Here is a 144,179-nt window from a genome sequence, read left to right as displayed (position 1 = left end):
CAATTATTCCCCAGTGATAAAAATTCACCTATTTTTGAATTCTAGTCTTCACAAAATTTTATAATCCTATTGCACAAAAGCCTGAAAACTATCCACCAGGCCAGATACTGCTCAGAAATGTATTTGGGGACTATTTGAAAATTCACTTAAATGGTTGAGTTGTTTGACATTTTTAATTTAAGAAATGTCACTTGAAACCTGGATTGGGCAGCTTCTCTTGAAAAATTAGGTCTGCCTCTAGGCAGCCACATTTCCTCCTGACAGCAGTTGTCTGGCCCAGGGCTGGCTTCCCACACACCCCCCCACCCCCACTGGACTGTGTGTTGTTTGTACCTTAACTTCCTGCCATGCTGGCTTTCAAGTCTGTGTTCCCTACATTTATACAAATTGAAACACAACATGGGTTCAGTTGTGTCCCCCCAGAATTCATATGTTGAAGTCTTGACTCCAGAATCTCAGAATATAACCTTACTTGGAAATATGATTGCTGAAAATAAAACTAGTTAAGATGAGGTCTTTGAGTTGGGCCCTTTATCCAGTATGGCTGGTGTTCTTTTAAAAGGGGGAATTTTGGGCAAAAACATGTGCACATAAAAGAACATCATGTGAAGATGAAGGCAGAGATCACGGTGATGGGCCACAAACCAAGAAAGACCAAGGATGACCAGCAAACTACCAGAAGCTAGGGGAGAGACCTGGGACACATTCTCTCCAAGCTTCCAGAAGAAACCAGCCCTGCCCACATCTGGCTCTCACACTTCTTGCCTCCAGACCTATGGGATAATAAACATCCGTTAAGTCACCCAACTGTGGTACTTTGTTTGGCAGTCCTAGTAAACTCGTATATTTATATAAACTTTCATATATCTGTGATTCTCAGTAAGAGGCTTTGTACCCAGAGAATTTGGCAACGTCTGGAGAAATTTGTGGCCCTCATGACCTACAGGTCAGTGTGCTGTGTGCTCAGTTGCTCAGTCATGTCCAACTTTTTGTGACCCCCATGGACTGTGTCCCACCAGGCTCCTCTGTCCATGGGATTTTCCAGGCAACAATACCGGAGTAGGTTGCCATTTCCTTCTCCAGGGGATCTTCCCAACCCAGGAATCAAACCTGTGCCTCTTGAATCTCCTGCACTGGCAATTGGGTTCTTTACCACCAGCTCCAGCTGCTAGTTTAAGTGTCCTACTCTACTCATCTACTAGATAGAGTCCAGGGATGCTGCTAGACATTCTACAAGGCTCAGGCAAGTCCCCAACAACAGTGAACTATCCAGACTCAAATGTCAACAGTGCCAAGATGGAAAACCCCAAATGTAGTGGACTTTGATCCCCTTCTTTGATTCTTGCATAGGCAGGGCCGGATTTATGCTCAGCTCACAGGTAAAGAGACAGGAGCTTTTAGGAGCATTTAACAGGAGGCTCCCTGTGTGCTGTTTTCCGTCTTGCATAAATTCTTTGTTCCTTATTAATCCTTGAATATTCAAGGATTAAGAGGAGATGGCAAGCCACTCCCAGGACCAAGGAATGTATGCATTTGCTTTTCCATATGGTGAAAAGTAACTATTTACGACCTTCTTCCTTTCTGATGTGGAAAGTGATTATTTACAATCCTCTCTTTGAGCCTCATGTTTCCTGGATGATTTGTAAGATTTTTGATCCTTATCATTGCTGAAAAAAGCTATCTTGTAAGACAGTATATATATATGCCCACAATATGTTGAATAAAGGCCCTTGTTCCATCAGAACTCGGGTCCCCGTGTCTTTCTTCATTTCTCTCTCTCTCTCTCCTTCAGGCCAATTCTCTGGAGCACAGGGGTCCACTGTGCCTACTTACTTGCCCAGGCTTTCAAGACCTCTTCGAGAGGGTGCCTGGAGCCTATGTAGGCAGTGCTAGCTCTTTGTCTTAGAGTTATATTGGCTTTCTGTGTAAACCAGAGAATATCAGCCTCTTTCCCTCCTTCTTTCTTTTACTTTTTTATCGTCGACTCCTTACCACCAGGTTCTGGTCCATTAAACGACCCCGACAAGAAGCAAGCACGGGAGACATACTCTGATTAAACAATATAGCAGGGCGGGACTTTGCTGGTGGTCCAGTGGTTAGGAATCTGCCCTGCAATGCAGGGGACGAGGGTTCAATCCCTGCTTGGGGAACTACACTTGAGCACCTCAACTCCTAAAGTCGGCACCACAACAAAACATCCCACGTGCCGCAACTAAGAACCGACGCAGCCAAAGAAATAAATATTAAGAAAAAACAAACACAGAGCAATTGGGGATTTATTGAGTGTTTTCCTTACTGTGCCAGCCCACTTCTTGCAATCCCTTGTCCACAATTTTTCATTAGGCAGCTATTTGCAAGTCCTGTGTGTGTGCCAGGTGCCATGCTAAGGAGATGCAGCAGAACATCAGACAGGAACCACCTGGTGCCCCTGGGACAGGCATTTAAAAAACGAATAAGAAATTTTTTTGCATGCAGTCACTAATTTAATCCTCTACAAGTTGTCAACCCACTCCAGTATTCTCGTCTATAAAATCCCATGGACAGAGGAACCTTGCAGGCTATGGTCCATGGGGTCACAAAGAGTCAGACACCACTGAGCGACTGAGCAGAGAGAAAGGTCCTATAGGATATAATACCATTATCTTCAGTCTGGAAACTGGGATCAACTAATGTACCATCATTTGAATCCTGGGCTTCCCTGGTGACTCAGAAGGTAAAGAATCTGCCTGCAATGTGGGAGACCCAGGTTTGATCCCTGGGTCAGGAAGATCCCCTGGAGAAGGGAATGGCAACCAACACCAGTATTCTTGCCTGGAGAATTCCACAGACAGAGGAGCCTGGCGGGCTACAGTCTATGGGGTCGCAGAGTCGGACAAGACTGAATGACTTAACACTTCAAACCCTGGCCTTTTGTCTCAGAGCCTTTGTTTCACGAAACTGACATCCACACTGCCATCCCAGCGGGTCTGTGAGCTAAGCCCCAGAACTAATGTCCCCTCTTTCCATCCTGTCACTTTATCCCAGGGCACACCTCCTGAAGCTCTCACTCTTTGGTCTAGAAACTCTTCAAACACTCATTATAACCTCCTTTGTCATGCTGATCCCAGCATGTACTGGCTGGGAAAGGGGATTGAGACTAAATGTAATCAACATCCTCTCATTCAGTGAAATTACCAGGCTACTCACGTCGCACATCATGAAATTGAAAACAGGAGATATTATTCCCAGGTCTTTAGCCTGATGCATTCCTTCCTTATTCAAATTCTTCTTATAATTATTTGAGAAATGGCACAGTCAGCTGTAAATGGACACTGACTTCATCTCACCCCTGTTTTCCCTCAATAGCCTGCGGCATCACATCCTGGACATCACACAGGGTCACATTTATATGTGAATAACAGATGCTGATGCAGGATTCTCAAGGAGAGTCAGCAGGGATCACCTCTCAATTGTTCCATTGTGTGGTTCAGTCACTAAGCTTTGTCCAACTCTTTTCGACCCCATGGACTACAGCACGCCAGGCTTCCCTGTGCTTCACTATCACCCAGAGCTTGCTCAATCAAACTCATGTCCATTGAATCAGTGGTGCTATCCAATCATCTCATCCTCTGTCATCCCCTTCTCCTCCTGCTCTCACTCTTTCCCAGCGTCAGGGTCTTTTTCCAATGAGTCGGCTCTTCACATCAGGCGGCCAAAGTATTGTAGCTTCAGCTTCAGCATCAGTACTTCCAATGAATATTCAGGACTGATTTCCTTTCGGATGGACTGGTTTGACCTCCTTTCTGTTCAAGGGACTCTCAAGAGTCTTCTCCAGCACCACAGCTCGAAATCATCAATTCTTTGCTTACAGCCTTCTTTATGGTCCAACTCTCGCATCCGTACATGACTACTAGAAAAACCATAACTTTGACTATATGGACCTTTGTCAGCAAAGTGATGCCTCTGCTTTTTAGTACACTGTCTAGCTTTGACTTAGCTTTGTTCCATTACAAAGGCCTCAAATAGGGGCTCTCTGTGTCACACGTACCTCTCAGGGCTTTCATTTTCTATCCTATAAAACAGAGAAAATAATAACCCCAATGCAAGTAAAATGATTGCAGCAGAGCCTGGCACATAGTAAGTCTTCAGTAAGTGGCAGCCATTAATAGTAGACAACTGTTTCCACCCCGGGTGATCTTAATCCGCTTTCTGATCTGTAAAATGGGAACAATACAAGATACCCGCTCCACAGCATCAATAAAATTTTGTGAGACTTAAGTGGAAACACTGGTTCAAAATCAATGTGTATATTGCAAGTACTATACAAATGGAAATGTGTGGGTGTCCTGGTTCTCTGTGTTGCTACTGCTGCTACTGCTAAGTCGCTTCAGTCGTGTCCGACTCTGTGCGACCCCATGGACTGCAGCCCGCCAGGCTCCCCTGTCCATGGGATTTTCCAGGCAAGAGTACTAGAGTGGGTTGCCATTGCCTTCTCCATGGTTCTCTGTAGGGGATGCAAATAACATCCTAGCTCCCTTGTATAGGCATTAACGGGAAATTCAATACAGAGTTCTACCCCTTAATTCCATCAACTAAGTCCTGAAATTCACCAGATGCATTTCAGAGCTTGCTTGCTGTCACACACTAACCCTCCTACCACCTGACTTGATCATGTCTCTTTCTACCTCCAACATGAATATCTCTCAGCACCCCGCCCTGTCACTGGACACTGGATACGCTGAGAGATTTCAGTAACTGTACATTTCAAGCAAATGTACTTGGACCCCTATTCCTTTCCTCTCTGAAGGCCCCATACAAATATCCCTGCCTTCCCCTTCCCCTGCAGCTGCCATCCTCCACAAATCATTAGTTTCCTGCCCCTATAAACAAAGTTCCAATTCTCCAGATAACCTGCTTCACACTCAATCCAGAGAAAAGCATTTTGATCCCTTGCAAAGACGGTCCTGTCCCTCCACTACTCTCTAAAAATGCCTCCTCAGAAGATGGGCAACCTCATAGCCAGTCAGGTTCTTAATTTGAGTAAGCCAAGATCTTCTCTAACCTGGCTCCCCCAGCAGATACACTTTTGTGAGAAAACACGGTTTGTACGGGGACTCATGTGAGGCCCCAAACATCCTAGAAATGATGTAAATGAACCTAAGTCCTAGACTTCCAAGGATTCAATCAGAGACACTCAACATTTTTTTAGAACCACAAGCCCCAAACTGCCCTGACCACCCAACCTGCTACTCATTTTGGTTTCAACTGAACTTAGACAGAAAGAGATCATTGCAGAGGGCTGCCATTTGGAAAGGAAATAATGGAAGTTGGCACAGGAAAGTGTTTTCAAAAAAGACAAGCTGCATCCATGATTATATTATTTGTTCACTCTGTCTTCTGGGTTGGCTCTTCAAGAAAAGGGCCAGTAAGGAATTACGACGTTTGGCACATTGCCCAGTTTCTTCTGCCAGGATATATCAGGGCCTCCCTGTCAACTAGGTCTGTGTTTCTCTGTCACCCCAGCTCTACTGGGGACAATGATGGCTTGTCTGCTGTCCTTTGCTTGTGTCAGAGCTGGGCAGCTGGCAGCAAGATCACCTGAGGAGGTGCATTCTTTCTGCCTAGTCTCTGACTAGCTGGCATCCACACAAATGTGCCAGAAATTTGTGGGAGAAATTTCTTTAAGAGACATAGGATGTAAGATATGGACAAATCAGGTGGCAAAGCAAATACAGGCTTCTCTCCTCCTGTTCAACCGAATGCAACCCCCTAGTCGTCCTTTACACTAGGATAGGTCAGAACATGCTGGCATTGGACTGACAAGTGCCTCTCCTCCCATTGACAAGTTAGAAGCAAATGAGGACTGATCGAACTCCAAGGGGAGCTAGGAGTCCGGAGCCACGTGGTCTTACCAGAGTGAAGAGAGGGTATGTGCCATCCTAGCATGACTGGAGAAGAGGTGAGGGCACAGAACAACCCTTGAATTGAATTAATTCCATCAAAGGAAGGGCTTTGAAAACACTAACAAGGTGTGTTCCAGTTTCTGTGGCTACATGACAAATCACCCCAAACAGTAGATTAATATAATAACTATCACATATTACTTATTCTGTGACAGTTGTAGGATTGGCTGGGCTCCACTAAGTAAAACCTACCTAAAACTTACCATTAGTTGTTCTCACTTCTCCACCTCAGCAAACCCAATGTCAGCTTTATGTGATAAATATTTTTAAATGTCTTCTTTATGTTTGGAAATAAAATTCATAGGTACTATAATCTGCCTATGTGAATAATGTCCAAAAATATTAATATATTAATCTAACTACCAGAAAAGTTAAAATAAAGGTCACAAGTAATATAATTAAAGTGAAAGTCAATCAGTCGTGTACAACTCTTTGCAACCCCATGAACTATACAAGTCCATGGAATTCTCCAGGTCAGAATACTGGAGTGAGTAGCCTTTCCCTTCTCCAGGGTATCTTCCTGACCCAGGGATTGAACTGGAGTCTCCTGCATTGCAGATGGATTCTTAACCAACTGAGCTGTCAGGGAAGCCCTATATATAATTAAAGGAATGCCATTAAGTAAATGCTCAGACATGATGATATTAGGTATAAGGCAGTCAGAATGCTCGAACTATACGCAGAATTACTGTGAATGTGACAGTTACAAATGCAGACTGACAAGAATATGTTGCACTGGGGACTCAAGTGCAATATGTATCAACAGCTTTAATATCATCATCAGTGTGATTTTCTAAAAATAAAGCAACTGTGTTAGTTTGCTAGGACTGCTGTACCAAAACCCCATAGGCTAGATGGCTTAAACAACAGAAATATATTTTCTTATAGTTCTGGAGGCTGGAAGTCCAAAATTAAGGTGTTGGCAGGTTTGGTTTCTTCTGAGGTATCTTGTCTTGGCTTATAGATGGCCACCTTTCCTGCATCTTCCTCCTGTGTATCCATATCCTAATTTTTTCTTCCTGTAAGGATATCAGTCATATTGGACTAGGACCCACCCTAAGGACCCCATCTTGATTAAATCACATCTTTACATACTGTGTCTCTAAATACAAACACATTCTGAGAACTGAGGTTTAGGGCCTCAACCTATGAATTTGGGGGGATACAATCAGTCCCATAAGAGAATCTAATCAGAACAATGCAGTGTAATCTCCCCTCAATTTTTTTTTGTTTTCCATATTAACTTTTTATTTTAGATGGAACAGTTAGGGATTTACAAAAAATTGTGAAGATAGTACAAAGAGATCCATTCCCCCCTCTTATTAATACCTCACATTAGTTACATTTATCACAATTAAGGAAAGAATGTAAATATAGTATTAGTAACTAGTCTATATTTCATTTGTGGCCTCAATTTTCAAAGTAATTGCATTCCCACAAAATTTATTGTATACTGTTAAAACTATGCCTTCCCAACAAAAACAAAACATTACGTTTATTGTAATAGTGTTAGATTCTAGGCTCAGCTCAATGAAAACAAGTTTTCCACTTGTATGAATATCCCTTTGGGCATTTGACGCTTGTGAAGGCCAAGAGACAATCCATTTGTGTAGGACCGTGAGACAGTCAGGCACCACCAGTTTCTCCTTACTAAATGCTAGTAACACTACTTCAATTACTATGACACGAAAAATGCCTCCTACAGGGCAGAACTGGTTCCACTGAGAATGCTTGATTTGTTGCTGTTGTTGTTCAGTCACCAAGTCCTGTCCAACTCTTTTTGACCCCATGGACTGTAACCCGCCAGGCTCCTCAGTCCATGAAATTCTCCAGGCAAGGATACTGGAGTGGGTAACCATCCCCTTCTCCAGGGGATCTTCCCAAGCCAGGGACTGAACCTGGGTCTCCTGCATGGCAGGTAGATTCTTTTTTGTTTGAGCCACCAGGGAAGCCCCAAGGATAAACCGTAATCTGAATATTTCTCATCTGAAAAGCATCATCATCCCTTATTTTAGTTGCTTAATAAGATTTTATTTTGTGATTAGCTCTTTTAAAATTGAGGGTAGGCACCTCCAAGAATATTGGAAATAAAAGCAAAAATAAACAAATGGGACCTAATTAAAATTAAAAGCTTTTGCACAACAAAGGAAACTATAAGCAAGGTGAAAAGACAGCCTTCAGAATGGGAGAAAATAATAGCAAATGAAGCAACAGACAAACAATTAATCTCAAAAATATACAAGCAACTCCTGCAGCTGAATTCCAGAAAAATAAACGACCCAATCAAAAAATGGGCCAAAGAACTAAACAGACATTTCTCCAAAGAAGACATACAGATGGCTAACAAACACATGAAAAGATGCTCAACATCACTCATTATTAGAGAAATGCAAATCAAAACCACAATGAGGTACCATTTCACACCAGTCAGAATGGCTGCTATCCAAAAGTCTACCAGCAATAAATGCTGGAGAGGGTGTGGAGAAAAGGGAACCCTCTTACACTGCTGGTGGGAATGCAAACTAGTACAGCCACTATGGAGAACAGTGTGGAGATTCCTTAAAAGACTGGGAATAGAACTGCCATATGACCCAGCAATCCCACTGCTGGGCATACACACCGAGGAAACCAGACTTGAGACACGTGTACCCCAATGTTCATCGCAGCACTGTTTACAATAGCCAGGACATGGAAGCAACCTAGATGTCCATCAGCAGACGAATGGATAAGGAAGCTGTGGTACATATACACAATGGAATATTACTCAGCCATTAAAAAAAAATACATTTGAATCGGTTCTATTGAGATGGATGAAACTGGAGCCCATAATTCAGAGTGAAGTAAGCCAGAAAGAAAAACATCAATACAGTATACTAATGCATATATATGGAATTTGAAAAATGGTAACGATAACCCTATATGCGAGACAGAATAAGAGACACAGATGCATAGAACAATTTTATGGACTCTGAGGGAGAAGGTGAGGGAGGGACGTTCTGGGAGAATAGCATTGAAACATGTATATTATCATATGTGAAACAGAACACCATTCCATGTTCGATGCATGAGACAAATGCTCAGGGCCGGGGCAATGGGATGGCCCAGAGGGATGGGATGGGGCGGGAGGTGGGAGGGGGGTCCAGGAAGGGGAACACATGTAAACCCATGGCTGATTCATGTCAATGTATGGCAAAAACTACTACAATATTGTAAAGTAATTAGCCCCCAACTAAAATAAATAAATTTATTTGAAAAAAAAATAAAATAAAATTGAGGGTAGGGACTTCCCTGATGGTGCAGGGGCTAAGACTTCACACTCCCAATGCAGGGAGGCCCCGAGTTTGTTCCTTGGTCAGGGAAATAGATCCTACATGCCACAACAAAAAAAAATCCCATATGTGAAAACTAAGACCCTGCACAGCCAAAATAAATAAATGGGATTTTTAACTAAAAAAATATAAAATAAAATTAGAGGCAAACTGTTACTGTGTTCAATACTTGAGCCTAACTACAGGGCTATTTGATATACTAAAATCACCCAAGTCAAAGAGCATCCCAAACAAAAGTCGTTGTAGTTTTATACTGTTCCAAATTAGTCAAAATGATGCATTTGTCAGTCAGTCTAATAAATAGTCCAAAGTTGAGGGTATGCAATAATGGAGTAGAATTGGTCCCCTTGTTACACTTCTGGGGGAGAAAATTTACCATTGATCAAATCTTCTAAAAATATTTCAAATCTTGAATGGTAAATTGAATTTGAGGTGGTATGTATACATACAGTTGGAAAAAAGATAAAGAACCACATAAAGAAAAAGCATCATTATTTAATGAGCAGTGTTGTGCCCAGAATGCCAGAGCGAATTCAAACCATATCGGTCTGACAACAGAGTCCTGTTCTCCAGCTCCACTCAGCACCACATGGATGGATGTCTGGGAAGGCAAGGAAAATGGGTCAGGCACACAGTGGATCATGTAGTATTTCTCCAACAAACCTCAAGAGGTTTCTTGTGGCAGAAAAAGAAGGGCTGTCCCTTAAAACACCTTATCCTCCATCACCTTTAGATTTCCGTTTATTTTTGGACAAGACTCAAATTTCACTCATATTATCAATGTCCAGGTCTAGGTTAAAGAGTCATACTAAAACATATGTGCTTCAAACAATTGGGCTGAATTGGAACTTTTTTATTTTATTTTATTTTTATTGTACTGGATCTTTGTTGCTGCATGCAGTCTTTCTCTAGTTGCAGTAAGTAGGGGCTGTTCTCTGGTTGCCGAGCATGGGCTTCTCCTTGCAATGGCTTCTCTTGTTGCAGAGCACAGGCTCTGGATACTTGGGCTCAGTAGTTGTGGCACATGGGCTTATCTGCCCCACTGCATGTAGAATCTTCCTGGATCAGGGATCCAACCCACGTCCCCTGCCTTGGCAGGCAGATTCTTAACCACTGAACCTGAACTGGAACTTTTAAATTTTAAAATGTTGAATACATTATTGCTTTTAATGATTAGATTTTAAATGTCCCCAAAATCAACATTATTATTCTGTGTTTGGCTAGTCCCTTCTCCAGTACATGAAAGAGTTGGGTATTTTGAGACATGCCAAGGTAATTATATTTTTACACAGCTGGAGACTGTTCCACTTGACTAGATATTGTCCACTAAGACCCTGTCTGTTCCTGCTCCCAGCATTCAGGAATTTCTTCCACAGAGAGAAGTGAGAAGGGGACAAAGTCTTAACATTGTTGCTCCCTTTTAACTGATTTTCCTTTGATTATAGCTATTGATTCATTTGGGCTTCCTAGGTTGCGCTAGTGGTAAAGAACTCGCTTGCAGGAGACATAAGAGATGTGGTTAGATCCCTGAGTCAGGAAGATCTTCTGGAGGAGGGCATGGCAACCACTCTAGTATTCTTTCTCGGAGAGTCCCATGGATGGAGGATGGTCCATGGGGTTGCAAAGAGTTAGACGTGACTGAAGCACCTTAACACACACACACTACCGATTCATTTACAGCATGAGAGAAATTATGTATGTTATGTCCACACATTGAAAGATGACAGACACGTCCCCAGATATTAGTTATAATAGTTTTTATAATTTCCATGGCCAGTGAGAACCATAGGGCAAGTGATGACAATAATAGTTTGACCCATTTTTTTGAATGAATGGATATGACAAATTAAAACATGTAAAAACACTGGAAAAGTCAAAGTAATCTGACATGACAAAGTCTCATCTGAATGTTATCATCTAGGGAACAGAAATGGGTTTATTTTAGTAAAAGCTTTCAAAACCGTATGTTTTGGGTAATCTTTTTAGTCATAATTATTTGTATTTGGAGTCACTGAGTGATTCTCAAGGCCAGAAGAGATATTGTTTATAATACATTGAGTGAATGTTATAGTACTTTGTATTCTGTAATATCATCCTGAAATCCCAAGAGTGCCCCCCAGACACTGTCCCTGTGGTACTGGGAAGTTTGCAACAGTGTAGGATTAAAGAGCAGGCTCTTTGCCAGGGGTGTGTAACCATTGCTCTCAGAGATCCCACTGGTTTTCCTTGTGACCCTGCACCCGTGGGATCATTGTCTACACATGTTATCCAGCAGGGGTTATAAATGCTATAGGAGTTCAGAGATGACAGAAATCAAATAATATGGGATTTAACTAATCCCCTTTTTTCCTCCTCTTGTATCTTCTCTGGAAACATTCAGGGATGCTGTCTGTGATTGATTAGACTGTGTGTGCGTGGCTGATTCATCTAGGTCAATGTCATGAGAAAAATACCCAAGAAGTGTGTAATTACAATCTAATCACTGCAGTCTTAATGTATTCAAACTATTATGATAATTTGACAACAGCCAAATGAAATTTGAACTGTGCAACTAATCTTCCCTCCAAGTCATTTTTATTACGCACCACCCCATTGACCATTTGGCAATGGATTTACAGGAATTGTTGAACATTCTTTGATAGTCTGTCCTGACACTACCAAGGGAATTTGACATAAAAGGAAACACAATGGTTCATTTGTGGACCAGCATTCATAGATATCCAAGACTTAAAAATTATTCTTCCATTCAGTGCATATCCACTCAGGTGCTATGTTCCCCACATGGGACTATATATCAGACATCAAAAGGTGAATAAGCCTTAGTCCTTGAGAAACACATCACTGAACCAGCAGAAAGACAGTGACCTGTAAAATAATGCTGGCTGTCCACTATGGTAGCCCTAACTGAATGTCACTATTGTACAATTAAGTACTTGTAATGTATTTAAACTAAAGATGTGCTGAAAGCACGTAGCACACATCATATTTCAAAGAATTTATTGTTTATTATTGGTAATTTTTACATTGAAATGATATTTCTGGATATATTGGGTTAGGTAAAATATATTATTAAAATTAACTGTGTGCTTTATTTTTACTTTTTTAATGTGGCTACTATAAATTTTTAATTACATATTTGGTTCATGTTATATATCTATCGGGCTGCAATGATATAGTAGTGTAGTAGTGTTAGTCATTCAGTCACGTCTGACTCTGCGACCCCATGGACTGTAGCCAGCCAGGGTCCTCTGTCCATGGAATTCTCCAGGCAAGAATATTGGAGTGAGTGGCCATTTCCTTCTCCAGGGACAATGATATAGTGTATGTGCTATATGTGTGGTACACATATAGAAAGAAAGTTGTGCACAGAGGAAAAGGTAAAAGATTCTGCTGGGCAGAGATTTTGACCTTTAATACTGGCTTCTAAGAGATGTCTCAGGAGGAGGTTTGAGAAAAACATCACAGTGTAAGAAGCATGAGCAAAGTCACAGAGGCCTTAAAGTGTTTGGTGTGTTTGTGGAATGGCAAATAGATTTGTGTGGAAATAGATTCATGAGTAGCAGTAAACAGGTTGGGAAGGCATGCAGAGGCCCATGTGTGGAGTGTCTTGTTGCCCATGATAAAGAGGCCAATTCCATCCTACACACGAAGGAGCATCCTCAAAGGTCTTTTAGCAGGTGATTGACATGGCAGGGTCTTGTGTATTCTGGGAACAGAGAGAAGAGGATGAAGGGGAAGAAAACAGAGAAGAAAGACCATTAGGAAGTTAGGTCAAGAGACTTCCCAGGTGGTCCAGTGGATAAGACGCCACACTCCCAATGAAGGGGGCCCAGGTCAGATCCCCAGTTGGAGAACTGAGATCTCACAGACTGCAACTAAACCCGCAAGCCACAACAAAGACCCAGCACAGACAAATAGACAATACATAATCAAAAATGAAAAAAAATGATACCAAGAATAATGAGAGCTCGAATAAGATCCCATTATGGGATGAGCAGAGAGGAGTAAGACTCTATAGGTAATTCTGAAAGCACCCAAGGGAATGGTGTTCACCTTGAAGTCAGAGGGAAGATTCTGTTCCCCAAGAGAATGTTCATTTTCTATCTGCTAAATGTACTTATTATCAACCAATGACAGAGAATAAAACTGTTGAGCATTCTCAGATTCTTTTGAATCTGCACCATTTTTATGTTTTTTAGGGCTTTTTTCCCACTCATCCTGAGTCCACTGAGGACTGTAAGAGCATCTACTTGCTCAGTGATCCTACATGGAGCACCTCCTCTTGGGACAGGCCCTCCTTTTTTCTCATGTCGTGCTGGCCTATCATTGAAAAAGGCTAACCCACGTGGCCAGGCCTGGACTTGAATTGCTCTTCTTGCTTCCGCTTTCCTTTTGCACAAAGGCCACTGAAATCTGTTCTGTTTACATAATAGCTACTTCTGTCTTCTGTCATGTTTTCATTTTCCCTTGGGGAGAAAAATGCTCCTCTCCCCAGGATTCATGAGAAAAAATGAAGAGTATAGTTCAATTAGCAACTCATGGGAAGCAGACTTTGGAGTATTCCAAGCCAGTAGCAAGAGATGAAGCTAACAGAGAAGTTAGTGGAGACTAAGAAAGAAAGACTTCTCATGTGGTGTAGTGGTAAAGAACCCACCTGCCAATGCAGGAGACTTAAGAGACACGGGTTCGATCCCTGGGTGGGGAAGATACCCTGCAGGAGGGCATGGCAACCCACTCCAGTATTTTTGCCTGGAGAATCCACGGACAGAGGACCTTGATGGGCTACAGTCCATAGAGTCACACAGAGTCAGAAATAACTGAAATGATTTAGCATGCACGTAAAAAAGAAAGAAAGACAGAGGCCAACACCACAACAGTAGTTTATCCCAATAAAAGATGCTGGGAAGAGAAAGAGAAACATTTACTTTCATTGCAAGAAAAACAGTAGATGAAGTAAGTGGAGAAAGAAAACACAGAACAGCCACTGGCTACAGCTATAAAATTAGCATCCTCTTTGTTGAAATATGACTCTGTCTTTGTTCTTAAGAGTCCACAGGATGATTATTACAGATATTATCTTCAGATATTCACATCACCCTTCTGAGTGGAACCTCTTGGGGTCCTGTGTAGCAAAACGTGACCCTGAGTTATAAAGAGGAACATTCCGAGACATCTCAGTCTATGACTCAAGGAGTGAAACCACATGATCTGCTGGTAAGGAAAGTGTAGGGGATTCCATTCTCTAAAGTAAACATTCAAAAGAATTCTAAAATCAGCTACTGACCACCAGGACATCTTAAACAAAAAAAAAGAAAAAAAACTGCTAGGGGCCGGGAAATCAACCCTGAATATTCATTGGAAGGACTGATCCTAAAGCTGAAACTCCAATACCTTGGCTACCTGATGTGAAGAGCCAACTCATTGGAAAAGACCCTGATGCTGGGAAAGATCAAGGGCAGGAGGGGGAAGGGGATAACAGAGGATGAGGTGGTTGGATAGCATCACTGGCATGAGTTTGAGCAAACTCTGGGAGATAGTGAAGGACAGGGAAGCCTGGCATACTGCAGTCCATGAGGTAGCAAAGAGTCAGACAGGACTTATCGACTGAACAACAAAGGGGCCGGAAAGCTGGAAAATGCCTAAATCCATCAGGGTGTGTTTGTTACAAGCAACAGAAATTGACTCCGGCTACATTAAGTTAAAAAAACAAAGTTGAAAGACTATGGGATAACTCACAGAAATGAAGGAAAAACACACTGGTCAAATTTTCAGAAAAGCCAGGAATCAGGAAAGCTCTGAAGAGCTGCTGCTGCTGCTGCTGCTGCTGCTAAATTGCTTCAGTCGTGTCCGACTCTGTGCGACCCCATGGACTGCAGCCTACCAGACTCCTCCAACCATGGGATTCTCCAGGCAAGAGTACCGGAGTGGGGTGCCATTGCCTTCTCCCTCTGAAGAGCTAGGTAGCAACAACCAAGGGACAGTCTGCTCAGTGCTCTGCCACTAGAATTCATCAGTTTAATCAAATTCTCTGGATTACACTATGTGATATTCACACCTTAGGAAGAGAGCTTCTTACCAGCCTAGCTTGGATCAACCACCCACTTCTGTCCAGGCAAGACAGAATTCCTCGATTGGCAATTGCTCCAAGTCTGAAAACAACAAATAAAATGTAGTTGAGTTCCCCAAAAGAAGAAGAAGGGGTGCTGTGAAGGCAAAAACAGATGTCCCCTACAGGATCCATGTCTTTTCTTTGTTCATGTTCTCCACTATTCTAACTCTCTCATCTAAAACCTACCCACTCTCATGGTCTACCTTCAACCCACTTTCTCTAAGAAGTTTCCTCTGGATACTCCAACCCTTATTGACTTCTTTCTCTTACGAACACATATAAGTAGTCATTCACATAATCATTCAACAAATATATTGAGCCTTCACTGTATGCCAGGTACTTTTTTGCATATCCATTCTGCATGTGATAGTCTTGCTTCTTCTTCCCATAATGTTCTAGACATAATTGTTCATATTTATAGGTTGCTCATCAGTCATTGCTAGCATGGGAGTGGTCAGTTTGGGGTCAAATGAGTTAGCTTAGACACAAGCTCTGAAATAGTCTTAATAACCTATATCACACAACTACTGTGGAAACAGTGTCAGACTTTATTTTTCTGGGCTCCAAAATCACTGCAGATGGTGATTGCAGCCATGAAATTAAAAGACGCTTACTCCTTGGAAGGAAAGTTATGACCAACCGAGATAGCATATTAAAAAGCAGAGACATTACTTTGCCAACAAAGGTCCGTCTAGTCAAGGCTATAGTTTTTCCAGTAGTCATGTATGGATGTGAGAGTTGGACTGTGAAGAAAGCTGAGGGCCGAAGAATTGATGCTTTTGAACTGTGGTGTTGGAAAAGACTCTTGAGAGTCCCTTGGACTGCAAGGAGATCCAACCAGTCCATCCTAAAGGAGACCAGTCCTGCGTGTTCATTGGAAGGACTGATGTTAAAGCTGGAACTCCAATACTTTGGCCACCTCATGTGAAGAGTTGACTCATTGGAAAAGACCTTGATGCTGGGAAGGATTGGGGGCAGGAGGAGAAGGGGACGACAGAGGATGAGATGGTTGGATGGCATCACCAACTCAATGGACATGAGTTTGGGTAAACTCCGGGAGTTGGTGATGGACAGGGAGACCTGGCGTGCTGCAATTCACGGGGTCACAAAGAGTCGGACACGACTGAGTGACTGAACTGAATTGAACTGAACAGCTAAAACCAAAGTTCTTAGAGATCCTTGCAAGACAGGTCAATTCTGAGTGATAGAAGTACAACTCAATTTACACTTAATTTGTAGTTATTAACCCACTCAATAAACAAATATTATTGAACGTCTCTTCTGTATAGGACACTTTACTAGGTAGAGCTGATATTCAGCAGCACACACTGGTACATTTGTGTCAGTTATTAAAATTGTGAAAACTCCCATGCTGGCTGGTAAATAACCAGTGTCCTGAGCCTCCAAGAGCTCCATCATCACTCCAGCTATTTCCATTCCTATGCACCTCTGCAGGACTCCTATCTTCCCATAATCCAAAGACTAAGGGTTAACTTCTGACATTCAACTCTGCTCCAGCCCTTGGGCCCACGTCTGTTCTCATAAGTATCCTGTCATCCTGTTGATAAATGTTTTTAATATCACTTTGATTCTAAGTACAGGAGTGGATACAAAATGGGCAGATCCTAAAGAGTTTAAGGATGGAGTACTGCCAACAATAAAAAGGAATAAAGTGGATGAATCTCAAAAACATTGTGTTAAGTGAAAGAAATCAGACCAAAAAAAAGAGCACAAACTATGATTTCACTTATGTGAAGTTCTAGATCAGAAAAAAAACAAACTGTGATAACATAAATCAGCAGAGTAATTCCCTGGGATGGAATGGAGAAGAGTTATTGATTGGAAAGGGAAATTGTCAGCAGTGATGGAAATGTTTTACAGCTTATGAGGGAGGGTGCTTAAAGTCTGTTCACTTTGTTGTATGTAAATATATACAAAAAAGAATTTACAGCCCAGTGAAGAAGATGACACCTCCAAAAATGAGTTTAACACTGGTCAGGAAGCCTAAGTCCCACAAGAGAGACACTACCAGAGCCTGCAGAGCCAAATGTTATAATTACCTCTCTTGTGTTGCACAGCACTGCCTGGATCTAGATCTTGTTCCTGTGACTGCAAGCAAGTTATTTTAGCTCCCTCAGTTCTCTCATTTGCAAAATAATGACAATAATAGTAGCTACCTAAGGAGTTGTTGTGAGTCAAATGAGATGTCCATTGAAAGCATTGAGAACATCCGGCGCATAGTAGATACACAATTAATATTCACTTTTAAATTAGACAATAACTAAACTCTGGAGAAGAGGTCATGTTCAGTGAGGAGAGCATTGTTATTCAGTTGCTCAGTCATGTCTGACTCTTTGCGATCCCATGGACTGCAGCATGCCAGGCTTCCCTGTCCATCACCATCTCCCAGAGCTTTCTCAAAGTCATGTCCATTGAGTCGGTGATGCCATCCAACCAACTAATCCTCTGCCGTCCCCTTCTCCTCCTGCCTTCAATCTTTCCCACCATCAGGGTCTTTTCCAATGAGTCAACTTCATATCAGGTGGCCCAAGTATTGGAGCTTCAGCTTTAGCATCAGTTCTCGCAATGAATATTCAGGACTGATTTCCTTTAGGATTGAGTGGTTTGATCTCCTTGCAGCCCAAGGTACTCTCAAGAATCTTCTCCAGCACCACATTTCAAAGGCATGAATTCTTCAGCGCTCAGCCTTTTTTACTGCCCAGCTCTCACAGGAGAGCTTTGAGGAAACAGCATTTGAGTTGAGTTTTGAAGAACTGTTTATCAGACTTGAGCATAGGGAGATAGGAGGAAATTATATGTGTGCTACTCACCTAGGTACTCTATCCAAGAATTCTCTTCAGTGTCACTTCCTGATAATCCCTTTGGCTACATGGCTGCCCTACCTACGTGCTCTCCAAACACCCAATACTCTCTTGGGTAGCACTTACTATACTTGCATTTAATCAATACATTCATTAATTAGCATTTAAATATTTATTTCATATGTATCACTCTTCTCCAGTAGACTAGAAGCTACAAGTGGTCAAGGTGCTCACTTTTATATACCCAGGTCCTAGCAAAGAAACTGACAGAAATCATTAGTAAATAAATAATAAATTCATGATTTGTTTTCTATAAACCAAGTTATCATTCCACCCCATTCAACTCAATGTGGAGTACATTTACTCAAGTGTGTGGGCTGGGTCCCTCAGTGGGCTTACACACTAGTTCTATCACTTTCTCCAGGTGAGTGTAGGGCAAGCTAGCTCTTTATATTCCTATACAGATCAGTGGATTGGAATTGGAGTTCACCTGCATAAATTTCTTGTTGCGTATATCCACTATTGATACTATGTATACAAGGGATAACTAATGAGAATCTACTGGGTAGCACAGGTAACTCTACTCAGTGCTCTGTGGTGACCTAAATGGGAAGGAAAAAAAGAGGGGATATATGTATATGTACAGCAGATTCATTTTGCTGTACAGTAGAAACTAACACAATCTTGTTAAGCAGCTATACTCCGATAAAAATTAATTTAAAAAAAATTTTTGTTACAAACAAGGGAATGTCTGTAAAGCATTTTTCACTACGTCTATTCTCTGGTGGCTCAGATGATAAAGAATCTGCCTGCAATGCGGAAGACCCGGGTTCAATCCCTGGGTCGGGAAGATCCCCTGAAGAAGGGAATGGCAACCCACTCCAGTATTCTTGCCTGGGAAATACCAAGGACAGAGTAGCCCAGTGGGCTACAGTCCATGGGGTCGCAAAGAGGCATACATGACTGAGTGATGTGAAAAATGCTCAAAAAACGGTTACATCAATATGATTCCCTTCACCCAACTCACAGAGTAACATCACCCCACCAATGATGTTGTTATGCCAAAAACATATCAAAATGTATGTTCTGATATCAAAATGTATCAGAACCCTTCTGACTATATAGACCCTTCTTCTCAAAGTCCTCCCCCAACTCCCAACTGGCAGACTGTGGAATAAGGCTCAGTATGCTTGGTCTCCATTGCGTGTATCTCACCCAAGAATGCATTGCAGAAAAAAAGATTCAATAGCAACTGTTTGTCTTCCCTTTCCTTTCTACCTACCCAAGATTGTATTTTCTAATTTTGCCAATAATGAGTTTGTGAGTTCTGCAAACATTTTAGAATTTACAAAAATCTCATACCTACTCTATCTCATTTTACATTTAGATTAACCTCATTATAACATTTTTCAATATGGGATTAGAAAATTAGAAACAGACAATATCATCTGTCCCAGGACACAGAAAGAGCAGGGGGCAGGGCCAGGATTTCAAATCCAAGTCTTCCAGCTCTGAACATTGTATTCTTCAGCTTCTGATCTAGAAGTAATTTTCTAGGAATTTCTACCATAGAAGAATGATATTTTTGAGTGTCTTTTGGTCTGGGTATGATGAGGCCCAACATCTGATTTCTTCTGACCCCAGGTCTAAACTTCAGGGAAATCAGATTGCACTTGATAAGCACAGCTGGGGCTTCAAGACTTTAATTAGTTACTGTCCTTGTATGAATTTTCTGGAGTAAGAACTCAGCTGAGTCAAGTGCAATCTCCAGCACGTAAATACCACTGGGAAAACTCCCACCCTGGAGAAGTGGTGAAATAGCCTGTCACACTAGTAGAGAAAAAAAAAGTCTTAAATGTAACAGCCTCCAGAATTGACCAGATAGGATCATCCAAACATTTGCTGGACTCGGCTTCTATATTTTTTTTTTCTGCATCAACTTTACTCAAATCCAATGAGATGGAGTTATTTCCTTTTCATATACCTTGTTAATTATCTCCTTGTGTGTGTGTGTGTGTGTGTGTGTGTGTGTGTGTGTGTGTACAGCTAAGGGTAATTGTAAGAGTTCTTTTTACCTTAATAAAGCTACCAAATTCTAATGAGGAGATAAGTGTGAAAGTACCTAGGATTCTTCAAGGCACATGTGGGTACTTCATAAATGCTTATTAACCTGGAATCTGCTGAAATTTCTTTCTGGGAGCCTTTTAGCTTTTCAAAGTGGACACCGAGGCCAGTTTTTATCCTAATCCTACCGTGGAACTAAACACACCCAGAATACAGAGTTCTTTTGAAACCTTAGTTCCTTGCCTAAGGATTTCCAACCCATCAAAATACTACTAAGTGGAATTTCAAAGTCAAAATAATCAGACTACTTTTCACCACACACCCTGGAGAAATAAAACTGCTAGCAACTCGTTAGAAAGACTGAGGAAAAGCTATCTTGTGGGCTGGCCAAAATAGTCTATCACTGTTCAGAATTTTCTCTGGGATGTTTCCTCTCTAAATATTGCAAGGAAAAAAATTAGCTGTTTCACACATGCATATGTCTAAAACCATTGACTCAAATTTCACACACAGAGACACTGACAAACTCCTTCTCTCTGAAAGGAGAAATGCAAACCAGACTGATGCTCCCTCATTTGCATTTCCCCCTCTCTGAGCTGCCTTTCTCAGTAAATGTCATGATTTTAAAATGAAGTCTGGTTTGTTTCCAACATCCAAAATATCTTTATTTGCACCCTGAAAATGCTGACGTCAACTGCCTTACAAATCCAAGGAGGAAAAAATACCAATTAATTCAACAGTCGAGAAGACTGTTGAATCTCTAATAATGTTAGGCCCAGAGCTTGTCAGCACTGTATCTGTTGCCATAGTTACCTATGAGGGATGAGAACAACTGCATATCACTTAGCTAAATGATCCCACATGGCACCTTAGTGATTATTAGAGGGAGATCTGATATTCCTCCAGTGAAGCTAGCAACCAAGTGAAATGGTCCCTATAAGCAGGGTTTTCTCAGGGTTTTTTTTTCCTTCCAGATCCCAACAGAATGATCCCTTGATAACTCTTAAAAGCAATTTTTCAACCTTTGCTTTCAGAACAGTTTAGAAATGCAACGTGACAAAAACTGACTTGTTGTATCACTCTGGACTATATAATAATACCAGCTTTTCCCACTACCAAAGAGTGAAAAATATGTTAACGTGCATTGTCCTAGCTTACAAGATAGCAACCAAACTGATCTTTTCTCTTAAATGGCTGGTTTCATTCCAAAGTAGTGTGGAGGGAATCAGTCCAAGGGTGTACTTTAGTAGGTGTATATCTTACTAACCTAAACGAATGAAGCACATTGTCGCATTTATTTAAACTGTTTATACATGTAGATGTGCCCACAATTTAAAGATTCTTGGCAGCATTTACTGAGCCTCATGCCCCTTCCATCGAAGGAGAGGGTTGAGAATCAGAAACAATCTGTTTAAAGTTGGCCCCGCTTGTTCCAGAAAGCTCACACAGAGCCATTCTTAGCTGCTTAGAGGCTCTTATAAGAAAAACAGACACAAGAGTCAAATCTCTTTAGAGAAATAGTGTTAAATTTAATAGCAAGGAGAGGATTTAAAGTCTTGATGATAAGAGAAATAATGCACTTGGTATTATGAGTAGATTATGTTGTTAAACAAAATACACACACACACACTTTCTGTGGTGAAATATACTAGAAGGCAGTGAGATACACTAGAAGACTGAGGTCCAGCGCCTCAGTCAACATGTGCAATGCTGGACACTCTATATTTTCCAAGATGAAAGGTCTTCACAAGTAACTGCTCCAAAAATGTACAAGAAAGAAGCTCTTTTTGGCCAAGAACTGAATAGTCTTTTTTGCTTTTCAACAAGAAAAGCAAAGATAATGCAAACGGGGTATTAATCTTTCTCATCTGATACAAACTTTGAAGGAGAAACACACAGACACCCAAGCATACCTGCACATCTGCGTACGCATAATATATTCGTAAGCATTAGGATACTACTGGGATTTGAGAGTCCTAGGACTTAATGAGTAACATTTTTGTTCCTATGGTTGGTTGTCAGCTGCCTGGGATAACCTGAAAGTTTCTAGCCTCATTTCCCTAGCGGTTCTGTGTCAGAGAAAAGAGCGGAAAATGAAATCAAAGGCCCTTATTTCATCAGCTGACACAGGAGGGGACAGCAGAGGGACTTGCAGGCTCAGGCTGGCAGCCAGCCCTCTTACTCACAGAGGAAAATTACCAGAGCTCTCTGCAGAGCAGACTCAGAGCAGCCAGCGGCACTGCCTGGCGCTCTCCTCTCCTCTGAGACGGAGCAGACGCGGCTTTATAAACCCAGCGGCAGAGAGAAACCAGGATTCCACAGCGAGGCAGAGCAGGCCGCCTCCAACCAGGTGGTCCTCCCACCCTGTCTGTAGACACTGAACAGACGGCATGAAGCACTCATGGCAAAAGTACCGTCTAGAACAGCCAGCTGTTCCTAGAATAGCTGCAGCACTGGAAGCTGGCAGAACGGCCCTCGTGGCGAGGGTGGGTGCTCTGGCTTTTTCTTCATACGTTGTGGAAATGGATGCCCCCCAGAAACCCACTGGCTTATCCAGTTGCCCGGCAGACATGAGTGCACTTCCGTGGACTCTGTCCTCCACGCCTCTGCTCTGGGATTGCAGAGTTGCCAGGGCCCACGGAGCTCCCGGCACAGAGAACAGAGGAGGGAAAAGTCAACTGAATACTGTATTGCAGAGATAATAGAGATGTCAGTTTCTTGCCTTAGCTTATACGAGTTTTGAGTCTTATAAGGGTAAAGACCTCTGACTGTAACTCTGCTATATTCCAGCTCCTAGGAGGAAAACTGGTTCAAAATGGGGCTCAGAATATATGATATGAATGAATGAATGAATGAAACTTTACCTACTTTTCCTCCGTAACCAACCCTAATCATCGAAAAAGCTATGGGCATGTGTGAGGTGTAGTGTCTGTTTCCATTGAAATCCAACTTCTGAAGCACAGTTGGCCTTCTCTATCCACAGTTCTGTATTTGCAGAGTCAACCAGCTGGAGGTCAAAAATATTCATGGAAAAAAAATTCCAGAAAGTTCCAAAAAGTGACACTTGAATTTGCTGTATGGCTGGCAACTATCTACGTAGTGCTTACTTTTTAAAAGCTTTTTATTTTGTATTGGGGTATAGCCAATTAATGAACAATGTTGTGATAGTTGCAGGTGCACAGCAAAGGGACTCAGCCATAATATACATGTATGCATTCTCCCTGAAACTCCCTTCTCATCCAGGTTGCCACATAACATTGAACAGAGTTCCATGTGTACATAGCACTTACATTTTATAGTCACAACTATTTATATAGCAGAGCATCTTATTAAGTATTATATGTAAACTAGAGATGATTTAGAGCATAAAGGAAGATGAGCATAGGTTATATGCAAATACCATGACATTTTGTACAAAGGACTTGAGCATCCTCGGAATATGGTACTCACAGAAACCCTGGAATCAATCCCCAGTGGCTACCAAAGGCTGACTGTACTAAAGCCCAGAGGAAAATAAGATCTTTCTCTATGTATATAGTTAGACCATGAAAGTAAAATAAGGTCTGGTCAAAACATCTTACTAATTGGAGATTTTTGAGTCTAGCAATCCCGTGGATAATCCATACATTTGAATATTTTAATATTCAGTTCTTACCTTCCCTTTGTGGGTAGGAACCTGAGCCATCCCTAACAAAGGGAATATGGGGAAAACTGAACCAAGATCAACACTGTAGGGAAGGACTCTTAAGACACCACTAGAAGGAGAAAGGGGCTTCCAAGGTGGCTCAAAGGTAAAGAACCGCCTGTCAAAGCAGACGATGCAAGAGACACAGGTTCGATCCCTGGGTCCCTGGAGGAGGAAATAGCAACCCACTCCAGTATTCTTGCCTGGAGAATCCCACGGACAGAGGAGCCTGACAGGCTACAGTCCATAGGGTCAGACAGAGTCAGACACAACTGAGGTGACTTAACACACATACACAAAGGAGGAAAGCAGGCAGCTATCAGCTGGCTGTGGAAATAGAACTGCTAAAATGCAACCACAGGTATCCTACCACCATCATCACCCACTGCCTCCTGGTTAACCCTCAGGTTATTTGTTGTCCCTCCCTGGTACCTTCCAGCTAGGCTTCCTGATATGGATGGTCTCATTCCAAGGATCACATCTACTCTGGACATTCTCTTTGACCAGGTTTTTTCCTGTATTCCAACTTCAAGTGAAGGGCATGCCCCTTTCCTCACATCTAGTGCTTTGGAGCTACTGCTGCCAAGGGAGGACAATTGGTCTGGATACTCCAGAACAAGGAATAAGGACCACTGTGAGCCATTAGCCCCTTTCCAAGCAGATTCTACTGAGTGAGGGAGCTTTCAGAGCTTCTAGGGTAGCACAATCTCCTGGGAAGATCATTGTCAGTGATACTGGCAGCTAGATTCTAAGTGCTCTTGCCTCCAGCGTGATCGTCTCTTCTTTAGGCTAGAGCATCTTGCAAAAGTACTTTTTCCAAGCTGTATTCACATAAAGGGTAAAAAGATATAGCACTAAAGATTCTTCACCTAAACCTGCTTCCCCAGTTTAGACAAGTCAACAGTGTTACTGCCCATTCACCCACATGGAAAAGGCAGTATGTTTCCATATTCCTACCGAACACAGCCAAGACATTACATGCTTAGTTCTCAGGAGAAAATGAGTTGTCAGTGGAAGACCATTAAAATCTAGCTTTAGATTTTAATAATGGATGGCTAAATGGGTCCCAAAGGCCCTTTGGGGTTGCCAAGGTCATGTTTTCTTGTGATCTTCAGCTGAACAGGCTGGAAGGGAAGATTCCGAAGAGCTGGGAGTGAGTATGAAAAGGAAAATAAACAGAATGGAGAGACAGCTGGAGTGTGGATGCCCGAGTTCCTTCTGAACTCTGTACAGGGAGACCTCACGTGGTCTCCTCTCTTCCCTTGGAAGCAGGGAAAAAAGGACAGGGCCCTGCCTCAAAGCCAGACCGGGAACCCCAGCTTGCTTTTCAAAAGTCCATGGGGATTTTTCTCTCTAGTCTTGAACTTGATACCCTAATATCTAATATCAAGAAGGGCTTCGATCCTATTTGCAAAGAAGAAATAAAGACACAGATGTAGAGAACAAATGTATGGACACTAAGGGGTAAGGGGACTGGGAAGAATTGGGAGATTGGGATAAACGTATATACACTATTTATACTATGCATAAAATAGAGACCTAATGAAAACCTACTTATAGCAGAGGGAACTCTACTCAATGCTCTGTGGTGACTTGAATGAGAAATCCAAAAGGGAGGGGATATATGTACATGTATGAGTGATTTACTTTGCTGCACGGCAGAAGCTAACACAACATTGTAAAGCAACTATACTCCAATAAAAATTAACTTTTTAAAAAAAGGATAGCTTTGTTTTCACTTCTTTTCTATCTCAAGAATTACTTTCTGTGCTTTGCTATTGTGTAGTCGCTAAATTGTAATGCCTACCCTTTGCAACCTCATGGACTGTTAGCCCGCCAGGCTCCTCTGTCCATGAGATTTCCCAGGCAAGAATACTGGATCAGGTTGCCATTTCCTTCTCTAGGGGTTCTCTATGCTTTAATCTCTTCTAATTTCCTTCCTTTCTCTGTTTTCCATACTTCTGTTCTTAGCCCTCCATCCCATTCTCACCAAAATAACAGGAAAAGAATTCTCAGGAGGGGAAAATATAACTTCCTCATTACAAAAATAAACTTTTGGTGTTTGTCCTTAGAGATTATCCTAAATAACATATAGGTTTTCACTCATTCAATAACTATCAACCTCTCTTCCGAGCGCCGTGCAGAAGACATCAAGGAGAACAGAATAAAAACCCTGCTATCCTCGGAGTCCTGTTGTTAGAATAATCTTTTTGTGTGTGCCTTAAGGTTTTCATACAGATAGAAGCCAGGCATTCTGGAAATATAGTGGAATAAACTCTTAATTGTCCCCAGAGATAAAGAAGAAAGCTTTTTAGAAGGGGTGACATTTGAGCTTAAAGGATAAATGGTAAATCTCTGTGCAGTCAAAAAAGGGAAAGAGCTTATGAGACTGAAGGAAAATCATCTTAAAACATGAGAAGATGAAAAATAACTTGTATATTCAGGAGACTGCATCCAACAGCAGTATTTAGAGATGAGACTAAACAAGTAGGTGGCAGCTGGGGGAAAGGGTCTTACCCTCTGCATTTAAAGGTTGAGACATTGTCTCATTTAGAGGTAGGAAACTGAAGTGTTTAAGTCACAGAGCATCATGATCAAGTTTGCATATTACAAAAATTCCTCAGGGGACTTCCCTGGTGGTCCAGTGGCTAAAACTCTGCACTCCCAATGTAGGAGGCCCAGGTTTGATCCCTTGTCAGGGAACTAGACCCCAGATGCTGCAACTAACACCCAACACATCCAAATAAATAAATTATTTTGTTTTAATTCTTCCAGCTACGGTGCTGAAGATAATGTAGCCAGGACAAGACCAAAGTCAGGGAAATTAGTGAAGAGGTACTGACAAGCCCAAGCCAGAGGCGGCGAGGATCTGAACTGGAGCAGTGGCTTGGATTAGCAGAAGGGGCTGCAAATTTTTTGCCATTCAGTTCCCAAGGTAACATTTTTTTTCTGCCTCACACTGTGATGTAGAATCAGACAAGATATTTGCATTCTAAGGCAAGGATTGTGCATTTTCTTTGCTTATCTTTGTTAAAAAATTATCTTGTCCTGAGCCCGAGGTAAGCGCAGTTAAGTGACTGGTGGTGGGGGTGGGTTGTCATTTTTGATGATGATGATGATTTTGATAATGACCATGACAACCCATATAGAATGTGAGGACAAGCTTCATAGTCCTTTGAATTAAGATTGAACACCAATTATTCCTTCAAAAGGTTTGAGGTTAGGGTGAGAATACCATCATTGGAGCCCATTCTTGTCTTCAACTAGGACATCCTCAGACTCTACTATACCTCCAAACCAAAGACCAGAAAGATCTACTGAGTTCATGATGTTGAAACTTAAATATAGAGCTAGAGGCTTCCTCAGGGGCATTTTCTTTTTTTTAATCTTTTTATTTTATATTGGAGTACAATAAACAATGCTGTGATAGTTTCAGGTGGACAGCAAAGGACTCAGCCATACATATTCATATACCCATTTTTCCCCAAACTCCCCTCCCATCCAGGCTGCCACATAACATTGAGTAAAGTTCCCTGTGCTATACAGCAGGTCTTTGTTGGTTACCCATTTTATATATGGACTTCCCTGGTGGCTCAGAGGTTAAAGCGTCTGCCTCCAATGCGGGAGACCTGGGTTTGATCCCTGGGTCGGGAAGATCCCCTGGAGAAGGAAATGGCAAACCACTCCAGTATTCTTGCCTGGAGAATCCCATGGACAGAGGAGCCTGGCAGGCTACAGTCCACGGGGTCGCAAAGAGTCGGACACGACTGAGCAACTTCCCTTTCATTTTATATACAGCAGTGTGTACACGCCCATCCCAAACTCCCTAACTACCCCTTCCCAACATCCTCCCCCCGCTTGCATGCATTCTTGCTGATGTTTACTGTGCTCTTACTGCTCCACCGACACCTCCAGGGCTCATCCACTATCTTGCCCCTTCTTGTCAAACTTTCACTAGATTTTTCACACCTCTCACCCTTGTACATGTTGTTCCATCTGACTAGGCATCCTTCTGTCTGTCCACTCTGACTCAGAGACTTCAGCTCACCTCTCAGTTTTTAGGTCCAAGGACATCACTGCCTCTGCAACCGTCTCTGATTCCAGAATGGAGTTGGTTGTTCAATACTTTGTCCATAATACTATGCTCAACACTGTGTTACAGTACTTACATACTACATTGAAAGAAAGAAAACTTGATATGAACAAATTAGTGAAGAACTTAAGAAATGGCAACCCACTCCAGTATTCTTGCCTGGGAAATCCTATGGACAGAGGAGCCTGTTGGGCTACAGTCCATGGAGTTGCAAAGAGTGGCATACGACTGAGCGACTAACCAACAAACAACATAATCGTAGGAAAAGACAAATATAACAGTGAAGTGTAGATTAGAAAGCTAATATAATCCAGTAATGACCAGTGATTAAGAACTAGGACAAAGTAGCCCCTCTATGTGTGTTTTTCTGGAGAGAGAGACAATAGCTTATGCGACTCTCAAGGGGGTCTACAAAATATTTAGAAACATATTTGTTCTAAGAAAGTGAGAAAAAGTTAACAAAATATTCTAAAAGAAAATGAAATGCTCTAATATATTTCTGTTGAGGCTTGTTATACAATTATTTTATGGAACTGATTCATTAAATGCATCAAAAAGGAACAGAAATAGTAAATGTAAATATATCAATTAAATAGCAGATTTTAACTCAAGCAGGAAAAGTAATGGAAATGATCCAATGGGTTTGGCTCTCAAGTCAGACAAAACCATATAACTATCTAAATCCAACAGCACACAATTTTAGAATCTTTAGGTGTTGAAAGTCCCCCAAAATATGAAAGGTTATAAAAGCCCATAAGCTTATATTTCTTAAAATTCCATCAAATTCAAAGATTTGGACAAAGAAGGGAAAGACACATACATATTATGAGCTTATCGATTTAGTGGGAGCAGTGAGCTTCTCCCATGAGACAGAAAAGTTAAAGTAAAATTAATTAAAGTGCATAACTTGCATTCATGAAAATGGAATAAGTGATCATTCACCTCATAAAATTAAGGAATCTTGGACATTACAATATAAATACAGTTAGCACATACCCTTAAGATTACAAACAAGAATCTGGATATATTCCAGGGCTAAATCTCTGCTGGTAATACTATCAGTAGCAACAGAACAAGCTTCAAGGGCCCAAGGTCCTTCCATCTGTCCTCACATGGTCCGCAGGAACAAGGCCTGTGGGGTCTTCCTAAAGGAGTCAATTATTTTCCAGCTATTTCTTCCAACACCCAGAAGACATGTTGCTACCGTTGCCCTTTGACAGAATGAGAGCCAGCTAACAAGCCAACAGCAAGCTTCACATCAGCACATCCTGTCCATCAAGAGAATGTGTCCACACAGAGAAAGCCTGAAGAAAGAGCTATGTTGCCGCCAGAGGGACTGGGCCCCATGAAATCCTCCTGATCACCTTCACAGGTAGAGCCTCCCTTCTAAGTCAATCAAGCACCAGAGACCCAGAGACCACAAAACTTACCCTCATACAAAGTGCCATCAAACAATGATGAGCTTGACTCTTCTTCAAATCACAGATACCTTGAAAATCTAGGAAGGAATGCTCATTGTCTTTGCCCTGTGGCAGCTTTAACCTAAAATACAAAGGTGGTTTTCTAAGGCACCCTGACTGATCAACATAAAACCACAAAGAGCTATGAGAAGGGACAAGAAACATCAGAACTGCTAGTATGTTCTGGAAAACCCCTAAGCTGATGATACTCACTCTGGAATAAGAAAGCCTTGACCTTTTCTCTAGTTGCGGTTTGCTTCTGCCCACTAGGAAAGGCCTCTTTCCCTTCCTCATCTTGTCCACTTCCCTCAAATCACTCTTACAGTAACAGCGAAGAATGATAATCCCTAGAAAGTCATAATATCAGCTTGGGACTTTCCCAGTGGACCAGTGGCTAAGACTCCACCTTCCAATGCTAGGAGTGTGAGTTCGATCCCTGGCTGGGAACTAAGATCCAACATGCTGTGGGATATAGCCAAAAAGTAAACTAAAAATAACTTACAATATCAGCTACATTAGAATATAGGTATAACAGAGAGGCCTGGCATTTTTCCACCCAATATTCATCCAGAATAAGCTCCTTACTGCCAATTGGATTATCATATAGGTACTTACTACTGAAAATGTGGTCCCCAGACCAGAAGAAGCAATAGCACTTGGAAACTTATGAGAGAAATTCAGAATCTCAGAGCCCTTGCCCAGAGCTACCTGATCACAATCTGAATTTTTCTAAGATTCCCAGGTGGATTCTTGTGCATATATTAATGTTTGAGAAGTCCTGATGCAGGATATGGGCCTCCCAGCCAGGCTGTGCTAGTGGTAAAGAACTTGCTTGCAATGCAGGAAATGCAGGAGACATGAGTTTGATACCTGAATCAGGAAGATCCCCTGGAGGAGGGCATGGTGACCCACTCCAGTATTCTTGCCTGGAGAATCCCCACGGACAGAGGAGGCTGGTGGGCTATACAGTCCATGGGGTCGAAAAGAATCAGACACGACTGAAGTGATTTAGCATGCACGCACGAACGGTGCAGAATGTACTCTCTATCCTATCACTGGCACCTGGAGGACAAGAAAGGGGGAACGGCAGTCATGTTTCTACTCCAACTATTGGAGGAAGGAAGGAGCAAGCTATGGGCCCCAATGTGTTCTTACTCAGTACAGAAGAGGAGATTTGGATGGTGATGGTGGCATGCCACTCTCAGATAGACTGAGGCCTTGCAGATTTGAATGATTTTTATAAATGCAATTCAACCTCACTCTACCTCTATTTTAACTAGCTAACATTTTTTTTTCTTTTACCATTTACTGTATGCGCAATTTCATATAATCCTTCTAATGATCTATCAGTAGGTTCTGTTACCACCATTTGCAGAGATGGAAGCCGAGGCTCAGAGTCATTAGTTAACTGGCTCAAGGTCACACAGCTAGGACTCCGTGTTTCCCTCCAGGCATGTCAACCGCAGCATCCACGCTCTTATCCTCAACACCAGTGTCACTGCTCCTGTGTGGGACAGAGGTTCACGGAATGGCAATGAGCAAAATCTTTATGCACATCTGCATTCACATGACTGAGCTGCAGATGGTCGGCCAAAGAAGATAACGATGAAAGTTCAAGGTTGCAGAGAGTCAGAGGCACATATTACCTTCAAAGAGGAGGTCAGTGCTTTGTGGGGAGGGGCCTTCCTCTGGTCCCAGGGAAATGGTTCCCATGCTGTGATGTAGGGTAGCCAGGGTTCTGTGAAAAGGCTGCTTTTTGAAGAATTTTGCTGAAAGAGGAACGATCAAAGCTGATATCCTCCATAGGACTTCGCTGGCGGTCCAGAGGTTGGGAGTTAGCCTTCCAATGCAGAGCATGGCGGCTCACTCCTTGGTTGGGGAGCTAAGATCCCACATGTCTTGGGGCCAAAAAATCAAAACATAAAAACAAAAGCAATATTGTAACAAATTCAATAAAGACTTTTAAAATGAGCCACATCAAAAAAATCTTTAAAAAAAAAAAAGCTGATGTCTTCCTTGAATGAAGCACTCAGAGGCACTGAGAGTCCCACGATAGCATCCCTGAGATGAGTGCTTGTCCACTTCTGTGCTCCCCCTTTAAGAGGAGGGTGGGCAAGTTCAGGTTACCAAGGGTGCAGGTAGAGGGAGGGGCGAGGGGTGGGGACAATGACTAATAGTGGGAGCCCGTAAAAGGGCAGCTGGGAAGACTGTCACAAGCACAAGCAGGAGACAGGGGGCAGACATCCAGAGGAAGTGGTTTTCCTGAAGGCTTGCTAAGAGCACCAGAGGTTCTGGGAACACTGAGGATGCCGTGGGAAGGTGAGTGACACAGAGCTTATAATGTGTGTGTGCTTCTTGAGATCAGAAGATGTCTACTGATTGGCCCATTTTTTAAATTGGAGCCCTCGTGGATAAACAAGGCTTCCAAATCCGAAAATCTTCATTTTAGTCAATTTCAGCCTGATTTCCATTGAAGGCCATCTTGTTGTGGCTTCAAGACAAGGCTTGAAAGCTCTCCTGAACTTTGGAGCACAGGTGCCAGGCTCCCAAACAGCTCAGTCTACCTTCGAGGATCAGAAGGGAAAGCAAAAGCAGAGGCACTTGATCTGTGGCAAAGGGGAGTTGTTTGTGTGAGACATGGGCAGGCCTCAGGTCTCCCAGATGTCAAAATCAAAGTGACTATATCCAGTACAAGTGACTATATCCAGGCGGCACAGTGCTAAAGAATTCACATGCAATGCAAGAGATGCAGAAGATGTGGGTTCGATCCCTGGGTTGGGAAGATCCCCTGGAGAAGGAAATGGCAACCCACTCCAGCATTCTTGCCTGGGAAAACTCATGGACAGAGGAACCTGGCGGGCTACAGTCCATATAGTTGCAAAGAGTTGGACAGGACTTGGCAAGTGAGCAGACACATACCCAGTGCGAAAGGCAAAGCACTCCCCTCCAGCCAGACAGGTGCACGCTGGATTCCCCAAGGCCCTCGGCCTCCCTGCATAGACAGGGCTTGAAAAGATGAGAGTTTTCAGAAGCTGTTCCATCTGAGATCCTGGGGTTCAAAGATGTCGACAGTGTAGCTCATGAGGGAAGCTGGCCAGCAATGTTGCTTTCTTTAATCTGAGCATTTAGTTTTATTTTATATGGGAAATTCTCTTTAATCTTACAACAAAGAGGTTTATTTTAAGTCTTTAAAAAATCCCTTAAATTAATGTTTGAGACATAGGGCCAGAAATAGAGGCATGAGTTGCCATTTCCTTCTCCAATGCATGCAAGTGAAAATGATCGTTGATCTGTCTTGTGTTTTCTTGTTTTCTTTGATTTGTTTTGCTTTCTCATCCCCCCTTCTGGATCGTTTTCTTATTTGTAATCTATTTAATAAAAGATGAAAGTGGACTAGTTCCGAAGACAAAGCTGAAAGAAGGCTCTTTTCCTCCAGCGAGAGTGTGTCCTCTTTCAGTGAACACGGGCTGGGCAGACCTGAATAACAAAGGGAGAGGGAGATTGATGTCTTACTCTACATCTTGTTGTACTGCGTATCCATTAACTAATTTGTGAAGTTATGTGCTATACTGTGCTTAGTCACTCAGTTGTGTCCGACTCTGTGACTCCATGGACTGTAGCCCGCCAGGCTCCTCTGTCCACGGGGATTCTCCAGGTAAGAATACTGGAGTGGGTTGCCATGCCCTCCTCCAGGGGATCTTCCCAACCCAAGGATCAAACAGGAGTCTCCCACATTGCAGGCGGATTTGTTACCATCTGAGCCACCAGGGAAGCCCTTGCAAAGTTAGAGACATCCTTAATTCTTTTTTTAACTTTTACACTAAAATTAAGAGCAATTAGCATACAACTATTATACTAGTGGGCTTCCCTGGTGACTCAGTGATAAAAAACCTGCCTGCCAATGCAAGAGACTAGGGTTCGATCCCTGGGTCGAGAAGATCCCCTACAGAAGGAAATAGCAGTCAACAGGATTCCTAGGATAGCAGGGTTTTTATTCTGTTCTCCTTGATGTCTTCTGCACGGGGCTCGGTAGAGTTTGATAGTTATTGAATGAGTGAAAACCTATATGTTATTTAGGATAATCTCTAAGGACAAAAACCAAAAGTTAATTTTTGTAATGAGAAAGTTGTATTTTCCCCTCCTAAGAATTCTTTTCCCATTTATTTTGGTGAGAATGGGATGGAGGGCTAAGAACAGAGGTATGGAAAACAGAGAAAGGAAGGAAATTAGATGAGATTAAAGCATAGAGAACCCCTAGAGAAGGAAATGGCAACCTGATCCAGTATTCTTGCCTGGGGAATCCCATGGACAGAGGAGACTGGTGGGCTACAGTCCATGGGGTCACAAAAGAGTCAGACACATTTTGGGCAACTAAACAGCAGCAACATTCCACTAGTACCGTATTCCATACCTGTCTTTATATTTGCCTCCATAAAGTGAGTTTTATACTCACTAAATTGCACACATTTAATCTGTGCAATTTTTTGTGTACCAATAAAGCAGTTAAATCTAATTTTTAAAAAAAGAGGAGGAAGAGGGATGTCAGGCCACTTTGTCACACCCTTAGGCATGAGGGAGGAAAGTGTCAGGAGAAACTTTCAAAGAACCATAGACTCAAAGGGACTTTTGGATTAAAACAGCCTTGGACTATATTTTAACCCCAAAAAGATTCATTGTCACCAAAAGCAGGGGATCTAGTTGCTTCCCGCTCAAATACCGTTAAAGAGTCAAAGTTGGTGGAGAGGAAAGTTTGCTTTATTTTGGATGCCAGCAACCCTGGGAGTAGTGGGGGACTCCAGTCCAAAGACTGACTCCCCTCGGTAGCAACCAATGGGCAAGAGCTTTTATAGGCTGAGGAAGGGGGCTCCACGCAGAAACAGCACAGTCAGCTCTGACAGTCATCTTCAGATTGTTCATGGGTGATCTGACCAGCGTCATCTTGATTGTTTTAAGTACAATTAACCTTCGCTTCCAGGGTCGGCTTGTTCCCATTTCCTTGAGGCCAATTCTTGGAATTATGGCAGCTCGTGTCATGGCCACAGTCCGGTCATCATGTAGTTAACTTCTTCCACCTGGAGGCTGCAGTCTCTACAAGACAGCTCACAGGATATGGCTCAGAATATTATCTACAGTCCTTGAGAAGAAACTAAAGGTCCTTGACTATGCTTAATGACTAAATTATTATCCAGTCTCCTTTGACTGTGTTCCTTTGTTTCTGCATTTTCTCACTTCTCTGAATTAAACTCGGCGGTGGTGGTTTAGTCGCTAAGTCGTGTCCAACTCTTGCAACCCCATGGACAGTAGCCTGCCAGGCTCTTCTGTCCAGGGGATTCTCCAGGCAAGAATACTGGAGTGGGTTTCCATTTCCTTTGCCAGAGGATCTTCCCAACGCAGGAATCGAACCCAGGTCTTCTGCATTGCAGGCAGATGATTTACCAGCTGAGCTATGAGAGAAGCCTTCATAACTTAATCTTTGGCTAATTAAACTTAGTCTTTGGCTAAAGTTTTTCCACAGACAAAATCAGGTGGAGGACCTGGCCAGAGGGGAGGAGAGGTGGGGGGAAGGACCATAGGGTCCTGCTTCATTTCATCATCACAACCACAGATAGTCTTGAAAGTGAAACTGTTAGCCACTCAGTCTTGTCCGACTCAGATTTTTGACCCATGGACTGTAGCCTACCAGGCTCCTCTGTCTATGGGATTCTCCAGGCAAGAATACTGGAGTGCGTTGCCATTCCCTTCTCCAGGGGATCTTCCCGGCCCAGGGACTGAACCCCGGTCTCCGGCATTACCGGCAGATTCTTTACCATCTGAGCCATTAAAATCCCCTAAATACTGAAATCCCCAAGAATGCAGAGAAGCGGGAGGACAACAGTACAGAAGGAAACATAGAAGCTTATTGAGAGTAGTTCTTAATGAAGGATGGAGACAGGGTGATGAAGGGAAAAGACCCTCCAGCCTCACTACAGGACATAACCTACACAGATAAGTCAGGTCTTTTTACCAAATCAGCTGGGTGGTTTCGGAGAAGGCAACGGCACCCCACTCCAGTACTCTTGCCTAGAAAATCCCATGGACGGAGGAGCCTGGTAGGCTACAGTCCATTGGGTCACTGAGAGTCGGACATGACTGAGCAACTTCACTTTCACTTTTCCCTTTCATGCACTGGAGAAGGAAATGGCAACCCACTCCAGTATTCTTGCCTGGAGAATCCTAGGGACAGCAGAGCCTGGTGAGCTGCCGTCTATGGGGTCGCACAGAGTCGGACATGACTGAAGCGACGCAGCAGCAGCAGCAGCAGCAGCAACAGCAACAGCAGCTGGGTGGTTTAAAAACTTGCTGGAGGAGGAAATAATTGCAAATGAAACAACTGACAAAGGTGTAATCTCCAAAATATACAAGCAGCTCATGCAGCTCAGTACCAGAAAAACAAACAACCCAATCAGAAAATGGGCAGAAGAACTACACAGACATCTCTCCAAAGAAGACATACAGATGGCCAATAAACACGTGAAAAGATGTTCAACATCATTCATTGTTAGAGAAATGCGAATCAAAACTATGATGAGGTATCACCTTACACTGGTCAGAATGGCCGTCATCAGAGAATCTACAAAACACTAAATGCTGGAGAGGGTGTGGAGAAAAGGGAACCCTCTTGCACTGTTGGTGGGAATGCAAACTGATGCAGCCACTATGGAGAACAGTGTGGAGATTCTTTAAAAAACCACCAGGCATATACCCTAAGAAAACCATAATTCAAAATACACATGAATGCCAATGTTATTGCAGCACTATTTACAATAGCCAGGACATGGCTAGATGTCCTAGATAACCTAGATGTTCATTGACAAATGAATGGATAAAGCTGTGCTACATGTATACAATGGAATATTCAGTTCAGTTCAGTTCAGTTCAGTCACTCAGTCGTGTCCAACTCTTTGCGACCCCATGAATTGCAGCACACCAGGCCTCCCTGTCCATCACGAACTCCCGGAGTTTACCCAAACTCATGTCCATCGAGTCGGTGATGCCATCCAGCCATCTCATCCTGCCATCCCCTTCTCCTCCTGTCCCCAGTCCTTCCCAGCATTAGGGTCTTTTCCGATGAGTCAACTCTTCACATGAGGTGGCCAAAGTATTGGAGTTCCAGCTTCAACATCAGTCCTTCCAATGAACACCCAGGACTGATCTCCTTTAGGATGGACTGGTTGGATTTCCTTGCAGTCCAAGGGACTTGCAAGAGTCTTCTCCAACACCACAGTTCAAAAGCATCAATTCTTCGGCCCTCAGCTTTCTTCACAGTCCAACTCTCACATCCATACATGACTACTGGTAAAACCATAGCCTTGACTAGACAGCCCTTTGTTGGCAAAGTAATGTCTCTGCTTTTAAATATGCTCTCTAGGTTGGTCATAACTTTCCTTCCAAGGAGTAAGCGTCTTTTAATTTCATGGCTGCAGTCACCATCTGCAGTGATTTTGGAGCCCCAAAAAAGAAAGTCAGCCGCTGTTTCCATTGTTTCCCCATCTATTTGCCATGAAGTGATGGGACCAGATGCCATGATCTTAGTTTTCTGAATGTTGAGCTTTAAGCCAACTTTTTCACTGTTCTCTCTCACTTTCATCAAGAGGCTTTTTAGTTCCCCTTCACTTTCTGCCATAAGGGTGGTATCATCTGCATATCTGAGGTTATTGATATTTTTCCCGGCAATCTTGATTCCAGCTTGTGCTTCCTCCAGCCCAGTGTTTCTCATGATGTACTCTGCATATAAGTTAAATAAGCAGGGTGACAACATACAGCCTTGACGTACTCCTTTTCCTATTTGGAACCAGTCTGTTGTTCCATGTCCAGCTCTAACTGTTGCTTCCTGACCTGCATACAGGTTTCTCAAGAGACAGGTCAGGCAGTCTGGTATTCCCATCTCTTGAAGAATTTTCCACAGTTTATTGTGATCCACACAGTCAAAGGCTTTGGCATAGTCAATAAAGCAGAAATAGATGTTTTTCTGGAACTCTCTTACTTTTTCGATGATCCAGCGGATGTTGGCAATTTGACCTCTGGTTCCTCTGCCTTTTCTAAAACCAGCTTGAACATCTGGAAGTTCACGGTTCACGTATTGCTGAAGCCTGGCTTGGAGAATTTTGAGCATTACTTTACTAGCGTGTGAGATGAGTGCAATTGTGCAGTAGTTTGAGCATTCTTTGGCATTGCCTTTCTTTGGGATTGGGATGAAAACTGACCTTTTCCAGTTCTGTGGCCACTGCTGAGTTTTCCATATTTGCTGGTATATTGAGTGCAGCCCTTTCACATTACTCATCCATAAAAAGGAACAAATTTGAAGTAGTTGTAGTGAGGTGAATGAAGCTAGAACCTGTTATACAGAGTGAAGTAAGTCAGAAAGAGAAAAACAAATCTTGTATATTAACACATATATATATGGAATCGAGAAAAATGCTATTTGCAATAGTTATTGTCAAGTTTTTCAACATAGGATCACTGGCAGGAAAAAATTAGAATCAAAGTTGAGGGTGAAAGCGAAAGTGTTACTCGTTCAGTCATGTCTGACTCTTTTCGACCTCCTGGACTGTAGCTCGCCAGGCTCCTCTGTCCATGGAATTCTTCTAGGCAAGAATACTGGAGTGGGTTGCCATTCCCTTCTCCAGGGGATCTTCCATACCCAGGGAACAAACCTGGGTCTCCTGCATTGCAGGCAGGTTCTTTCCTGTCTGAGCCACCAGGGAAGCCCCAAGTTGAGGGTAGGTAAGGTATTTAGCATCGTGCTAGAGTAACTGTGGGCTCCTGCAATACACCTGAAGACCATGTTGGCATCCATGAAAGGACCATTTCTGCTTCTTAATTTCTATAGCGCTTTGCTGGAAGCTTTCTTAAGACATCGGTTATAGTCTCCCTTGTTTTGTGTTCATTTGCACATGTTTTTTTTCCTTCATGTTAGATTGTAAACTCCCTAAGAGCAGAAACCTGGTCTCCTCACCTTGTTCACACTCACTCCCCAGGGAGTTGCACCCACCCACCTGCGCCTCGATGACCACGGATATGACAGGTGGACCAGTGGCCTGAGTGCACGTCTGCGGTGAGAACAGACCCCCGGGCGAGCGCACACCAGAGACACCCTGTGATACTGAAAATGCATCTTCTTGAGCCCGAGGCGTTGCTGCTTTTCTAAGTGAAAATAAATTGCTTGAATTCAAGAAGACATTTCAGTGAGACAGACACCAGGTGAAGACAGCCCTTGTGGCAACACTAATAGCAGACAGAGAAGGATGGAGAGGTGTTTTGAAGGAGAAAGACAAGGTCGCCTTGCCCTCGGGGCTCATTAGAGGAAATACCACTTCCAGGGAAATAACATCCTTTAAAGGTGTCTGGAAGTTTCCTGCCTGATCATAAAATTTCTGGTGGCAGTTTAAAGTCTGCAGAATATACAGAGCATGCTGTCTGAAAGCAACGTGATTGGCAATTAGGACAGCACAGATTCATGGAGCTAGTCTCGCTCTCTTCAGCTGATAATTAAAAAAATCAGTGACATAGTAGGGGCTTGATGCTACCTAATGGGATAACGCCTTGGTGAATTCCAGATTTAATCTTCAACTTGATTTCCTGGGATGATTAGACAGTGAGCAGCAAGACAGGTCATGTATTCATTTACATCACAATAAAGCAGGCTTTCCTAGTGGCTCAGACAGAAAAGAATCTGCCTGCAATGCAGGCAAATGCAGGTTTGATCCCTGGATCTGGAAGATCCCCTGGAGAAGGAATGGCTACCCACTCCAGTATTCTTGACTGGAGAGTTCCATGGACAGAGCAGCCTGGAGGGCCACAGTCCATGCGGTTGCAAAGAATCGGACATGACTGAGCAACTAGCACTTTCAATTCACTTTCATGATTCTGCACAGTGGGAGCTATTGCCCTCAAGTTGAGGCCAGCAGCCTTCACATACAGATGGTGTTCTTGTAAAGATGTACAGGAATCCACATTGGCCAGATTTCTGAATCCAGTGCCTCCATGGTGCAAAGATCATATCCAAAGCCCACAGATGGCAGTGGAGCAAAGATGGTTAAAAAACATGAAGTCAAGAATCAAACGGACCTGGTTCCATGCCTAGCTCTGCCCCTTAACACCCTCTTCTTGCAAGTTTCTTGATCCTTCTGAGCCTCAATATTACTTATCTGTAAAATGACCATAATGTTAATACCTCCCTCAAGATTGTTGTGAAAATTAAATGAGATTAGGCTTAGTGGGGTGTCTAGTTGCTGATAAGTGCTAACAGAAATAATATTATCATTATATTTATTCATCTCTGAAAATGCCTTGTAAGTAAACCATCTCTCTTCACAGAGAATGAGCCATTTTACAGATATTACTCCACCCGGAAAAGAAGAAAGGACCTCTGCTGATGGTGGGGAAAACAAATGAAATGGACACAGGTAGACCTCTGCCTTCAACTCTTTGATCAAGGCTAGTTAGGACTTTGCAGGGAAACTTTAAGATCCTACAGAGGAGACACTCCTTAAATATTTCACATCATTGTATGTTTATGGTTTCAGAATAAATGAGGATCTTTGAAGAGTGGTCTTCCATCAGTCATGTTCTTTCCACTGCTCATAGAAAAAGATCACTTTATTTGGTGCTGGGATGTGACCATAAAATTAGGGATGGCAGACACAAGACAGTGAAGCAAAACCCTGCAAGCTGAGTGGGACTTACGAAGTTTGCATCATGACTAATGAAAAAGGGATGGTATGACAGTGACCATTCATTAGGAAATGTTTGACTTTCCCCATCCCTGATGGAGTTATACAGCCAAGCTTGCCAAAGATACCCTGAAGAGGACAAGAAGGATGAGTTTTTTTGAGACTGAGACCTCAAAAGAGAGAATGTATGAAGTCCATCACTTCAGCTGATTGCACACCAAGATGTATAAACTATTTTGACAAATGCACACCAACACTTACAAACTACTTTGGCCAGCAGAATCTCATCGCAGGTGCCTATGTCAGGGCAGCTGACATAGGCCTATGTCGCATGTGAGTATGTGTGTGTGTGAGTGACTCAGTCACTTCAGTCGTGTCCAACTCTTTACAAACCTATGAACTGTGGGACTGTAGACTACCAGGCTCCTCTTTCCATTGGCTTCTCCAGGCAAGAATACTGAAGTGGGTTGCCATGCCCTCCTCCAGGGGATCTTCCCAACCCAAGGATCAAACCACAATCTCTTGTGTCTCCTGCATTGCAGGCAGGTTCTTTACTGCTGAGCCACTGGGGAAGCCCTGCCAGGGTATCACTGGCCAAAGTACAATAGTGCTAAATGGTGGGGTTCATGGCCAAGATGAACTGAAAGAATTTTTTTAGAAAAAGAGGAATGAAGAAGTTTGCCAGATGTTCAACAGGAATCTCCCTAAAACAAACACAAAAATAAAAAAGCCATTTTCCTCGGCTATATATCTGCTATGATCTTAACATCTTCATTTAGGTATCAATTTGTTGACTTTTAAAAAATGGAGAAGTCAGGGTCACAAAGTTAAAGCACCTCTCCCTTGTCTAAGACCTACAATGTCTTCATTTCTATTAAAATTGGGCAAATAATTCCCAAATGCCAATGGGGAGTCCAGGGCTGGTCAGAATCACCTGAGGAACATATGGGAACTACAGATGCCATGAACTTACCCCACACAGACTGACCTGGGACTCCAGGAGTGGGGCCCCACAGTTTTAAGCAACCGTGGTGATTATGATGGGTGACTAACTTTGGGAACTGTGGGAAAAGGCCATTTCCTTGCCCAGCTTTACAGAATCTGCACCAGAACGTCATCTCCTCATTCGTGATCGTCCTTGGAACTCACCATTGGGAAGCTGTCCAGCAAGTTCCAAGAAGATAATGTGACACCAGTAGCCCGTTTCCTCTATTTATCCAGGAGTTTTCCTGCTCCTCTGCTGCAAAAAGTCCTCCTTCCAAAGTCCTCACACTTTCTGCTTAAACCAGCCATTACCTTGAGCTGTATCTGAACCTCCCCACTCTCAAAGCGGAATCCAGCTTACCCCTTTTCACACTGAAGTCTTTTCCTGTTGAGAATCTGGTAAATGTAATGTAAGTTTACCCTTGGAACATAGTGGCTAAATGTCTAGTAAAAGAATAGTGGGGAAATGATTACTCTGACAGGTGCTTAGTAAAAGTCCAAATGCATCCATGGAGTTTCTGCTTCAAAAAAAAAAAAACTGTTTTATTTAGGCTTGGGGGGGTGTTGGAGGGGAGGAGAGATTTTGAGCCAGATTTAAGCAAAGCAATAAATTAGTTGTGTGTTCCAATGGGGGAAAAACGATTTGACCCTGGTATTTGGAAACGGGGGGAAAGACAAGCTGCTCTTTTATCCTTTTGGAAAAATGCCAGGGGTGGAGAGGCAGTAGAGGTGAGGGCTGCGGAAGAGTAGTTTTCCTTTTCAGTCACAGCTTGTAAATGGTTTAACATGTATTGCTTTGTCTATGTCTCCCTAAATCATATTTCAGAGAAAAAAAAAATCCTTTAACCTCCAGCCTTCCTTTGTGAGGAAGAAAGATGTCATGGAAATATGCTTGTGCCAAAAGCCGGAGACTGGAAAGGATAGGATTGTTGCCATGACTCCGAAAGAAGTTGTCGGTATCCCCGCAGAGTCGGTTGTCAAGCATCAGGAATGGTCCCCTGGCTGAGATGCCCTGGCCCACTCTGTCCCATTACCCCTGCCAATATTCTACCCAACCTCTAAAGTCAAATTCAGGTTGGTCAGCTCTTCCACAATCTTCCTCCCCACCCGGTGAGAGGAGATCTTCCTTCCCCTGAACGTTAGCTCTTCAGACCTCGAGTTGGAGCAATGGTTCTTAATCGCAGGTGACTTTATGCCTCAGGGGACTTGTGACAGTGTCTGGACACATTTTTTTTCATTTATTTTTTAAGTCAAAATTATATATATATTATATATATATATATATATTATATATATATATATATATATATCCCCTCCCTCTTGAGCCTCCCTCCACTTCCCCCAGTTCACCCCTTTAGGTCATCACAGAGCACCAGGTTGGACTCCCTGTGTAACAGAGCAGCCTCCCATCTATTTTATACAGGATAGTGCATACATGTCAGTGTTACTTTCTCAGTTCTTCCCACCCTCTCCTCCCCCCACTTTGACCACAAGTCCATCCTCTACATCTTTGTCTCCATTCTTTCCCTGCATATAGGTTCATCAGTACCATTATTTTAGATTCTATGTGTATGTACTAATATACGATATTTGTTTTTCTCTTTCTGATTTACTTCACTCTGTATAACAAGCTCTAGGTTCATTCACTTCACTACCACTGACTCAAATTTGTTCCTTTTTATGGCTGTAATATTCTATTGTATATATGTACCACATCTTCCTCATCCGTTCATCTGTCAATGGACATTTAGATTGCTTCCATGTCCTGGCTGTTGTAAATATTGCTGCAATAAATATTGGAGTACATGTTGGACACATTTTTGTGATTCAAGTATAGTTAATTTACAATGTTACGTTAGTTTGTACAGCAAAATGATTCAGTTATACACACACATATATAGTCTTTTTCATATTCTTTTCTATTAGGTTATTACAAGACAGTGGTAACAGTTCCCTGTGCTACACAGCAGGTCCTTGTTCTTCTATTTTATATAGTAGTGTATACCTGTTAAGCACAAACTCCTAATTTATCCCTCCCTCTACCTTTCCCCTTTGGTAACCATAAACTTGTTTTCTATGTCTGTGAGTCTATTCTTGCTTTGTAAATAAGTTCATTTGTTTCCATTATTTTAGATTCTACATATAAGTGATATCATATGATAAATCTTTCTGACTTACTTCACTTAGTATAATAATACCCAAGTCCACCCATGTTGCTGTAAATGGCATTGTTTCCTTTTTCATGGCTGAGTAGTGTCCCACTGTGTATATATAAATATATACCACACCTTCTGTATCTGTTCCTCTGTCAATGGACATATAGGTTTCTTCCACATCTTGGCTATTGTAAATAGTGCTGCTATGGGAAAACTCTAATTCAAAAAGGTACACCGAGCTCAGCTCGGTGCTCTGGGATAATCTGGATGGATCAAGGAGGGGAGAAGGAAGGTCTAAGAGGGAGGGGATACATGTATAAGTGTGGCTGATCCACTTCATTACACAGCAGAAACACAACACTGTAAAGCAATTATGCTCCAATAAAAAATATTTTATCTAAAAACGAACAAATAAAAAGAAACACGCCCTCTGATGGACACTTTTTTTTCTTATTGTCACCACTGGGAGGGAGGTGCCACTGGCATCTAGTGGGAAGAGGCTGGGGGGCTGCTAAACATCCTGCAGCTCACAGGACAGTCCCCAACAAAGGATTTCCAGCCCCAAACATCGACAGCTGAGGCTGAGAAACCCACCCTGCTGGAGGGTGACTCGTGTGCCAGCCCAGCTGACACGCAGAGCTCTCCCTCCTCTGCCCTTTCTCCTACTTGGCTTCCAGGACACCACACCCATCATGCTTCCTCCAGCCTCCCTGGTTTGTCGTCCTATCACCTCTGTGGCCCCGCCTCAACGCCCCAACTTCTAAACATCGGTGAGTGCCAGGCTCGGTCCTTGGATTTCATCCTCCCACCCAGCCAGTCTCACTCTGGTCTATACCTTGATATATCTGCACACCTGCCCAGATCCCTCCCCTGAATTCAAATCTTGTTCCGGACCAGCCCCTCCTCACTGATTTCCAGGTTCACAGATGTTAATCGTTTCCCACGGACATCTCCAAGGCATCTGAAAACTCAGTACATCCAAAAGTGAACTCCTGATCTTTCCCCCCAAATCCTGCTTCTCCAACCAACCTCAGTTTATGGCAATTCCATCTGTCCAGTTGCTCAGAGAAACAACCTTGCAGCCATCCTTGACTCCTCTGTTTCTCTCACACTTTCAATTTACCATTAAATCCTATTGACTCAAAATACATACAAAATCTGTTATCACCATGGCCCAAGCCACCATCATCCCTTGACCAAGAGCATCACAGTGGTCTCCTAACTGGTCTCCCTGCTCCTACCTCTAGCCGCTTCTCTTTTCGGGAGCCAGGGTGATCCTTTTAAAAGATGAGTCAGAATCCTGTCACTTCTGTATTCGGAATCCTCGATGGCTCCTATCAATGCCAAAATAAAAGCCACAGTTCCTATAATTTCTTACAAGGTTTTACAAGATCCATCTGCTTCAAAATCCCCTAGTCTACCCCCAGCAATATCTTGCTGACTCATATCCTACTGCTCTTCTTCCTTCACTCTGCAGCCACACTGGCCAGCCAAACACACCCCCAACTTCAGGACTTCTGCCTTTGCTGTACCCTCTGCCTAGAGCCATCTCCCCTTAAAACTCCCCATGGCTTGCCCCACCAGTCTTTCAGGTCTTATCCAAATGTTACCTTCTCAGAGAGACCACATGATTTAAAAATTGCAGGCTTCCACCTCCCTTTGTCAATTTTAATACTTTCCCCACAGTGCATATCACCATATTTTTCTTAGCTAGCTTGTTTATATCACCATATTTTTCTTATCGAACTTGTCTAATCCTCCGAACAGGATGTAAGCTCTCTACAGGCTGGAGACTTTTGGAACAGCCCCCAGAGTAGAGCCATCTGCAGTAAACGCCCAATGTGACGAAGGATCGAATCCTCAGCTAGACTTCAAGATGCTCTGGGAACTCGAGATGCTTTGCATCACCCCACCCAGCATTATGTCCAGTCTCTCCTTTCGCTTCCGTCTGGCACTGATCCCTCGCAGAGGCACTTGTACACATTCGTAATTTCATTTAATTTATTAGGAACTCCATCCATTTCTAATTGAACATTCAATCTGAATGCTTAAAATGTCAGAAGGTATCTTCGCCATGGTGAAAGCTTCATTTATCAGTCTACGAGGAGTCTTGCCGAGACTACAAATCACGCCTCGGAGGAAAGGCTGAGAGCGGAGTTTCTACACCATCTTGTGGACAGAGTGGGAACTACACCTCCTGGACCGGTTTTTCCTGTGTCCCAGCGTGTGAGACTTGAGGCTTCTGTTTACCTCTCTCCTCCCCATCTTAAAAGCAATGCAACTCCTCTCCTCACCATCTTGACGTCCCAAACTCCTCCATGACTGCGAGTGTTTTAGATTGGTGATCTCCTTCTGTTTCAGGAATAAATCGATTTCCTCCTGGCCCAAAAAAGGAGAGAGCCGAGGGTGCTTGAGGCTTTCTCTTCTCCCAAACTGTTCTGCTTAGCAGCTTCACCCAATTCTAGTCCTTAAGTCTGGACATACTACAGGTAACTTCAGTGTTTCATACAGAAAGAAGCTACCCTATGAGGCATGATTTCCATGTCATCATGGAAGGCCAGCCATCTCACCCAACAGCCTGTTGGGAATCCTATAATATGACGCCTTTGATTTCACTATCAGAACTCAGGCTTCAGATTAAATACTCCTGGGAGAAATGACAGCTTGATTTCCAATCACATCAACTTACATGTCTGGTATCCAACCTACAGGCACGTGTTAAAGAGTGAGGACAGAGGAAGGTCACTTATCAGCCAGAAGGCAAAGTTTAAAGGTAGACGCCAAGGAGCAGAGCTTGGGACAAAGAAAGTTCAGCAGAGCTTTCAAATTCAACTTCACACACCCTACCCTTTGCTTCCTGCTTAGCCCATCTACCCCCAGAATGATCTCACTACCTCCATCCTGTGTATTTGGGCTTGAGGAGGGGAAAAGGGCAGATCAATCTTCATTTCTGAAAATTCAACATTAAAACAATTGATAAAGCAGTCCTATTACTCTCAAGAATCCCAAACTACAAATTAACTACAGTCACCAAAGTTTGACGAAAGACTATGGACACAGATGGATGGTTTGTCATTAGCCCGTGAGTTGTTTGAAAGGGGCTGGCACTTCCAAAGGATGAGAAGTTTCTTGAATCACTTTAGCCAAGATGTAGGGGGGTTTTTTGTTTGTTTGTTTTTGTGACATCTGTAAAGACCATGAAAGAGTGTGGAGTCTTGAGTAAATGTAAACAGGAAGGAGAAGGGAAGAGAATCAACATTTATTGAGAGCCTACTTATGGAAAGTTCTATCTAGACTTATTACACACATATTTATCTAAATTTAACAACTCTCTAGAGACCAGCTCTGTGACCTTGCACAAGTAATCTAACCTCTCCAAGCCTCATTTTCCTCATCTGTAAAATGATTCTGATGCTGCAGAAAACTTTGATGATTCCTTAACACCTTAAGCTTAGAACTACCCTCTGGTCCCACAATTTCTAATCTGGTGTTACATCCCAAGGAAATGAAAGCAGGAACTCAAGCAGATATTTGTACACAAGTGTTCAACACAGCGTTGTTGTTGTTCAGTCACCCAGAGGTGTCCAACTCTGTGTTCAACACATTAGTCACCCAAAAATTTAAAAATGGGAGCAGCCCAAATATCCATAAACAGATGAATGAATAAACAGAATGTGCTACATTCATATAGTGAATCCAGCTTTTTAAAGAAATGAAATTCTGACACATTTTACAACATGGATGAAGCTTGAAAGCATTACGCTGGGTGAAATAAGACAAACACGAAAGGACAGTTGTTATACATGTCCAGGTACCTAGAATAGGTCAATTCAATTCATAGAGACAGAACACTGAACAAGGGTTGCTGGAGGGCAGGGCAGGTAATGGGAATGAGTGCTAATAGGCACAGTTTCAGTTTGGGATGATGAAAAGTTCTGTAAATGAAGAGTGGTAATACTGGATCGACCTTGTGGATGTGTGGATTGCTCACTTAAAATGGTAGATTTTATATTGCACATGTTTTACCACAGTAATAAACAGAAAGATAGAAAGAGAATGATGCTGAGTTACTATTCAAAGTTGTATGACTCAGGCTCCCAAAATCAATGTTCTTTTGACTATATTGTCTAATTCCAAATGGGTTTGATTATGGATTTGTTAAATTTGATTCTGTGAGAAAGTATCTTGAATAGATGTTGTGAATTAACTGTGGTGGTTTTATTAATTACTGAAGCACAGAAAGAAAAGACATGACCATGTATTTTTCCAAGTACACAATATGAAGTAGAAAAGAATCTTCCAGCTTTCCTCCCAAGCTGGACCAGGCATGTCCGCTGGGAGACCCAGCAGGACACCAATTTTTCTTATTCTGCAGTTCGATGAGAAAAGTCTCCATGATGGACTTTTTTTTCCATGCACAGTGTAGAAGAATGACTTTTGTCCTCCACATTTAACTGAGATGGAACATTCCAGGACCAAGAAAAAGCCATGCATTTGAGGATGAGTAAGCTGGACATTATGGGAATGATGGTTACAGGACATAGCTATTTGCCAAAAATGCGGCCTATGGGATTTAAGAACTGTGTCACATTGTTCCGCTTGATAATTTTTATTTAGATGAAACAAAAGTACCAATTTGATTTTCTTTTGAGGGGAAAAATGTCCAAAGTATACTAGGGTATGGGGGGGTCACGCAAGGGTGCTACCCAACATATTCAGAGCCATGGGGGAGAGGGGATGTCACCCCTGACCCAGAGAACTCTAGAACAAACAAGACAAAATAGCCAATGCTTCCCAGTGAACCAAACAAGGCAAGAGATAAGGGATAAAATGTCCAGGTTATGCTTTCCCCTGGAAAGAAAATAAGCCAAGAGGACTATCACTCTGAAGACAGGTTACAGAATGAATTTCTCTAGATAGGGTACTTACCATATTTTCTCACCTCTTTCAAATCCTGCAGAAGTGCATAGTCAAGACAGAAACTAGAAAGGCCATAAAGTGAAGATTCAAATGGCTCTCCAGATGTAAGACCATTTTAGGAGAAATTGCACTTGTAAGGATAGATAAAAATGGGAAACAGGAAGAAAAATGGGGAGTTTAAACGTTAAGGTTCATTTGAAAAACATTAATGGAGCACCCACATAGAAAAAATTGGACTAGAGTCCATGAAATAGAGAATAAACATCATTCAAAAGAATATATGCACACACATACACATACACACACACAACTGAATCACTTAGCTGCACATCGAAAATTAACGTAATATTGTAAATCAACTACACTTCATTGAGGGGGCTTCCCCAGTGGCTCAGCAGTAAAGAATCCACCTGCAATACAGGAGACACAGTTTCAATCCCTGGACTGGGAAGATTCCCTGGAGGAGGGCATGGCAACCCACTCCAGTTTTCTTGCATGGAGAATCCCATGGACAGAGGAGCCTGGTGGGCTACAGTCCATAGGATTGAAAAGAGTCGGACATGACTGAAGCGACTTAGCAAGCATGCATATTTCATTGAAAATAAATAAAAAGAATAAACATCATCCACTGCCTAGAGTAATGAAAATAAAAACAAAAGTAAACAAACAGGAACTAATTAAAAACTTTTGCACAGCAAATGAAGCCATAAACAAAATGAAAAGACAACCCTCAGAATGGGAGAAAATATTTTCACATGAAGCAACTGACAAGGGATTAATCTCCAAAATATACAAGCAGGTCATGCAACTCAATATCAAGAAAACAAACAACCCAATCAAAAAATGAGTGGAAGATCTAAATAGTCATTCCTCCAAAGAAGACATACAAATGGCTCTGCAACAAGAAGCGTCACTGCAATTAGAAGCCCACACACCACAACTAGAGTAGCCCCTGCTCCCTGCAACTAGAGGAAAAAGCCACGAAAGAAAAGAACCAATATACAGTCAGCCCTTTGTATCCATCAACCAACCACCAATGGAAAATATTCCAAAAAAATTCCAGGAAGTTCCAAAAAGCAATGAAGACCCAGCACAGCTGAAAATAAGTAAGTAAATAAATAAACAAAACTATTTTTTTAAAAAAAGATGCAAACTTGGAAGACCAATCCATGGATCTACTATCAGACTAACAAGACTTCTAGAAAAAAAGAGAAACAGAAAACATGCAGAAGAAGAAATTATCAAAGAAGTAATACAAGACAGTGAGAAGTCAGAGGTGGGACTGATCACTAAGGGTTCAGGTAGTAAGGAAAGATGGCAAAAGGAGGGGAGTTTTCATCTCAGCCTGGAAGGATGTGCCAGATCCTGACTGATGGGGAGAAGTAGAGATCACCCAAGACCTGTAAGCAAGAGTTTAGACCAGGGAAAAGCATGGTTTGTGCCCATGGAAACTGCATAGAATCAGGCCATTTCCCTAGCATCAGAATCTCCAGGTACTAATCTAAGCCTCTGTGTACTGTAGTCAGTGGAATCATCACAGCCAGCTCACAGCTCTCATTTATGGATCAGGACACTCAGCATGGGAGAAAGAAGCAATATACAGTAAGCTCTTTGTATCCACGGGTTTCACGTCCACAGATTCAACCAACCACCAGTGGAAAATATTCCAAAACAATTCCAGGAAGTTCCAAACAGCAAAACTTGAATCTGTCATGTGCCAGCAACTGTATTAGGTATTATAAGTAACCAAGAGATGATTTAAAGTATACAGGAGGATTGTGCAGATTATACGCAAATACCATGTCATTGTATATAAGCGACTTGAACACCCATAGGTTTTGATATCTGAAGGGGTCTTGGAACCAATCCCAGAGGAAACTGAGGGACAACTGTGTCACAAAGCTGTTTGGTGCTAGAGTAGAATTCACCCACAACGTCCTCAGGTCCCCAGTCCATCATTCATTCATTCAGCTGAGGCTGATAAATGCTACAACATGGATGAAATTTGAAAACAGTATGCTAAGTAAAAGAAGCCAGTCCCAAAAGACCACATACTATATGATTATAGAAAATGTCCAGAATAGGCAAATCCATAGAGATAGAAAGTACTAGTGGTCACTTAGGGCTAGGAATATACCATAATGGAAGATCACTGCTAACGGATATGTAGTTTCTTTGGAGGGCGATGGAAATATGCATAAAATTAGATCATGGCGATGTTTGCACTGCTCTGTGAATATATTAAAAAGCATGAATTTTATACTTTAAATGGGTAAATTACATGGTATGTGAATTATATCTCAATAAGACTTTTATTTAAGGCATGATTAGATTTATGTTTTGGAAAGATCAATCTTGTAGCAGTGTGGGAAGAATCAGGAGTATAGAAAATGAACACAGAAAGACCAGTGAGGAGGCTATTTTCACAATTGAGGTGGGTGTTGGTGACAGAATGCACTACAGTGGTGGTAATAGAGATGGAGACACAGACCATTCAAGAGAGATTTAGAAGGTGAGGTACAGGGGAGTTGGTGTCCGGTTGACCACCGGAAATAAGCATGAGGGAGGAGCCCAAGATGGCACCCAGGTCATGCCAGATGGATAAATGGTTGTATTCACTAAGAGAGAGCATGCTGAATGGGCCAAGCTTGTTTTATGGACAGGATCATTATGGGTTTAATTTAGAGGTGCTTTGGGACATTTAAGTAGAGTTGTTCAGTAAACAGAGTCTCTGGATTGGCATTCAGGGAAGACAGAGTTGGGGAAAGCAGTGTGTGGGTTGCGTGTGTGCTAAGTCACTTCGGTAGTGTCCGACTCTTTGCAACCCCATGGACTGTAGACCACCAGGCTCCTCTGTGCCCGGGATTCTCCAGGCAAGAATACTGGAGTGGGCTGCCGTGCCCATCTCCAGGGGATCTTCCCAATCCAGAGATCAAACCCACATCTCTTATGTCTCCTGCATTGGCAGATGGGGACTTTACCACTAACGCCACCTGGGTGTGGGTTCCCAGTGTGTTTTGGTAATGAAATTCGGGCTTGGACAAGATTACCTAGGGAGAGAAGAGGGCTAGGGGCTGAGCCTGAGCAACCCTCTCTGTTTAAATGGCTGGCTAGGAGGAGGTACACCCACACAGGGAAGCTGAAGAAAGACCTAGAAATGTAAGGGGAATGGTGCCAGTGGGGAGTTATACTTCATGGATTCTATATTGTATTTATATTTGTCTGATATTGTTATCTCTTTTATTCATTCTCTTTATCCTCATTCTTTTTGTTTGCATGTGCTCTTAATAATGTGCATTGTTCTTTGGAGTGAGTATGGGTGTTATACACCCCATGCTGGGCTGAACTTTTCACTCTGTGTGATCATAAGCTTCTTTTTTTCCCCATAGCTTGTAACTGGCTCAACTGCTCAATTAAATAATTTTATAATTTTGTTCATTTATTTATTTTGGCAGTGCTGTGTCTTCATTGCTGCACAGGCTTCTCTACTTGTGGCAAGGAGGGCTACTCCTTAGTTGTGATACACTGGCTTCTCATTGTGGTGGCTTCTCTTGCGAAGTATGGGCTCCAGGGAGTGTGAGCTACAGTAATTGCGGCCTGTGGGTGCAGTAGTTGCGGTTCCTGGACTCTAGAGGGCAGTCTCAGTAGTTGTGGCACAGGGGCTTAGTTGCTCCATGGCACATAGGATCCTCCTGGACCAGGGATAAAAACCCATGTCTCTTTGGACTCTGTGGGAGAAGGCGAGAGTGGGATGATCTGAGAGAATAGCATTGAAACATGTATATTACCATATGTGAAATAGATCACCAGTCCAAGTTCGGTGCATGAAACAGGGCACTCAAAGCCGGTGCACTGGGACAACCCAGAGAGATGGGATGGGGAGGGAGGTGGGAGGGGGGTTCAGGATGGGGGCGCATGTACACCCACAGCTAATTCATGTCAATGTATGGCAAAAACCACTACAGTATTGGAAGTAATTAGCCTCCAATTAAAATAAATAAAATTTTTTAAAAATGTGTCTCCTGCACCAGCAGGTAGATCCTTTACCACAGAGACACCAGAGAAGCCGTAAATAATTTTAAATGGAGGAATTTTAATAACCACATAACAGTCCATCACGGGATTGTACCTTCATTTTCATCTATACCCCGGTGTTGGGTACAAGATTTCTTCGGTGAGCCTTGTTACATTCCAATCTGCAGACAGGCCCCCGTTTGTGTGTATCTCTGCCGTGTGACCATGTCTAGTTTACTTAATGTCTCTAAGTCTCAATTTTTCTCAGCCTCAGGATTGTGTATGCACGTGGAGCACCGGTGTGTGAAGTACCCAAACAAGAGGTGAAGGGATTGCTGTGGACCAAGGCTCAGGGAAAACAAAGATTTTAGACTCTACGTAGCTCAGCTCAAGGAGCCCAGCTCCTGGTGAGAGGATCTCAGTCCACACTACAGTTCACAAGAGGCACATCTACTCGGCGACTTTTGCAAACAAACAACTACATAAAGTGGGACGGAGAAGAGGGGTCTGGGGTCGCACAGCACATTGTCGTTCAATTGCCTCCGGAGGTGGGGTGGGGGAGACACTCCACCTACCGGTGCTCTGCTCAACAGCAGAACTGGCAAACCACTCCCAGGGCTGCCAAGACTGGAAGAAAGATCATGGGAAGATGACGGTGCAGCCTCATGAGATGGGCGAAGCCACAGAAGCAAACTCACCCACCACCACTCCCTCGAGCAGAGGTGGGCATTGTGGGGAGGTCTGCACTGACCATGAACCCAGAGAAGTCTGTCTGTGGTACCCAAGGGCATGCCATCTCTTTCCTCCCCCAGAATCTCCCCATCAAGGTGAAAGCATGCAAGTGTGCTCAGGTGCTTCAGTCGTGACCAACTCTTTGCGACCGTATGGATTGTAGCCTGGCAGGCTCCTCTGTCCATGGGATTCTCCAGGCAAGAATACTGGAGTGGGTTGCCATGTCCTTCTCCAGGGGATCTTCCCAACCCAGGGATCAACCTGCGTCTCTTGTGTCTCCTACCTTGGCAGGCAGGTTCTTTACCATTAGCACCACCTGGGAAGCCCATCAAGGTGAAAGAGCCCCATAGGAAGACTCGTCGGAGGTAGGAGGGGAGTCTTCTGGGGCTCCAATGAGTGTCTGTCCCCTGTAGCAAGAGGCTCTGGGTGACGTCGCCAGGGGAGAGACGGCAGGTGTCTGAGGTCTTCCTGAAGGAGCCAGCCTCTGAAGCCACAGAGTTTAGAAAACCAACAGCCAGACTGTTTGCACTGATGCCTTACTAACAGAGAAGGAAGTCCCAGAGGGTCCACAGTGCAAATTCTGACCCCTTCCTTGAGAAAGAACTTAAAATTCCAGGATGGAGGCAGGAGGGAGCAAAAGAAGCCTTCAGAGTGTCTATAAATGGGCGTGGGACATCTTTATGAGGTCAGAGAAACACTCTATAACTGGATTGTGGTGGTGGTTGCCCAACTCTATAAATTGACTAAATATCATTGAATTACACACTTAACATGGGTGAATTTTATGGTATATAAATTATACCTCAATAAAGTTGTTTTTTTTTTTTTAAGAAAAAGGAAACCAGTAGATGGAAAATTTTAATGGAAAATGTGGCTCTTATCATCAGATGTAAACCAAAATAGAAACTACTAGAATGACTTGCATGTCAGGAACAGGATAGCTAGATTGCCCAATCTCAACCAAAGTTAACAAAGCTCCATTCTAAGGGTATCATCATTTTCCTGTCTGCACATAGCCAACATGTGGTACCCAAGGAAAATCATCGGTTTCAACATCATAGACAGGGAGGTGACCAGTAGTTGTGGGTGTCTTGCTACTGTGCATCTGTGTCCACCATTCTCTCTGCCTCTGGAAATAGGTTTTCCTGCTGCCCAGAGTCCCCTGAGTCTGCAGGAGATGGGCTCTGTGTCTCTATCCCTTCAGGAAAATGAGAAGCCGCAGTTGATGACCATCCACATGCATGGTGGACAGCATCACGGGGCTGCTGATTCATGGGAGGAGAAGGGATGGCAGACGGTTGCAGACAGAAGCATCAGGTATCCCCACGCAGCTCTGGCCACTTCCCATAAATGCTGCGGAGGAGGGAAGGCAAGATACACGACAGCAAGGCTGCCTCAAGTTCTGCAGAAAATACCTGCGTGCTCCTCTTCTGCTTGATTCATGAAACAGTACTGGGCTTTCTGTTATTATTAGTCTAGTTCCTAGGAAACAGAATGACTCAAAAGGCATATGAAATTATGATTTATAATCAGGGGAAAAGGGAGGGATGGAGGGAGGAAACACAAGACCAAAAATCCTAACCCAACACAGGGTCCATAGCGGCTGACACCTTTCCCCTTGTTTCCTGCATTTTAGCCCAAATTAAAAACTAGGTGATGAAAGCAAATCTGTAGAAAACACTTACTCACCATCTCTTAGGAGAAAGACATAGTACACTAGTCTTGGAGGATATAAAGAAATCACTACACCCTCCAGAATTTAAATTTACCAGAGGAGTTAGGTTTCATACAGTCAAAACAAAATACCAGTTGAAGAGCCTGCAAGAATTCTAAGGTTTGATCTAGCCAGTCCACTATTAGGGAGCTATCCTGTAGGTGAGTTTCCACTTAGGCACAAAAATATTAGTAAGGATTGTCTATTGTCACACTGATCCTAGTAGTAAAAACTGAAATAATCTAGATGTCCAGCAATTAAAAAAAATGATTAAATACATAACAATACATTCATGCTATGCAATACCATGAAGCCACAAAAAGATCAAATTATTAATTAATTAGGTAAACTTATGCATGAGTTTCTCTGGTGGCTCAGCAGTAAAGAATTCACCTGTCAATGCAGGACACCGTCTGCAGTTCAAGAGATGTGGGTTATATCCCTGGGTCTGGAAGATCCCCTAGAGTTGTTGTTCAGTTGCTAAGTCTCGTCTGACTCTTTGTGATCCCATGAACTGCAGCATGCCAGGCTTATCTGTCTTTCACTATCTCCCTGAATTTGCTCAAACTGGTGTTCATTGAGTCAGTGATGCCATCCAACAATTTCATCCTCTGTCACCCCCTTCTCCTCTTGCCCTCAGTCTTTCCCAGCCTCAGGGTTTTTTCCAATGAGTCAGCTCTTTGCATCAAGTGGCCAAAATATTGTAGCCTCAGTCCTTCCAATAAATGTTCAGGGTTGATTTCCTTTAGGATGGACTGCTTTGATCTCTTTGCCGTCCAAGGGACTCTCAAGAGTCTTCTCTAGCACCACAGTTCAAAAGCATCAATTCTTCAGCACTCAGTCTTCTTTATGGTCCAACTCTCACAACTGTACATAACTACTGGAAAAACCATAGCTTTGACTCTACAGACATTTGTCAGCAAAGAGATATCTCTTTTTAATACGTTGTCTAGGTTTGTCATAGCTTTTCTTCCAAGGAGCAAGCATCTTTTAATTTCATGGCTGCAGTCACCATTGGCATTGATTTGGGAGCCCAAGAAAATGAAATCTTACACTGGTTCCACATTTTCCCTATCTATTTTCCATGAAGTGATAGGACTGGATGGCATGATCTTAGTTTTTTGAATGTTGAGTTTTAAGCCAGCTTTTTCACTCTCCTTTTTCACCTTCATCAGGAGGCTCTTTAGTTCCTCTTCACTCTCTGCAATAAGGGTGGTGTCATCTGCATATCTGAGGTTATTGATATTTCTCCTGGCCCTCTTGATTCTAGCTTGTGCTTCATCCAGCCTAGCATTTCACAAGATGTACCCCACATATAAATTAAATAAGCAGGGTGACAATATACAGCCTTGAAGTACTCCTTTCCCAATTTGGAACCAGTCCGTTGTTCCATGTCCAATTCTAACTGTTGCTTCTTGGCCTGCATACAGGTTTCTCAGGAGACAGGTAATGTGGTCTGGTATTCGCATCTCATTAGGAATATTCCAGTTTGTTGTGATGCACACAGTCAAAGGCTTTAGCTTAGTCAATGAAGCAGAAGTGGATTTTTTTGGAATTCCCTTGCTTTTTCTATGAGCCAGCATATGTTGGCAATTTGATCTCTGGTTCCTCTGCCTTTCCTAAATCCAGCTCTTACATCTGGAAGTTCTTGGTTCATGTACTGCTGAAGCCTAGCTTGAAGGATTTTGAGCACAATCTTGATGGCATGTGAAATGAGTGCAATTGTACGGTAATTTGAACATTCTTTGGCATTGCCTTTCTTTGGGATTGGAATGAAAACTGACTTTTCCAGTCCCATGGCCACTGCTGAGTTTTCCAAATTTGCTGGCATAGTAAGTGTAGCACTTTAACAACCTCATCTTTTAAAATTTGAAATAGCTCAGCTGGAATTCCATCACCTCCACCAGCTTTGTTCATAGTAATGCTTCCTAAGGCCCACTTGACTTCACACTCCAGGATGTCTAGCTCTAGGTGAATAACTACATCATTGTGATTATCTGGGTCATTAAGAACTTTTTCGTATAGCTCTTCTGTGTATTCTTGCTACCTTTTCTTAATCTCTTCTGCTTCTGTTAGGTCCTTGCCGGTTTTGTCTTTTATTGTGCCCATCTTTGTATGAAATGTTCCCTTGGTATCTCTAATTTTCTTGAAGAGATCTCCAGTCTTTCCCATTCTATTGTTTTCCTTTATTTCTTTGCATTGTTCACTTAAAAAGGCTTTCTTATCTCTCCTTGCTATTCCCTGGAACTCTGCATTCAGTTGGGTATATCTTTTCCTTTTCTCCTTTGCCTTTCATTTTTCTTCCCTCATATGGGGCTTCCCTCATAGCTCATAGCTCAGTTGGTAAAGAATCCACCTGCAATGCAGGAAACCCCGGTTCGATTTCTGGGTCGGGAAGATCCCCTGCAGAAGGGATAGGCTACCCACTCCAGTATTCTTGGGCTTCCCTGGTGGCTCAGCTGGTAAAGAATCCACCTGTAATGCGGGAGACCTGGGTTCAATCCCTGGGTTGGGAAGATCCCGTGGAAAAGGGAAAGGCTTCCCACTCCAGTATTCTGGCCTGGAGAATTCCATGGACTATACAGTCCATGGGGTCACAAAGAGTCAGACACAACTGAGTGACTTTCACTTTCACTTCTTTCTCTTCTCTCAGCTATTTGTAAGGCTTCCTCAGACAACCACTTTGCCTTCTTGGATTTCTTTTTCTTGGGTATGGTTTCGGTCACCACCTCCTGTACAATGTTACAAACCAACCCCCGTGCATAGTTCTTCCGGCACTACGCTCCTACGCTCCGTCTACCAGACCTAGTCCCTAAAATCTATTTGTCACTTCCACTGAATAATCATAAAAGATTTGATTTAGGTCATACTTGAGCGTCCTAGTGGTTTTCCCTATTTTTTTCAACTTGAGCCTGAATTTTGTAATAAGGAGCTGATGATCTGAGCCACAGTCAGCTCCAGATCTTGTTTTTGCTGACGGTATAGAGCTTTTCCATCTTTGGCTGCAAAGAATATAATCAATGTGATTTCCGTATGCAAAGAGTATATATAATCAATATGATTTTGGTACTGACCATCTGGAGATGTCCATGTGTAGAGTCCCCTGGAGTAGGAAATGACAACTCACTCCCGTATTCTTGCCTGGGAAACCCCATGGACAGAGGAGCCTGGCAGACATGACTTAGCAATGAAACTATCACCAAACTTATGTGTACTGACCTAGGAAGATGACCATTTTACACTCGCAATGAAAAGGCTAGTTCCAAAATATACACTGTGGTCCAATTTTGTTCTCTACTAGCTTGCTAGTGCTGCTAAAACAAATACCATGACCAAAATCTATTTTCTCACAATTCAGGAGGCTGAACATTGGAGGTCAAGGTATCAGCAAGGCCTTTTCTTCTGAAGCCTCTTTTCTTGGCTTGTCTCCTCATGTTCTTCCCTGTGTGTGTGTGTGTGTCTGTGTACTAATCTCTCCTTATAAGGACACCAGCCATACTGGATTAGTAGTAGTGTTGGTCGCTCAGTTGTTTCCGACCCTTTGCAACCCCACGGATTGTAGCTTACCTGGCTCCTCTGTCCATGGGATTCTCCGGACAAGAAGACTGGAGTGGGTAGCCATTCCCTTCTCCAGAGGATCTTCCTGATCCAGGGATTGAACCAGGTCTCCTGCATTGCAGGCAGATTCTTTACCATTTGAGCTACTGGGAAGGCCCACTCTAAAGGCCTCACTTTAATTACCTCGCTAAAGGCCCTGTCTCCAAATAGTCACATTCTGAAGTGCTGAGAACACATGGGCTTCAACACATGAATTGGTGGGGGGTCGGGGGTGGGGGTGGAGTGCAGGGTTGGGGGAGGGGGTTGGATACAATTCAGCCCATAATATGCTCTTAAAACATTCTGTGTGTATATGAAGGGTTTTCATTTTCAGTCTATATTTCTGAATTGCTAGAAATTTTATAATGAGTGTAAATTCATCTGTTAAATCAGACATTCTTGAAAAACTTTTTTCCAATATTTTTTGTCTGTAATTACTTTCAAATGGAACTTTCTCTTTTAAAAAGTGCCAAAAAAAAAAAAAAATAGTGTCTCAGTGGGATGGAGCCACAGTCAGGTCCTTTAAAGATGTTTGGTGTCACCTCTGCAGGGGAGGCCGCTGGCCTGGGAGCAGAGAGGAGACGTGACAAGGACACGCCTGTGCCGAGAACCAGAATCAGAAAATCTGCCAAAGACAAGACCAAAAGGCCAACGAGAACTTTTGCTTTCAGGAAAAAGAGGAGGAAAGTACCATCTCTCTTGATTTTCCATTTCTTGTGGGAGCTGCTTTTAAAGATTAGCAAATTCTCTATATCTGTGACCCATGGACTTATGGTTACCAAAAGGAAGGGGAACAAATTAGGAGATTGGGATTAACATACATACACTACTATGTATAAAATAGCTAATGAGTGAGAGCCAGCTGTACAGCACAGGGAACTCTACTCAATGCTGTGTGGTGACCTAAGTGGGAAGGAAATCTAAAAAAGAGTGATATATGTATATATACAGATAACTGATTCACTTTGCTCTACAGCAAAAACTAACACAGTATTGTAAAGCAGCTATCTGCAACAATTTTTTTTTTAAAAAGAAAATATTAGCGAATTATCTACACTTACTTAAATGGATGATCTGAAAAACAATATACCACCTGACCTGATAGTGATAAAGTTGCACATTAGAGGAGAAGGAGAAGGACGTACATGAAGGGCCTAGAAAAGGTCTGCTTGAAGGACAAAAATGTCCACAGAATTCAGTTATGGTAAAACTCAAACAGAGTCATGAAACAGTAAATAAGAAGAAAAATCAGATGAAGGAGATGAAAATAAAGCTATTCAAAAGAGGGAAGGAACTACCAGAGGAAATTTTTTTAATGTAAGGGTGGAAGATAGGGGCAGGTACTCACATGTCACATTATAAAGATAGAACAAGCACAACAAGACGATAAGCAAGAGTGTAACTGAAGAAAGTGTTTCAAAAAACATCCAAATTCAGCTCCAAGCTGAATTGTGTCCCCCCTTCCCCGCCCCCAAAAAAGATACACTACAGTTCCTAGCTCCTAAACCTCAGGAAAAAAAAGGAAATTGAAGCTGCTTCAGTTGTGTTCGACTCTTTGCGATCCCATGGACTATAGCCTGCCAGGATCCTCCTTCCATGGAATTTTCCAGGCAAGAATACTGGAGTGGGTAGACATTTCCTTCTCAAGGAGATCTTCCCGATCCAGGGATCAAACCTGGGTCTCCTTCACTGCAGCAGATTCTTTACCGACTGAGCTACTAGGGAAGCCAATGGGAGCTTATTTGGGGACAGAGACATCACTGATGGTCTGGTTAAGATGAGGTCGTTAGGGTGGACCTTAACCCAATAGGACCAAGTCCTTACGAAAAGGGGAAATTTGGACCCAGAAGATGATGTGAAGACTTGAGGAGAATGCCATGTGAAGACAGAGGATTGGAGGATGCATCTACTTGTCAAGGAACACCAAAGATCACGCAAACCTCCAAAAACAAAGAGACAAGGAAGGAGCCCGGCCCAGCTGACACCTCCAGAAACATGAATGATTCCTGTTGCATTAATCACCCAATTTGTGGTCCTATTTTATGACAGCCCTAGGACACTAATGGAGAAGGCAGTGGCACCCCACTCCAGTACTCTTGCCTGGAAAATCCCATGGATGGAGGAGCCTGGTAGGCTGCAGTCCACGGGGTTGCTAAGAGTCGGACACGACTGAGCGACTTCACTTTCACTTTTCCCTTTCATGCATTGGAGAAGGAAATGGCAACCCACTCCATTGTTCTTGCCTGGAGAATCCCAGGGATGGCGGAGCCTGCTGGGCTGCCATCTATGGGGTCTCACAGAGTCGGACACGACTGAGGTGACTTAGCAGGACACTAATATAAATACCAGATTACAAAATACAAGTTTCTGGTTAGTTCTTTACCAAAACATGAGACAATTTCTAGCCTTCTTTCTTAAAAATTATTAATTTTGCCAAGATCAGAAAAATAAAGCTTTAAACTAGTTGTTCCCATGGTTGTGGTTTAGTCACTAAGTCGTGACTGACTCTTTGTGACCCCATAGACTATAGCCCGCCAGGCTCCTCTGTTCATAGCATTTCCTAGGCAAGAACACTGGAGTGGATTGCCATTTCCTTCTCCATAGGATCTGCCCAACCCAGGGATTAACCTGCATCTGCATTGCAGGCGGATTCTTTACTGCTGAGCCATCAGTTGTTCTCATAAGCTTGGATTTTTATGACAGCAGTAAGTAATGCCATTGTAAAAAGTTTTTAATAAACTATGAAGAGAAAAATAAGTCAGTCACACTTCATAAACCACTACGTGAGCACATTTCCTTCCAGGCTCTTCTCTAATGCAGTATACACACAACACATATACACACAACACACACATTTGTACATACATATACATACACAATTTCATGACCAGAAGGACCTACTGAATTTTTATTCCCATTTTCTTTTCCCAAATGATGTATAACATTAAATATAAGAAGTGGTAGTGATACTTTTCTTGCCTATATCATCAATCAGATGAATGTTACATAACACCTAGCTGTTTAGGTATTACTATAAACAACATCATAACATAGGTCTTTGTGCAGGAACTCTCAAGCCACATCTCAGGAATTTTCTTAGATGCCTAGAAGTGGAATTAACAGGCAGAAAAAAAACAAAAAAACATTTTCAGCTTCTTCTGAATTTTGCTTTTCAAAATAAGATGAACTTGGCAATCCACTCCAGTACTCTTGCCTGGAAAATCCCATGGACGGAGAAGCCTGGTAGGCTGCAGTCCATGGGGTGGCTAAGAGTCGGACATGACTGAGCGGCTTCACTTTCACTTTTCCCTTTCATGCATTGGAGAAGGAAATGGCAACCCACTCCAGTATTCTTGCCTGGAGAATCCCAGGGATGGGGGAGCCTGCTGGGCTGCCATCTATGGGGTCGCACAGAGTCGGACACGACTGAAGCAACTTAGCAGCAGCAGCAGCATTGATCAACTGAACAGGTTTAAGTCGGATTCTGGTGGTTACTTGTGACTGGCTATAGAGCAGCTATCTTTTCTCCATTTGTGGGAATTTTTTTTTTTTTTTTTTAATTCTCCAAGGTCTTGATGCACTCCTCCTGAGGCAAAAGTCATTCAGACCCAGAGGTACGTAAGTGATGCTGGCATCAGCTCTACAATTGAGCAGAGGGCTATTTTGCAGAGCAGGCCAAGTATGTAAGTAAAGGAGGGAAGCATGCCCTGGGTTTGCCTGGGAAGTACCCAAAGGGTGCGGGGGGGCCTGGGGTGGGATCTCCACAGGATGGCGGCAGGGTGGAGGGGGAGTTGGATCCCAGGGCACACACTGTTGGGCTGTTAGGGTGTTATTACTACCTTATACATCAGCACCTTCCTGTCCCATCCCCTCCCTTTCCAACCCAGCCTGAACCCCAACCAAATGGTAGAAGTTGCTTCTGAATGAATCCCTCCAAACTGAACAGTATTCAAAGGTATCAGTAAAAGGGGGCGTTGATGGGGGTTTGCTGAAAGCTGTTTTTAGAAGCCTGGAGGGACTAGAAAAATGCATGAAACATAAAACATGGACACACATATGCATAGTAACAATTTAAACACTTGAATCTGTTCAAAAAAGTCAGTCCCATTTCAAGGTCCTGGGATAAGAAGTGATTTCTAAACAGATGTGTCCTTACAGTCTGCAAGCTGCACATGGACCAATGAGAAGGAAGTCAGAGACAGGAGTAAAGTTTGGGGGGAATCCAATTGAAGAATAACCTATTTTCATGACTCAAATCAGGCTACACTGGTATATAGCCTGGTGTTTTTATAGGTTATGTCAGAAGAATCTTTCCATGACAACAGAGACCTAGCGACCTCATCCTAAAAGTATAAGGTGTATTTAGGATGGTAGAAACATTAAGCTACCTTTGTTTAATAATCCAAGCAAAGCTAATGATAGGAATTAGGCACAATAATCTTTTTAAACTGATTCAAATAAAACAAACATTGAAGTTCCCCAGATGTTCTATTAGTTACAAGACTACTTTCATGAAAGTTTAAGTTAGTATAAAGGTACTTATACCCAGTCTTATCAGAAACCGACATAAATGGCAACTGAAGGCAGGTTTCTGAGACATCAGGCAGGACAAAACACTTCCTCCAACAACCCCAGGATTCAACGTAGGCACAAAACCTAGCTATTTTATTGCTGCCACCTTGCAAATCGGGAAAGGAGTACATCAAAGCTGTATAGTGTCACCCTGCTTATTTAACTTATATGCAGAGTACATCATGGAAAATGCTGGGCAGGATGAAGCACAAGCTGGAATCAAGATTGCCAGGAGAAATAATAACCTCAGATATGCAAATGACACCACCCTTATGGCAGAAAGTGAAGAACAACTAAAGAGCTTCTTGATGAAAGTGAAAGAGGAGAGTGAAAATGTTGGCTTAAAACTCAACATTGAGAAAACTAAGATCATGGCATCTGGTCCCATCACTTCATGGCAAATAGATGGGGAAATAGTGGAAATAGTGGGAGACTTTATTTTGGGGGGCTCGAAAATCACTGCAGATGGTGATTGCAGCCATGAAATTAAAAGATGCTTGTTCCTTGGAAGAAAAGTTATGACCAATCTAGACAGCATATTAAAAAGCAGAGACATTACTTTGCCAACAAAGGTCTGTCTAGTCAAAGCTATGGTTTTTCCAGTACTCATGTATGGATGTGAGAGTTGGACTATAAAGAAAGCTGAGCACCGAAGAATTGATGCTTTTGAACTGTGGTGTTGGAGGACTCTTGAGAGTCCCTTGGACTGCAAGGAGATCCAACCAGTCCATCCTAAAGGAAATCAGTCCTGAATATTCATTGGAAGGACTGATGTTGAAGCTGAAACTCCAATACTCTGGCTACCTGATGTGAAGAACCAACTCATTGGAAAAGACCCTGGTGCTGGGAAAGATTGAAGGAGAAGGGGACGACAGAGGATGAGATGGTTGGATGGCATCGACTCAATGGACCTGAATTTGAGTAAACTCCAGGAGTTGGTGATGAACAGGGAAGCCTGGCGTACTGCAGTCCATGGGGTTGCAAAGAGTCAGACACAACTGAGCAACTGAACTGCTTTTACCCCACAAATTTTAATGCCAAACTTTATCATCTGAAGGTTTTATGCTATGTGAATGCTTATGTGCAGAAAACCTTTTATCACCACAGACTTAGCAGACAGCATGGCTCCTGTGCTGTCAAAACCCAAGGGAGGACAGGAAGGGCAGGGCTCAGAGGGTTCAGGACAAGTGAGGACAGATGCTAGCAAAGTACATCAAGAACAGAAATTCTGCAATCAAGTCTCCCTTCAAATGGATTGCCAGCCCAAGAAAGACAATTCCCCTAATATCTTTTTCAATGAGTATTTCAGGAATGTCAATTAACTTCTTTGGAGAGAGCTTTTCTTTCTTTGGAAAAACAAAATATTGAGTTTTAATATCAGAAACTTTTTTACCTATCTTTATTCTTCAAACTTCATGTCAAGTCACAAATATATAGTCCATACCACATAGTAGCTATCTTGCTTCTTTTTGATGTGCACTCTTTCAGGCAGAAAGAGCAATAAGCAAGAAAACACTGAAAATGAATTCAGTGAACAACTGACTTTCAGTAATATAAAGTGTACAATACATTCCAGTGTGGTCCATTATGTACACTGTTTAAAAGTGCATCTCCTCTAAAACACCACAGATGTACATAATTCTTATCACAAAAGAACTCACACAGAGATTAAGTTTCAAAGTTGTATCACAGGGAATAATTGTTTAAAACTATAAAATCTTGTGTATTTTGGAAGCAAAGTCATTCCAAATTAAACAACGCTGAAAAATCGTCGCTTTAGAGATCATGGACATCAAATCCATTACTTAAACCAAGTAGTATTTAGAAAGTAGCTAACACTTTGTTTTGTTCTGTTGTCAATAAAAACTTTCTAATGACGTTTAAGCTAAGAAATACCAGCAGGGAGAGTGGGGACGTGGGGAGAGGGGAAGGGAGATGGGGGTGGGGGGCTGGCACAGAGCAGAGCTGGCCACCCATTTACCTTATTGTCAACTGCTAGACATACTGTTGGGCTTCCCTGACAGCTCAAGAGGTAAAGGATCAGCCTGTAACACAGGAGACATGGGTTCAATCCCTGGGTCAGGAAGATCCCCTGGAGGAGGAAACGGCAACCTATCCAGTATTCTTGCCTGAAAAATCCTAGAGGATCCTGGAGGGCTAATAGTCCACAGGATTGCAGAATCAGACACGAATAAGACTGTTACAGGAGAGATTCAACAATTCTCTATATAGCTTACTTCCAGAAAACAACAGTTCTCAGACAACATTGTTTAGAATTGATACACATATCTGAAAATAGATAATTCCTGGAAGTTTCCCTTCAAGTTCTGGTTAAACCAGTATTTATTTTTCTTATATTCAAATTATAGTTGTTGGGTAGCCCCTCCTTTTTTTTTTTTTTCCAAATCAACCAACTTTTTATTCTCGAAAGGATAATATTAAAACATACCCATTTCCGAGTCACTAGAGATGGTTTGGATTAAAGTAATTGGAAAGGGGATGCTACTTAATCTCAATTCTGCCATGTCATCTGACACCTGGTATCTGATATTTCAGGAATGACAGGAACCATAAAAAGTGAGAAAAATAGGACTGTGTACAGATTAAGCCAGCATTATTAGATGTTTCTGAAAAATAACTTTTATTCTGAATCAGTGATAAGCTACATATTCATCTGCCACTATTTCAAGTCACAATTATATTGACATCTCTCCTTTGAAACACTGAACCGTTTTTTCTACTTTCCAAACATCATTTGAAAGCAAGTAATTATTTTAAAGATAAAGCATCAGAAACAAATTCTCTCCACCCAAGGTGACTTTAATTTTCAGATCACAACATTTTAGAGAGACTCCATTTAATTTTTCCTATTTTTACTTCTTCTTGGCAGTTTTTTCAGACTCTGAAAATTTAGACTATGACAAGAAAAGCATTCAAAACATAATATAAATATATACAAGAATACAAGAAAAGTTCAAAACAAAAAATACTGTATTGCAGTATCTCCAAATACGACGTGTTCTTGAAATGACCAAAAACCACAGGGTGCAGGTCCACAACTCTCTCGTGTCTTACACAGACCTATGTTCGCATCTCTTCATATGTATGTATTTTTGTTTTGCCTTTTGGTGCCTAAAGTAACTGAGACTCAAAAAGATACCTAATATGACATGAAAAACATGGTACCTATGATTTTTTTACATCCTAATTTGAACACATCTTAATTGGTGCAATGTTACTCTTAATAACAGGCAAGCAATACATATGAAAAGACATACTAAAATACAATGTTTTCAGCATCATAAACAATTTCCACAATGACATGAAAAATCTGCAAATTAACTCACCTCATTATAAAGTGAAATTCTCATGTATCATAGTAAGAATGCTACTATTAGAAGCATTCTAAATTATCTCATTTTCTAGTGTAGAAAGGTTATGGTAGAAAAAATAAGGTGCATTTTTAATAAGCCGCCAACAGACACTTTCCAGTGCCTGACACACACACACTCAGTGCAAACTATCCAAGAAAATCATCCTTATTTTAATATGAGATGTTTCACTACACAGCTCGACTCAAGGTAAAATGAGAAATAGCTTTCCATCAGTAATATGGCATAATCACAGACAATTCAATGTATATATATATATATATAATGTGGTCAGTGAAAATAAAGAATAACATTCCATCCTTTTATTTATTGTTTTTAAATTCTACCTTACCTTTTAGAATTGTTCCCAATTCTAAAAATTTAGATATTTTCCTAGTTTCCATAGCTAACTAGAAGACTAGATATTTTGATGGTCAGCTACTAGAAATTAATGATCCACTGGTGATACCCTTGCTGTGTTTTCTTCTTTACTATGAAACCATAACCCTCTATTGCTATTTTGTTTCATGCAGCACCAACCCAACTTCATTTTTTCCCTAAGAAAAAATAAATATACAAAGACACTGTGAGGCATATATTCACAAGGTCTCAATTTCTTAAAACATAAGTGTGGGTATATTTATTTCTCTCAAATGCATACAAGACAATAATTACACAGCAACAAATCTTTAGTTCAACAATGATTTGATTCATAAGCATTTGAATGAAATTTACATAATTTCACATCCATACCCTTGCATTTTAAATACTATAAGTAAAAAAGCCCCCCAAGTAACCAATTCTTATATTTCCTATTTAGTCCTCTATACATCCAAACTTTAAAAAGTTACAAACTGAACATTATACAGAACATATAAATCATGTTTAAAAACTTGAGGTTTTAAAATCACTGTTCCCCAATATGATTCATTAAAGTCCTCATGCTGACAAGTGCAGTCCTAGGTGGTAAAGTAAACTGGAGGAGGGGAAGAAAGAAGAGACAGACACAAGTTTGCTGTCTTAATATTTTACTAATCCTGTCAGTTAAAAATGGTGATGTCATGAGAAATAACAGTTTAGGTTTAATATGAGGAATGGACTCTGCCTCACAGTTTGAGACATGCATTTCAAGTATTTTCCTATTTGATCTGAGCTCCCTGCAGCAAACTGATGCTGAAAGAGAATAACTATTTTCTTCCATACATTCGCTCAATGTCCGCCTGGTAATGTGTTTTAAGCTCTTTGCGTTTCAGCTTGAACGCATCTGTCACCAGACCAGTTTCAGGGGTCCATGGTTCAGGGCTCAAACGAATTTTTACTGGAATTTCAAACTTTTCCAGACTTGCTGAGGTGGTGGAAAAAAGAAATTAAAAGGTAAACACAAAGTCATGAAAAATATACAACCAAAATTCTTAGCAAATAGTTTTAACTTCCTCAGTCTCCATGCACCCATCAAAATGTAAAACCTACAGCTAATAAATCTCACTTCTAAGCAAGTTATCCCTCAGAAATACTAGAAGCAAAACATATATATATATATATATATATATATAAGAATTATAATAGCAAAAAACTGTTTAGAAAATCTACATGTCCATCAACAGAATGAGTTGGGTAAATTATGATATAGGCATAAAATGTACACAATTTATTCATTAAAAATAAGTTAGATCTATCTGGTATGGGTATATAAAGATACTTGCCATATATTGTTAGGTTTAAAAAAATGATTTTGCTTTGTGTTTGAACACTATATAAACTTACATGCAACTAGAAGTGTAGGACGAGGATACAGATAAACCATATGCCTCGAGGGGCTAGTATCCAGGATTGAAAAAAAAAAAAGGAAGTGTCACTTTTGATTTTATACCTATTTGTTTTCTTTGAATCTATTTTTTTAAAAAAATCACTTTAGAGGGCTTCCCTGGTGGCTCAGTGGTAAAGAATCCACCTGCCAATGCAGGAGACACAGGTTCAATTTCTGATCTGGGAAGATCCCACATGGCTCAGAGCAACTAAGCCCATGCACCTCAACTATCGGGCCAGTGCTCTAGAGCCCGGGAGCTGCAACTACTGAAACCTGAGCACCCTAGAGCCTGTGCTCCACAGCAAGAGAAGCCACGGCAAAAAGAAACCTACGTGATGAGAAGCTCACGTGCTGGAACAAGAGTAGCCCCAGCTCTCTGCAACTAGAGAAAAAGCCTACGCAGCAACAAAGACTCAGCACAGCCAAAAATAAAATAAATAAATAATTTTCTAAAAATCCCTTTAAAAACTAGGAAATAATAAAGTTAAACCAGTAATCTAGTGACTGAGCCAGCGCAGTCGCCGTGAGCTGAGGAAGAATGTGTGCTCCCAACTCTGTCTCTCATACACTGCCCGACACCAAGGAGATCCGCAAGAGGGGAAGGACTGATGGGTGGTGGGGGAATGACATCTGAAGAAGCACATTCCTTCTTAAGGCTGATTTACTTTTCCACCACTTGTTTCACAAATATTTACCAGCAAAAATTATTGTGTAAAATGCTTTAGTAAACATTGTTTTAAGATACAAAAATGAATAGTTTCTGCTCTCAACTGGTATACTATTGGGAAAAGGGTTTACCCTTTTACCCTTTTACACTTAGCCATAATAATACATATATTTTAAAAGAACTGAATTCAAGATATAAGTGCTTTGGGAACAAAAATGATTTATTAACTCAAATAACAAAGTTTTATTCTTCAAAGATTACAGTATTTCAGGAGTGGTTTCTAACTGGAAAAGCCACCATGAGAAAAAGCAGTACGGCAGGGACCAAGCATTAAGGGACATGCGTCTGACAGCACTGAGATGCATGGTGACTCGCAGGCAAGCCCTGGAAGCCCACACTCAGCTATAAACACTCAGCACTGCACTCCGTGATCGGACTCAAAAAGACGCTAGGAACAGCGCTATCATCTACACCAGGTTTTAGAAAAATGAACACAGCTACAATCACATGACCAGTTGGGGAAATGGGGACTCTGATAAAAACTATGAGTATTTCTTCCTTATTTTGTTGTGAATGTTTGTATATATGGTAAGCAAATACTTTTGTTTTCTTCCCCCCATTCTCTTGTCATAATATATTAATAAGTTAACTTTCTATCAAAGTATTTAAGTTACAGGATATCAAAGTAGCAGAGTTAAAAAATCACTCAGGGGTGGGCAAACACTTCTGGAGAAAAGGTTCATGTATTTCCAGTTGCACACAAGATAACTGTTTAATGTTAGGTGACAGTCTGACTTTGTTACTGTCTTTACTTGGAAATTAACTATGGTTTAAGGAAATGTATGTGGGTGCCAAGCTGACAACAGGAGGACTGTGGTGGTTTTATGCATCATCTGGACTAGGCTGGAGTTCTCAGTTATTCAATTAAACACTAATGTAGGTGTTCCTTTGAAAGTGGTTTTATAGATACGACTAAGTAGGTTCAAAGGCCTTGAGAGCAGAGCTGAGGCCCCCCTCAAAAAAGAAGCAATTCTGCCCATGGACAGGGACTTTGACCCCTGCCTAAGAGTTCTAGTCCACTTTTTCAACAGTCTGTCCTATAAATTGCCAGTTCTGTCCAGCCAGCCCCCAGTGAAAAGGTTAACCAATTCTCTACCTTAAAGGTTTCTACAGTTAAATACATTTAACCTACTGATTCTGTTTCTATGGTGTAAATCGAATATAGACTTGGCTTAAAAATGAAGTTGGACCCCTTCTTCACATCATATATAAAAATTAACTCAAAATGGATTAAGGACCCAAATATAAAGACAAAAACTACAAAACTCTTAGAAGAAAATAAAGAAAATATTTCTTTGTAACTTAGATTAGGCAATAGCTTCTCAAATGTGAAGCACAAGCAACCAACGGAAAAAAACAAAACTGTTCCTTATAAAAATAAAATTGTTGTACTTCAAAGGATACCATCAAGAAAGTAAAAACACAACCCAAACAATGGGAGAAAATACTTACAAATCACATACCTGATAACAGATTTGCATCTAGACTATACAAAGACCCATATAGTGACAGATTTTATTTGCTTGGGCTCCAAAATCACTGCAGATGATGACTGCAGCCATGAAATTAAAAGACGCTTACTCTTTTGGATGGAAAGCTATGACAGACCTAGACAGTATATTAAAAAGCAGAGACACCACTTTGCTGACAAAGGTCCATGAAGCTACAGTTTTACCAGTAGTCATGTACAGATGTGAGAGATAGACCATAAAGAAGGGGGAATGCCAAAGAAGTGATGCCTTCGAATTGTGGTGCTGGAGAAACTTGAAAGTCCCTTGGACAGCAAGATCAAACCAGTCAATCCTAAAGGAAATCAACCCTGAATATTTGTAGGAAAGACTATGCTCAAGTTGAAGCTCCAATACTTTGGCCACCTGATGCGAACAGCCGATTCGTTGGAAAAGACCCTGACGCTGGGAATGATTGAAGGCAAAAGGAGAAGAGGATGACAGAGGATGAGATGGTTACATAGCATCACCAACTCAACAAACATGAATTTGAGCAAACTCCAGGAGACAGTGGAGGACAGAGGAGCCTGGCGTGCAACAGCGCATGGGGTCACAAAACAGCTGGACACAACTTAGTGACTGAACAACAAACTCAATAATAAAAAGACAAATAACCTCACTTAAAAATTGCACAAAGAATCTGAACAGCCATTTCTCCAGAGAATACATACAATGGCCAATAAATACAGGAAAATATGCTTAGCATCATAAACCACCATCTGAAATACAGATCAAAGCCACGATGAGAGGCCACTTCACACCAATCAGGATGGCCACAATTAAAAGGATTAACAAGTGTTGGTAAGGATGGGGAAACTGGAATTCTCATACAACTTGAGAGGGAATGGAAAATGGTGCCACCATTTTAAAAAATAGTCTGAAATATTTAGAAAAAAACATATTCTGGAAAATAGCCTGGCAGTTCCTCAAAAGATTCAACAAAGTTGGCAGAGGCCCAGCAATTCTACTCCCAGGAATCTACCCAAAAGAAATAAGTAAGCATATCCACACAAAAACTTGTATACAAATGTTCACAGCAACATATCACTTATAGCCAAAAGCAGAAACAACTCCAGTGTTAACTGATGAATGGATAACAATATTATTTGGCAATACAACGAAATGAAGTGTTGATACATGCTACGACAAAAATATAGAGATGAACATTACATGCTAAGTGAAAGAAGCCAGTCACAAAAACCTATATACTACATGGTTCGACTTATACAAAATCTCTAGAACAGGCAAGTGTATAGAAACAGAAAGATCAGTGACTACCCAGGACTAAGAGGTCTGAGGTATGATGAGGAGTGCCTGCTGATGGACACAATATTTCTTTTTTGAGGTCACGACAAAGACAATGAGGTGATAACAATCTGAAACTGATATGGTAATGTGCACAATTCTGCCAACATACGAAAAAACTATTATATACTAAACGGTTGAGCTGTTTGGTGTGTAAATTATATGTCTGTTAATACATATTTTTAAAAAATAAATTTTATAAAGTATATAAATTTTAAATTATGCTTAATTGTTTCAGTATTCCACCTTGCTGAGAAATAATATAGGTTTCTAACTTTAATTAGAAACCTAAACTTAACTCAATTTGGCATCAGTGCAAGGATTTTGAGTTACCTAGAAAAGCTGGAAACTATATTCAGGCTGACATGCTACAAAACATAATTACTGCTGAAATAAAGGGTCAGAATAATTTCATCTGATTAAATGAGATCTACATTTTTCATAATCTTGAATGACATATCTAAGGAGAATAAAAATGCACACTTATATTTTACTTAACGCTGATGACTTAGACAGTATAGCTGTTTTTATTAAACCAAGAATATCAAATTATGTCTCTCTGTGCCCACTCCACAATACACACACACATACAAAAGGGGTAGAGGACACGTGAGTACAGCTAACTACCACCACACTAACAGTGTAGAAAGAGTCTTGGACGGTTCAGTGTGGGCTGGGGTGTCTGGGAAGCCCAGCAGGGCCTTGGAAACAGCACAGCAGAGTGAAGAAAGGGCCAACCCGGAAAACAGAAGCTGTAAGAAGAGAACATTCTGATACATGTGCATCAGTGGTGGGCACGGTGGCCTTGTGTGTCCCCAGAGGGGCTTGAATGCGGGTGACAAGCATGTTCTTTTCCCGACTAATGGTAGGAAAATATGATTGGTTTCTGAGCAGGAAATGTAACCTAAGCCCTTGTAACAAAAACAGAATAAACAAGTTTAAGTATTCTCTCCCCAACTCAGTTCCCAGAACCAGTTAACACACTCACTCACCTGAAATAGCAGCTTCAGAAAGCACTTTAAGCACCTCATTTTCCATTTCACAACTGTTACACAGCTCCTCCCAAGTCCCATTAAGTCCTTTCTTTCGTGCTAGTTCTGTTAGTTCCTTTTGATTTGGCACAACAAATCCAATGACATAAGAATGATAACTGAAATACGTAAGGGATATCTTAGTTAGGGCACTAAATGGCATACCATGTTAACTGTAGTTACTGATTACACTGAAATTTAGTAGCCAACTCTCTACCATTTTAAAGAACACACATAAGGCATATTTGCCACACTTATTTCACACAACAGCCACTTTTACTGTCTGATTCATAACATGTTCTGATGCTTTGGCAGAATCATTGCTAAATAAACCTTAATCTGACATTTCATGATAAATTTCAACTATGTATATAATAACTATTATGAATCATGCTTTTAAAAAATTAGAAAATTTATCTTTAAAAAGTTAGTAATTCACATCAATAGACTAAACAAAAATAAAAGCTAATAAAAGTAAGAAGCTGTTTCTAAAAAAATCTGGCAATAAGTCAAAGTAATGTGATTATATATATTTATTCTTTTGTTATCATGAGAATTTGTATTCTAGAGGAACTCTGAGCATGTCCACAGAAAGCAGTCACCTGAAGAAATGACAGCATTATCAGAAGAAAGACAGTTCTGGTTAATACCACACCAGAAAATCCAGAACTGTTAGCATCACTAAAGAAAACACTTTATGACTAACAGAGGGCAGAATCATTTATAAATCGATACGGTAAATCTCTAAAGTGGGCTATACCTCAAAGTCTAAATTTCTAAATTGAATTCTAAAATTCAAAGTCAATTTCTAAATTGGTTCTTCTAATATCAGATTTTATTTTTTCATAATAGGTATTACGTTAACTGCAGCAGTAAGTCTTCTAGGCTGGTCACAAAATGCCCAATCACTACCACTGGGGAATGACTGCCACATACAGTAGTGTTATGGAAAAATGTGAACAGTGTGTCAATCTGAAATTCCAACACATTTCCCAAGAGTGCATTCCTGGAATTTTAACTTTAAACTCTCCTTCCCAGCTGCCTCTGAATCATCATGGGCGAGAGACGCTCTGTGTTAAGCCACAGCTTAACCTAGCTTAAGGGGGAAAGGAAGCCCTCCTTTGGGGTTCCTGGGGTCCCAGGCAGGCTCAAATTGAGAGAGGGTACTAAGAACTGAGCAGAGCACTGTTGGCCAAACAATTTCCTTCTTTACTCCGCTCTCCTCTAGACTGGTTGCAGGAAGTCTCCTTGTGTAGAAGGACAAGTAGCTCGGAGAACCAAAGCAACAGGAAGGAGAGTTTATTTTCTTCACCTTCCTATCACATGGGACTCTGCACTGAGATGTAAAACAGAAATCAGACAGGATGATGTGGAGAGGAGCATCACAAGGCAAGAATCAGCCAATGGCTGTAATGAGAAAAGGAAAACAGAGGAGAAGGAAGAGGTCTCGGTAAAATTTTACAAAGAAGGCCAGCAGAGAAAGGAAGGGCTGACAGCATTACTAAATGTTTTAAGCAGCATAAATTCTATGTTCTTACCTGTTTGCATATGCACAAATATTGTCTATTAGTGGGAGATTCTTCAAAGCAGCCTCCACCTTCCCAAGAGAAACATATTCTCCTGCCTGTAGTTTTACAAGGTCCTTCTTACGATCTGTGCAAAAACAGGGCCAAGAGCAGGCCACATTGGAGGACAGTATTAACACACCTTTAATACATACAAATATTGGCCATTCCCCACAAATACTGATCATCCCCTAAGTAATTTGCGATCAGTTAAGTTCCTTATAAGAGTTATGCTGAAATTTAAAACACATAATAAAATGAGGCCCTTATTTCTGTACCACTGAATACATTTCTTTTAAAAACTTAGCTTCTTAAGGGACCCCATCCTCAGGGCTTTGGGTATGTTCTGATCAACAGATTATGTCCCCAGGACACATTAATACCAGAAAGGTCAAAAATATATACTCAAGTGCCATGTGAAAGCTCACATTCTATCTAAAGAGAAGTAGGATGAAAAACCGTATTACTTCAGTACAACGTGGTAGTGCTAAGTGTTCAGACTCTCCAACTTGCTGATTTTGGAAGAATTCCTGCAAGTGAGGCCTGAACTGAGTCTTCAGAGAAGACTGAGAAGCAGCCAAGTGGAATGGCACTGGCAAAGAACAGGGCTGTGCCAGTTTGCATTACTGCAGCACAAAGGAGATGGGGGCAGATGGGTGAGCGGGGCCACCCTCAATTGGGCCTCTGGGAGCCCAGAAAGGTTTCCAGCAGGAAAGCAGTCAGGGAGATAGGGGTTTAGTAATCACATGGTGGCCACGAGAGGGTGCACTCAGCAGAAGTAGGCACTGCAACAGAAAGGAATTTCTTGCAACAGGGTGGCAAAAGGTGCAGACCTGACCTACAACCACAGAAACAGGGCGAGATGGACAGAACGATCTTGAGGCATATTTTATAAGGTAAAGCAGTGAGATACGTATTAGCTATGGGGAGCTGGCTGCAGAGGCTGTCATCTCCTGCCAGAGTCTAGATGGCATGCCTGGGATAGAAGTGCCATTAACTGAGACCAAGAACCCAAGAGGAGAAGCAGGAGAATGTATTTTTCACCTGTCAGTCCTGGTACTGAGCTGCCAGGCATTCCTTAGCTCTCAATGGCAAGGGAAGGAAATGCTTCAGACAGGCAAGAGCCCTGCCTGATAACCTCTACATACACAAAAATGACGGCTTCCCGGGTAGCACAGCTGGTAAAGAATCCGCCTGCAATGCAGGAGACCCCAGTTTGATTTCTACGTTGAGAAGATCCCCTAGAGGAGCACATGGCAACCCACTCCAGTATTCTTGCCTGGAGAATCCCCATGGACAGAGGAGCCTGGTGGGCATGGGGTCGCAAAGAGTTGGACATGACTGAGCGACTAAGCACAGCATACAAAAATGAATACTCCCTACTAAGAATTGGACTCTTTAAAGGTTATCTAGTAGTAATTAAAAATACCACTTCTGAACAGACCTTAAGGCCACATAGCTTGTCAAGCCTTATAAATTCCATACAGTCCCTATTGTGCATTTTTACATTGCAGGGCTGATACAGAGACCACACCAACATTACAGAAAGGATGAATTCTTACACTATTAAACAACTTCTCTAAATACACAATCTCTTTTTTGAAAAGACACTACAGGAACATCTACTTAAAGAAAAACAATATCAGCTGGCTCACCAATGATCTTCAAACAACCATCAGGGTCAAACTCCCCAATGTCTCCAGTACAGAGCCACCTCTGTCCATTTTCATCTTCAAAAAAATCAGCTTTTGTTTTCGCTTCATTTTTGTAGTACCCCACTGTCACATTTTGGCCACCAATAAGAATCTCACCCCTGGGATGTGGTTTATCAGTATTAAAGTATCCACCTAATAAACAGAATAATTTAGAGTTAATTGAATAGTTTTATCCCTCACGTATCAGGTGAATATTTGAAACTGCTAGTTTCTAAATAGGGACATCTGATTTTGACCCAATTAGGGTTTCCCACAAAGTAAGGCAGGCACTATAAACAAAATTCATCATTAAATCTAGCTACAGATTTTCAGTTGCTTAACCATAAGCACTTCTGCTTTCAAACTACTATTCCAAGAAGAAAAAAAAAACTCAAAAACCCAACATCTAGTGTATAAAACAGTTACATATGTACTATGCAGGTCAGTTCCTTTAAGGATTCTGTTGAGATGCTTAAATATCAAACTAATTAACTGATAAAAGTGTTAAATTGTTAATTTTGAGACTCAATCTCAGTATAAAGTCAAACTAGCATATATCTAGAGGATTTATTCCTCACATAATTTCAGAATGGTTCCAAGTTTATGAAACATTTTCACTAATTTTGCTAAGACAGCTGAAAAGTGACACCCAAGGCTTAGAATCTCTTTGTATAAAAGAAAAGTGCATCCAAACAAATCAGAAATAATATGCACATGTTAATAGGACCAAATATTTTAAAAATGACTAGTATTTAAATGGAATGAGCAAGAGATTTTTATGTAATTATAGTAAAAATTTCCTTCTGATAATTTTGGGTTGAAGCCCTCAGAGAAGAGAAAGAAAAAAGAAAAGAATAGGTAAAAATCTTCCATTTCATAGAATGAATTCTGTGATTTTGTTTCTATAAAATATGATCATTTGCAATTTATGGGCATTATTCATTTAATACATCTTCAAATTCTCCCCATAATTCTTACTTGTATTTATGTAATAACACAAGCAAAAAAACAATTCTTCAAAATCATCGCTGAAACAAGCAAAATAAATTCACTCATAGAGCTCTAGATAAAACTATTTCTATTTATAAAGGACAAAAGTAAGCACTTATGGGTGATTTTATATTCTAAAATAAGGAAGAAAATGAAGTATACTTCTAATACTATACAAATTAATGCTCTGTGGTTAAAACAGGTTATTACCTTCCTCCCAGTTCTTTAATTTGATTTCACAGCAAACTAATGGCGCTCCCACTCTGCCAGTATTGTAGTCCCACACTAAGATGTAAATGAAAAAAAGTATTTGATTATGGTAGTTAATAAATTGCTTCATTTTTTTTTTTTTTTAATTACGAAGATTTATCCCAAAGCTTAGATATCCCCCGAGAACCTTTACAAGCAGACGTAGCACACTGGTGAACCAGACTGTATCGCTCACACTGGGGTGTTTTGTTTCTTTAATCTGAAGTGGTTATAAATAAGACACTTTACAGAGGAGTACAGAATCTCCAAGAATCATTGGGTCCACATTTCCAGCACAGCAACAACTATAGCCCTTAACAGACAGGACAGGCCTGCTCCAGTTTTCCCAGATTCCATACCATCACATCTTCTAACACCCACCAAGTAGCTGCTTGGTTCATGACTCTGCCTTCCCTATTTTTAAGGATGAAGGAGCACAATGGTTTACAGCTATTCCACTTTCTTACTTGACTTAACACAGCTTTGCAGGACAAATAACCTCTTCAGTCTTGTCCATGTGTAAGTACTTCAAAGTGAGACCTCTGAAGCTCCCCTCACATCAGCTTATGCTATCATACCCTATTTAAACTCATATAGTAAGAGTTCAGAGGCCAGGCTGGAGGTTCAGACTGTTCACTTTCAAAGATCTGGGGCAAGAATTCACCACTATTATGAATTACTACTGCATTAGCTTTCCTTTTCAAGGACCGAGAATTCAAATATCAGAAATAAAAGGTTGACACATGATACTTTACAGATTTATTTACAACATAAACCATCACTGCTTAATCACACAACCAATGGAAACCTTAAAAATCAAAGAAATTAAGGCTCCTTGGGAACTGAATGTGCATGTTTTCAAGAATGCTTGTGTATTTTCTGCAAAACAAGACTTACAAGCAGCTTCCAAAAATATGAAAACGATAGAGAACACGATGGAAAACTGGAAAATATGGGAGTAGTGTAGGATAAACCTGGCATAAGAATGGTACACAAAATCACTTAGGGCAAAGAAAGGAAAATGAATAAGGTTTAGTGTCTACAAATATCTAGAGAAAACAACGGAGAAGCATCGTTTTTTGTTGGACTGGATAAAAAAGTAACTGTCCTCTATGAAAGGGCACATGGGGCACTGAAGAGTCACCTGGGAACCACCTGGGTAATGGACCAGTCACCTAAACTCGTCACCATGATCAACTCGGAATTAGACTCTCCAGACAGGAATTAAGATTCTCTAGTTTCTCATTGCATTTATTTTAACACAGACCACTCACCTCAATAAACATTTCTGAATTTGACCCTTAATAAACCTAAACAACTAAACAAACACACTAATTTTTCTATAGTAAAAGAAATTTAATAACTGATATAAGATCATATATGTATACAATACAGCTAATGCTTGTTACTAAAACATCTTTTCTAGAATGCTAAGTAGTTTTTAATACTACCTGTCATAGTTTAACATGAAAAACTCCTCTAGATGAACTAGTGACATTTAGACATACCTAATACATTCTGAAAACTGATTTCAACAATCACAGTACTTGGGATTTACACAAATATTTTAACTGATTTTCTATATATTTGCAAAAAACAACCCATACCAAAAGGGCCAGGAGTTGTACTCCTGCCTCTGTTGTAGACACCACTCTGCAGACAACACTAACCTTCTGTAATTGTTCCAGCCCCACAAGATTCAGTGAGTCCATACCCCTGACCAACAGGACAGCAAAAACAGATGTTCATGAACCGCTGTGTGGTTGCAGAAAGTGGAGCACCTCCACACAACAGAAGTCGAATATTTCCTCCTAGCAAGCCTCGAACTTTCCGGAAAATAAAGCTAAAGAAAAAAAATCCAATCACAGAATTTTAAAGCTGAACGGGATTTTCCAAATCACTTAGACTAATCTCCCAATTTTGATATATAGGAACACCTCAAAGATAATTTAGGGTTTGGTTCCAGACCATAGCAATAGAGAGACTATCACAATAAAGCAAGTCACTTCAATTTTTGGTATCTTGGTACATACAAAAATTCTGTTTATACTATACTGTGGCCTATTAAGAGTGCAACAGCATTATGTATAAACAGCAATGCATACCTTAATTAAGAAACACTTTATTCCTAGCAAATGCTAACCATCTGACAATACAGGGTCACCACAAACCTTCCATTTGTTTAAAAAGAAAAACACAGTTACTTGTGAAATATAATAAAGCAAAGTGCAACACAATGAGGTATGCTTATGACATGCTGAGATCAAGTGACTTATCCAAAGCCACAAAGCCAATTTAAGACATTCTCTTGACCCACTATTTAAATCTAAATGTCTATCCAACCAAGTTTATTTGACCAAGAAAATGTGATTTTCTCTTAAGAACTGTAAGAAATATTAGAATTCAAAATGGCCAGGTTTAATTTTGTATAGCAACGGAAATCCTTTGCTTATGGCCAGAATAGTTTTATATCATTATATAATACATATTAATACTGAATAACTTTACTGTATCTTCATGAAGTTTATTATTAAAAGCAAATTATTTTTTTGCTTTAGCTTACTTCATTAGAAATGTATACATATCTGTAAATAGCAATTTAGCTCTTTAGAATTTCACTAATTCAAAGTATCTGGTAAATTTAAAAAGGAAACAACTCAAATATCTAATTGAAATGCTTCTGAAAATACACTAAATAAAAAGACTGCTTAGTACTTTGATGAAAAGAGGGGAAGGGTTTTGTTCTGTATTTTAATAACTTTGAAAAAGGCAAAGACCAAAAGGCAACCATTTAAAATACAAGTGTGTATATAAATATATCTAATATATATGTGTATATATAAATATATATGTGTGTATATATAGTAGTGTTAGTCACTTAGTTGTGTCTGACTCGTTGCAACCCCATGAACTGTGGCCCGCCAGGCTCCTCTGTCCATGGGATTCTCCAGGCAAGAATACTGGAGTGGATTGCCATTCCCTTCTCCAGAGGATCTTTCTGACCCAGGGATCGAATCCGTGTCTCCTGCATTGCAGGCAGATTCTTTACCGTCTGAGCTACAGGAATGTATATAAATACATATAATATGTGTATATAAATACGTGTGTGTGCATATAAATATGTGCATGTGTAAATACATATATGTATGTATGTATGTATAGACACATATATGTGTATATATAAATATATATAAAATGGGTTTACAAAGAAGTTATGTATCTCACCGGAGAGATTAGTAAAAGGCAGGAAACAATGATAAAGCTTTAAATGTGACACATTTGAAAACTATATTAATATCCCCATAAAAAGTAATTTGAATGCCATACTGTTATTTTCTAATTTCTCAACTACCTTACAGTTAAATAAACTTATTCTATTAGTGCCATGAGGGGAGGGGTGGAATAGGTCACAAAACATTTAATATCTGGTTGCCATTTTATATTCATATTGAAATAAATGTAAAAGCAAAGAGAAACTACTTCTCAAAATAATTAAAATCATGCAAGTGGCCACCAAAGATATAAACACACTATTAATACAATAAAATTTTTGGTGATAATTTTTTTCCAATAACACTGAAAGCTTCTTTAATTGCTCATATTCTTATGCGAGATGGAATTTTTAGAGTCCTTTAAGATAATTAATGTGAACAAATGAAAATGATCAAATTATGAAGGAGAGGGAGAGCCTTTACGCACCTATCACACAGCGGAGTACTGTGCCCTTTTGAAATCTGTTCCATTTTGTAATTATAGGCCAGAATAAACAGATTGCGTTGAAAACTGCTCATTTCATTCACTTTATTCATGACATTTTTGTAGATTCGATCCATGATTTCCTAAAAATATACAAATGACTTAACGCAGTCAATAATGCTCTCGGCTACCTTATTTAAAAGCTTAACATCAGATTACTATTTCCATTAATAGAGGCATTTTAAGAGACATTCTGTCAATATTAAACTTTTAAAATAGAGCCACATTTTGTTTAAAAATGAGATTTCTGTAAAAGTAATTTTTAATAGATGTTCAGCAGTAGTAAAGAAGGGGGAGATATTAAAAACCTTAAGGCAGTAGTAGTATGCCATCACTGATTCTTTATACTGCTTTGTTTATTTATCATACTTGTGCGTGTGCGCTCAGCTGTGTCCAGCTCTTTGCAACCCCATGCACTGCAACCCGCCAGGCTCCTCTGTCCATGGGACTCTCCAGGCAAGAATATTGGAGTGGGTTGCCATTTCCTTCTCCAGGTTATCTTACTTATTCTGAGCTAAAAACTAAACTCACTAAATAAACGAACATCTATATGAAATGGCTTTTTAAATTCTCATAATTTTATCTGATGAAGGTATGAAGTACTACATTCTTTGCTCACAAAAACCATGGGGTTATTTTGCTTGTTTTGATTTTTAATGCTGCACCCAGGAAAAAAATTTCCTTGCCTGCATTGTATTTTGCTTGCTACTGCTATTACTATGACATACACTTTATTGACTTGAAATAGTTTCTCTCCACAATTTTATACTATATTTAATATTTACATGAATCAAAAATTTAAAGAAAGATATTATTAAGGAAACTACATACCTACTGAAACTCCAAAACTACTGATCATTTATATTTGACTTTGGAAAAACTACGTAATAATGCTCGAATGTGAACATTTGGTGTGCGTAGTAGTTCAGTCATGTCCGACTCTTTGCAACCCCTTTGGACTGTAGCCTGCCAGGCTCCTCTGTCCATGGGATTCTCCAGGCAAGAATACTGGAGTGGGCTGCCATTTTCCTCTCCAGGGGATCTTTCTAACCCAGGGATAAAACCAGTGTCTCCTGCGTCTCTTGCACTGGCAGGCGGATTCGTTATCTGCTGAGCCATCCAGAACATTCGGTATCCAGTTAAAATTCAAACAAAATCAGCAAGTCTCATAAAATGTACATTAGGGGCACAGAAAATCACTACCGCCCCATTTCCATTGGTCTTATTCCCAGGTCTCTCCCTATGCCTGATACTAAATTAAGATGCATAGTGCTTCTGTGTCAGTCATCCAGCTGTACCCAACTCTTTGCGACCTCTTGGACTGCAGCCTGCCAGGCTCCTCCGTCCATGGGATTTTCCAGGCAAGAATACTGGAGTGGGTTGTCATTTCCTTCTCCAGGGGATCTTACCAACCAGGGATGGAACCCAGGTCTCCCACATGGCAGGCAGACTCTTTACCATCTAAGCCATCACAGTGCTCGGGCAATTCAAAGTGGCACCAACTTCTCTGTCACTTTTTTCTGGTATCCAGGCCAGACTCTCCCTAAGGGACTCAGGAGGTGTGATTTGCTTAGGAGGAGATGATCTCCAACCTTTTCCTCCCATCTCCTGCTGGGGTTCAGGTCTCTACTAACAGCAAACATATCACAAAACTGATTTGAGCAAGAAGCTCTTTAGGGAAAGGAGCTGATAATATCGTATGGAAGCTGAAACTACTATTAAGTTGATTGCTTAATAAATAAGAAAAAGATAAAACATGACTGAATAATTACTTCAGAGCTCAAGGTAATAAAGGTAACAAATAAGGAGTAAAGCCTACATAAACTACCTTGTCAACAATGTCTTTTCCACTAGCAGTTACATTCTGGAGATGGGTTTTTTTCAGCACTCAATATTGATTAATGGTCAATTCTTACCGGGACAGCTGCCATCAGTGTTGGTTTCAACATGGATGTATCTCCTTTGCTTCCTTTTTTTATTTTTGAAGACTACAGAGAGAAAAATAGGTTTACATAAAGTGATCGTTATTTAAAAAATTCAATGAAACTCTTAAAAAACCACATTACAAAATTCTGTAATTTTAATCTGTGACGTGATGTGAAAGTCACTCAGTCGTGTCCGACTCTTTGTGACCCCATGGACTATATATAGTCCATGGAATTCTCCAGGCCAGAATAGTGGAGTGGGTAGCCTTTCCCTTCTCCAGGGGATCTTCCCAACTCAGGGATCGAACCCAGGTCTCCGGCATTACAGGCGGCTTCTTTACCAGCTGAGCCACAAGGGAAGCCCATTTTAATCCACTCATATTCTAAATAGACCTTAAAAGGCCAAGTTCTTTTGAAGTGATTAACTGTTATCCTTACTGTATACTGTCATACTGAATGAAAACTGAGTTAAAGATAATTATGGTTTCTTAGTATCTCAAACCGCAGAAATTTCGTTACCTGATCTGCTAAAGTCTGTGGTGAAGAGTAGCCGATGCGGCATCCATGGGAGAGACAGACAAGCTCAGCACTTAATTCTAAGACATGGGCCAGAGGCAAATATCCAATGTAAACATCTTTCTCCCTAGAAGAAAAGGAAGATGCAAGAAGCAACAGTCAGTCACTGGAAAAGTGACTCCAGTGGGAGCAAGCTTTCAAAGGCAATGGAAGGACCCTCTGGGCTCCACGTACGCACACATGTGTGTGTACGACAGACCCTGGGAGCGTCAGGGGAAAAGAACTACAGTACAGCTCCATCTGAAGCTGAGGAGGCAGACACACAAGGAAGTGGCTCCGTTTCCAGTCCTCCTGGAAGGTGTTCCCTAACTGAGCACTGCACAAGCAAAGCTCTAGAGCAGAAGAGATCAGGATTCGGAGGGGGTAAAAACACAAGGGATTTTGAAGCACAGAAGAAATACCCCAAGGAGGGATTTGACAACTAATGGGCTATCAAAAAGGACAGTTCAAATAGAATCCACAACTGCCTGCCAGGAATCTCAGGAAGAGATTCTTGTTCTGAAAGTTAAATTATACATTATATAATAAAATGTATATGTATACATGTGCATATTATTTCAAGAACTGCTCCCACCCTCAAAATATGAAAGGCAACTTCCCAGAAGGAACCAGTTGCTCTTAATTTTTTTCCTGAAAGTTATGCATACATAAGAGATTTCTATCTGCATCCTCAAATTCAATTCCACAGTAACATGTACATATTTATAATTGCTACACATAAAGGCAACAAAAATATCCAACCACTGTACAAGATCAGTCATCACAATACTGATTCCTTCTCTGGGAACGTTATCCTCACTTCCCTAAAACTCCCTCCCGTCTGGCTTCCTCACTGATCTCCTTCCCATTCCAGGAGACCCACTCTCCCCCTGCTACTACTTGACTGTGCCTGAAAAGGAAAAATCAGAGACTGAATACAGCAGCTCAATAAATACTTAGTGGATATATAATTTGTTCACTTGAATTATAATATTGAGGTATAAAAATGACTATGATGGTAACAATACCAACTGATCAAAATATTTCAGTTCAGTTCAGTCACTGAGTCATGTCCGACTCTCTGCGACCCCATGAATCGCAGCACGCCAGGCCTCCCTGTCCATCACCAACTCCCTGAGTCCACCCAAACCCATGTCCATTGAGTCGGTGATGTCATCCAACCATCTCATCCTCCGTCGTCCCCTTCTCCTCCTGCCCTCAATCTTTCCCAGCATCAGGGTCTTTTCCAATGAGTCAGCTCTTCCCATCAGGTGGCCAAAGTATTGGAGTTTCAGCTTCAACATCAGTCCTTCCAATGAACACCCAGGACTGATCTCCTTTAGGATGGACTGGTTGGATCTCCTTGCAGTCCAAGGGACTCTCAAGAGTCTTCTCCAACACCACAGTTCAAAAGCATCAATTCTTCGGCGCTCAGCTTTCTTTATAGTCCAACTCTCACATCCATACGTGACTACTGGAAAAATCATAGCCTTGACTAGACGGACCTTTGTTAGGAAAGTAATGTCTCTGCTTCTTAATATCCTGTCTAGGTTGGTCATAACTTTCCTTCCAAGGAGTAAGCATCTTTTAATTTCATGGCTGCAATCACCATTAAATCAGGTCAAGTTTGCACTTTTAAAGTAAAAAGTAAATATTAACAATGATACCTACAAAATATATTTTAAACCCCACAACTATAATTATTTTGTAATTTTAATGTCTTTTCTGAAGAAATGCCTAACTGTAAACAGACTCTGAAGGACTAATTTGATCATATACTAAGAAATGACATTAATGTAAATAATTAATGTAAATAATAACATACCCGAGTTCTGGAATCCTTTCCGCCATCCCAGTTATACCAGCAATAATGTTACTATGAGAGATCATGACCCCCTTTGGAATTCCTGTGGATCCACTTGTATACATGATTACTGCGATATCTGAGGGCGCTGGTTTGCTAAGGGGTTTGTTGTCTGTATTAGAGAAGACACACATACTCCTGAGAAATTTAGCTAAATCACCAATTTTTTCATAATCATTTGTTAACTCAACAACTGTTAATTATACTCACACAAAGGTCGATAAAACAGATCAAGCCCCTGCACATGACACATAGCCTACTTGGACAGATGTACACAAATCTATAATTTATAAGAGCTATGAAGAAAAACAAAGCAAGACTAGGTGAGAAAATGGTAGGAAAAGTGGCAGGAAACGAAGGTGAAGCAGCTGCCAGGACCCCATCGTGCAGGGTCTCCAAAGTCACGCCCATGACTTTGGATTTCACACTGTGTGGAAAGCAACATCATTTTGAACAGGGGCTTGTCTGTAACAAGGATCACGTTAGCTACTGTGTGGCTAGCTAACTTAAAAAGGAAACAACAGAGGCAGAGAGACAAAAGGCTATGCCAGTGACTCGACTAAGAAATAAGGGTGGTTAGACTAGGGTACCTCGGCATTTGCTAAAACCTTTCTCTACTGCACACTGTGAAGCTAACATGGCTATACTCAGAATCCTCCCTGCTTTGGCACAGGCCCAGGAACAGCAGCCAACATCCCAGACAGGTGACACAGTACAAAGGCAAAGAGAAGCAGGTCATGGACAGCACCACTCCTCTGCCTGAATTAATCCTGGAACTACCCTAAACATGGTCTTCTTCAGTCAATAGGGAAAACATTTTAAACTTGTTCCCAAGTGAACCCTTGCTCTCGTACCTGTGAAGATATATTTCTTGACAACTGTTACTGCTCAAGTTCTTGCTTCCTAGCCTGCCATTCAGTCCTTTGTCCTGTGGTACCATTCTCCACTGCCACCACTTTCTAGAAACTGTTCTCTGAAGCAGCTCCGGCTGAGAAGTCCAATGGTGCTTTTGCAGTCCCTGTGTCACTGGGCTCCTCCAGCGCACCTGGTCCTACGGAAGACTCCCGCCTTCTGAGAGGCTCCTTCCACTCGGCCCCCGTGAACCACACACCACCCGTCTTCTTCCTTCTCCGGCCAATTCGTGGTGGCCTTTGGAGGTACCTTTCTCTGTGGGTGTCACCTACTTCCTTGGCTATAATTAAAACCTGTTCTCAGCTTCTAAATCTTTTAACTCCAAACTTAACTCCAGCATACTAGACTTGTACACGCCACTGCCCACTACAAAGCTGTATCTGAATGTCCCACAAGCACCTAAATTCAACATGTGCAAAATTACCCTCAGTATAATCCTGTTTCCAAGCCGAATGAAGTACAGTCCCACCATCCTAACAGCTTTTGTGAAATCCTACAAGTTTAATGACATTATATCTAAAACTAACTTTAAAACCATCTAAAAAGGAGAACAGGAAAAGTGTATCGTGTAAAAAGTATTTTAAATTAATTTCAAGTAAATACTACTTTTAGAATATCAATAAATTAATGTTTGTATTTTTCCTTAAGTTTTTTTTTTAAAGGGTAGATGAAAGTACACCTAGGGTGACCTTTCTTCACAAAGTGATGATCTAGAAAACCAGTTTGTCACCTGATCTAACTTCAGAATCAGATACCTGGATCATGTCTAGAGAGCATGGTCACTGCAAAACATACACAGGAAACGGGGAACCGCCACATACCCACGCTGGCCTTGGCTCCCAGAGCCTGCACGGCCGCCATGGTGTGCACGATGATGCCCTTGGGGAACTCGGACCAGGTCGGCAGCTTCCCATCCACAATGATGATATGCCGCAGGCGAGGGACTAGAGAAACGATGTCCTGGAAAAACACAAGTATTCACTGCATTTTTTCCTGAACATGAGTGAACATGTGTGCATGCTCAGTCGTGTCCAACTCTGCGACCTCATGGACTACAACCTATCAGGCTCCTCTGTCCATGGGATTATCCCAGCAAGAATACTCAAGTGGGTTGTCAATTTCCTACTCCAGGGGATCTTCCCAATCCAGGAATCCAACCTGCCTCTCCTACATTGGCAGGTTGATGCTTTACCACTACGTCACCCAGGAAAAGTATCCTTCATTACTCTATATTAATGAGCGTGGCAAATAATCCAGGGCACAAGAAGAGTAGTTCACCATGTTTCAAATTGTTAATTTCTTGCCTCAAAAAAGCGAGGGTGGAGCGTACTGGCATGACTACCCCTTTTTTCAGATGGACAACTATTGGTTTGAAATATGTTACTGTTTTATAACGTTAGATTTACTGTGTATACCTGTTCTTTGGTATAATTTTAATCAACAAAGTTAATTCCTTGCAAAAATGGGCATATAAACACATACTGCCTGAACTACAAGGTAGCCGAATGTTCCCCATGCTTTTAAGAGGCAGATAAAGATACGGGGAGAGAGGAAGGCAATGCTCTTATAAGCCTGTTTCCAAAAAATACAAAAAGAAAGGTCAGATATTATTGTTTTCACAGAGAGTTCAGAGACTAAAATTCCTTTCTCCCAGTTTCATAAAGTTGCTAACTTCCCTTTAAAAAGTTCTGAAACTTGTACTCAATGCTTCAGAAGTAAGTGAATTGCTAGTTTAAAAATAACCCTTAAAATTACAAATTTATTGAAAATAGATGAGCACAAGGAGAAAAGCTGTAATCCCTTCACCTTCCACATGGACATATTAACAATTAATTTGTAGCTCTACATGCAACTTAAACACAAATAAGTAAGAAATCTACTTTTTCTTTTCTAAAGGAGACTGAATTATGATATTCCCCCAAATTTATAGAGATATTAAAGATTTTAAAGATCATAAAAGAACTAAGTTTAATAATGATCTCATGACACTGAAAATTCTAAAGTATCAGACAGTTATTAGAAAACTAGTTCTCACCTTCAACTTTGTCTGCAGGAGTTCTTTACTAGTAATGATGTTAGTCACCTCTGTTTCATTTAATCCATGAACAATTGCTGGACCCCCTAGAGTAGCATACAGCGTAACAACTACAGGGAAAAGAAAGGGCAAGTCAAATACTTGGACATTTCATAGAAGTACAAAGTGCAATTAAAGCCTTTGACCGCTGACAGAACATCTAAACCCTAAAATGTTAGATCCATAATTTGTGATCTAATTGTGCTGTATTATTCTAAATTATTTTAATATATTAGTTAACATGACGTCTACTCACTCTTGTAAAATTCCCCCCCAAAATTTCAACATTTTAAAATTTGTTTTCTTTCACCTATAGATGCTACTCTGAAACTGTGATGTTGAAAGGAATTATATTTGACTTCTAAAATGTCAAAGTCATAGATGTTAACTATTTGATACTAAAATATAAAAAATATACCAGTAAAATAACACAGAATGTCATATTTAAGATATTATTTCTTAAAAAAATAGCACTAATGAGTGGTAATACTACTTATTCTAAAGCAGAAAAATTTTAAGAAAAAGTCTTAGAAATGTCAAAATTAAATAATAATGAGGAGGAGGACTTTTATATGCTTTCCACCTAACTCAAAAAAGTTAAACAAAGTCACTTTAACAGATAACTAAAGCTTCTTAAAAGAAACACATTGTAAACCCAAACCTGTGAAAACAAAAAGGTATACCAGTTTAAAGACAAAATACAGTGGAGGCATTTACCACAAGAAATTTGATAATAAAAATTATCTTTTCCATTTCATCTGAAGTATACAACAATGTCCATGTTTAATACCACAATTGACACCACTACCTCTGAACAAAACTTCTCAAGACTACCTCACAGGCATTACACCTTCTACAAGTCATGTTATAGTTATACAACATAAAAATTCTCTATGGTTTAACTAGCAGCTAGGTTTGAGTATTGGAAGTGTTTCAGAGGCCAGCTGTCAACTGTAGAAATGGCCTAACAAGATGACACTAACTTTAAAGGACAACTCTGAGAAGGGGTAACAGAGCAATGACCCACAGGTGTAGATTTAGTTCCCAGGCCCAGAAAGTCCCCTCAGAATTGGTTCAAGTCCTCTTACTACATGGGTAATTTGTTCCACAACTGGTTCCTTTTCCAAAACAGAACAGTATGTCTTAAGTTGTAACAAAGGTGAAACTTAACATCAGAATTTTATCTCGGGAGGAAATACTTATCATAAAAAGTTAGCATCATCTCTCCCACAACACTAGGTCCATGCTTCGAGAAGGTAAGGAAGCCCACATACGCTGAAAATTATACATGAAGCAGGCCTGTGCAGCGACCATCCACTCAGCCCTGGTTTCACAGAAGATGGCGATGTTGGTCTTGGGCTTCTGACCCAGCATCTGTAAGCCGTTTCCAAAATTAAAGGCTCTCACAAAGACATCTTCATAGGAAAGCCAATTATAGTTTCCAAGAATAACCTGATAAAACAAAAAAACACACACAAAGAGCTTTCAATCATCAAAATATTAATTTCTAGAAGGACGCCAGGATGTGTTCCAAATTTCAACAGAAAATTATGTTTGTATATAAACTATTTTCTTCTAACAAAAAGCTAGAAAGTGAGTTTCAAGGGAAAACTCTATTTTGAAAATTAGCTATTTTGTGATATCTTCTATGACAACTCAAATCTTCTGCTAAATTTTTATCATTTGGGCAATTGTTTTTCTTTTAAAAAAAAAAATTCAATGTTTGATGGGATCTTAAATGTCAACTTTCTGGCCAAAAGCACATATATAAGTAATTCATTTATAGATTTCATTTACCTAAAACAATGTGGGAGTTGGTTTATAATTTAGTCTAGTATCATGTAATACTGATACCAAGCTTTTACAAATTTTTACTACTTAAGAATTATTGAATTTCAATATCAGATAGTACAATATGATTCACAGAAACTGGCCAGACCCAAGCTAACACAAATATTTATGGCCATTCAATTTGAACTGCTGTACCTAACTCTGGATATGCAAAGTATTGATAGACAGTGTCCACTGATACAACCAGGTGGGGGGCAGCTACACGAGTCCCCAAAGTCCCTCTGTAGAATGCTCACTGGCTTGGCAGGCCTTTCAGCATTTCATTTGTGCAGGTAACATCAAGTCTTACCTTAGTAGCAATCCCCTTTCAAGTGTCTTTAGGAATTTTCTCCAACTTAGATCAAACCATGAATCCCTAATTTTACAAAGATGAGACAGAAAGCTACTCTTGCTGCAAAAATATATGGACAGTTTCCAAACATGCTTGTGTCATTAACATATGTCTCACACACCTTAAAACCATCTATAACCATATTCATTTTCAAAAATGCATTTCGGTAATAGAAATAAGCAAGTTGGATGAAGATAAAAATGGAAAAACAGTTAAATACTGCCCTCTTGTGTCCAATTCCAAGTTGGACTTGAGAAATAAATTCTTACTTTGATGGATAAGAGGGCTTCCCTTGTGGCTCAGCTGGTAAAGAATCTGCCTGCAATGTGGGAGACCTGGGTTGATTCCTAGGTTGGCAAGATCCCCTGGAGAAGGGAAAGGCTACCCACTCCAGTACTGTGGCCTGAAGAATTCCATGGACTGTACAGTCCATGGCAGAAAAACATCTACTTCTGCTTTGACTATGCCAAAGCCTTTGACTGTGTGGATCAAAACAAACTGTGGAAAATTCTTCAAGAGATGGGAATACCAGACCACCTGACCTGCCTCTTGAGAAATGTGTATACAGGTCAAGAAGCAACAGTTAAAACTGGACATGGAACAACAGATTGGTTCCAAACTGGGGAAGGAGTACATCAAGGCTGTATAGTGTCACCCTGTTTATTTAACTTATATGCAGAGTACATTATGCGAAATGCCGGGCTGGATGAAGCACAAGCTGAAATCAAGATAGCCAGGAGAAATATCAATAACCTCAGATATGCAGATGACACCACCCTTATGGCAGAAAGTGAAAAAGAACTAAAGAGCCTCTTGATGAAAGTGAAAGAGGAGAGTGAAAAGTTTGGCTTAAAACTCAACATTCAGAAAACAGAGATCATGGCATCTTGGTCCCATCACTTCATGGCAAATAGATGGGGAAACCATGGAAACAGTGAAGACTGTTTTTTTAGGACTCCAAAAACACTGCAGATGGTAACTGTAGCCATGAAATTAAAAGACACTTGCTCCTTGGAAGAAAAGCTATGACCAACCTAAGACAGCATATTAAAAAGCAGAGACATTACTTTACCAACAAAGGTCTATCTAGTCAAAGCTATGGTTTTTCCAGTAGTCACGTATGGATGTGAGAGTTGGACTATGAAGAAAGCTGAGCGCCGAAGAATTGATGCTTTTGAACTGTGGTGTTGGAGAAGACTCTTGAGAGTCCCTTGGACTGCAAGGAGATCCAACCAGTCCATCCTAAAGGAGATCAGTCCTGCGTGTTCATTGGAAGGACTGATGTTGAAGCTGAAACTCCAATACTTTGGCCACCTGATGGGAAGAGCTGACTCATTTAAAAAGACCCTGATGCTGGGAAAGATCAACAGCAGGAGGAGAAGGGAACGAAAGAGGATGAGATGGTTGGATGGCATCACTGATGCGATGGACATGAGTTTGAGTAGGTTCTGGCAGTTAGTGATGGACAGGGAAGCCTGGCATGCTGCAGTCCATGGGGTCGCAAAGAGTCAGACACGACTGAGCTGAACTTGATGGATAAGGCAACTGAAATTAAGATACTTGTTTAACTTTAGTGGTCCCAAACTCTCACTGCACCTCCCCACAAAATGCTCAGCACAAGGAGCTCCAATGACTTCAAAAGGAGCTCTGTGGGGGTGAGAAGGCAGATGAGAATTTGGCCAAAACGTGTAGAAAATGGATTACAATTTTTAAGAATTTCACACTCCAAAGATAAGCCCATGAGCTACCTCCTAGATTCTAGAATCTAAATGAGTTTCATAAGTTTCAGAGAATATATGTGCTCTGAAGAAGTACTAGATATATAACCCAAATATATAAACTCAAAAGATGCTGCAAAGAAATCAAGCTAAGAGTTTAACTCAAGTGTAAGGGAATTCTGAATTTAATTCTTTAAACCACTGAATTTTCTAGGAGTGATCTTTCCCATAAACATTATATATAAGGGACTCTCCCTACACCATAATTTTATCTAATTTCTGCTAGAAAAGGCTTCTGATCCTAACTTGGTCCCTATGGTTTGTCCAACTTGGAGATTAAATTTTTCTATTCCCTGCCTATGCTATTGAGAACTGCTGAAGAATACTAGCCTTTTTAAATAGAGGATCACAGATCCACCATCCAGCAATCTTATTGCGCTTCCCTGGCATATTCATTTTCTCACCCTATCTGAAACCTCTCTACTCAAATGTCCTCCACTCTCTCTCCCTTCTCCACTTCCACCTGATGACACTATCTCACACTCCACTGAGAAATTAGAAATTCAACAGAATCTCCCTTGCTTTCCTACCACCAAGTTCAATACCGTACATGTACACACACCATCTGCAGTCCCAAGGGTATGACAGTGGCTGAACTGGAAGGACTGATGTTGAAGCTGAAACTCCAATACTTTGGCCACCTCATGCAAAGAGTTGACTCATTGTAAAAGACCCTAATGCTGGGAAGGATTGGGGGCAGGAGGAGAAGGGGACGACAGAAGATGAGATGGCTGGATGGCATCACTGACTCAATGGACATGGGTATGGGTAGACTCCGGGAGTTGGTGATGGACAGGGAGGCCTGGCGTGCTGCAATTCATGGGGTTGCAAAGAGTTGGACGCGACTGAGCGACTAACTGAACTGAAGTGTCCCTGAAGGAAGTCCAACTCACTAGGACTTTGAAGAGCTTCCTAAATTGCCATCTCTAGTCCTGACCCATACTTGGATATCCAACCTACTTTTTCACTTGACTATTCAACTAAGGATGACTTTAATGGATACTCCCCCTAAACAGTCACATCCTCCATCTTACCCTGTCATCCTAGTCCATCTCTCCTGAACTAATGAATGCTGACTGGCCAACTTCCACTCTTATTCCTCTTTAACCCCTTCTCCCTACAGTAGTGAGTTTTTAGAAAAAACATAAATCCACGTACTCCCCAGCAAGTGTTCTGTCTTTCCAGTAGGAAGGGAATCGGAACACCACACTCTGCCTTACAAAGCCTTAAGGGCCCCAGACTTTGGCAGTGTCTCTGGGCCCGTCTCAAACCCTCTGTCCTGACTCACTGCCTATAAATACAACTTTGTCCTTTCTGTCCAAACAGGCAGCGCGGGAACCAGGATGAGGCAAGACGGGTCCTTAGGACACAGACTTTAAGGAGGCCTCGGTCTGCAGTCCGAGTGCCACTATGAACTCGGCACCCTCGTGCTTAAGCCAGCTGGGTTCATTGCTACTTCAGAGCCATTGCACCATCTTGTCCCACTGCAGAGAGGGCTCCTACCAGATCTTCACAAAGCTGGCTCCTTCATGTCCTTCAGGCTTCCACTCAGCCATCACTGACTCAGAGAGGCTACCCCTGATCTCCAATCAGCTTTATTTCTTCACAATTAAATCTGTTACCTTCTTACTTATCTCTCTCCCTCTGATACAAACATAGGATCCAGAGGAGAGTAACCAGTGTGCCGTGCTCAGTAGTGTCTCCCAGGGCCTAGGTCAGTATTAGCACATAGCGGGCACCCAGCAATTATCTGCTAAATGTGTGGAAAGAACTGGTGCAACAAAACAACTTCAGTTCACTCTGGGCCTTGGAGTCTTTGACCTCTCCTCCACAAGACTCATTTTCTTAAAAGTTTCTTTTTTAAAAAGTCTATATGCACCTGATCGGTTAACTTCCATGGCTGCTTTTGGTCTGTCACCCTTCCAATCGCATTCGTCCTGTGCTCCCACCTCTTAAATATTCTTTTCTGTGATCCGTGTGACATAAACATGTCTGACTGTCCTGAGCCAGGAAAATACACAACTAGTGTACCACAGAGTCTCAGCAGTTTCTTCTTTTAGCCCCCGAGAACCTACTCGGGGGCTAAAGGATCCCTCCAGTCACTCTGCTCTCTCACACTTGATTGGCTGTACTCTCACTCTGTGACAGGTGTGACATACACACATGTAAACATCAGTGCTATCACTCAGACTGTTGCTGCCAGGACCACAGGAACTCAGGAATTTACTTTTGTTCAGGAACCTATGAAATTAGATGCCTTGATTATGCTGATGAGGAACGCCTCTTATCTCAAAAGAGGACTATAAAAATAAAATGGAGATAAGATACAGAAAATCCTTGAAAGAGATGGGAAAATCCTCTGGAAAATCCTGAAAGAGATGAGAATACCAGACCACCTGACCTGCCTCTTGATAAACCTGTATGCAGGTCAGGAAGCAACAGTTAGAACTGGACATGGAACAACAGACTGGTTCCAAATAGGAAAAGGAGTACGTCAAGGCTGTATATTGTCACTCTGTTTATTTAACTTATATGCAGAGTACATCATGAGAAACGCTGGGCCGGAAGAAGCACAAGCTGGAATCAAGATTGCCAGGAGAAATATCAATAACCTCAGATATGCAGACAACACCACCCTTATGGCAGAAAGTGAAGAAGAACTAAAGAGCCTCTTGATGAAAGTGAAAGTGGAGTGAAAAACCTGGCTTAAAGCTCAACATTCAGAAAACTAAGATCATGGCATCCAGTCCCATCACTTCATGGCAGATAGATGAGGAAACAGTGGAAACAGTGGCTGACTTTATTTTTCTGGGCTCCAAAATCACTGCAGATGGTGACTGCAGCCATGAAATTAAAAGATGCTTACTCCTTGGAAGGGAAGTTATGACCAACCTAGACAGCATATTAAAAAGCTGAGACATTACTTTGCCAACAAAGGTCCATCTAGTCAAGGCTATGGTTTTTCCAGTGGTCACGTATGGATGTGAGAGTTGGATTGTGAAGAAAGCTGAGCACCGAAGAATTGATGCTTTTGAACTGTGGTGTTGGAGAAGACTCTTGAGAGTCCCTTGGACTGCAAGGAGATCCAACCAGTCCATCCTAAAGGAGATCAGTCCTGGGTGTTCATTGGAAGGACTGATGTTGAAGCTGAAACTCCAATACTTTGGTCACCTGATGCGAAGAGCTGACTTATTTGAAAAGACCCTGATGCTGGGAAAGATTGAGGTCAGGAGGAGAAGGGGACAACAGAGGATGAGATGGCTGGATGGCATCATTGACTCGATGGACATGGGTTTGGGTGGACTCAGGGAGTTGGTGATGGACAGAGAGGCCTGGCGTGCTGTGGTTCACGGGGTCGCAAAGAGTCGGACACGACTGAGCAACTGAACTGAACTGAACTGAAGATAAAGAACATGCTATAAAACAAAATCGCACAATACTTAACCAGTCAGGGCCCTGGAGAATGAGACAGTCTATAAAAATTAACTTTTCAGGTAGCTGAGCTTAATCTATATCAGCACTAGAAATTTTACTTTAACCATGCAGAATAGAGGTATTTCAAAAATATATACTTTCTACCTTCGACAAAGTATACCTGGCTTCACTTTACATTTCTCTCTGCAAATGAGCATCATCCTAAAGAAATTAATGTGAGGGAGCCAGCTACAGTGAAAATACTCAGTAGATCTGGACAGCTGGTGATACCATTATGATAAGAAGGCACCTAACCTCAACGAGTGTTTACTATGTGCTAAGCATACTGCAAGTAACACTCACAGGAATTCTAAGACAGTTACTATTATTATCCCTATTTTACAGATGGGAATATTGAAGCATTGACGGAGTAAACATAATTTGCTCAAATCCCACAGCTATTAAAGTGACAGACTAGAATACGAATCCAGGTAGACTCACTCTAGAATCTAAGTACTAAACCACTCACTCAAACTGCACTACAAAAAGGAGTTGGGGTGTTACTGGGCAGGCGAGTAAGGTGGCCTGACTAACAAGTGTAAAAGGTCTGTGTTTGAATGGACTGTATTAATAGTAGAGGCAAGAGTGGAAGCAGAAGACTTGCTTAAAAGAAAGGAGAGGGCAAGGGGAGTGGAAAGAGCAGTAAGGAAGGAAATAAGAAAAGAATCAGACTCCTGGTTTCCAGCTTGAGCCACCTGGTACACAGTAGAGCCTTTAACAAACGGGAATGACAGGGTGAGGAGCTAGTGTGGGAAGGAAAACCAAGAGTTCTAGCTGGGGAGAGTATTAATATAATAACCAACCACAAATTCTGACCAAGTGATCAGCCATATTTTTTATATAAATCAAGTATGTAAATATCCTAATAAGTCAAAAATAAAAGTCATACATGTGCAAACAGGATAAAAATGTGACTCAAGAATGAAATAACACAAAGGCAGGCACTAAGAGGGGAAAAAAAGCTAAGTCAACTCCTAAGAACAGAAACAAGTATTTCTAGTATCTTTTTTGATCAATTCAGAAGGAGTATCACAGTGAAACTTCTCTTTCTAAGCACTATGATTGCATAATTCCTTCTATTTTCTTCTAAGGTGTGTAAAACATATAGGATAAAAATGTAAACTGTCTCTGGTAGTTAGATCACTAAATGTTTAAGCTAGTTTCATGTTTTCTGTTTCACTGTAAAAAAAAAAAAAAAGAAGAAAAAAGAAATTTATTCTTTGCAACCCTGTTCTATTTCAGGTGCATGTATTTCAAAAATGTTCCAGAAAATGATCACTTCATTATTAATTCATTTCAAAAAACATCAGTACAAGCACTTGCTTCAGGAAATGTGAAATCAGGAGCTACCAACACTGGTTCCACATGCTTCACTCGGCCACAGTTTTATAAAACCATATGAGACTCAGAATGACAGCGCAACAGTCCTGGACAAGCTTGCTAGGCCTCAAGAACATAGTAGCCTCTGCTTCTCTGCCTTCTGTTCTTCTACTTATCCCCCCAGAGACCTGTCTTGGTGAAGCTGACAGTATCAGTTTGCCCACACTAGTGTAATATGCCCACACTATCATGGGCATAACTACAGCAGAATCATCACCACTGCCTTTTCTTCCACTTACCTTCCCTTGGGAGCTTAAAACAAACGTGTTAAGATAAAATGGAAACAAAGCTTCAGAGTTCATAGATTTGAAATAAAGGTTTCAGTATCTTTGTTTCAACCATGCCAGATACACTCTAGGGTTAATCCCCAAAGTTCAGTCTCCCAAAACAGGTAGACAACTTTTGGATATTACTCATTAGCTTTCTTTTCCAAATAAGATTATCTTCAAATATGGAAACTATTAAATGATGATGCACTTCAGCAAAAATATTTCACACTCTCAGTAAGAACTCTGAGCAAAGGCCACACTGCCTAAGCAACTCCACTCTTCCATTCAAGGGCAGGCTATTCCCACTATTCTTTCATAGCCAGCTCTGCTATAGCTGCAAGACAATGGCTGTTAAATAAGAAACCAAGGTGTGTGTGTAGGGAGGGACACAGTGGGGATACCCCCGTCCAGTGTCCGGTGTGCAGACCAACAGAAACTGAAGTCTCAGCTAACCCGTGGTACAGCACACCTTCTTGAGAAAGGCTAACAAAAAATATTTGCTTCATTTATGATACATAAAACCTACTTTCCCAATGAGTCTAATTTCAAATAAGAAGAAATATTATGTATTTTTTATTTCAGAGTTTATATAAAGGCTTTTGGAAAAAGTCTGATGAATCACATGCAAATTTAATGGCAAGTGTCAGTTTTAGGCAGACCCTCTGACAGTGATGTAGTGGAGACAGAAAAGATTGTTAACTGCAAACAGTTTTTCTAACACTTCTACTGGAGTTCAAATATTTCTCTGTTGAATAAACAATGAATACAAATGTACCAGGGCCAAGGAGGGATGAAAAGAACCACATAACACTCACGCATACATACAAACATACATACAATACATGCACAGGGCATAAAAACTTTGCTTGTGACCACTGGGTTATCTGGCCACATTTAAGGAACAACTATCATAGCTCCAGGATTTTATTTTGTCCTAATTATACAGATACTTGAATTAAGAAGAATTTCATATTCACCATATTTTTCTCCTTTTCAAATACTTGGGAACTAGTTTGCTGCTGTGAGTACTGAATAACTGAAAGATAGTGCTAACTCCATAAAACGCATGTGGTGTGTGGGGGAGACTGGAGAAAAATAAAGCTTTCTGCTAAAATAGGATTTCTGTGATATATGCTACATTAAAAGTAAGAGAACCCTATCTCTGAATTCAAATAGCAGTAGGAGTTGTCAAAGGACAAAAGTGAATGTTTATTTTAGATACAAAAAGCACAGAAAAGAAGGCAGAGTGAAAAACTTTAGCACTTAAAAGTGTTTTCATTACCTTTTATAACTACCAGATCTCTCAAAGACAAAATCAAGGATTTATGTATAACCATAAAAAATAGTGACTAAATATGACGAAAATCACGCCACTATAATAAAGTATCTGCAAATTATAATCTATAGGCTAGAAACAAGTAATCAGACATGTTTAACTATATGACTTCAATTTCTCGAAATGTGCCATTAACTAACCACAGCTAGTCTTAACTTAGCACCCCCTCCCCCCGAAAAAATCATTTAAGTGAGCCAAAACTAACTCAGCAAAAGAAATCGGAAAAATGCCTTAAAAGTAGAGTGATTTATCCAAATAACTCTTGAAGCGGGCACTGTTAATGTCTGAGTAACAAGTACAAGTCAGGACTGTTTCATATAAAACTAGATAAAACGTCAGTCTATTTGAAGGTTAGGAACATATACAGATTCTGTTGTCCAGAGTTAAAATAGTTTTTTTAATTTCTAGGACTTACTGATATTAACTTGCTTGACATCTCCTTTATGTTTCGAAGATGACTGGAATTTGTGTGGTAAGTGGCAAAATTCACGGACCATTAAGTTAAACAGTATCATTCTCAACCCCACCACCACTACCACCACCCGCCCCCCCCACTCCACACACACACACACACACACACACACACACACACACACACACATTCTGCAGTAACAGGAGGAAATGCGAGCATCTCATTCCATCGCTGTGCTTACTTGGATTCTCCTCCAAGATCTGGGACTTCCTTCATGACCGACAGACAAAAAGGCAGCTGGAGTCAGGACATAGTTGGAAAAGGTAGTTAAGAGAAAAACAACTTTGCCTACACAGGTATTAAACCTATAACCCAGCCAAATTCTCAACTAACTGCAGATCATCTTACTGCCTCTAAAAAAACCTTTACCTTCAATTTTCACCTACCAGAGCTTCCAGAACAGCTTATAAGAAACACATACACCCGAGTTTATAAACAGCATTTTCACGCCACTTCTGTTCTTCACAGGGGCTGCACCACGTGTCTTCAGGCATTCATATGGTTCTGCCCAGTGAACTCCCAAGATGGTAACAGAAGCTACAGCATTTACACTAGATACCACCAACTGTTCCACACACTTATAGAACATACATACACACACACACACACAATCTCTCTCGCACTTTCTCTATTAATTCTCTCAACAACTCTGAGCGGGGATTAGTTTAAAGAGCACAGAGCTGGTCAGCCCGGGTTCTGGTCCCAGCTGCACCACCCGCTAGCCATAATGCCCTTGGGCAAGTGACCTCTCTGTGCCTCAGTGCTGTTATCTGTAAAGGAGGGGCACCCCCCCATCACACTAACCCGTGGGGCTTTTTAAGTCTTATCTAAATTGATAAATGTAAAGCTCTTAAAGCAGCCTGGCTCATCAGGAATGCTAATAAAATGTCAGGAAGGATCATTACTTCCACGTTAAAGATAAAGACCCTGAGGCAAACTTGTTACCTAGCTTTTCCAAAGTCACACACAGCTGGTGGGTGTCAAGGACATGATTTCAACCCACAGTCTGGATCTGAGTCTGGGCTCTGAGCCACTATGTGACACTGCTAGTAAAGGAGGTCTTATCCTCTGTTTTCAAATCGATAATGGATGGCTTAATATATGTGAAAAGAAATTCTCCAAAAGGAAAAAAAAAAAACCAAGGCACTTGTCACAAAGTACCAAGACATTAAACATCCAATGGAACTATTATAATCAGAAAAAGCAGGTCACACTCCAAAACCCAGAGTAATCTCAAGCACACAGGTGCTTCTGGAACTACCAGGGAATACGGTTTCAAACCCCAAGCTGCCCTAGACTTTCTATTCCAAGCCTTGTAGAGACTTAGGCGGCTCAGAAGTGCTCCACACTCAATGTCTTTATAAAATTCAGATCAAATCCAAACCAGGGGTACAGAAAGGGAACAGAGTGCAGTCTAGTCCCTCATACCTCCATTTCTCCTGCCACATCAGCAAATTCCAACAGAAGCAGGTCGCATTTGTCCCTTGCCACCATTTCTTTATTCAGAGCAAATTCAAAGGCCGTGAAAGACCACCTTACCTTTTTAAAAACTTTTCCATTCGGTTGCACTTCATCTTCCTCATTTAAGATTTCACGTGTTCCCAAGAGTCTTTTGTCCTTGAATTTGTTTTTTGCATGCATAAAAACTTTTTCGAGTGTATCACATCCAGGGTATAAGACGGAAGCCAAACCATTCAAGCTGTTAACAGCTCTGTATGCAGAGTCGGGTGTTGCATTTACAGGCTTTGCTTTAGTTCGGTTTGATTTTTCTAGTCTTGACTCAGACAAAAAATAATATGGAATATATGTTAAAATAGTATAAAGTGATATTATGAACTGTATGAAATATAAAAGAATGGGGTTGATGGTGTGTTTCAGCTTCATGGTAGACGGTTTTGAAGACCCGTGGTTATTCATAGTGTTCAAAAAGGAGAATTAACAGCTTTCTGTAAGAATCTAGAAGGAAAAGAAAGAAAGTTATTGGTCATAAATCATTCTCCAATAATTTTAAAGGAACAGTCTTCACATTAGTTAGGCAGACGACTCTCCCCCCCCACAGTAAGTAGCCGCTGGTATACTGGCTGCCAGCAACATTCTGTCCACTCCTGCTATTTGTGGGACACTCATTTTGTGCCATTATCTATTAACCATGGAGTTTCTACAGAGAAGCTTCCACATCATTCTGTAAACAGGTGGCTTTTCCAACCTAACCCCAAGTAACCACAAAGACTTCCCAGTGGTGAGGAGAAAGCAAGCCAGCAAACCTACAACAGGACAGAGACCAACACTGCACCCACTTCCTGTTCTTCAGGGTCTCATTACATTCAGGACGGCAAACACTTAGGACAAAGGCCACATTCTCCTCTCTCCTGGCCCCAGGAGCCACTGCTTTCTTTCCCAGGGCGCTCCCTTCTCTTACTCCAGGCAGCGGCAAGCAACTGGAGTTAGCAACCCGCATGAAATTCCCTTTCCACAGAGATTCTAGGTATTTTTCACTTGAGACAGATTACATTATAAAGCAAGAAGGCAGCAGACTTTGATCATTTTATATGTTGCATTTCTCAGATTTATTGAGACTCTTCCTTGTGTTAAGACAGTGTTCTAAGTACAGGGACTGGAACAGGGAAGGAAAACAACCTAAGCCTCTCCTCCCATGAAGTGGACACATTCCCTGGGAGAGTTTAAGACAACTAGCACCAGGTGGTGAGGAACCCCACGAGGAAGAATGAGCCCAGTCAGGGAAACACGAGGTGACCAGGCAAGGCTGGAGAGGCCGCTCTAGGATGCGGGTGGGCCTCTCTGGCCAGTGATATCTGAGTGGGAAAGAAGGGTGCTAGGCAGATGACGCAGCCTTTGTACCACAGGGTAGGCGATACTATCAGTTAGCAAACTACCAACTACTCCACCCAGCTCTACCTCCAGGATTGTGAGTTCTGACATTCTTCATCTCTGTGCTGCAGAAATTCTATTCCAGGAAAGTGTGGCCAAGAGCCCTGAGGAATCCCTTCACCCCGTCTCTGCTCAGGGCAGAAGCTCTACTGCTGATGCAACAGACCATGAATACTGGGCACTGCGGTTCATCAGGTCTATGCGGGGAGAGCAGCTCCAGACACCAGTGGCTGCAGCCAAGCCCAGGACCCCATTCAAGAGCAGAGGACAAGGTGCTGCCCCCAGAGCAATGGGACAGAGGCTCTCCACAGGCCAGAGAAGCAGGCTGAAAGGATCCAGAACCCCTTAGCAGTCACTAAGAGGACTGACTTAGTTGGAACACAGAACAGACAAGTTCAAGCTTAATGGCACTGGAGAAAACAATGGAGACATTGGTCAAGAGCACCTAAGATGAAGCTGGTAGGTACACAATAGAAAACATGCCGAAGGGAAGTTTGGCATCCAGAGAAGTTCAACAGAATCATGGAAAGAGACACTGAGGAAGACCCCTCCTGGAGTCGGGGCAGTTCAAAGAATGCCTCAAACACAACTCCTACAAAGAACATCTAATCTAACTGGACACACTGTGGGGCATCTTAGAGCCCAGGGCTTTGTCCAAAATGAGAAAGTAATCGATTTGCTAGCAGTGGACAATATGTGCTGGGTGTGGCACCAACAGAGGCAGGTCATGGAGACAGATGGTTAAAGGGAGCCCTACTAAAACCGTGCTGACACCCCCTGAAGAGGGTACTTCCAAGTAACTGCATGTGTTCCCAAGGCTAGGCCCTGTAGGAGCACCATCAGAGGACACCCACTGCAGAAAAAGTGAACTGCACCAAAACCGGTCAGCTAAGTCACAAGCAAACAACACAGGACGGTGTGGAAAAGGAGAGGGGGGCACTCAGAACTGCTACAAAATATTTAAAATGTCCAGTTTACAACAAAAAATTAGGAGCCATGCAAATCAACAAAAAAGTATGACCCACAAGTAAGGGGGAAAAACAGGCAGCAGAAATCCTCGAGAGACTCCAAATGTCAGGCTCAGCAGACAAGGCATCAAAGTAGTTATTACAACTATGCTCAGAGAACTAAAGGAAACCATTCTTCAAAAATTAAAACACAAATTCTTCAATTTTTACAAGATAAGGAACCCCTCTGAATTTGCTCACACACAGCTGTGAGAAGCCAAAGACTCCCAACTCATCTCTGGGCTCTGTTCACCATTCCCAGCTCTCTTCTTTGACAATGTGTTAGGTAGCACCTTGAAGAATGAGTCCAAAGAATCTAGGTTTCTGCCAGAAAGGGAATGGGGAGCCACTGAAGGTTTCTGTACAGACAAGTGGTACAATGCAAACAATGGCCCTATCACTTCCAGGATACCACAACTGCAGAGACCAGATGCACTTAATAACCCAGGAGAAGGATGTTAGTACTCTGAAATTTAACACTTGCATGTTTCTATCTTGAATTTAAAAATACTATGATTTAAACAAGCTACCTTTATCCACAGATGATATGACTGCATTATAGAAAATCCTAATGAATACACTGAAAACCTAACAGAGTTCAGCAAAAGACTGCATGACATAAGGTAAATATAAAAAAATCAACTGTATTTCTATACACTAGCAATGAGTAAAGAAAAGTGAAGGTAAGAAAACAATTTTTTTTTTTACAACCCTTTCAAAAACACCAAGGATGAGATATAACAGGAAGTGCAAAACTTGTACGATGAAAACCACAAAACATTGTTTACAGATACTAAACACCTAAACAGAACATTCTGTTTATGGATTTTAAAACTTAATATTGTTAAAATGGCAACATTCCCCCAACTGATGTACAGATTTAATACAAGGCTTATCAAAATCTCTGCTAACTTAAGAGAATTTTGTAAGCTGATCCTAAAATTCACATGGAAATTCAAACTAGCCGGAACAGCCAAAACTTCTGAAAAAGAACAAAGTTAAAGGGCTCACACATCTTAATTTCAAAACTTAATACAAAGCAATATTAATCAAGACACTGTGCTACTAGCAAAAGGACATACAGATTAATGGAACAAAACTGAGAGTCCAGAAATAAACCTTTGTTTTACAGACAACTGAGTTTTAACAAGACAGCAAAAAACTCAACAGGGAAAAAACAGTCCCTTCAACAAACAGTGCTTGAACAACTGGACAGCTACATGTAAACTAACAAAGATGAACCCCTTATACCATACAAAAGAATTAACTTAAAACGGATCATAGGTCTAAATATAAGAGCTGAAACTATAAAACTTCAGTAAGTACTAATCACTGAGAATAAGTAGTGTTTCACGAAGAGTACAGTAAAAGGAAGAGGTGGGTTTAGGCTTTTTCTGAAAAGTCTTCTTGGCCCAAACAGTAATTTACTATGATCTTCAAAGTGTGGACAGAGTCGAAGAGAGATTTTGAATAGATGATACCATATAGCGTAAACAAACACGGAAAGTTCAGGAAACAATCAGCCACCCAGGAGAGCAGGGTAGGGATGAGGAGATGAGGGCAAGGTATTGAAGGCCCAAATTTTAAAGGTCAAATTGTTGTGGCATTTGATGCTGAGAAAGAAACTTAGTTTACATTCCAAAGTACAGAAACACACAGTATTAGAAAATAACTATGCCGAGGATAACCTGAAGGCAGTAGGAACTGAAGGGAAGGAAATTACATAAAAGATAACAAATAATCCTCTCCTCCCTAGGTCAGGAGGCTGTGTTGAGTGTGACATGGAACAAGCAGCTAGGATTCCAGGCTCCTGACTGCCCAGAGGGTGGCAAAGGTGGCAGCTGTTCCTGCAGCCTTTCCAACAAGTGAAATCTTTCTGCTTTAATACCAGAGGGTGGTTCTGTACCTGAATCGCGAACAGAATAAAGCCGCAAGTTACAGCAGAGGCAGCGAAAGGAGGGCAAACAGTGTGGTGCCTTTAACCGAGACGGAAATACAATGAAGAGGCTGGTCAGTGGCTGGAAGACTGGGGGAAGGGAGGGGAATACAAGTCTGAACATAATGGGTTTAAGATGTCTGTGAGTCATCCAAACACATCAGCTGTGAAAGTTAAGAGGAGTCAGAGCTGCCCAAAGAGAACACACAGGAGATCGCCATGATAAGTTCAAGAACAGAAAACTTTGGAGGGAAACCAATGCCAAGACTGAGCGGGGGGGGGGGGGGGGGGGACGGACCCCACGGAAAAGATCAACGAAGGAGGAGAACTTGGAGAGGGCGGGGCTAGGAAAGTCAAGGGAGGAGAGAGCCAAGTGGTGTCAAATGCAGCCGAGATGCAACAGTCACATGCAAATAAGACATCTGACTTTTCTACAGTGTTTTAGATAAACTAGGTAAAATAACAAAACTTTGGTCAATTGCATCCCTCCTATCTGCTCAAGTGTCTATAGAAAACGTAGACCTAGTGTTGACTGAAATAAATAGAACACACAACCAAAAAGTTGAGTGTTTATGTTTTATTCTGCAGACACACTGAGGACTGAAGCCCAGGAGACAGGCTCTCAGATAGCTCTGAAGGACTGTTGGAGAAATATAAGGATGGAGCCAGGGTATATATGAGTTCTGCAGAAACAAACCAGGTAGTTGCACACATCAAAAGATTTCTGATAATTCAAGAAGAAAACAAACACCAAGTTAATGAATTTATTAGTGCCTTTCCATGCATAGGAAGATGCAAGAGCCTGGCTCACTGAAATCATTCCTTTCATATGCATCTTAACTGTCGAAGGAGGGCAGGGATTCTGTTCTTCTCTACCCTGAATCTCCTGAGGATTCAGTTCAGGCAGTTGCAGAGGCTTGTGGCTTCCTGGCCACAGCATCCTTTGTTTACTAATGTGAAAGGCAACATTTTTCATCCACATTAGGAAACCAGTCACAGCTACTGTATTATGTTGCCACACCTTAGAATATGATTATCACATTCCAGAAAGCAAACCTGAGCCATTAAGTCTATTAATCTTTTCCTTCACAGTGTCAAAGCTTCCAATCTAGTTTAAGAAGGCCTCATGCATGCCAGGATTAAACCACTGGCACCCTATGCCCTATATTTTTTCTAGTATTCACAAAATCTTTATATTTAATCAACATGGAGTTTATTTTTCTCTATTGTGTAAGGGAGAAAGCTAACTTTTTCTTTCAGATGAACTGTCTGAACCATTTATTAAATAAACCATCACTTTCTCAATTAACCAAAGTGTCACCTTCAATAATAAGTTACAGTTCACACCTGGATTCAATTCTCAAACCTGTTCTGTTTCTTGGATGCACCTGCCCACAGTTCTGCTACCACCACACCACACCAAGGACAGATTCACAGCAGCGCTCCTTTACTTGTGGTCCACGGACCAATCTTTCAGAATTACCTTAGAGCATATTTTAATGGAGATTCCTCAGACCCAACTTTCCCTTTCTCACCTTCCCAATACCTGCAAGCTGAAAACTACTGGCGGACCTGGTTTTAAACAGCAACCATGGGATTTTAATGTACACTAATATTTGAGAAATTCTGCTTTAAATATCCGGAGAAGGCAATGGCAACCCACTCCAGTACTCTTGCCTGGAAAAATCCCATGGACAGAGGAGCCCGGTAGGCTGCAGTCCATGGGGATGCGAAGAGTCAGACGCGACTGAGCGACTTCGCTTTCACTTTTCACTTTCACGCATTGGAGAAGGAAACGGCAACCCACTCCAGTGTTCTTGCCTGGAGAATCCCAGGGACGGCAGAGCCTGGTGGGCTTCCGTCTATGGGGTCGCACAGAGTCGGACATGACTGAAGCAACTTAGCAGCAGCAGCTTTAAATATCTGATAGTCTTCACTAGTCACATTTCTCAAAATTTTCTTATCAATTCTTACAGATTAATTCTATATAAATTTTAAAGATTCAACATTTCGTTATGGTGAAACATGATTTAAAAAGATCAAAAAGCAACACATATATATTGCTTATATGGAAAATCTAAAAAATATATACAAATGAACTTCTTTACAAAACAAAAATAGACTCACAGACATTGCAAACAAACATGGGTTACCAAGGGGGAAAGGGTGGGAGGTGATAAATTAGGAATCTGGGATTAACAGATAAACACTACTATATACCAAATAGATTTAAAAAATACAAGGACCTACTGTATAGCATAGGGAAATATATTCAATACCTTGTATCTATAATGGAAAAGAATCTGAACCTATAATGGAAAAGAATCTGAAAAAGAATACGTATAAATGAATCATTATGCTCTGCACCTGAAACACTATAAATCAACTACACTTTGAGATTTAGGGGGAAAAAAATACCATGACAAGATATACAAAGAATTTCAATAAATTTTTTTAAAAAATCAAGCACTAAAAAGGAAAACTGGCCAAAGAACACATACAGAGAAGCCCAAAAAAGGAAAAGCAGATGGCTAAAACATACAGACAATATGTTCTCCTAAACTTGTAATCAAGATTAAAATGAAGGCATACTAATTTTTACCCAATAGTTTCACAAACATGTAAAAGACTACAATATCCAGAGTGCACTGAAGTAATCTGGCATTATTTAAAACACACACACACCCTTGGCAATCCCACATTCAGAACACTATTCTACAGAAAAGCAAGTGCTTACTAAGCCCATAAAAACAAGAATTCAATCATTCATTTGCCAAACAAACATTGAACACAGACTCCACACCCAGAACTCTTTCGGAGGATGAAGTCATAGTCATGAATAAAATCTGGGAAGCAAACAGACCACGCACAAATAACTAAATACCAAGAGGTAACCGGAGCTACTGAGAAAAACACAGCAGGTGCAAGGGAATAAATCTGGGAGAGCAGACGACTGCTGCACCATGAAACCGTAAGAGGAGGCATCTCACAGGCTGTGACTGGACAGTCACCTGGACACCTGGGAGAAGAGCGCTCCAGCTGAGCCCAGGGAGGAAGGGGAACGGTGAGCGGAGAGGAGGGTGGAGAGGATGCTGCGAGAGACCAGATCCTGCAGGGCCGGCACCACCGTGAGAACAGAGCTGGCACGAGTGAGACCATCTGATCTACCGTACAAAGGAGGACTGCGGCTGCTGCGGGGGCTCTGACAGGGATCAGATGATGATACTGGCCTACATGAGAACGGGGACGAAGGAGGCAGTGAGAAACGACCTGCTTCTGACTCTGTTTTGAAGGTACAGCTTTGGATACAGTGACAGAGAAAAAGAGGAGTCAAAAGTGACTCTGAAGTTTGGGGCTTGAGAAACTGAAAAAATACTGACCTGCATTTACTGAGAAGGGAAGACTGAAAGAAGGCAGATTTTGCCAAAAAAAAAAAAAAAACCACCAAACTAGTTCTGTTTGATGAGAGATAACTTTGGGAATTCTCAGCCTATTTATGGTATTTCAACTGTGAGACTGGCTGAGATGGCCTCGGAAGTGAAAACACGTGCAAATAGCAGCCCCTGTGGCCTGTCAACATGTAGAAGGGCCAGCAAACGGGGCAGGAGAGGAGGAGCCAGTGTTGACTGAGGAACAGGAGGGTGGAGTCGAGGAGGACCGATCAGCTTTATACGCGTTTTCAACAAAGACAAATGTAAACGGAGGCACCAATGAGATGAGACTTCACACCCATTATCAAAAAAGAAGAAAAAAAAAGAAAATGATAAGCACTGGCCGGGAGGCGGAAGTGGAGAAACCGGAACACTTACTGATGCTGGTGGGAATGTAAAATGGTACAGCTGCTACTGAAAACAGATGTCCCTTAAAAAATTAAACACAGAGTTAACATACAATCCAGCAATTCCACTTGTGGGTATACTTCCAAAAGAACTGAAAGATGGACTCAACAGATATTTGTATACCAGAGTTCAAAGCAGCATTTCATATCAGCTAAAAGACAGAAACAAGCTGAATATTCAAGATAGGTAAATGTATAAACAAAATGTGACTGCCCCACAATGAACTATTATTCAGCCTTAAAAAAAGAATGACGTTCTGATACATGCTATATGTATGAACCCTGAAAACATCATGCTAAATGAAATAAGGCAGATACAAAAGGACAAATATCTGACTCCGCTTACATGAGATACCTACAATAAGCCAAGGCACAGAGACGGTGAGTAGAGCTGCCAGGGGCTGAGGGAACGAAAGCTGTGTTTGCTGGATGATGGGAATGTTCTGGAGACAGCTGATGGTGCACAACAATGTGAATATGCTTAATGCCAATGAACTAGACACTTAAAGGTGATTACAAAGGTAAATTGTTATATATTACTACAATTTTTTAAAAGTGAAAGTGAAACGTAAGTCAACTGAAGGTCGCTCAATCGTGTCTGACTCTTTGCCACCTCATGGACTATACAGTCCATGGAATTCTCCGGGCCAGAATACTGAAGTGGGTAGCCTTTCCCTTCTCCAGGGAATCTTCCCAACCCAGGGATCAAACCCAGGTCTCCCGTGTTGCAGGCGGATTCTTTACCAGCTGAGCCACAAGGGAAGACAACAATTTTTTGAAAAATCCAAAAAACAAAAAAAGAAAGAGTACTGAGAATTAGACACTGGATTTCACAACGTGAAGGTCACTATCAACCTTGAAAAGAACTGAGGTTAAAGATCAGAGCCCAACTGGAGAGAGTTAAAGAAAAAAAAAGAAGAGATCTCCAGGAAGAGGATTAGAGAAATGAGTAATAGGGCAGGACGAAGCAATTCCTTTTGTTTTAAAATAAAGAGACTGGAGCCCATTATACAGAGTCAAGTAAGCCAGAAAGAAAAACAACAATACAGTATACTAATGCATATATATGGAATTTGAAAGACGGTAACGATAACCCTATATGCGAGACAGAATAAGAGACACAGATGCATAGAACAATTTTATGGACTCAGAGGGAGAAGGTGAGGGTGGGACGTTCTGGGAGAATAGCATTGAAACATGTATATTATCATATGTGAAAGAGAACACCATTCCATGTTCGATGTATGAGACAAGGGCTCAGGGCCGGGGCAATGGGATGACCCAGAGGGATGGGATGGGGAGGGAGGTGGGTGGGGGGTCCAGGAAGGGGAACACATGTAAACCCATGGCTGATTCATGTCAATGTATGGCAAAAACTATTACAATATTGTAAAGTAATTAGCCCCCAACTAAAATAAATAAATTTATAAAAAAAATAAAATAAAATAAAATAAAGAGACACGGGCAGTCCAGTGGCTCGAACTTGGTGCTTTCATTGCCAGGGCCCAGGTTCAACCGCTGGTCAGGGAACTAAGATCCCACAGGCCATGTAGGGTGGCTAATAAAATAAATATTATAGTAAGAGATAGCATAGCTTGCAAGGACAGTGATGGCTATGACCCAAAAGAGGAAAGATAAAGATTACAGTCATTCCTCTGAATCCTAGGAGGACCATATCCAGGAAACTCCTGGGATACTCCAGCTGTCTACATAAAATGACACAGTACAGTCAGCTCTCCATATCCATGGATGCCGATGACAGATATCAAGGGTCAACTGTGGGCAGAAGACAGTAACATCTTTGGGTAGGAGAGAGGGGGAACATGGTACCCAAGTGGAAGAGGCTGGCCTCAGACAGAAACAGGAAGGCAGGGACATGTGGGTGGGAAGAAGCTGGTGGCAGATCCTCTTTTGGGTGCTTCTTTGTGATCAGAGTAACAGGAAGCAACACCAGCTGAGAGGGAGAAAGAAAGGAAACGACTAAAAAAATGAGAAAGAAGTGTAAGATAGTCATCTAGGAAGACAGGAGAGTGAGTGGAGTAGGAAACATAGCAGATCACCTGGCAGTGCACAAGGCCCACTCGAGGTCGGCAGTCACGGATGTGAAGAGAAATCGATCAAGCCGGTTGTGTGCTTCCCTGACAAGGTCAGCTGGCGGAGCACAAATATGGATCAGGGAGAGCTGAATGAACCAACGATGGGATTTTATTAGGCAAGCACCAGAAAAAAACAGGGTAAAGTGGGGGGAAGACAAAGAAACTAAGACTATTTCCAAGGCAGTGACTAAAATGACTGATAAGGGAATTTTAACTTGAGAAAGGAATGCCATGAGGAGGGAAAGGTTTATGAGAAGGAAATAGATCAACAGAATTAGATCCTGGCCCGGGTTATGGAATTGTTGGAGTTGAGGTACTAAAAAGGAGTGAGTTGGAACCACAGGAGGTAGTAAGTAAGTCTGCGTAGAATGCCTGAAGTTAGGATTGCTGAGGGTGTTTAGTTACTGCTCATGGGGAGGTGTAGATGTAGGAATGGAGAAAGGGGAAGCAGAGGCAGACTAGAATATGAGATCATTTAAGGACAGGAGCCAAGGAGCGGAAAGGCTGTGGTACTGGAAAGACTGAAACCACTAAGACTCAGGATAGGATAGGAGTAACGAGTGATAGAAAGTCTGAGATTCTAGTATTTAAGGAACAAAAGGAGAGATAACTATAACCATAAGGAATTATGGTAAGTAGTACAGTTGGAAGGCAAGGCTTAGAGGATGTAGGTAGTGCTGCTTCAAAGGCAAAAAACTGTTGAAGTAACCAGATTAGGCCCAAGATGGAGTAGCTCACGCTAAACCCCATATCAGCAAAGTACAACCTGGCTAAGTTTCTGTGCTCAGCTTTCCCAGAAACAGTAGGCGTTTGTTATCCAATCAGCCTTGTCTGCTCAGCACAAGTTACCTGACCCAGCTCCAATCCCATCCTTTACTCCATATAAAGAAAAGTAACCCTCTTGAACCAAGCAGCAAATGCCCAGCATAATTTCCTTTCTCTCACTTATTGTGATCTATAAAAATCTCTTGCTGGGATTTCCCTGGAGGTCCAGTGGTTAAGAATCTGCACTTTCACTGCAGAAGACACAGTTCAATCCTTAGTCAGGAACTAAGATCCTGCATGCCGCATGGTCTGCTGGGGGAAAAAAAAAAATCTCCTGCTTTGTACAACTCTTTGGAGCTCCTTTCTGTCTGCTAGACTGGATGTTACCTAATCCCTGAACTGCTGAATAAATCCTACTAGATAGGAAAATTGTCTGGAAATTTTTTTTTGAACAACTGAAAACAAAACAATTTAAAATCAAAGAATGGTCAAAGAACTTATACATCCACAGTATGGATGATATACAGCCATTAAAAATAAGTTATATGTACATGTAATTAACCTAGAGGGACTTCAACATATTGTGCTAATTATTAAAAAAATTGAAAGCAGCTATAATTGGTCAAAGTGCATTAATCTTTGAAGACTATAATAACATCCACCTTTACTATACTCTCACAACTGCTAATTAAAAAAACAAGATGCATCAAGTTTAACTTTAGAAGATGACCCATCATTATTTTGGAGAAGGAAATGGCAACCCACTCCAGTATTCTTGCCTGGAGAATCCCGTGGACAGAGGAGTTGGCAGGAAACAGTTCCTGGTGTCACAGAGTCAGACACAACTGAGCCGACTAAGCACTGGCACCATCATTATTTATGCAAAGAAAGATGAGTCAACACTAAATCTATAAATGTGAAATTGTGTGATTATACCTAGTTAGGTTCAAACACCTGAAATGTTTTTAAAACATTCTATATAGATGGTCAATTGTATTACGTCAAAATAAGTTATTTACATCTTACATAACTTTACTTAGCTTATGTTTAAACTCATAATGATCAAGTTAAAGGAAAATCTTCCCCTGTGTGGCATCTATTATTTGAGAAGAACACAGGAGACTTAGAGTGGAGGCGGAAGGAGGGCAGATAGAATTATGAGTAATTGTCAGAAAACAGAAGACAGAAGTTGGAGTTATGAAAATAATTATGCATAAAGTAATGGAGATTAATACCTACCTACAAAATCACCTTCAAATAATATGCTTCAGGAGTATATGAAATTCTGATGTTAAATTGTTACCAAGGGGTATTAGTAATATCATAGTCATACAACCTGTATTAACCATACCCCCCCAAAAAGCTACAAATCCTCATATGAAAAGCTTCCAGAGACATGTTTCAGTAACAGTAAAAAAACCGTAAATGCCTGAATTTATGGGGTGGGGGGCACAGGCTGCCAGAGGGACCACCTTCACACTATAATATTCCATGGTTCTGCCTGCTCAGCGGAGAAGGCAATGGCACCCCACTCCAGTACTCTTGCCTGGAAAATCCCATGGACGGAGGAGCCTGGTAGGCTGCAGTCCATGGGGTTGCGAAGAGTCAGACACGACTGAGCGACTTCACTTTCACCTTTCACTTTCATGCACTGGAGAAGGAAATGGCAACCCACTCCAGTGTTCTTGCCTGGAGAATCCCAGGGACAGCGGAGCCTGGTGGGCTGCCGTCTGTGGAGTCGCACAGAGTCGGACATGACTGAAGCGACTTAGCAGCAGCAGCAGCAGCTGCCTGCTCGACGTGGTTCATCTACAACAATGTCACAGGCTTAGGAGAGATGCCACATAACAGTGTCTCAACCCATCAACCTCCACAAGTTGGAGAACTGACAATGGAAACAGGAGTTGCTCTGAATCCACGACCCTTGTCATAGTCACAGGAGGGACTAGGTCAATAACCCTTATGTTCACCCTGCCAATACAGAGAGTCTTCTACACTCCTACACTCACCCCCGCCAAAAAAATGCATATGAAAGTTCAACTTCCAGAGCAGAGAAAGAACCCCTACACTTGAAATCTCTCCTACAAAGTCACTGGGGGCAGAGACAGTGACCCACACAGGGAGAGGAGGTGACAAGAAAATGCTCCAGAGGGGGCATCATGATGCCCACAGTTAACTGATGTCTTGGTTAACCTTACCCACCACCCGATTCTATTACCACCCCCCACCCCCGTCTTCCTTGTAGCCTACAATACCGAAATGTGCATCCAGACTAGTAAGTATTCATATCTGGAAATATATTCAGCTTAGCATTTTATCTCTAACGAAGTTTAAGTAAGTGAATTGCACAGCAATGAAAGGCAAAAATCTGTATTTGGTGGCATGAAGTGTAACTATAATTTTCACCCGGCTTGCAATAAATGGGAAGTAATTCTGAGTACCAAGGAAGTACGGTGTAGGGAACTTTGCATCATCTCATTTTATTGTCACAAAAACCCAATTTCAAGCAGATTGTGTCCAAAGACACATCTAAAAGATGAGGTGAAATTTTAACCAACATGTTTGACTCCAAAGCCCACCTAAACTTTTATAATTCCCCACACTCCCTAAACTCTGGAGCTAATACTTTATTATTAGTTTAAAAGGGGGGAGGGGAAGATAAAAAGGCCCTCACTACTTACATATTCTCCTTCCCACAAAAGTCGCAGTCACATTCCTACAAAACCGAAAGAGTCCTGATAAATTATCCAAATTACTTATTTTGAAATGAGAAACTGGGGTCAAAAGGGCAGAAAGAAAGATTTCCTTCCTAGAACTAGCCTTTACTGAGCTGTAATGGGAAATGCAGCCAGCAATTATGATTTGCTATCAGGAAAGTGTTTCCTTAGGCAGGCCCCTGGCTCTGATGAACATGTTTGCTTCTCTGTCTCCTAATACTAAGATCATAATAAAAATATGAAATATACACATCTGCTTCAGAAGATTGGTTTTAACATTCACTTACTGTGTGCACTGCTGCAAAAACAAAAACAAAAAACCACCACCCAGACCCAACTGTAGGAAAATCTTTTTAGCTCTTACATATACGCTAATTGACGACCTTGACTCAGTACTGCACTTGTTCTCACTCTTCCTTTACTGAAAGAAAAAGATGTTTCCTTTCTAAAACTTCAAATATTAATAAAATCTTTAACAATTTTTAAAATCTGAACTCTGACCTCACAGTGGTTAGTTTTATGAATGAAATTAGACTGTACAGCTAAAAAGCCTATTAATCCATGTAAATACTTCCTTAATACAACAAATTAGAAAGGTCAAGAGATTCTGGACCGGAAAGTCTATTAAGGACATTTTTAGAGGACTGATCACAATAAACTGTGGAAAATTCTGAAAGAGATGGGAATACCAGACCATCTGACCCGTCTCTTGAGAAACCTCTATGCAGGTCAGGAAGCAACAGTTAGAACTGGACATGGAACAACAGACTGGTTCCAAATAGGACAAGGAGTCCGTCAAGGCTGTATATTGTCACCCTGCTAATTTAACTTATATGCAGAGTACATCATGAGAAACGCTGGGCTGGAAGAAACACAAGCTGGAATCAAGATTGCAGGGAGAAATATCAATAACCTCAGATATGCAGATGACACCACCCTTATGGCAGAAAGTGAAGAAGAACTAAAGAGCCTCTTGATGAAAGTGAAAGAGGAGACTGAAAAAGCTGGCTTAAAGCTCAACATTCAGAAAACTAAGATCATGACATCTGGTCCCATCACTTCATGGCAAATAGATAGGGAAACAGTGGAAACAGTGTCAGACTTTATTTTGGGGGGCTCCAAAATCACCGCTGATGGTGACTGCAGCCATGAAATTAAAAGACGCTTACTCCTTGGAAGGAAGGTTATGACCAACCTAGATAGCATATTTAAAAGCAGAGACATTACTTTGCCAACAAAGGTCCATCTAGTCAAGGCTATGGTTTTTCCAGTAGTCATGTATGGATGTGAGAGTTGGATGGTGAAGAAAGCTGAGCGCCGAAGAATTGATGCTTTTGAACTGTGGTGTTGGAGAAGACTCTTGCGAGTCCCTTGGACTGCAAGGAGATCCAACCAGTCCATCCTAAAGGAGATCAATCCTGGGTGTTCACTGGAAGGACTGATGTTGAAGCTGAAACTCCAATACTTTGGCCACCATATGCGAAGAGTTGACTCATTAGAAAAGACCCTGATGCTGGGAAGGATTGCGGGCAGGAGGAGAAGGGGACGACAGAGGATGAGATGGTTGGATGGCATCACTGACTCGATGGACATGGGTTTGGGTGGACTCCGGGAGTTGGTGATGGACAGGGAGGCCTGGCATGCTGCGATCCATGGGGTCGCAAAGAGTCGGACACGACTGAGTGACTGAACTGAACTGAGTTATGGTACCAACTGGATTAAATGAACTTTCAATTCACAACTAGGAAACCTGATGAGGATATAATAGTTTGGTCTTTTTTTTTTTTAAGAAAACTATGAGGCTTTTATTTATTCTAATCTCATAAAAAAAAATTTTTGGCCCTAAAGACACATTGGAAGGGAAAAAGGAAGAAAGGGAAAAGGAGAGAAAGGAAGGAAGGAGGGAGGAAAATTCAAGTCTTCACCATCAGTTCAGTCTTCACCATAAATATATTTAAATTAAAAACTGAAAAGCAGTTAAAAAAATCCCATTTAAAGTTGTATATCAGTGAACATGTACACACTGCTATATTTAAAAAGGATAGCCAACAAGGACCTACTGTATACTACATGGAACTCTGCTCAATGTTATGTGGCAACCCAGATAGGAGGGGAGTTTGGGGGAGAACAGATACATGTATATGTATGGCTGAGTTCCTTCAATGTCCAACTGAAACTATCACAACATTGTTAATCAGCTACATACCAATAAAAAGCTTTAAAAAAAATTGTGTCAAAAAAAAAAAAAACCCTAGAAATAAATTTAACCAGTCTCCCCAGGCAAATGAAATAAAAGCAAAAATAAACAGATAAGATCTAATTAAACACTTTTGCCCAGCAAAGGAAACCATAAAAAGACAACCTACAGAATGGGAGAAAATATTTGCAACAATGAGACTAACTAGGAATTAATATCCAAAATGTACAAATAGCTATACAAACAGCTCACATAGCTCAGTATCCAAAAAAAAAAACAATCAATCAAAAAATGGCCAGCAGACCTAAATAGATATTTCTCAAAAGAAGACACAGAGACAGCCAACAGGCACATGAAAAGATGTTCAACATCACTAATTAGTAGAGAAATGAAAATCAAAACCACAATGAGAATTTACAAATAACAAATACTGGAGAGGGTGTGGAAGAAAGGAACCCATCCTATGCTGGGAATGCAATCTGGTGCGGCCACTATGGAAAACAGTAAGGAGATTCCTTATAAAAACTAAAAATAGAGCTGCCATATAATCCAGCAGCCCCACTCCTGGGCATATATCTGGAAAAGATGAAAATTCTAATTCAAAAAGACATACGCTTCCCAATGTTCATGGCAGCTATTACTATTTACAACAGCCATGAACTATTGCTTCTCAATGTCCTAAAGAGAAGCAACCTAAATGTCCACTGACAGAACAATGGGTAAAGCGCGCGCGCGCACACACACACACACACACACACACACACACAAATGGGATACTACACAGCCATAAAAAAGAATATCACCATTTGCAACAACATGGATGGACCCAGACATTACCATACTAAGTCAGTCAGAAAAAGACAGTATCATAGATATCACTTATATGCAGATCTAAAAACAAATATACAAATGAACTTATTTACAAAACAGAACTAGACCCCGAAGACATAGAAAACAAATTTACAGTTACCAAAGGAGAAAGGGAGGAAGGGAAAATTAGGCATTTGGAAATAACATATACATACCACTATATATAAAATAGATAACCAACAAGGACATTCTGCATAGTACATGAAATTATACTCAGTATTTTGTAACAACTGATAAAGAGAAAGAATCTGAAAAGGTATTTATATTGTTATACATTCTTTACATATATATTCAAGTGAGTATACATATTTATATATATATAACTGAATTCTTACGTGTATTCTTTATACATATAAAAACTGAATCACTCTGCTGTATACCTGAAACTAACACAACAATGTAAATCAACTATATTTCAAAAAAAAAAATTCAGCTTTCTCAAAAGGATAAAAATAATAATAATACAAATGGATCTACACAAAACAGAAACAGACTCAAAACATAGAAAACAAACTTATGGTTAGCAAAGCGGAAGGGAGGGAGGATCAGTCAGGAGTATGGGATTAAAAGCTACAAACTATTAATACTACACATAAAATAGATAAGCATCAAAGACCTACATTCAGTATCTCATAATAACCTATAATGGAAAATAATCTAAAATACATATATCTATCTGAATCACTTTGCTATATACCTGAAACGCACAATATTGTAAATCAACTATGCTTCAATAAAGAAAAAGCAACATTAAATTTCAAAATTAAAATTTTGGAAATAGTTTTAAAAATTAAAAAGCTGCTGAACAGAGACAACTTTACATAATCTTCAGTCCTCCACTGTATTAGATTTTCAGTCCTTTTATACTACTAGTTGAAATAACTTAGGACTCTTGGGTATTTTCCTTGACCTACAAATATAGTACCTTGACTTCCCTAACCTTGACTGAAGTACTTTATTTAAATTTACTACTTTTATTCCACTTTCCTTTTCTAAATAAAGTCCAAGATGGATGTTTTTTCAAAAAAGAAAAAATGCTGGGTCTTGGCATAAAATTAAATAAGAAACAAAGAAATTAGACAGGGGAATCTTTATCTTTTTCTGCCTGACATAGAACAAGGATTTTATAAATATATCTGTGCACAAGAATATTCAAATACACACCTACACCAATCTCAGCTCTGCAACCAATTACTGTAAGTCATTGTTCAAGTCACTAAATCCTAATTTGCTCACCACTAATGTTGATGGAATTAAACTAGTTCTATTTCAAAACTAGATTCTACTGATGTAAAGGACTCCTAAAATGACTTAGAAGTAGCAACAGACCATCAAACATTGGAGATTTAAATGACCTGTGGGACTCATTTCTGTCTTCTATATAAGGTTCTTCCCCCTCTCCTTTGGGGGGTAAAGGGAAAAGAAGTAGGAAAACAGTTTTCCATTTTAAATAACAAAACAAACAAGGAAAAATCCTCAATGAGAAGACTTCTACAAATTCATTTCAAAAACTTAACGTTTTCCAATCAGATAAGATTGTCTCTGTGGTGGGAAAAAGAACAAGTTTAAGAAAGGAGTACTGAAAGCCCTTACTTCTTTTTCATTCTGAATCACATGAATGTACTATTTTAACAGGAGTACTTTTTAACACATAATCTAAAGATGATGTGGGTGGTCTATGAAGTTGAGCTGGTGTCTGACAGACTGATCCAACAAAGAGGAGTGGAGTTCAGATTTGGGTTAAATACCCTGCCGAGTAAAGAACTGCTCAAATCAACACACAGAAGTTTTAATGCACTGGCAAAATCTGATTTAATTCATTCATCCTGATCTCTCACATCTCTGGCCACCTGGCTAAAAGAACAAGTCAAGCACCCCAGAAAAGGAAACTGCCAGGTGATCTTCTCTCACACAGATAAATGTATAAAAGCCTGAGGTCCACACACAAAAAGGCAGTAAAGTGGACTTACCCATTGGAATGTCCCTTCACTCTTCCTTAGGGTTGCCAGATTTAACAAATAACAAAAACTCAGTCCAGTTAAAGCTGAATTTCAATTAAACAACAAATTTCAGCGAACATATGTCCATGCAATATCTGAGACACATAGTAAAACATTATTCAATGCTTATCTGAAGTTCCGGTGCCTGGTATTTTGTATGGCAACCCTACTCCTATCCCCAATCCATCACAATCAGGATACCCAACCACTCTGGTTTGCCTAGGACTTCAGGGTTTCCTGGGATTCAGGACTTTTCAGTACTAAAACCAGGAAAGTCCCAGGCAAACCAGAATGAGCCAGTCACCCTGCAATTAATCATTTCCTGAACTAATAAGCAAACCAATTACAGCCTGAGATCCACCACTAGTTAAGTGTGATCTTCTACTAATGAAATAACTTTTATGTACCTTATTTCTCCATATGCACGAAATCTAAAGTGCAGTAGATAATAAGGGGGGCTTCCCTGGTGGCTCAGATGGTAAAGAATCTGCTGCAACGTGGGAGACCTGAGTTCGATCCCTGGGTTGGGAAGATTCCCTGGAGGAGGGCATGTGAACCCACTCCAGTATTCTTGCCTAGAGAATCCCCATGGACAGTACAGCCTGGTGGGCTACAGTCCATGGGGTCGCAAAAAGTTGGACATGACCTGAGTGACTAAGCACAGCACAGGTAATAAGGGACTCGGGAAAAATGCAGAGGCATGATAAATACTAGTTATTAGTATAGCTGGTTTCGGTACAAATTTCTTTTCCATGTGGAGTTTCAAAGCAGACAGGTACTTGTTTCATTTACACATTTTTTATAAGATCTACTAAAGGTCCTACTACCTGCAACACTGGTTTGACTGCACATAAAAACTGTTCAACAGACCTGTTCCTTTCAGAACTACAGCTATGCTCTAGGTTTGATGATGGCCCCTCATTCACCTGCTGTGTATGGGACACAATCAGCATCCCCAAGCTTCAGATTCACTATAAAACTGGGGTGATAACAAATATCTCACAAAACTCCCTAGAGAGAAAAACAAGGAAAGTAGGTGAAAGCACTCTACATAAATTACAAAATACAACGTAAGTTTTAGTAGCATTTTAAATTTGTTTATATAAAACTGTGGGTACCAATATTAATATTTTGTTTTACCTTGATAATTTCTTCTTCCCTCTGATTCTGAAGGTACTAAAATCAATTCAACTGTACTCTTACTGAGAGCTTAGGCTATGGAGCCAAAAAGATTGGGCTTGACAATTAGCTCAACTACTTACTAAATGTCAGTCAGTCAGTCAGTTCAGTCGCTCAGTCATATCCGACTCTTTGCAACCCCGTGGACTGCAGTATGCCAGGCCTCCCTGTCCATCACGAACTCCCGGAGTTTACTCAAACTCATGTCCATTGAGTCAGTGATGCCATCCAACCATCTCATCCTCTGTCGTCCCCTTCTCCTCCCGCCTTCAATCTTTCCCAGCATCAGGGTCTTTTCCAGTGAGTCAGCTCTTCGCATCAGGTGGCCAAAATATTGGAGCTTCAGCTTCAACATCAGTCCTTCAATGAACATTCAATGAACATTCAGAACATTCATACTAAATGTCACCTGAGATAAATTACCTAACCCTCATTTCCTCATCTGTAAAGTGGGGAAAAAAATATCTGTATCACATAAACACCTAATACATATGAAGAATATAACACCTGCCTCATAATAAGTACACAATTCTCAGCTGCTATTATTACTGATTTAATAAAGATTCCCCGGTGGCTCAGGGCTTCCCTGGTGGCTCAGACGGTAAAGAATCCGCCTGCAACGTGGGAGACCTGGGTTCAATCCCTGGGTCGGGAAGATCCCCTGGAAGAGGCCATGGCAACCCACTCCAGTATTCTTGCCTGGAGAATCCCCATGGACAGAGGAGCCTGGTGAGCTACAGTCCATGGGGTCACAAAGAGTCGGACACAACTGAGCGACTAAGCACACAATAAAGATTCAAAAGTTAGAAGAGGCTGAAATCACATATATATCCTTGAGTCCGTTATAAAATAATAATGGAAAATAACTATGCTTAACACATTTTGTATTTGGAATTGGTGCCAGTCCATTCAGCCTCCTTAGCCAGCCAGTCAATTTTAGGAATTTCTTTCCATGAGCTTTAGTTAGATGATTACAAATTTGTTTAAGAAAACACATATACTAGTATTTTTTTGCATGTCAAATATTCCATGCAAAGATTTACATGTCCTTGGATTTTACGACAAAGAACCACTAAAGCACACTCTCTGGATCCCACTCCAGTCCCATTCCATAAAATGCTTTCTTCTTTTCATAAACTCAATTATTTTACCACTGATCTGAACAGGTTTCAAAATTAAAAGCTACTAAGACAAAAAGCTGTCTTCCTGCTCCTCTCTTCCATTCTTTGACGTGCCCAGTTTTTCCTGCCCACTGCAGCTTTTTCATAAATGTTCAAAAACTAGTTTGCGTTTTAAAAATAGAAAGTGTAAGAAAAAGGAATCTACCTTCGATAGCTATGAGAATTATTTGGCCTGACTCTAAGAAATCTTTTCATGTGAAGTTAAGGGAGCAGCAACCCTGACACTGTCCCATCTCCTTCCAAACTTCTAATCACCTTCACATACAAAAAAATAATTCTGAATAATTCCTCTCTGCTGCACGACTATAAACGCAACTAATACTTTCTGCTACCATTCAAATGTGGAATACTGGATCAAGTGAAGGCCATCAAAACTTCGCTACTCTATAAAATATTTAAGTATGAATCACTAGAATCGTGGATAGAATTTCCCTTTTTGTAATCACTATAACTGAACATCAAGAAAGTCATCAACTTGCTGTGACTCTGTAACGTAGATTTAAAATACTATTGAGTAGCAATGATAATGAATCTAAATGTATTCACATACAATTCTATTTGTTAATGTTTTCATTTAAATTCTACATGTCATTTTTAGGGGGACTACTAATAACTAATATTAATGTTAACTAATAATAATACTAATAACTAGCATTAAAATAAAATTCTAATCAAAATCTGGTTCTCTAGATTTCCTTAGGAGTTTTAAATGCTTCAACCCAGCAACTACATAAAGGACATTTATAGTTGTGAAATAGATCAATTTTTACATCATTTCTTAACTCTTAAAACTTCTGAATATGAGTAGCTCCCAAATATGAAGAGGTAGAATTCTAAGTTGTAGAATTCAAGACACTGGGTTTCTCAAATCATCCATGAAATTCCACTTACTTCATAATACAATTAACCTGGTTAATTACAGTCATAATACAATTAAGACTGATTCCAAATCAGGAAAGGAGTACATCAAGGCTGTATACTGTCACCCTGCTTATTTAACTTATATGCAGAGTACATCATGAGAAATGCCAGGCTGGATGAAAAACAAGCTAGAATCAAGACTGCTGGGAGAAACATCAATAACCTCAGATATGAAGATGACACCACCCTTAAGGCAGAAAATGAAGAAGAACTAAAGAGTCTCTTGATGAAAGTGCAAGAGGAGAGTGAAAAAGTTGGCTTAAAACTCAACATTCAGAAAACTAACATCATGGCATCTGGTCCTATCATTTCATGGCAAATAGATGGGGAAACAATGGAAACAGTGAGAGACTTTTTGGGGGGGCTTCAAAATTACTGCAAATGGTGACTGTAGCCTGAAATTAAAAGACACTTGCTCCTTGGAAGAAAAGCTATGACCAACCTAGACAGCATATTAAAAAGCAGAGACATGACTTTGCCAACAAGATCCATCTAGTCAAAGCTATGGTTTTTCCAGTAGTCATGTATGGATGTCAGAGTTGGACTACAAAGAAAGCTGAGTGCCAAAGAATTGATGCTTTTGAACTCTGGTATTGGAGAAGACTCTTGAGAGTCCCTTGGCCTGCCAGGAGATCCAACCAGTCCATCCTAAAGGAAATCAGTCCTGAATATTCATTCATTGGAAGGACTGATGCTGAAGGTGAAACTCCAAACTTTGGCTACCTGATGCGAAGAACAGACTCATTTGAAAAGACCCTGATGTTGGGAAAATTGAAGGCAGGAGGAGAAAGGGACAACAGAGGAGGAAATGGTTGGATGGCATCACCAACTCGATGGACATGAGTTTGAGCAAGCTCCAGGATTTGGTGATGGACAGGGAAGCCTGGCATGCTGCAGTCCTTGGGATTGCAAAGAGTCAGACACAACTGAGCGACTGAACAATTAACCTATGTGAACAATGGATTTCCTTTCCCCTTTTTGAGTACCTGATCAAATCTAGGCAAACTTATGAGACAGTTACGTCTGTCACTTTGCCATAGCACTTTTTTCTCCTCCACCCTAAGGAGATGAACTAAAATTCCCAAATCACTTCTTTCTGTATCCCAATCTAGCTGACTCTCAATAAAGGCAATACTAACTGTAGTCATTTATATAAGTGCTTTACTATTTAGTACCTATTATTCAATACACAGTAAATTAACTCTGCAATTTCAATATAAATCTGAACTCCACTGATCTATTCTTAGCTACAAATTTAAAATTTGGGGTTTCCAAAGAATTTCCCTTTTATTGTTGCTGAAAGAAATTTATAGAGAAAATACTATGCTGTAATATATTTGGTCACTTCTAAGCATTCCTCATTTAGCCAAGTATATTGCTTAAGAAGATGTAGGCAAAGAACTGTCTAAAGAAAAGTGAAGGCACACCAATGGGCACAGTATAGTCCTTTCTCCATCACACTTGCTTCAATAAAGGACAGCACTCTTGGACATGCATGTTAAGAAGTCCAGAAGGACACACTCCAGATTGGTAAGGGGTAACTCGAGCAAAAGAATCAGGGGACAGGGTAAATGGGAAGGAAATCCAATAAAGAAAGGATGTATGTATACGCATAGCTGATTCGCTTTGCTGTACAGCAGAAACTAAAACACTGTAAAGCAACTGTACAACTAAAAAAAAAGAAATCAGGGTATTTTCCCTTTTACTTACACACTCTTACACTGTATAGAGGGGCTTCCCTGGTGGCTCACACAGTAAAGCATCTGCCTGCAGTGTGGGAGACCCAGGTTCGATCCCTGGGTCGGAAAGATCCCCTAGAGAAGGAAATGACAACCCATTCCAGTACTCTTGCCTGGAAAATCCCATGGATGGAAGAACCTGGTAGGCTACAGTCCATGGGGTCGCAAAGAGTCGGACACGACTGAGCGACTTCACTTTTCACTTTCATACTGTATATAGTTTTTAATAATGAATACTATTTATGTAATTTCTTAAAAATCAGTAGAAAATGTAAAATCAGTAAACGAAACAGATGTGAGCAAAGATTCTGATCTTCTGAAGTAGAAGCTAAATGTCAATAAGCATGTTTCTAATAGATAAAACGTTTATTGTTTTTACAGTCTCAAAGCATTTGACCAAACTAGACTCTACCTTATAACAGTTCTATCCAATTTTATTTTCACTTCTCAAAATGCTAAAAACTTCCAGACACTTGATCTTTACATTCTTGCCCCAAAACTTCACAAACTCTAACTCACTTCAGAAGTCACAGCAGAAGAATAAAACTATGCTATATTTTACTCCATGACAACTATTTAACAGGCAGCTCTCGCTACAGATTAGTGTATATAGATAGAGAGACAGCCATTTTTCTAGCCTACAATTTCTGTTAAAACGTCCAGTTAAAAATTTTAAATAAGAACACATTTCAAAGGACCAGCACACGTTGAAATGTTACTACCGTCTAAATAGTGCTAAACTTTGCAAAATTAAAAGGACACCAAGTTCAAATTCTTGCAGAGATACTTAATGAAATTAAAATCGAGGAAAGGCAGGTTAAACAGTACTGCTGAACAACATGGCTCAATGTTCCAATGGGGCTTATATGGAATTAAAATTAATATAAAAGCTACTGTCTCATAGCTTTCATAATTCTACAATCACAAAATAGAAAGAAAATATTTCTTTCTGATAATTTACCCACATTTGGTTTTAACTTAATACAATTTACACCTAATAGAAATTTTATAGTTGAAAAAATTAAACATTTTACCAGTTGACAATGGTAGGAGGTGCTAGTGCCTTCAAGATATGTGCCTTTGTTTCAAGACCTGTTAAAACAAACACATGAAGGCAAGCATTACTACTGCTCATCTAGTTAACGACAGCCAAAACCAACCTTTTCCTGGAGATATTTCTACCTCCAAACCTCACAGAAAAATTTCTGCTGAGCTTTTCTGGAATCACCTTCTATTATACTAGCAAATGACATTTTATTACATAAACTTTTACAAAAAAAACCATATTATATATACTACTACATAACCATTAGTGTAATGAAAATCCAAAATACTAACAGCACTGAATGCTACAAGAACGCACATCAACAGGAACTCTCATTCAACACTGGTGGGGATGCAAAATGGTAGAGTCACTTTGGATGACAGTTTGGCAGTTTCTTACAAAACTCAACATACTCTTACCATATGATCCGGCAAATGATCTTGATATTTACTTAAGAGTTGAAAAATATATGCCTAGACAAAAAAGCTGCACACAACTGTTTATGGCAGCTTCATCTGTAAATGCCAAAACTTCAAAGTAACCAAAATGTCCTTCAGCAAGTGAATGTACAACTGCTACAACCAGGCAATGGAATATTATTCAGTACTAAAAAGAAATGAGTCATTAAGCCAAGAAATGATGGAGGAAACTCAAATGCAGATTACTGAGTGACCGAAGTCAATCTAAAAGGTCACATACTGTATGACTCCAACTATATGACATTCTGAAGAAGGCAAAGCTATTGAGACAGATTGGGCCTACTGAGACAGCAGAAAGTTGCCAAAGGTTAAGGATGAAGGAGGGATGAACAGGCAGAGCAGAGAGGATTTTCAGACAGTGGAACTACTCTGTATGATACTATAATGGTAGAAAAACGACATTACACACTTGTCCAAATCCATGGAAAGCACAACACCAAGAGTGATCTCTAATGTAAACTGATAGTGATACATCAGTATAGGTTCACTGACTGTAATAAATGTACCACTCTAGTGCAGGACGATGAGTATGGGGGTGGCTGTGCAATATGGGAGGACAGAGGATATATGGGAAATCTCTCTACCTTCTGCTCAATTTTGTTGTGAATTGAAATTACTCTTCAAAATAAAGTCTATTAAAAAAAGATATATCCAAGACTACAAGCAGTAAACGCTGGAGAGGGTGTGGAGAAAAGGGAACCCTCTTACACTGTAGGGAGGAATGCAAACTAGTACAGCCACCATGGAGAACAGTGTGGAGATTCCTCAAAAAACTGGAAATAGAACTGCCATATGACCCAGCAATCCCACTGCTGGGCATACACACTGAGGAAACCAGACTTGAAAGAGACACGTGTACCCCAATGTTCATTGCAGCACTGTTTATAATAGCCAGGACATGGAAGCAGCCTAGATGCCCATCAGCAGATGAATGGATAAGGAAGCTGTGGTACAGATACACAATGGAATATTACTCAGCCATTAAAAAGAATACATTCAAATCACTTCTAATGAGGTGGATGAAACTGGAGCCTATTATACAGAGTGAAGTAAGCCAGAAAGAAAAACACCAATGCAGTATACTAACACATACATATGGTATTTAGTCAATCGGTAAAAATAACCCTGTATGTGAGACATCAAAAGAGACACAGATAAATAGAACAGTATCATGGACTCTGTGGGAGATGGCGAGGGCAGGATGATATGGGAGAATGGCATGGAAGCATGTAAATTATCATATATGAAACAAATCGCCAGTCCAGGTTCAATGCATGATACAAGGTGCTCGGGGCTGGTGCACCGGGATGACCCGGAGGGATGGGATGGGGAGGGAGGTGGAAGGAGGGTTCTGGAAGGGGAAAACATGTACACCCATGGTGGATTCATGTCAATGTATGGCAAAACAAATACAATATTGTAAAGTTAAAAAATAGAAAATAAACTAAAAAAAAAGATATATCCAAAACTTTTTATAAAGTATATTGAGGTTTTCATTCATTGTTACGATGGTCAAGAAGAATTAGATATATAATAGTATTTCGCTGTGTATACAGCAGAGAAGGCAATGGCAACCCACTCCAGTACTCTTGCCTGGAAAATCCCATGGACAGAGGAGCCTGATAGGCTGCAGTCCATGGTGTCGCTAAGAGTCGGACACGACTGAGCGACTTCACTTTCACTTTTCACTTTCATGCATTGGAGAAGGAAATGGCAACCCACTCCAGTATTCTTGCCTGAAGAATCCCAGGGACGGGGGAGCCTGGTGGGCTGCCGTCTATGGGGTCGCACAGAGTCGGACACGACTGAAGCAACTTAGCAGCAGCAACAGCAGTGTATACAGTAATTTATTAATACTATCTCAATGTTTTCTTAGTCACCTTTAAAGCAGATAGATTAGCTGTCATTAGTCATTAAAAAAAAAATACATTAACAAACATCAGCCCAAACTCATAGAGCCAGTAAGTTCAGCTAACAGTTAAGTAGAACAAATAATTAAATATTTTGAGTCAAAATTCAGCACACCATTGCCTCACTATTCATTTCCTTATTCCCTACAAGACAGTCAGATTACTTTAAAAGGGACAGGGCTTAAGATTAGATAAATCTCAGTCTAAAATCCCTGTTCTGTTTTTTATTAGCTATGATTCTAGACATGTTCATTTGTTCATTCATCCATCCATCCATCTGTCCACGGGTGGGGGGGAGGGCAGGGCGGAGAGGGGGCATCTTATCAATTTAACTTATTTCTGTGCAAGTTTCCTCATATATAAATGAGGACAGCAGCAACGCTATGAACAATTTATACCCATATGTGTAGATTTCTATAAATAAAAGGCAACTCACCGGAAAAAAACGGGCTATGTATATTCACATGAAAAAAATCCAAATGTCTATTAACTATGAAAAACATGGTCAACATCACTAGTCATCAAGGAAACACAAATTAACACGCTATAATTTTCCCCTATCAGATTTTCTTTTAATGAAAAAAACCACAAGTATAGGCGAGGATACAGGAAACAAGACAGTTCTTGGCATTATTGGGGAAAGTGCAGCCACTATGGAGAGCAATTTGGCAGCAAAAGCTAAAAATGTAAATTTCTATGACTTAGCAAATTCCTTCTGAGAAATTTGCCCTGGAGAGCTTTGACACAGGTACATACTAACTTTACCTTGCTTTGTTAATTACTCTAACATGACAAGTCCTAGAATTGAACTGACCCTCAATAAATGCTAAATCTCCTCAACAAAGATTTACTGACCCATATATTTTTGTACAAAAAAGATCTTCACGACCCAGGTAATCATGATAGTGTGATTACTCACCTAGAGCCAGACATCCGAACAAAGCTAGTGGAAGTGATGGAACTCCAGTTGAGCTATTTAAAATCCGAAAAGATGATGCTGTGAAAGTGCCTCACTCAATATAACAGGAAATTTGGAAAACGCAGCAGTGGCCACAGGACTGGAAAAGGTCCGTTTTCATTCCAATCCCAAAGAATGCTCAAACTATCGCACAATTGCACTCATCTCACACGCTAGTAAAGTAATGCTCAAACTTCTCCAAGCCAGGCTTCAACAATATGTGAACCATGAGCTTCCAGATGTTCAAGCTGGTTTTAGAAAAGGCAGAGGAAAGAAAAGAAAGATAGCTCTAAGTCGTATCCGACTCTTACGATCCCACAAACTGTAGCCCATCAGGCTCCTCTGTCCTTGGGATTCTCCAGGCAAGAATACTGGAGTGGGTTGCCATTTCCTTCTCCAGGGGATCTTCCCAACCCAGGAATTGAACGCAGGTCTCCCCCACTGCAGGCAGATGCTTTACTGACTGAGCTACGCAGGAAGCCCCAAGGCAGAGGAACCAGAGATCAAATTGCCAACATCTGCTGGATCATCGGATCATCGAAAAAGCAAGAGAGTTCCAGAAAAATATCTACTTCTGCTTTATTGCAGAGTAGGCACTGGCACCCCACTCCAGTACTCTTGCCTGGAAAATCCCATGGATGGAGGAGCCTGGTAGGCTGCAGTCCATGGGGTCGCTAAGAGTCGGACACGACTGAGCGACTTCACTTTCACTTTTCACTTTCATGCATTGGAGAAGGAAATGGCAATCCACTCCAGTGTTCTTGCCTGGAGAATCTCAGGGACGGCGGAGCCTGGTGGGCTGCCGTCTATGGGGTCGCACAGAGTCCGACACGACTGAAGCGACTTAGCAGCAGCAGCAACAGCTGCTCTATTGACTATGCCAAAGCTTTTGACTGTGTGGATCACAATAAACTGGAATATTCTGAAAGAGATAGGAATACTAGACCACCTACCTGCCTCTTGAGAAATCTGTATGCAGGTCAGGAAGCAACAGTTAGGACTGGACACGGAACAACAGACTGGCTCCAGACAGGAAAAGGAGTACGGCAAGGCTGTACATTGTCACCCTGCTTATTTAACTTATATGCAGACTGCAGCCATGAAATTAAGACGCTTACTCCTTGGAAGGAGTTATGACCAACCTAGACAGCATATTAAAAAGCAGAGACATTATTTTGCCAACAAAGTTCCGTCTAGTCAAGGCTATGGTTATTCCAGTAGTCATGTATGGATGTGAGAGTTGGACTATAAAGAAAGCTGAGCGCCGAAGAATTGATGCTTTTGAACTGTGGTGTTGGAGAAGACTCTTGAGAGTCCCCTGGACTGCAAGGAGATCAGTCCTGAATATTCATTGGAAGGACTGACGTTGAAGCTGAAACTCCAATACTTTGGCCACCTCATGTGAAGAGCTGACTCACTGGAAAAGACCCTGATGCTGAGAAAGATTGAAGGCGGGAGGAGAAGGGGACAACAGCGGATGAGATGGCTGAATGGCATCACCGACTCAATGGACATGAGTTTGAGTAAGCTCCGGGAGTTGGTGATGGACAGGGAAGGCTGGCTTGCTGCAGTCCATGGGGTCACAAAGAGTCAGACACGACTGAGGGACTGGACTGACTGAAGACAAGAAGAGAAGAAACTGCAGGCAGTAATGGTATCTGCAAAGGCAGAGGTATTCAAGAAAAGGGCCACTTAAGAAAAGTATCTGCCGTAGGCTGATTAACCACCTCAGAGGTATCAGGTCCTAATCCCCGGAAGCGGTGAACGTTACCTTACTTCGAAAAGGGGTCTTTGCTGGTGTTATTAAAGTAAGGCATTTGAGATGAGACACTTCTGGACCTCAAATGCCATCAAGTGTCCTTGAGAAAGACAGAGGCAGTAGATTTGACAGCCACAGTGAAAGCAAAGCGAAGATAAAGCAGAGACATGAAGGCGCTGGCCTGGAAGCCTGGAGGGGTGCCACAGGCGCTCAAGAGTGACAAGCTTCATTCATCTCTCAGAGCCTCTGGGGGGCGCCCAGGCCTGGCAACACCTTGATTTCGGTCAGTAACGCTGACTCAAACTTTTGGCCTCTATTAGAGAATAAATTCCTATTGATTTAAGCCACCAAATTTGTGACATGACAGCAGTTCTGAGAAGCAAACACTGCACCTCACTCCACGGCCCTGTGTGCCATGCTAGATGCTAAATGGTTTAGACATTATTCAGGTCTCTGAAGAGCCATTCAGATTTTTATGTAGCAGAATAGCATAATCATAATCTGCCTCATAATATTAAATATAACCCCAATGTTAAGAATTTGTTAATGGGAAAAAACTAGAAACACAAAGATATATCAGAAGCAAACATCCGAACAGAAGATAAAGCTCTAAATCACCAGGTACTTAAGGGGCAGAAAATCACAATGAAAGAGATGAAGACAAATAAGGGGCAGAGGGATGAAAGGGAGGTAGGAAAACACAGGAAACACTTTAAATATGTGTATGTAATTAATTTTCTCAAAGGGATAAGAGAGACCACCTTGTGGATGATACAAGAATAGGACGGCATACGTAAGACAGAACAAGTTCTTGTAACTGAGTAACACCTAAAGCTTAAAAGTCAATAGGTCTATTAGAAAATGAGGCTGGGAATATTCTTCCAGAAAGGAAAGCAAAAGCAACGAGGTAGAGAACAGGAGGTTAAGAAGATTTTTTAATCTTCAAATTAATCCCAAAGGCCAAGTTCCACTAAAAGTTCTACAAAGAAAAAGAACAAAGAGAATGAAGAGGCAGAAATTACTGAAGCATTCTGCAGCAACCTATCCCAGAGCTGATGAACACTAGTCTTCAAACTGAAAGGGCCTGCTAAGTACTGCGCCGATGAATGGAGGGGGGCGGGGAGGGGGGCGGCGTGGACCTGAGCTCCAGACACAGCCTTATGATTTCTCAGACCACCAGGTGTAAGACAGTTTCTAAAAAACCACCACCAAGTCACTTACAAATCAGGTAATTCTATAATTAATAATTAATGTAATATCTATAATATTATAGATATTATAGATATCTATAATATTATAGAATATCTATAATTCTATAATTAATCAACAAAGAAGGATACTTTGGAGAGTAAAAACATGTACTATTATAAGATGAATTTGAAGGCGTTCCAGACAAACGAGGATGTACAGTCATCCTTCCAATAAAGGAGTAAGAATCCCACTGGCAGCAGATGGCTCTGCAACACTGCAAGGCCATGAATAACGCCTCCCAAGGTTTGTGGGAAATTTTTTTAAATGTTTTTAAAATATATTTATTTGGCTGCGATGGGTCTTAGTTACAGCATGTGGACTCTTAATTGCAGCATGTGGGATCTCGCACTCCAGCCAGAGATCAAACCTGGGCCCCCTGCACTGGGAGCAGAGTCTTAGCCACTGTGTGCATATACTCCTTTGATACAAGTTTTAAAGATAATTAAGCCAAAATTGGTCTAAGTTTTATAATCTATTTCATAAGAGAGGTCAGTCCCGTAAGACTGTTCTCCAGTTGGTAGTTACAAGTCTCCAGCCAGCTATAAGTCAGGATTTCCACAAACTCCTCCTCAGGTTCAGTCATTTGTTAGCCTCCAATTAAAAATAAATTTGAAAAAGTAAGAACAAAAAAAGAATTTGCTAGGAGGCTCACAGAACTCAGGAACACTCTTATGTTTATCAGTTTATTATAAAGGATACAACTCAAAAACAGACAAATGGAAGAGATGCACAGGGTAAAGGACCACACAGCTGTCCACAGTGGACCACACAGCTTCCAAACTCTCTCCAGGGGTGCTGCCTTCCCAGCACCTCGACAGAAATGTTCATCAACCTGGAAGCTTACTGAATATCCCCTTTTCAAAAGTTTTTTACAGAGCTCAGTCTCCAGTCCCCTCGCTCCTTGCAGGAAACAGGGAGAGGGGTTCAAATCCTCAATGAGAAGGGTTGAAAGTTCAAGCCCTCTAATCCCTGGGTCTTTCTGTTGACCAGCCCCATCCTGAGGTGCTCCAGGGACCAGGTCCTAAGTCACTTCATTAACGTAAACTCAGGTGTGAGCCAAAGGAGCTTTTCTGAATAAGATTCTGAGCAATCAGCCAATTCCAACAGTCTTAGGAGTTCTGTGCTAAAAGTGGGGACAAACAGTGTTGCAATAAACAAGGGGATGCGTATATTTTCTGAATTAATATGGAACATTTTCTTCAGATGAACTGCTGAATTACAAGGTAGTTCTAGCCCCAGTTTTGCGAGGAACTTCCATAGTGTTTTCCAACCTGGATGCCCTCCGTCCCTCCTCTCTGCCATGCCCATCTCATTCCTTGTATTTGAGCTCCTTCTCTGAACTCTCACCTCACTCCCAACCAGCCGCTACCTCTCACAACCCTCCCACCTCAAGATGCTCCTGGAGACAACATCTTTTTACACCTCAAAAAAGTGTTATACAAACCAAACATTTTTAATCTCTTAAGAAGAGCCCTACCCGGGCACTATGCCGGAGAGTACACGGGCATCAGTCTAGAAGTCAGGCCCAGTTTCAGAGTCAATGATGAACACCAGTTCTCGGACTCGAGCACACTAGCAATATAGCAAGTTACTGTACAAAAGGAAAATGACTCCTGGTATAATTGCAACGAAGGGCAATTATCTTTCTGTAAAAATGTCCAGTACAGGTCTAAGATTAATTCACTCAGGTTCATTCTGGTTTTCTATAGAACTAAAACAAACTTCCTACTTCATTTTAGAAGGAACTCAATTACCCCAACCTTCTGCCAAACAAGAGGCAATAACTTCAGGGATCAAGTCAGTTTTGAAAGAGAATAGGAAGATTTCTGACAGTTAATGTTATGGTTAAAAAAAAAAAAACAACAACAGCCAAAGTCAAGGACCAGAATGAGGATCACTTCAACCATGGTGAAAATAAGAAATTTCTCTGATTGAAGTAGAAACTTTTCATAATTCTGGCCAAAATGATAATGAATATTTTATAATCCAGAAACAGCAATGCAGAAAAACGAACTGTTTTATGCTAACAAAACCAATTTAGAAAATAATATTCAAAAGGTATGACTGAACCACCTTGCTGTACACCTGACATACTGTAAATCAACTATACTTCCATAAGATACACATATTAAAAAAAAAGGTTTATGCCGCAGTGTAATTAGTATTTAATAAGTGAAAGTGAAAGACACTCAGTCATGTCCAACTCTTTGTGACCCCAGGGACTATACAGTCCATGGAATTCTCTAGGCCAGAATACTGGAGTGGGTAGCCTTTCCCTTCTCCAGGGGATCTTCCCAACCCAGGGATCGAACCCAGGTGGATTCTTTACCAGCTGAGTCACAAGCAAAGCCCAGATTTAATAAAACACATGCAAATACCCTAGTAAATTACAAATAGCAAACACATAAACACAGGGGGAAACTCACAATGTTAACTGATGAAGTTTCCAAGAAGCTGAAAAAAGAAACAAGGCAGAAACAGAAAAAGTCCTGAGCCATGTAAAAAAAAAAAAGAGATGGAAAGGGAAGTAAAAGCACAAAAGCACTGACAGAAAAGCAGCTCACAAGAGCGCTGAGCAAGAAAGGTTTACAGACGAGGAAACACCTCTGTAAATGCTAATTGGTATGGGCAGCACCACATCCACAGTCAAACAGCAATGTTAGAAACAACTCGAGCCAGACCTGAAACGCAGAGTTCACAGGGTTCTCTTCACTTACTGGCTGCCCAGTCTCCCGTCCTATTCCTATCCCTTGCTACCACTTGTTTGACAATTACAGCTGACCCTTCAACAACACAAGGTTTTATAAATTATTATATAATTTTATAGTCAGCCCTCCATACTCATGGTTCCACAGCCAGGGATTCAACCAAACTTGGATTGTGCAGGGCTGTAGTATACATTGCATTGCTGGGGAGAGGGGAATCCTCAAGTAAGTGGACCTGCACAATTCAAACCCATGTTGTTCAAAGGTCAACTGTACTTGATGAGTTGAAGGAATCAATAAAAGAGTCTTAGGAAGGGTCTTAATAGTCTTTATCCACCAAGGCTCCGATGTTTTTGCTTCTCCCCAGGGATGTGACTTACGTTCACAGCTTCTCTAGTCCACCAGAACAGCTGATGCCTCAATTTGATTTGTCAATCCTGCTCTTCCCCAATTGCCCTGGACATCCCCATTAGAGTACCTCTACCTTAAACCCAACTGTTTTTTTCAAATCCAGTCTATGTCTCATTTGCTCAGCTGATCTTTTCCTGGCGACCCTGGCCAATAGGACCTCTCTGACCTCTGTATTGCTCACTTAACATTAACCATACCTTTTATGCATCTTCAGACAGCTTGAACACTCTCATTCTTAAGGAATTAGTATTTCCTAGTCCCCTTTAAGTAATGTATGCTTTTACTTACATGATGGGTTTGCTCACTTGCTGGATTCACAATACCTTGTTACTTCCTGCCAAAAAACTACTTGTGAAGGAGAGAAAAAAAACAAGACCTCCCCTGTCAAGTCTCCCCTTTTTCCTGCCTTGTTCTGTCTGTATGAGCTATACTGCACAGTAACACATATGTTCGTATACCTTCTTCCCTTATACATATACTGTTCATACATTTCCTTTCATGAATCCTGAGCTCTTCCAGAGCAGGGACAATCCTTACTCATTTTCAAATTCCCAGTGTCTTGCAAGATATGCTCTAATTTGAGTAGATTCCTTAAAAAAAAACAAAAAAACAAACTAGTACTAAAACTACTGTAAGACCCAGCAATCCCACTACTGGGCATATACTCTGAGAAAACCATAATTCAAAAAGACACATGTATTCCCAATGTTCATTGCAGCACTATTTACAATAGCCAGGACATGGAAGTAACCTAGATGTCTACTGACAGATGAATGGGATAAAGAAGCTGTGGTACATATATACAATGGAATATTACTCAGTCATAAAAAGGAACAAATTCAGTCAGTTGAACTAAGGTGGATGAACCTGGAGTCTGTTATACAGAGTGAAGTTAAGTCAGAAAGAGAAAAACAATTGTAGTATACTAATGGCATATATATGGAATCTAGAAAAGCAGTACTGATGAACCTATTTGCAGGGCAGGAACAGAGATGCAGACATAGAGGACAGACTGGTGGACACAGGAGGGGAAGAAAATAGTGGGACGAATTGAGAGAGTAGCACTGAAACATATATACTGCCATATGCAAAACAGACAACTAGTGAGAAGTTGCTGTATGACACAGGGAGCTCAAAAGGGTTACAAGGTGCTCTGTGACACCCTAGAGGAGTGGGATATGGAGGTGGGAGGGAGGTTCAAGAGGGAGAGGATACATGTATACTTATGGCTGATTCATGTTGTTGTATGGCAGAAACCAACACAATATTGTAAAGCAATTATCCTCCAATTAAAAATAACTTAAAAAAAAAAAGAAAGATATATAAATAAATCAATGCCCCCTACATATCCTCATAACACCTTCACAGACAAGTAGATAACTATAGTTAGCCAGTTCATCCAAAACATTGGTTATTTTGGTATCTTCAGTTCCAAATAAAAATTAGCAGATCAGTTAAACCCACTGAATCATCTGACAATTCTTTATTCCTCAAAATGGGAAACATGAAACATAAGTAAACATATTTCAGTAAAAATAGAAGCTACAGTTTTAAACAAAAAGAATTTAGGCACTTAAAATGTCAGGAAAACAGAAGTAGTCTGAAAACTTATTATGAAACTAAAAATAGCGCACAGAAGAAATCACAAGATTTAATGTTTATAATGTCTCCTCCTTTACAAAAGAAAAACTATGACCAAAAGTCAGATGAAAGTGTATACTATATTAAGGTGAATAAAATCAAGACTAAGTCACATGTTAAATCAGCTTCACACAATGCTGTGTAGTGAGGTTTTCTAAAAAGACTGTCATGAATCGGTGAAAAGTGGCTGATTTTTAGGAAATTTAACAGTTCTTGGCAATTTTCTGGAAATTGCTCAAGGCTCCATTTTGCACCAACAAGTAACAGCTTCCTCATCTATACTCAACCTTCCCCACTCAGACACTTTCCCATCAGGCATGTTTTTTTTATTAAGTTTATCTATTTTTTTAATTGAAGGATAATTGCTTTACAGAATTTTCTTGTTTTCTGCCAAATATCAACATGAATCACCCACAGGTATACATCGTGCTACAAATCAACACTCTCCGGAGCAGTTTCTTATTCTTGCTATCTCCACTTTCCCATCTTCCCCTTGCTTCTGCTCCCCACCCCATCCCTACCACCATATCAGTATCTCCTGCCAAGGTCAGCCGTGACTTCCGAGTTGCTAAATCCAACAGACGGTGCTCCAGTTTTCTCACAGGAGCATTCCACAGTGGTGAGTGCTTTTCCACGGCAGCAGGGAGACCTGCTTCAGGCTGCTCCTCTCACATGACTGGCCACTGTGCCCATCTCCCGGGCAAGCTCAGCCTCCTCCAGTTCTCTTTCTAGTCTCTCCACAGGCAATCTCACCCATCATCTCTCCACAGATGGCACCAAAATTGTAAACCAGTCATCATTCAAATTCCCCTTCTCCCAATCCATATACTACTATTAATTACCACGTCTGGCAATTTTGCTCTAAATCTCCCTGTTCTCAGTATTTCTGCTAATGATATAAGGCTCTAAGAATCAAATAAGCGAACATGAAAGCACTTTCATGTTAGCTTAAAAAAGGGAAAAAAAATTAAATCTGAGTATTAGTATTCATTAAGTTGAAATCTCCTTGAAAGCAAAGACTTTACAAGTTCATCTTTTTATTTATTCCACATCATACATCTAGCACAGTACTTTGCAAACAGCATTCAGTAAAGGTACTGCAATGAATTATTTGTACTGGTTTCATACACATTCAACTGGAATAGTCACACATTTAATGGCTTGTATTTCCCAAACCATGTCATCATTTGACTCCTAAGAGATTAGAATTTTAAGTCACTCTGTAAAGTGTAAACCACATCAGATACTTTTCATAAATATAATGCTATTTACCTAAAGTTAGAAAAAACTGTCATCTTTTTTTGGCCTAGCTTTCCTGAAAACATCCAAATCCCAGCCTGAAGTCCAAAACTCATATGTTTTAGCTTCCCAACTGCTCATTTGATGGGGAAAGTTTAAATATTACAGGAATATTTAAGCTGTAAGTACTCAAAAGGCAGGCAAAATGACTTATTGAAAAAAATTCCCTCTCTCATTTTCACATCTTGCAAAGTGAGCTGGAGTGACATTCTGCTGAGGAACAGACACTGAGATTAAAAAGTACTGTTGCTCAAAAAAGTTCCCAAACTCTTGGCTATATGTACATTTAACTACAGCATCAGAATGCAAGATTGTCATCTAGTAGTATCTCACCAAATCAATTCACAAATCTCCCCAGAAGACAAGACAGGCTCTACAGTAAGTGGTGCTGGGAACACTGGACAGCTACAGGTAAAACAAGTTGGAACATTCCTCCACACATATACAAAAATAAACTCCACATTGTTGAAAGATCTAATGTAAGACAGGGCTTCCCAGGTGGCGCTAGTGGTAAAGAATCCACCTGCCAACGAAGGAGAGGTAAGCAATGTGGGTTTGATCCCCTGGAGGAGGAAATGGCAACCCACTCCAGTATTCTTGCCTGGAAAATCCCAGGAACAAAGGAGCCTGGCGAGCTACAGTCCATGGGGTGGCAAAGAACGGACATGACTGAGCAACACAATATAAAACATGACACCATAACACTCCTAGAAGAGAACACAGGCAAAATATTCTTTGCATAAATCATAGCAGTATTTTCTTAGGTCAGTCTTTCAAGGCAAAGGAAATAAAAATACAGTTCACTTCAGTCACTCAGTTGTGTCTGACTCTGCGATCCCATGGACTGCAGCACGCCAGGCTTCCCTGTCCTTTACCATCTCCCGGAGTTTGCTCAAACTCATATCAGTCGAGCCAGTGATGCCATCCAAGCATTTCATTCTCTGTCGTCCCCTTCTCCTCCCTCCTTCAATCTTTCCCAGCATCAGGGTCTTTTCTAATGAATCAGTTCTTCTCACCAGGTGGCCAAAGTATTGGAGCTTCAGCCTCAGCATCAGTCCTTCCAATGAATAATCATGGTTGATTTCCTTTAGAATTGACTGGTTTAATCTCCCTGCAGTCCAAGGGATTCTCAAGAGCCTTCTCCAACACCACAGTTCAAAAGCATCACTTCTTCGGCGCTCAGCTTTCTTTACGGTCCAACTCTCACATCCATACATGACCACTGGAAAAACCACAGCTCTGACTAGATGGATACTTTGTCGGCAAAGTAATGTCTCTGCTTTTTAATATGCTGTCTAGGTTTGTCATAGCTTTTCTTCCAAGGAGCAGGCATCTTTTAATTTACAAATGAGGCTTAAACTTAAAAGCTTTTGCACAGCAAAAGGAACAGTAAGCAAAATGAAAAGACAACCTATGAGAGAAGTATTTACAAATGATGCAACTGACAAAGGGTTAATATTCAAAATATACAAACAGCTCACATAAATCGATCAAAAAAAAATTAAAAATGGGCAGAAGACCTAAATGGACATTTCTCCAAAAAAGACATACAGATGGCCAACACACACATGAAAAGATGTTCGACATCATTACAGAGAAACGAAAGTCAAAACCACAATGAGGTTGTGATGAGGCTCACACCTGTCAGAGTGGCTACCATGAAAAAGTTTACAAATAATAAATACTAAAGGAGAAAAAAGAACCATACTACACTGTTGGTGGGAACGTAATTTGGTGCAGCCACTAGGGAAAACAGTAAGGAGGTACTTTAAAAGACTAAAAATAGAACTACCATGAGACCCAGAAATTCCACTCCAGAAAAGATGAAAACTGTAATTCAAAATGAACATTTGAGTACACGTATATTAGCAGCACTATTTACAATAGCCAAGACATGGAAGCAACCCAAGTGCCCATCAACCGATGATTGGCTTAGAAAGAAATTTTCTACCATACTGATACTGGGCAATCCTAATTTAAACAAAATTGAAACCACTAAAAGGGTTGATATATAGTAGTTTATTTTACATATTCATATATTAACTTCCTTAGTGTTCTATACCACTTACTATTACAAATTATTAAAAGTAAAATCATAAAAGCGAAATTTTTAAATTAGTATTTACTACTAGAGGAGACTAAAATAACATGAATGCAAAATGCCAGCTGGTATCATGGACTCAATCCTGGAACAGAAAAAAGGGCATTCATGGAAAAATTGGTGATATCTGAACATTGTTTATAATTTAGTTAAGAATATAGTATCAATATTAATCTTTTGTTTTGACAAATGAACCAAGGTTATGTGACATGCTAATATTAGACCAGGGGAGCTGGGTTATAGTATATAGGAATATTCCATATCTGCAACTTTTCTATAAATCTAAAATCATGCCCAAATTTTTTTTTTAAATAGTAACCAGTCTAGTCACCAAAGCACTTGTCACCCATCATTTAAAAAAATAAAAACCCTCCCTAGACTAGATTTCCATCTAAGTCACAACAGTCTATATAATACTCATTCACATGTTACTTTTCCTTCATTATACATATCATAATTTGTAATTATCTATTATTCATATGATGACCTGTTTCATAGTCTTTCCTCCATAGGGCAAAAATGGCATCAATTCTGTTCTCTGCTGCATTCCCAGCACCTTACATGCTGTCTGACATAGAGTAAGAATTAAAGGCTCTAAGTGAGCAATTAACTAAATAAGGAATTGTTAAACAGAACCAGACAGCAGAGGAGCACATTAGCAACAAGAAAAACATTGGGACTTTTGGGGGCTCTGGCTCCCCAAACTAGGCAGGGATTGATTTTTCCCCATTCATCCTCCCTTCAAGAACGACAACTTTAAATCATCCAGTGCACACAGCTCACAAACCCAGTAACTGAGACCCAAGGACACTAGGTGACTTGTCACCCCAACCCCGTACATCCAGTGGATCTCTGCCCTACACCCAACACCGCTGTCCTACTACAGAACCAACTCTTTTTACAGAAAAGGAATGAACTAGGAAAAGACTAAAAGGAAAATGCCAGTGACTGAAGAAGCCTTACTCATCCCTCAGGGTTCAGAGCTGCACAAGAACACACCAAAACACAAAAGGAAAGAACAGTCTATACAGTACACTCCCGTGTCGCCACACTTCTTCCCAGTAATAACCTTCTAATACACAATTTTAGGAGCAACTCAGCAGCATCCCTCAACTCCTGAAACAAACCTGGGAAACCAGAAAAGGTTGTCATCAAATGATCACTCTCCTGGCCACTCAAACATAACTCCACCGTGACAACTATTCAGCCAGCCACCAAGGAGAGGCAGCATAATATAACGCTTGGATAAGAGAGCTCTAGATTTTCAAACAGGCGGGTCAGAATCACAGCTTCTCCTCTTACTTGCAGTCATCTGGGGCCAAGTTAATGTGTCCAAACAGCAGTTTTCTCCAGCTGTAAAATGGGAATAACTACCCCCTTAGAGAGTTGTTAACGGTTTTAGAGATACTATGCAGAAGCTCTTCGTAGGAAACCTGTTATGTTATAAAGGCTCAATAAGTGTCAGCTGTTAGGTGTCAGCTGTTTGTCACCTTATTCCGCTACAATCAATTTCACAAGGCCTATTCCCTCTCAGCTGACACTTATTGAGCCTTTATAACATTCCAGGTTTCCTACGAAGAGTTTCTGCATAGTATCTCTAAAACTGTTAACAAGTCTCTAAGGTGGTAGTTATTCCCACTTTACAGCTGGAGAAAACTGCTGTTTGGACACAGTAACTTGGCCCCAGATGACTGCAAGTAAGAGGAGAAGCTGCGATTCTCTCTGCGATTCCTAGCTGACTCAGTGGTAAACAGTCCGCTCGCCAATCAGGAGACAGGAGAGAGGAGAGATGGGGGTTCGATCCCTGGGTCGCGAAGATCCCCTGGAGGAGGAAATGGCACCCCACTCCACTGTTCTTGCCTAGAGAATCCCGTGGACAGAGGAGCCTGGTGGGCTACAGTCCGTGGGATCGCAGAGAGTCGGACACGACATAGCGACTAAACAACAAAATAAACAATAGCTCAGAGCACATTTTCTAAAGCCAGCCTGGACGAACCAGCTCAATGTCTCTGCGCCTCGGGTTCCCCATCTGTGAAACGGGCTGGATCATTCCTACCCCGCTGGGTTGCTCGAATTACCCATTCCATTACCGGTGCATAATGAAAATATACCTAGGGAAAAGTAAAACCTTCAACTCCCAACCCCAAACCAACAGGATTCATCCCAGGCCCATCGCCTCCGATCGCGGCCAAAACAAATACCAAGGTCGACCCACCTTATACCCCCTAATCTCTCCTCACGGCCCGCAGCAACACACCCCGCGCCCGCCCCTCCAGCATGGGTTACGGAAACCGCAGGGGTGTTTCCTCCCGAGGAACGCGTCAGAGCCCGGCTAGTGAAAGTGGCCAACCCCCGACCCACCCCGCCCCCAGAGCGCCGGGAGGGAACCCCGCGCATCCTTCCTCCCCCGGACAGCTCGGCCGCTCGGGCTGCGGTTCCCCCCGGGCTCACGTGGGCTCTGCGGCCCGGGCCCCACCTCACCCGCTTCCCGGATCCCACGGCTGCACCTCCCACCCACGCCGCGGGGCAGCCGGGTACCCCCGCACCGCCGGGCTAGGCGGCCACGTCGGGGATCCGGGGCCTCCAGGCCGGCCGCATCCTTCTCCCGGGCCAGGGTCGCCCTCGGGGCGCAGCCCTGCCGCACGCGGAGGCCCCGCCATGCCCACAACGGGCGCCGCACTCACCGCGACGCCGGGGCCCCGGTTTCTCGGGCCCACGCAGGCCTGGGTTGAGCCCCCAGAGCACTCGCGCCCTGCGCAGCCTCCCGGAGACCCTGACGCTGCCGCCGCGGTCGCACTGCGAGGGGACGGCCGTCTGCTGCTTGGTCCGCCGCCACCGCCTCGTCCCAGCCCCGGCCGCGACGACGAGCGCGGAGTCGCACCCCGGCGCCGGCAGGCCAGCGTCTGTTGAGCCGAACTGCCCGGGACGCGTACCCCCGGCCGGCGCTCGTTGCATATGCAGAGAGGCCGCCGCCCATTGGCCCGCGGGCGGTGGCGCGTGCGGGGTTGGGCCTATCGAATTCCGGCCGGGAGCGCGGCGGGCGGCCGGGGGCGGGGCGGGGTTACTACGGGTCATTCGCCGGAGCCTCGGCGGACGGGACCCAGCCGCAGCCTGCGCGGGGCGGGGACCGGTCGGCGGGGAAGGACTGGACCGCGGCGGCGGGGGAGGGAGCCGGACTGTGCGGCCGCGACGTGGGCGGAGGAGGGGCCGTCCGCCTCGGTCTGCGGGAGGGCCCTTCCCCTGGGGTTGGAAAGACCACCGCCTCGCCCCTCCCAAAAACTACAGACGCAGATGTTGCTGTAATCTATAAATCTTAATATAGATCTGGAAAAAAGTGCGCCATTATCTTCCCTCTTAACTGGATTACGTGTTACGTTCTTGCACAGATTTGTCAGATTTTGCAAAATAAAATGATTTGGGGAAATGTCTGAAGCGAGAGGGGCTCAGGAATTCAAAGCAGGTTTTTTATTCTTGCTTTGGCTTCACCGAACCCAGCAAATAGCCCATCTCCCCTCGGTGCACTCACTATACAGGATTGATACTTGTTTTCTAAAGGATAAAGTTGACCCCTAAGTACTGTTTTTGGACTTCTTTTTATGAAGCTGAACGTGTTTCTGTATTTTGAAGCGTTCGCCATTATATTTCACTTTAGACACTACGAATGGGGAAAAGAGTGCAGGTAGACTGCCTTCCTGCAAGCCAACAAAGCAAAACACAAATGACTAAAATAACAACTGCAATACACTATTAAAAAGATGGCTTTCATTACGCAAGCTGTAGTGGAGTTGAGCTTTTTTTTCTCTCTCTCTTTAATTCAGCATATTATTTAGTGGTCTGTGAACGAAGTTATAACTTTTAAGTCAGACTCGATTCCACAAGAAGTAGACCATTTGGAGGATTTCATTTTGTTTTGAAGTAATGAAGGAGCTCGAAATAGCTACTTGAATAGTAAACCCCCATGCGATGCAAAACTTGTCTTTAAAGTAGGTGAAAGGTGACGTGCATGAGCCAGCCTTGGGCAAAAGCAGGGGCTCAGTTTCCCGAGAGACTCTGTGAAGCCGCCTGAACTTGAGCTGTCTGGAGTGAAGAGGCGAGGAGCAAAGAAAGCGCACTCACCTTGGGCCCCAAGCCAATTTAACTACCTAAAGGAAAGGAT

The 144,179-nt window shown here is 41.3% G+C and overlaps 1 protein-coding gene across 5 annotated transcripts; it reads right to left on the bottom strand.

Moving 5' to 3' along the window:
- Positions 1 to 66,889: 66,889 nt before the first annotated feature.
- On the bottom strand, positions 66,890 to 142,950 carry ACSL3 (acyl-CoA synthetase long chain family member 3). 5 transcript variants are annotated; one of them, XM_081579464.1, is made up of 16 exons: positions 142,708 to 142,950; positions 125,499 to 125,556; positions 100,669 to 101,085; positions 89,513 to 89,690; positions 88,200 to 88,309; positions 86,986 to 87,124; positions 85,214 to 85,364; positions 83,353 to 83,476; positions 82,825 to 82,896; positions 80,852 to 80,991; positions 78,823 to 78,995; positions 77,114 to 77,188; positions 75,875 to 76,066; positions 74,193 to 74,307; positions 72,612 to 72,773; positions 66,890 to 67,617 (listed from the first exon to the last, which is right to left on the bottom strand). In XM_081579464.1, exons 3-16 carry the CDS (start codon positions 101,044 to 101,046, stop codon positions 67,464 to 67,466), a joined length of 2,163 nt encoding a protein of 720 aa, XP_081435590.1. In that variant the 5' UTR covers positions 101,047 to 101,085; positions 125,499 to 125,556; positions 142,708 to 142,950; the 3' UTR covers positions 66,890 to 67,463. The 5 variants fall into 5 exon arrangements, with proteins under 5 accessions (XP_081435590.1, XP_081435588.1, XP_081435587.1 ...); XM_081579462.1 differs by having other exon boundaries at positions 66,890 to 67,621; positions 72,616 to 72,773; XM_081579465.1 differs by lacking the exon at positions 66,890 to 67,617 and adding an exon at positions 72,112 to 72,375 and having other exon boundaries at positions 72,616 to 72,773.
- Positions 142,951 to 144,179: the final 1,229 nt, after the last annotated feature.

This window comes from Giraffa tippelskirchi, chromosome 3 (assembly GCF_054371585.1).
Source record: "Giraffa tippelskirchi isolate mGirTip1 chromosome 3, T2T-mGirTip1v1.2.pri, whole genome shotgun sequence".
NCBI classification, from domain to species: domain Eukaryota; kingdom Metazoa; phylum Chordata; class Mammalia; order Artiodactyla; family Giraffidae; genus Giraffa; species Giraffa tippelskirchi.
The sequence above is the reverse complement of the archived record's forward strand: the minus strand, read 5'-3'. Positions and strand labels throughout refer to the sequence as shown.

Bases quoted from the DNA above. Each gene is read 5' to 3' on its own strand.
- ACSL3 (XM_081579464.1), bottom strand. From the start codon at position 101,046: ATGAATAACCACGGGTCTTCAAAACCGTCTACCATGAAGCTGAAACAC. The intron at 82,897-83,352 runs GTAACGAAATTT...TTCTCTCTGTAG, and splicing joins CACAGACTTTAGCAGATCAG to TCTTCAAAAATAAAAAAAGG. The intron at 72,774-74,192 runs GTAAGAACATAG...TACGTATTTCAG, and splicing joins ATTTGTGCATATGCAAACAG to TTATCATTCTTATGTCATTG.